Source organism: Thermobia domestica, chromosome 7 (assembly GCF_964235325.1).
Source record: "Thermobia domestica chromosome 7, izTheDome1.hap1.1, whole genome shotgun sequence".
Classification (NCBI taxonomy): Eukaryota; Metazoa; Arthropoda; class Insecta; order Zygentoma; family Lepismatidae; genus Thermobia; species Thermobia domestica.
The window spans coordinates 96070757-96214935 of NC_137460.1; the positions used below are offsets into that span (position 1 = coordinate 96070757).

The window sequence follows — 144179 nt, forward strand, 5'->3', positions numbered from 1 at the left end:
AACGCTCGCAGCTTTAAATATTAATATTTTGGATGTTACGTATGATGACGCGAGATTTGAATTGTGTTCACTTCGTATCTAATGTTGACTTCAGTGTCGTGGTTCTCAAATTGATAATTCCTCTTTCATGGCATTGACTAACCTGAATACTGAATGGGACAGTATATTGCTTTTTCTATGAACAACATCTAAATTGCTTGTATACCGAAGCTATTTTGATGTACTCAGTTGTTCCTGAAAACAATTTATATTCAATATAAATATTTTCTACAGCAGCCTAAAATTTCGTAATCGTTATCATACTTATCTATATATTTTCTATATAAAGAAACACTTAAACATACAAGAGAGCATTCGGAATTTAAGTGATATCGATATTCCGTTAAATTTCGAGTGCTCGTTTTGCTTCGTTAATTTTAGATACTTTATCTGCACCTGTTTCTTGACAATAACGATCCGAATATACTGTATTGGACTTTGTAATTATAAGTATATTTCTATCAGGCACTCTTTACTTGACTATAATTATGAAAATGATATATAAAAGTTCCATGTACTTATTATATTCTGGAAACCAAAACTGTTTCGTCACGATAGATACCGTACAGTTTGGTCAAGTAAGACCAAATATTAGTTTTCTAAGACGAAAGTGTTTCATCTTTTCGGTGAAACCATTCGAAAATAGTACAAAGTATGAAGAAAATTATGAAAATATAGAAACCAAAATTAGAAAATATGATATTTAAATTATAATGATACGTTGTTGAATAATTTATAATATTATTTAAAATTTAATAACCTATGCATATCTCAACTTACATTTATGACACTATTCATCTATATTTTTAATGTTTTAGGATTAGTTTTACATCACGATATCAATAATAAAAAACTGAAGATTAACGATTTATTAATATAAAGCTAATTGTATTACATTATTCGGATGATTTTTATATATGACGCAGCAATCTTGTGAACGAATACTCAGTAGATACCCAAGAAACATCAGGTAGGTCTATATAAGAATTTAAGAAATCAACTTAGTATCCGCCATGGGGAAAATATGGCATATACCGTTTTAATATGTTACAAACTCGGTATCGCCAAATTCGGTTCATAGCTCACATATTCATCCCCCATATGGTATATTGGACTTTTTTCAAGTTGGATTCGAATTAAGGGTCTCTTTTGGAACCAAGGAAGTGAGGCATGGACCTAGAGTTTCACATGCAACTTTTACATTATAAGTTCTCGCAAGGAATAGAATCCTGATCTCCCACTTTGGAAAGGAATACGCAAAGTACATAGCCAAAAGAAAGCTCTTATTTTTATAAAGTTAAATGTGTTGGAGGTGAAAGCAAATCCTACCATATATTACATGCCTTACTTGACTATGTTGAAAATCTGAAAGAACATCCTGCCAGAGAGAGGATATGTTCATCCTATTCATAAATAGGATTATTTAATAAGTTTTCACATCCCATTGTGCAAATGATACTTAAGTATTAATGTGAGAAAGTTCTGAAAAATTTAGTCCCATTCTGGTGTTAACAGATTATAAGTTGGATTTTGCAGCTTGTAGACATGGAATATAATTTGCTACTTTGCGAAATAGAACTCCATTTGGCACCAAACGGGATATGTGATTTCACTTAAAAAAAAACGCCCGAACCAGCACTGGAATTGCGTGTTGATTTTCACTTGACAGGGTAGTTCAGTCCATGAGTAGATTAAAGTCAGAGACTGCCTTCAGTCCATCGCTCTTGATTTCTTAAGAAACGAAATTCATGTTTAATATGGGAACCTAAATTGCGTTAAACCTTGAGTTTATGATGTAATTAAGGGTAGATTGTAGTAATCTCCGTATATCTGCCTAACATTTATATAGACCAGCATGTATTTACTTCAAGTTTATATAATATGTTAGTATATGGTGAAACTTTAGAAGACTCTTCGTGTTTGCTTATGATTAGTAATGTTTCCAAAAACAAAATTCTTGGGAAAACCATTGATTATAAGAATTCATCAAGGGAATTTCTAAGAATTTAAATTATGCATATATACATTTTAAAAAATTAGAAATTCAACGATGAATATTGTAAGTTACAAATATCCTTGACTGTGTCACAAAGAGTTTGTTCTTCAGTAACACACAGAATCATAAGTAATCAACTTCGAGATATTATTTATATTCAATGACAGCATTCTGGTTGCTACCATTTTCTCATCGTACCCATTTCTACCTTTCATAAAAATGTAGTGTGCATATAATTTAGACTGGAGTCACTATATTGTGGAGTTTTATTACAGTAAGTAGTAAACGAAAGCTGATGTTTCCGACAAAATTACCATTTATAAAATTACACCCATATAGAATACACTAATCTAGATCACGGTGCAAACGGATACTAATTTAGGGAAAAGTTAAAAATTTTCTTTCCTTTCCTTTTCCTTTATGGCGTCTCTTGCTATATTTTAATACATCTTCTTCAGTTTACTTGTTAGAAGTTATTTGGTTACATATATTACTAAATGTGATATAAGGTCACTGGGTTAATCAAAGCTAAAAGTACTTAAGTATCCGGTGTACAGGTCACATTTAAGATTAAAGTTAATATGATTAATATATGATTACACTAGAAATTAACATAAGGATAATAATTATTAAGGTTAATAAATGAAATTTTCAGAAGTTTAATAAATATGAAAATTTACTCATGATTTGTGAAATATAGAATGTGTACTTTATTTCAAAATGCCGAGAACAACACTAATTTCTTAATTCGGATTACATTACGAGACATTATTTAAAATATGAAATTTCATATTTATCCTGTATTTAGTTATATTCTGAACATTCTGTATTGTCAAACGTTTAAAACTTTATTTATTAACCAAGGGTGGAAGTGGAATTTACTTATAATTTTCTAAGAGCTGAAGGCGGATAAAGCTGTGTCAACACTCAGCAATCGTTCTAAAAGTTCTGGTATACAAATGAGGAAAAGAGCGTAATTTAGTAAAATAAATTGTTTTAAGGGAATATTTATGAATCAATGTAACAATACATTTTCTTAATACTGCTGAGTTTACATCATTATTACTGCTCGCCGATATATTCCATTACCACAGGAAAATAGTGCAATGTCTTACTTAAATGTAAATTTCTTAACAAGATACAATACGCTTAAAGACCCAACGAAAAAGAGGAAAATTTAGATTATTATATTGATATTAAGTCTGTTCATTCCTTTACACAATCCTCACTTCAGTTTGATTTATTACAGTTAAGACATTTATAAATCAAAATATAAACTAATTATAATACATTGTATGCGAAGCTTGCCGAGAAAATTTATATCCACGAAATTTTATCTGTACCTAATAGCACAAGACTAAAGCTACTCCTCAGTTAATAACTGATTTGTAAGCTCGAAGTCCACCTTATATGTTGTGGTTGTACAAATCGATTTTATTATGAATTAGGTATTTCATGTATTAATTCACTCAATTCATCTTAAGGTATGTTCGAAGTTATTATACTTGATATGTATAGACAAAACTTGTTAATAATTAAGCGCCTGAATTTGTAGTTTTCATTACGCTTCGTAATCAAGTAGCCTCGCTGTTTGATTGTGGTGTTGTAAGTCTATCATAACTGACTAATGTTGGTTTCGTACTTAAATCAAGTGCAAACACATCAAAGAACTGACCATCAAACATATGTAAAAATTTATATTTAGTCTTTATGCAATTTCAGGATGCAAAATCAAAGGATATTTTTTTAGAAGTATCCGTTCTTTTTGATGCGAGAAGAATGACCTTAAACATTGCATTTATTGTTAAATAAATATATACATCTTTGCAGTACCGCTTATGCTAATGGTAAATTTGCCAACGCTTTGATACATTTTAATTGCATTTGCTATGCCTATTAATTTGCGATTAGTCGATCTAATGGCACTATTTTAAAATATGTCCATAAATTGGGTCAAAAGTAAAATTACCTTAAAATTGGGATCTTGAAGCTACTGGTTGTCAGTTATAATAGTACTTATGCTTCAGAAAATATTTAACTCCATTCTTAATAATTTAATCAGAACATAGGACCTAATGTAACTTCTTAAACGTAAATTACGTGCTGTTTCTTGCAAAGTATTTTAAAACATGAGCTATCAGTAAGTATAAATATCGCAAACTTGAGGTAAAAATTCTCTAGGACTCTGTGACTAGATATATTTGATATAGTTTAATTGGGTTCAGCATTGCAAATTGCTATAAGAAATGCAATTAGAGATGTATTGAATGCTGTACAATTTTGCAATTTTCATTAGTGATACTACAGAACCCCCCAACTTTGAGGTTAATTCTTTCATTACTCCAGGAACATATATTACTGAAAAAAAATCAACGGAGTTGACAACCTAAAATTGTGTATTTTGAAATTTATATATTTTAAAAACAGAATTATAAGTATTTCAATGCTTGGGTATCTTTGGTAATGGCATGGTCATTAGTTCATTGCGCTTATTTCTGTTCGTAAACCTAATCACCTATATGATATCTGCTTAGTGTTTCTTTTTATTTTTTGTATTTCTTATAGATAATAAGTCTAAAAGAATTTTTATAAAATTATACGAGTATAATCTACATACGCTTAAAACATTCGAGAAACCAAAACGAATGGAAGGAAAATATGATATTTATAACTTTCTCTTAAAACGATAACATTTTCAAAATATAATTAATTCTGCCGATCTGCTACTGTGATATAAGTAATTCTGTTTAGCAAAAGAATAATTTGATTTTTTGCAAGGGGAGACTAATGTTTGTAAAGAATTAAGTAAGAAAAAGCAGAATTGAAAGGTACAAGCAGGATTTATGAACAGATTTATTAACTCGTATATATATATATATATATATATATATATATATATATATATATATATATATATATAAAGAGTAAATACCTTATCTGTCCTTTACCATTCCTTGGATCATGAACCGGTTGACTGATATGATTTCCAGTAATGCATAAGGAGGAAGCAATACCTTCCTCTCTCATTGGGTCGCACTTAATTTTCCTGCCCTTTCTGATGTGGAGCAAATTCTTAACGAATTCCAGGAGAAACAGGTATAGAAGTTCAATGCAAGCTACCAGACTTCCACCAAGAAACAGGCTACCAGTTCCACCAAATGAGACTGTAATTTGGTATAGAATTATGATACAGTTTATATTAATTAACATAAATACGATGCGCTTTGAAGACTTAAATGTTTCACTAATTTCAAATTTGCAATATAATAATACATTTACTGACGACCTACATTATTTTTTTCTGTTAGATTTACAAACTATCCTAAGCACAACTTTGGATGGAGATCTTAAATAACAATAAGCTGTGTCCGTAAGTTTGTGCATCTGTATATTTGCAGATAGCATAGATAAATCGATATGACGCAACTCAATTAAAGCTATTGGACTCAATTTGGAGTCTGAGGTATAGGTTCCATTTTCTATCTTGTCCAGTGATTCAAACTGAAAGTGTCACAATCATATGAAAGCTTCTGGTTGTTAATTCCATTTCAATACATCTTAAATGATGAAAGAAATAGAGTGTTGCTTTCTTATACGGATTCAGCGTGCAAAAGTTAGCTTTGTAATGGTATTGTGTAATTTTTGTATAATAACTTGTATTTACGGGCAAAATGCGATTTTAAAGTATGCACAAGCCATTCAAAAGGAAGAAAAAGAAAATAAAAAGCAAATGGAAGCAAATGACCTACTTCAGATAATGTTGCGAGGGTAACCCTAGAAGGCACCGATGATGAATATGATCGCAAGCAAAGAGATAAGTTTCGAGGAAACAGGACGAGGTATAGAAATGGAAGCCAAAACAATCGGCGAAGAGAAGAATGGGTTCACAGAAGAGAAAAGGAGTCAAATACAAATTATCCGCCTAACAACGATGAGGATCTACCTGTCAGCGATGAGGCTACTTCTAAGAAGCAGAACAGTGACACATCTGATGATCAGAACAAAAAACGTGGTAGGACAAATTACCGTGTATATTACGGAAAGAACAAGTACAGTTCTGTTAGGAAATACGACATTTCGCCATCCGTAAAACAAATGAGAACTGAACCTAATTTAACCGGTAATGAAACTGAACCAAATCTTAGTAGCAATAGTAATCGTACTGTACTTAAGAAGCATGAAAACATTAGATCTAAATTCCCTCGAGTTGGATTTCGTAGAAATTTCATAGAGAGCAAAGATTATATGAATAAGAAACAAAGAATTGCTGAAGTAAATAACGCGGAAGACTATATTCCGGTTTATGACATTCAATGCAACTTGAATGAATTCATAGGTCATGTAACTTAAGCTAAAGTTACGGCGTCCGAGAAAACCGTATTCCATTGATTCTTATTTCGTTTCGCTTTAAATACCGTTATGATTTCGTTTGTCATTTGAATTCTATGAAGATAATATGAATAGTAGTAACACATTTAGGCATCAAATAAATTAATCCTAAAGTTTTCGAATTTTGGGTTTACGCAATATTGATGAACTTAAGTTATGGCGTCCTTCGAAGTATACTAAAAGCAAATGGATGCAATTAGTTAATACCTTAGTTCCTTCGGAAGTTGTAACTAATGTTAGCTTGAATGACATTTAATCTTTGAACTGATTCTTAATATGATACTTTCTTTATTTGTGTTAGTTTATGTTATGATGTTGATTATAGTATTTTGTTCTAGATATTGTCGATATTTCATTTATAAATTTCATTTTGTTTGAATATATACCTGATCCTTTCTCATTTAAGAGAACAATCATACAAATATCATAATAATATCAATTTCGCAATTTTCTTAGTTTTACCCAAGAAAATGACATAGATTTGGTTAACTTCCAACTTATAAGACGTATCGATGGCCTCGAAAGGACTTTAAATTAAACAACTTTTTATAACGTTATTTGAATGTACCTTCTATTGTCGATGTTCAATTGTTTGAATTAATAAAATGAAATTAATTATAAGAATTAAGATAAATATGAAAATAATATTGATATAAAAGTAAAATGTGATATATGATTGTGTAAATTGTAATTATTGCATATACGAGGGTCATTCGAAAACTCAAACAACCAACATGTGATATCCCACGGTCCAGGATTTCTTTTTTATTCTTAAACAAAAACTCAAATTTTTCGGGCGACATTATGTAATGGTATTGTGTAAATTTTATATAATAACTTGTATTTACAGGCAAAATGTGCTTCTAAGATATGCCCAAGCCATTCGAAAGAAAGAAGAAGAAAATAAAAAGAAAAAGAGATGTAATTTGTTTTCTGTTATTATGGTTGATGTTCTGATGTGATAGTGATATGACATGTTTTGTAAGTTGTCATAGCAACGAAAAACATAAAATATATTGTTAATCCATCTTGTAAAATATATATGTACAATATTTAAAAGTGTGTAAGTGTTTAACTTATTACGTACTACAATAAAAGAGGGTAATATCGAAATGAAGTGTTTAGATGGATTTTGATAAAACAGTAACCTAGATTATATAAATATACGGACTGTGGGCTATAACGACATATTTAAATATGCAAAACAAGCGTTAAGTTCAGTAGAGATTGGCGTTATTCGTAATATACATTTAGAGGTCGTTATAGTTTCATGTCAATTTCGTTCCTCTATTCAATGCGGAAGAAGTGAAAACATATAATTTCCTATTTCGACATAGATGACTATAGTGAAAACTATATAGACAGAAAAAATCCTGAGGGCTATTTAGTAGGCTTATCGCTTGAATAGGTGGTATCTATAATTTTACTCTTCTAGTCCTCGTGAGAGTGTTAGGAATCTACTTCCTATTCATGCTTCAATATTAATCTGAATAAAGCGAGAACTATAGGATATAGCTCTAATTGTTTTCTGCGTGGATTCGGCATGCCAAGAATAAGGTAATCTCGACATATATGCCTTAATTTAAGCTGTTAATGATGCAAATAATTTTTGTTCAACGCAAATATGTGTAGTGATAAAAAACAATAGACACCATAAAGCATTTCTTTTCAAAGCAGATTCTGTACTTCATAGATATGTTTTATTTCACTCCATTTTTTTAATGCACTACAGAAGTGATGGTTAAATTTCTAGTGTCATTATTGATATTACAGAGGGACAAAGTCTACTGTAAATTCACAAAATGAGTTGAAACTCAGTAATTCACTCTTAAACAAAATATCATTTCACTTAAAAATGGTTAAATTTTTATTTATAACTCGAATGCGCTAAATCAAAACGATTTACTTATATTTAGAGTTTCAACCCTGGAACACATATCTCACTTCACCTTGTAGAACAAAGATGAGTGATGATGAATCATAACTACTTGCTCTTTATCTTTATGGCAAAATCTGTTACAGATATTTTTATTTTAATTGTAATATGATATTTGGAGATAACTAGATCGTTAGCTTAACAATTGTTAACATTAGTGAAGCAGACATTTATATTGCTATTGGCATATAAGTGATACTACAAAGATATAAAGTTTAGATCATTTTCCACTTCATTCCGTGGGCGGATATGTTTATAACAGTTTCAAAGGAATCGGCTTCCTCAAATTGTAGACTTCGAGATTTAAATAATATAAAAAAGTGTAAATGTACTCAAGTGTGGGGCCCCCTTGGTTGTGGCGAAGTTTTATTTAATTGCGTGTAGGATCTACACAAGCAACAAATAATTTATTCCACTTTTTAATTGCGTTCTGTGTATATTTGTGTTTCGCTTATCTCAATACACTTGCATTTTTATAATAATATTAACGGCTTTTTCGCTTTACGTTGCTAATATTTAACAATCAATTATGTCTTGATCATTGTAAAGAGAAGGTCCAAAGCGCTACTATGTAAAAAAGTATCACAAGTTGCACATTTATTTTCTGGTGAACTAAAGACAATGCATTTTTAACAGTTTGACCTAAGGTAGATGGTTCAGTAATCGAAACAATAAACATAACTAGATTTGTTTACTTATTTTCACTCATATTTAAGCTCAAACATCAATTTCATCTTCGTATGAGGACTGAATTTAGATGCTAAGTTCTACTTATTTAGATCTACAAAACTGTCATAGTTACTTAGTTCATAAACAATATTTGGTACAAGGTTTCTTAAGTAAAAGGAAATAGGTTCAATTAATCCAACACACCAATGTAATCCTGGGAAATAATGTATTAACTTCATGAACACATTGTAACACTACTTAAGGTCTGGGCTCATTTACAAGGTAAAAGCAGGAGCCGAAACCATGGTACGAGACAAAAATAAACCTTATTTATGGATTCAAAATGAACTAAAATACAAGAGGCGCATCGCTAATGTAAAGCGCTAGGAATTTGAGACTACTCCGCCAATTGATATGTATAATGAATTACAACAAACTAGTTATTCGAAAATGAAATGTAATGAAATCTTTAATTTTACGTCTTACGATTATTCTGGTTAGGCTAAAGGGGACGATAATGATGATAAATGAATGAAATGGTGGAATGAAGAAAGTTGGAGGAACCGGGAGAACCCAGAAAAACCCATGTGCATGGTGTTTGTCCACTATAAATTCCAAATGGCGCGTGCTGGGATTGAACCAGAGACCCCAAGCACCGGAGGTGAACGCTCTGTCACGGAGCCAACGCGCCGCCAATAGTTATTCGAGAATGAATAGTTTACAAAATGAGACTTAACTCTTCGTAATTGATTACATTTGGTAGCAGCTAGAATGTTAACATATAGAAAGAACAGATACAACATTTTTTAAAAAGATTGGATTCCCTCCAAACCCATTAAATAAGTCTTAGTAAAATACTGGATTCCCTCCAAACCCATTAAATAAGTCTAAGTAAAATACTGGATCAGTATCACGCACTGCACAAACACGTGCACTTATTGATAATTCGCCAATTGTTCAATCAAGACAGGTCTACTCCAATGGTTGTGTTTTCTGATTTATATGACGTAAGATGGGGAAAGTCGAATGATCTTTACTTGTGGCCAAAAATTCACAACTTGAACTGTATCAATTATATATTCACTTTTTTCTCTCACATCCAACAATAACCCAGTTCTCACGTCCCATCTGAAGGTGGAAATGTCATCTATATATTCTCCAATGTGGCAGAAACATGGAACATTCCGAAATTGAAAAAAAAACTTGATTGAAACTCCCCCAAATCTCCTCACACAACCTGAAGAAATATAAGTGTTGGCGATGATAAAACACAACCTCAGAGCAAAGCAGAGTTACGTAGCATGAGTTTTGAGACACATTGGCAAAGGATAGACTATTGGAGAGCAACAAATTATAACAATGACTGTAAAATTCAAAATATAAAGCTGAATAAAAGTGGCGTGATAAATGAAGAAAGAACATAATTGCAATTAAGGAAAATATAGGTATTTATCATATCTGGTTCATATATAACGAGCACTAAATCGACATCGCACTCATCTCAGAAAAGCAATTAAAAATTCTGAATTATTTCAAACCGTTGAACACCATTATCTGACTAACAGACCAATTACGCAAAGAGATAATGGAATAGCTATCAGGTTAGTTGTGCCAAAGGATGAAATTACATCACCTAGCTCTAGTCATTTAAAGTCAGGATCATGCAACTTCTTATTGCTACGGAGAAAATGCTTGTAGTCTCAACCATTCTAATAGTAATTGATGATCTAAGAATTACGCCCACTATAGCTGGAAACATTAAAGTCAAATATTTATCATTGCATTCCAAGGTCAATAATGGCAAGACCACATGTTAACCGAAGTTTGCTATGTGGCATCTAATAGGTGCGATTCTCACTGAATCTACTTATTTTCAACGAGGAAGGGGAATCTAGATATCTTGGATATACCATTATATACTGATATTAATATCATGAAAACTGATGTCTCAGTGATGTATATTGTACTGAGTAGCTAAATGTCGATTGCGTCTTTACAGTTTTTAGTTTTGTCACAGAACCTATAAGAGCATCTACCAGCTATCAATTCTTCCTGACACCAATGTAGGCAGATGTTCCATATCTATATCTATCTATCTATCTATATGTATACCTATAAGTAATTCAATATACAGATGAATTATGCAACTGCTAAGTGTTACTATGATAAGCGTTTATAGAGTGTCATTACCTTTATCAAAATGAAAGCTTCTTCTTCTGAAAATTATGAACAATGTATCTAGCGGCATTCTAGCATTACACCAAGAAACAAAAACTGCTTCGCATGCCCGCAATAATAAAATGTATTATCGTCTAACGAGGAGCCGAACAAGAATTTTCAGCAATCTGTGAAGGAAATTTGCAAATCAGTCCATAAATTCAGCAATCTATTTAATGGCCGTAATAGTCATGCTTTTAAAACCCGTGAGTAAACAAGTATTTGCCATTGAACTGTCTGAGAAAATAAGCCAATTGCAGAGCCAGCAGCCATACGTTAGGTTTACGATTTCATTTAGATAACTTATCCTTTCGGATCAACTTAGCGTACCACGGGAGGTGATTAAAGTTATCACACAGCTGAGCATTGTCAAAACAATAGGACAAGTTCGCATCCCTACCACCGATCTTTCGAAAGTGCCGCGAAAACTTACTATTGTACTATGTTTCATCTTTAAGGCATTGCTATCCATGGGCCATTTTTCAACAAGTTTGAAACCGGCCACCATTTACATACTGCCAGAGACGTGAAAACCAACTCTCTACACAAGTTTATATCTCAATACTTGTTTTAAATCATTCTAGAATGTGACTGAGAGATTGTTCTGCAACACTTTGCCCAACTAGAAATGTTATCAATTAACAACAGCAAGATCAGTTGATAAATTTAGAATTTTCAGGACGTTTGGCACCACTGCTGATCTTACAGGGGTAGTAGGAGTCACTCAAGTTTATGATGACCGAGCTCTCATACTGGTCATTTTTCTTGATGTTAAGAAAGACTTAGAACCAGTATTATATGCAGATTACTTTACATTTGAATCAGAAATACCTAAACTTCACACATGACTCATAATTTAGTTCCTGCACAGCAGGTAGTTTCCATGCGGAAAAAACAAACAGCTTCTCAGTAGAATTAGTAATTCCTCAACAACTGCTTGTCCTTAGAGTCATCCTATACAACTTGTACATGACGAATCTACCCGTAAGCATTAACACTGCAGTTGTAACCATTACCGACTATATGTTGGTTTTCAACTGTAAATGTAAGTACAACCACGCCAGAGCGTGAATTATGGAAACTGAAGGATTGAATGGCCAGATCATGCATTAACATCAATTACTAGAAGACAAATATCGTCAAATTCATAAAACAATGACACTCTCTGGTAGGTTAACTGTATTATGACGAACAGCATAACGATCCTGCTAACAGAAAGAATGTATACTGAGGTATTCAGCTACACTAGAAACTTTTATTCAGTAAACATGTTCCACACACATCTTCTGAAACTACAAAACTACTCCAAGTTCTCACATACCTGCTGCAAGGTTTACGATTACAGATACGAACCAAAATTAATATATATAATTTTGCGGTTCCAAATGCAAATTATGTATAGTAATTCTCATAATACAATCCTGGTTTGAAAATTGCTACATCTTCGTACAGTATGGAGCTACAAACTGTACAAAATCCCACAGGATAATAAAATACTGGCCGTTTTCGCTACATAAAGACAAACATAATGCTTGAGGAACTCGACTCTAGAAATCTTTATTGCATCTTTATTTCATGACAGAAAGTATCTAAACCATTTTCAGACATTTCAAACATTACTTTCTGTTCCAAATTAAAACAGTTTCTGTTTCAAGACAAACTTCTCCTCGACTTCTGATTCCACAATCAAGTGATATTTGCCTTTCATCAACAAACAATACTAATTTCCGACCTTCAAAGAACTACTTCGTCACGAAGAAGACACATAACAACGTTATTAGCACATTATACAACAAATGCACATTATGCAAATAAATGGAAAACAACTCAAAGTACATGGTTGAATCGTAATGATAGAACACACTTTTCTAAAATAGGAGCGCAGTCTGCGCCACCTAAACAATCTTTATTCCACTATACGACACTTCACCTATACGATGTAGGGTAGAATGGAGTGAAAAAATCGAATCTTGGAATGGGAGAGAAATATTTCTTCAGGGAACATGGTTTCGATTATAACTTATTTTGTGCCTACAGCTTTCTTTTGCTTTAAGAGGATTATTAAAAAATATAGATGGCAGTGTTGGCAATAACAATTTTGTATTATATTCTAGATTTAGTGAAGAAAAATATTAGAAGATAATTAGTCGGTAATTGAAATTTAGTAAGCTAAGGAGAAAATCAAACAATAGTAACATAAGGAGGCAGTCAAAAAAGAAGAAAATTGCTAAAACGAAAAGACCCACTATTACTATTTTCCCTTCAAAACTTAAATGGGTACCTGACTGTCAATAACATGAAAGTGTGGTGACAGCTTTTACTTAGTAGCCACAATTTGTGTGGGGACACTTAAAGATGTGTTTGCATTACAACTACTTCTATTAACAAGGAAATTTGCTTGTGTCTTTGTGGTAGTGTTACTTTTTGATCATACATGGCAAGCTCATCGTCTGCCATTAAATCTAGAGGTACTACTGTCTACTCTATATTTGGTTCGCCTACTGAGTTGAATGAAAACGTACTACCAACTTACGAAGATGTCGCGAAACACTGTGAATTCTTGCGTTTCATCAATAAAGTACGATAAAAGGAACCAACTTTTAGTGAAATCTCAGAAGCTACATCTGTGAACTTGGAGGAAATTTGGACAAGAGCCTCGATTCCTGTTCTTCGAAGAAGAAGAATTGTATCCATGCTGTTCGACTTCCATAAAAATACAAAATAAAAAAACATACTGAAGCCATACAAGTCAAACGTATATGTATATAATATCGTACCAGGACCGAATTAGATAATTTCAGGTCAACAATAAAAGTCTGTTTGATATCTCTGCCTGCAGATGCGATTTGTCAATCAATCTCTTCCATTGCTACTGTGAGAAGAATAGTAAAGTCCAAGCCGAAGAAAGAGCTTTTCTCTCCGATCAAAGAACCAATCGAAAAATGTTTATGCATGGTGTTGATATAAGAATATCGAGAAAATTACAGATGAAGGCTCTGAGAAAGTTGAAACAATCTTCTTCTGCTACTGCACCTGCTTCTGAAGCAAGCACCTCCGAAATGAAATTTTCAGAAACAGAGTCCATTCAGGATGAATTTGCAGATTTCTTTGACAGCGATAAGGAAATTGACCCACTGCATGTATCATCCACACCAAGTACACGTGAAAGATCGCAAATGAGAGTGAAACTTTCTTCGTTTGCTTAAGTCTGTGACCGATATGGTGTATCACATATAGAAGTTACTACGATTACAAGTCCATTTTCCATGACTTGGGTGTAGTTTCACAAGAAGATGCATCATTAGTTGTAGATAAATCTAAAGTACAGAGAGAAAGACAAAAGAGCATATCAAATATATAGCAGAAATCTAGACCCCAGAAGCCTCTTACCGTTTTCTTTGATGGTCTTAAGGATAAAACACTTGTTCAAGTAATAACAAGACAGACATCAGGCAGAGTGTAATGGAAGAGCATATCACATTGCTCCAGGAACCTGGATCAACGTATCTTGCTTACTCAGTACCTGAATTTGGCACAGCTGTGAAATCAAGAGAGCATTTGTAAAAACATTCCCGGGATGTCTATCAATATGGAATATATTTTGGCTATTGGTTGTGACGGCATTCCAACAACCACGGGAGCTAAGGGTGGAGTGATCGCTCTTCTCGAAGAAGACCTTGGAAGACCACTGCAGTGGATCGTTTGCTGTTTCATCAAACGATCTTCCGTTACGTCATCTAATCCGACACATTGTTGGCACAACACTTGAACCAAGTGGATTTTCAGGACCTATTCGAAAACAGTTAAAGAATAGTCATAGCCTAGATAAAGTTCAAATTGAGAAAATTGAAGGGGATGTCGAGGAACTAACTGACAACGTTAAAGAAGGCTTCAGTTCAGACCAAATGTATCTATGCACGATATGCAAAGCTGTGCAGATCGGGAAATGGACTGAAAGGGTTGAATATCATAACCCATTAAAACTCAGTATTCTGGATGGCCAACAACAGCGAGTAGAATTCTTCGTTTGTATATTGTTACAAAAGAAACTTCGAACGAACTTCGCATTCTTGCCGAATACGTTGTCAAGGTGTATGCGCCAATATGGTTCTTATCAAGAACAAGCCATCGTGCACTGAAGGTGCAAAACATATATGGAAAATGGTGCACCTCTCCCGTTATCTGTCAGATGACCTGAAAGATGTTGTTTACCTCTTAATTCAGAGAAATGGCTTCTTCGGCCATCCAGAAAATATGTTAATAGCAATGCTTGCTGATGAAAGAAAACATATCAAAGAGCTTGCAGTACGACGAATTCGGAAGGCTAGTGAGAACAGTGAGGCAATACCACCAGCAAACCAGGAACGAAGAGAGATCACTATTCCTAAAATGAACTTCACTGTCAATGATTAGAATGTCAATGATTCATTACCTTGCCACACTCAATCAGTAGAGCGTTGCGTTAAACTAGTGATGGAGACATCTGCCTCTGTGTGTGGTGAGTATGCAAGGGATGGATACATAAGAGTCAGGATTGAATCCAGGACGATGATTTGCAGCTTTCATACTAAACGTGATTTCAAATTCTGAATTTTGTATTCCTATTTGTTCATTGCATTGATACAATGAAAACACTGTTGTTGAGTACTATAAGTGCCTTTAATACTTTTAAACCATTAAAATTTGCAGATTATGTGAAAGACATGAGAATGACAACTTTTGCACATTAGCCGATGTCAAATTTGATGAATTTCATTTTCTTAAAAAAATAATAAATAAATAAAAATGTAAAAAAATCGATTTTTACCAATTTCCAAGGTCGTTGGACAGGCAGAAGATATTTGATCTGCAAGAACATTTTTGAAGATTCTACAGGGACCGAATGACAAGTTTTGCACAATAGCCCATTTCAAATTTGTTAAACTCAATTTTCTAAAAAATATCATAAAAATTTAGAAAATTCGATTTTTGCCAATATTCAAGGTCATTGGTGAGGCAGAAGATATTATCTGATTTTGATGATTTTTTTGTGAATTTTGTAGGGACTGAATGACAACTTTTGCACACTAGCCAATTTCAAATTTCCAAACTTCAATTTTTCACTCTACCCTAAAGTAGGAACTTTAGTTCTCATCAGAAACTCTATTTTTTCATAAAAAGTCTATTTCCCTTATCACTTTTCACCTAAGCTGAAAGATGAGGTTGTAGCAAGTCAACTATGAGAGCATTTATTAAAATTGCGAAATTTCTACCATGTTGCAGCAAAAGTATGCCCCACTTTTAATGTAAACCATTTTCACATATGTATGGAATTTAGCGTACGCTAGACCTTTTTCTTTATGCCTAGGAAATTGCATTAATGATTCTTGTTTTTTAGCAACACAGATTTGCTATTCACGTCTTCATATTCATCCATACACTACCCACAATTTCAGGTTGACACTATCGTGCAGCATTAAGCTAAACTTATGCATCGCTTATACACATGGTTAATCCACAGTCTCAATGGAATACAATTATTTCGTGATAACAAGCAAAATTGTTGTGTGGTGGCTTTCATGTTCACAGATGTGATATAATTCAGTACTGAAGGCACAGTGAGGAAATTCAATTGCAGATACCACTAATATTGAAGGTCATGTTGATCTGAAAAGAAAGATGTGTAATGAAATGGATTTTGTCCTCAGATTCCGAAAATGATCTTCAAAATGTTGTATTACGCCAGGATTTTTCACAAATCACGAAAATGGTGAAATTGAGAAACACGTATTTTTTTAAATGATGTTGATATATGACAATGTTTGTAAGATGTTGAATAGCATTCTAGATCAATGGAATGGTTGTGTAAGACTATAAATACATATTTCAATGCATACTTTCCTAATATTAACAGCTACTCTCCACTTGAAACTTCCTCTTTATTGGATTTTCCTCGGTATTCTTCCATATTACATTTATCTTTAAACATCCATCAATAGGCGGTCATCATATAGATAGTACACCTATCCTGTTATATTTTTTCCATCAGTTTAATGTCCTGATTGAAAAGCTTGTCATGTTCGTCCGTACAAGCAAACATGATTATCAAGAAAGTATCTTAGATAGGCTTAAAGAAAGTGCGCTTTCATGCTCATGTTACAGTCAAGCAATTTACAAGATTCCAACAATTAGTTGACTAAAATGCTGTAATTTTCAGCCTTCGAGTACCCCAGAAAGTTTTGTACCGCATTTTAAAATGCAGTCTATGGTTACAATTCGGTCTCATTCATAGTTTTCTCGAATGTTTTGTCCGCCATCAATTTCCTTATTTGTAGACCTGTAAAAATGCCAGCTTTGATCTCTCCAGATGTGATTGATGGAAACTTAATACCAAGACACTGGAAGCATTCACTGTTTCTGCTTAAGGCTATCATAAAGTGCTTCTTTAAACCTAGCTTTATGTGTAACGCTGACAACAGAATTTTCGAGGAATGAACCAATGGAACTGAAATAATGTTCTTTTCTCCAGGTATAAAGGTACCTCTGACTGATCATTGCTTCCAAACCCAGTGTTCAGTTTCTGCTCTGAAGTCCCATTCACACAAAAAGGAAGTGTATTTTGTGTACCCTGCTTGTTGGCCGAAGAATATTATAGTGAACTTGAAGCTACCGCAAACAACACCACTCATGTTGTTTGTCATTAAAAGGCTTGTTTGTTTAATTTTCACATATTCGTGATTTGTGACAAACCTGACGCGTTATATAACTTTGAAGGTCATTTTCAGAATCTGCAGAAAAAATCCATTACAATGCACCATTTTATTTCAAAACAGAAAACAAAGTTGTAAAAATGCATATCAGAGTAATTGGCGTGACTGGAGCAACATCGTATAGAGGGAGTACCTTTTACGTTATGTAACTGTTTTCAAATTCCTAATAGATTATGCAATTAAACTTTCGATATTAATTATGACTATTGTTATTGTTCTAGCCAGGAGCATTGCTAGATAGTTTGAATATAAATGATTCAATAACTTTAAAAATAAAATACCTTGGCATTATCTTTTACGAGATCTAGCATAGTCGTTATTTTAATATATATTAAAGATGTTATTAAGTTTATGTTATAATGAAACCATGAATAAATTTAATGTCCTGAAACCTTAGAATGATGGAAAGTAAATTCAATGCTATCTTCTACTTCTTATTAAGACTAATTAGGGTATTAAAATCTAAAATATAATACAAACATTTACCTAGCATTTCTAAATCTCCAAACACAACATCGCGCATGTATCGTATAGTTGGGAACTTAATTAGCGGCGCTAGTACACCTCCTACATCTTGTCTGAAAAATAAAATTATTGAAAAATGCAAATTTAATTTTTATCTAATGCCTTCTGAACAGTCAGATATCGCTAAACACGTACAAACCTATTTTTAAACTATTTCTACTTGCTGCAAATATGTATGTACACTTCTGGTAAAAGAAACACTGGACTGCCTTCTTAGAACTAATTCCGAAAAGTTACTCTAGTTAGTTAGTTTGTCAATAAATAAAAGCGTTTAAAGATATCGAGGAATGCATTCTTGAAATTAATTCAGGTCGTATTAACGAATCTATCTCATCCGTTTATATTCTTTTCAAACCAGAAGTGATAAAAAAATAACCACTTCTTCTTTGAGAGTTCATCGCATTAGTACAAAAACAAAGATAAATAGTGATAAGAAGTTAATTAGATTCTACTAAAGGTCTCAGCAAAAACTCACAAGTCTACTAATATTTGAAGTAGTAGAAACTAGTGAATTACGAATGGAATATGTACCGTCTATACGCTTCATAAAAAGTTATTAATCTAGCATTTGAGAGGTAGAAACACAGTGCACTTCCTCGTACGCTAATTACTTAGTTATGAGGAAACTCAATTCTCGAAAAGAGTGGTTGAGAATATTGTTAACATTTTACAAAACAAGAGCATGAGATTTTGTTTTCGCAACGAGAACGTTTTATCGTTTATTATACGTTTCAAAACTCAGTGTGAGGATAACAAAGAATGCTTACTACAATGATTCTCTTCATCACGCCTCAGCAATTGGAAAATCAATTTGTTCCTCAATTCTTTTTATCTCAACAGAAACTTAGGTCAGTTATATGTTGATGTATTTCTACTAAATAGATCTGGGAATTGATTTCCACTCTGACATCAGTAACATTTTTAGCAGTATTACTATGTAAGATGTAATATCAATGGTACGATTTAATATTTTCAGTTTATAAACAAATAAGAGAATTATTTCTTTAAGGATTTACAGTGTAGTCACTTAGATACCGTTAAATGTTTCTCCCCCTCTCTCTGTTCATGAAGAAATACCGTACTGATATTTGAATTCCATTTTTAATTCTAGTTTTTTTTTGTTTCTTGACTAGAAACAGGTTTCTTTGCCTGCGTCATTTTCATACCTTTTGTTTATGCTATCTATTTGGTTTGAATAGATGTGACTCTAGGTTTACTGTTTTGACAGAAGGCAACAGACATTATAGGCATTTAATCTCGAAGGACGAATATTGGACATTTGAACGAATACTCATACTAGCGACACTGATATTATTGAGTGGGTTCACACACCTCAATTCAACATGTGTTGGATTATTTACTGGAAAATGTTGACGAATCATCGATGGTTGGATTATTCATATTATTTCATGATGAGAAGAATAAGCGTTTTATTTATCCTTTCACATTGGAGACCTAATGGGCTTCATTCGATCATATCTTACAAACTAATGATAGTTTTCTCGTGTATATTTTAATATATTTAAATCTTGTAAATGTGCCACTTGATTTGGATTAGCGTTTATCAAATGATGGGTAACTAAAACGCAAGAATTGTATTCTACGAATGAACAACACATATTAAATATTTGTTTTATGCTATCGTGATCGCTATGGTCTGACGAAGTACAAGGATATAAGTAAGAAAATATACAAACAATATGAGAATCAGAGCAAATGTTTCAATCTAATGTGGGTATAGACCATGGTGGATCCGTGGAAGAGTTGTGACAATTGCACAACTACTTGGCCAATTACAAAATTATTGTATAGACAAGCTTTTCCGGAGATGATAATTTATTTGAAGGGCCTGGTGCGAAAACAATCTTCCAATCAATTTAACGTACAGCAATTCTCATTATGATATCATCACATCATTTACGTCCGCTTTTTCTACTAATTACTGCTGTGTTCCACGCCCAAAAATGATTATCTTCATAGAGCACGTCAAAAGCTGTTCTGCTATGTATGAGAAATGTAAACAGAAACCGCCATGCAATAAGACTAATATGGAAAAACAGTGTCCAGAATGTAATCGTGAATTTTATGGTCAAATATGCAAATAAGATAACTTTATCATATCATAAGACCGTCCAATATGCAAGATAGTTAAACAGTGTTCCAAATGTCTATGCATTTATTCGTTTCTTCATATAGATGAAATGTAACATCATCATACAGACTATTATTGTAATGTGTGTCGTAAACATGCTTCGTTGTTCCCCAATGCTACATGATGTCTGATACAATTTAATAGGAACTGGTGTTCCATCAGTGTTACATGTAAAGAAGCTATGATTGTTGTCTATGTTATGGATGCCACAAAAAATATTTGATGATGACAGCGCAATTTACTGGTGGCCCAACAAATATGTTACAGCTGTGTTGAAGATCAAGATATTCAACATTTGTGTCAAGTTTATGGAGAGATGAACATATTTTTCAACATGACCTCATAAATGCTTTTCTTGCCTTCTACGTTAACCAAGACCCAACATCAAGCAACGTATATGTTTATCACATAATGATCGTCATTTTATCCTTAAATCCTTAGTGGAAAAAAATGAATTGAAACCGATTTCGATATTGAAAGGAGCAAAGATTTTAAGCATGAAAGTGAATCAGTCATGATTTATCGACTCCTTAAATTATATACCAATGTCATTCAGTAAATTATCCAAGGTTTTTTGTTTACCGGTGACTAAACGATATTTTCCACACTCTTTTAAAACTGCCGGAAATCTAGCCTATGTGGAAAAAGTATCGTACACGAATTATTATAGTGCAGATAAAATGAATGTAGTTGAGCAAGAAAAAATTACAACATGGTACAATGAACCACCATACCTTAATTTTCCAAGAAGAATGGTGAAATACTGTGTCCAGGAAATGTACTTCGACTGGCGTGTAATCTTTTATGGCAACTTTTGAAGCCGAAACGTAGATAAATGTTTTCCCGGATGCTGTCACTTTGGCAAGTGCGTGCAATTTAGTATATCGACGAAATTTCTTAAAACCCAACAACATTAGTATTCTTCCTGAGTGAGGATACCGTCACTGAAATAATCAATCTGGTATTGCATTGCAGTGGCTTTCGTATATTGAAGAAAGAGAGCAACATGAAGTTATACATGATGCAGAAGGAAAATGAACTTTTGTTTCTGGTTTTTATCTGGATGGTTCCCATAGAAGAATCCAAAGACCGAAGAAGAAAATGTGTATGAGTTCCTAGGATGTAAATTCCACGGGTGAGCATTCGAAGAGACCATGGGTTATCGCTAGGAGAGAACACACAGCGTAAAATGAAATTATTACGTTAATGGGGTATAAATTGTAAGAAATGTGGGAATGAGAATTTCATAGTCTTACAATCAAGGATTGGGATCTCAATTAAGCGCACATCTTTACACTAATAATTCACCGTTAACTCCAAGAGATAGAATCTATGGTATTTGTATTAATACCTTAAAGTTATACGACATACCAAATGAAAATGAAGATATTTGATACTTGGATATTGTTTCTTTGTATTCGTAAATCAACAAATGTGGACGGTATCCGATAGGGTACCCACGAACTTATCTACAAAGTGATCCAGAAATGCCCTTCATTCAAGATGTGAACGGTTTAATTAAGTGAAAATTCTTGTCTAGTCCAAATATTCTCTACCCAGTGCTCCCATTTCGCTCAAATGAGAAGTTGTTGCTTCCACTTTGTGCTGTCTGTGTCACAGAATTAAATCAATACGGAATCCGATAGCAAAGGATATCTCACAGGGACGTGTGTGTATTATGAAATTCAAAAAGTCATTCAACTTGGGTATCAAGTAATTGGAATCTACGAAATTTTGGACTACGACATACAATATATTATCCTAAAACAAAGACTGGGGGCTTATTTAGCGAATATATAACACAGTTTTGAAATCCAAGCTGGAAGATTCTGGACGGCCGACAAAGTGCGGCGCAAAAGAAGAAAAACAATATCTTCAAAACGGTACAACTTAGTGAAGGAATAACGTTGCATGCAATGGATATAATGACTATTTCAGCACTTCGTAGCCTCCCAAAATTCTGATTGTATGCATTTTGGGTAGGACTCGCCATAAGGTTCAATTTAACTCAGACGACAATCATTAAAGACCCCCAAAAAAATTATCAGAAATTAACAGTTCTAGATATACAAGTCAACCAATTTTAAGCTGTGAATAATTTATTATAGTGTTATTGGCAGTATGAATTTAATGTTTCAATAGATAATTGCAATGCTAATGTTGTCGTCGGCACATTTACGACGTGTCATGCTCATCTAGAACTCTGCATATCCTCAAATATTTAGAACTGCTGCATAAAAGAATGGTATATTCTGACACAGACTCTGTAATACTCGTGCATCCACCAAGCCTATGATAGAACCAGAAGTACTCCTTGGACAATGTGAAATGAGTTAGAAAACTTTGAACAATGTTTTGATTAGAAAAAATCTTGTCCGGTGGACCGAAACAGCATGCCGCAGAAATTTATGACCCTGACACGAAGTCAACCAAATATGTACCAAACCTTGTGGATTTTCACTGAACTATACAGCGAGCCAAATGTTAAATGCCAACAGTCTGGAACAAATGATCGTTACAAAGTCGCATGGAAAAAAATGTGCATCGGTACACCAGAAAACATTTACAGAACCCAGAATCATAATCTTCTTACCAAATCTGAAAAAAAAAGATCTACAGTTGTTTTGGGAAACAAAGTCAAAACAAGTAGAAAAAAAGTCAGTTTTCAAAGAAAATACTGTTTCTGAAATTTAAAAATAAAGATTTTGTATAAGAAAGAATTTCTGTTTTCAACGTAAAATTCTTGTTTTAGAATTAAAAAAAAAACTTTTGTATACTATAGAAAATTACATTTTCAAACAAAATTAATTTCTCAAATAAAAAAACAAATTGCGTATTAAACGTAATTCTGATTTCAAATTTTCTATAAAGCATTTTCGTCACGAAACTTCTCCGACAGAATGATTCCATTCATTGTGATAAAAAGTAATTTAGTGCTGACGACACTTAGAAATCATTGTTACGGATTCATTGTTGTAGTATCACTAAGGCGCTGGGTTACAGCTTCACATAAATCTCGAACGATATAAGCATATCTAGTTTCGAACTTACGTCACTACCAACAATTGAACATTCATAAAGGTTTACTAAATACTATCTTATCTCTAATTATAGCCAACTAAACAATAACCCTACAATTAATTGCTACTGACTATCAAACGCTTGGCACTGCATTATGAGTCAGCAAGGTTTCCTTCAAGTTCATACAAAGAAAAGTGGAAGTCGTATACAGAAAAGAAACTAAATGGCAAATCCCACAATCCTAAAGAAAGTTCCTTTTCAACACCATGTCTTCAAGAAACATAAATCTATTGTGAAAACGAACTAGTACTTCTCAATGAGTACAGTGACTCAGTGGTAGGCCGCATATCTCTGATGCGAAATATCTCTGGTTCGATCCCCAAACGTGTATGTTTGTGATGTTCATAGGTTTTCTCCTATTTCCTTCATTTTCTTATTGTCACCGTCTTCCTTAACCGAAAGGCTGTAATGATGGGAAGTGAAACTCAAAATAAACACAACGAAATCAGAGATTTCCTAAACTATCACCAAGAATCGAACTCCGGACCATGGTCTATTCATATTTATTACCTTGGAAGAGCTCCAATGTCTATAACATGGTAATCAATCCTCATTCAAGGATAACGAAATAAACCACGAGGTCCTACGTTACATTAAAATTGGTACTTTTCAAAATTAAGGTTAAAGAATATAATGAGTCCCTGTTCGTAACGTAATTACCTCTGAGGTCTATCATTTTTAAGGACCGAAGTGGATCACAGTACCACCATATCAAATTTGACAATTTGAAACTTAAGGAAATGATCTTAAGTACTCCTGCAAAGGATTCCAGGACTTTAAAAACCCATATAAAGATATAATGTAATAAGACCTCATGAAAGGGGTGGTCTAAAACCCCCGAAATGTATAATTTATACCCATCAAAAGAAACGAGATTACTCCAAAATTTAAGGAGGGACCGAAACAAGGTACTCAACCATATAACGATACAGAGTAATACGATCTCATCAAAGATGACATGAAAGACCAAAAAGAGAATTATCCGAAATTGATACCTTTGATAATTTTATACCCATCGAGAGGAACAAGGTCCTTTATGACCATCCTGAGGTGGATCAAGGTGGTCTTATGTAAGCTGGGTGATTATATGCATTTCACGGCCCACGGCCCCTCAGTAAGCATAAGCAAAATGTCAATAGATGACGCAAAATCCGGACCGAACTATCTATGACTTATTCGCACTTACGCTATGGTGAATGAGGCCCTGAGTTGGATAACGAAAATGTCTATAGGGTCATGCCAATACTTCTGTTGATCCTGTTTAAATAAGACACATGCGACCTCATTTTGGTATTCAAGATAATTTTTAAAGAAACCTTGGAAATTTTTAGCGTACAAATGGTTCTTTACTGCAGTTTAGTAGTAAAAATTATTTTTCTGGCTATAACGAAGTTTCAAGCATTACCAGTATTAGCAAGCACATTACTGACAACAAAATCATAAGCAATAATTAATATGCAAAGGAAAATAAATAAACAGTTTCTGTCAATGGAGGATACTAATTATCATCCGTTCAAGGTTTTAGAAAATTGAACACGTCATAAAGATATACACATGTCACTGGAACATATCCTGTGACACCAATAGAGCCAAATCCGCCCAAGGGTTGGTTAATGTCACTGTGTGCATTATTATAAGTCTGTAAAAATCTTCTGATATGTATCATAATGAAAAACACACTTAAACTACCCCATCGTAATTACACAGAAATTGGCGTCGGTGGATATTGGTGTAAGATCAACAACAAAAGTGATTTCACTCATATGTACTGTAACTCCAATAAGTCGGGACGAGTATTTTTCTAGTACGACAAATGCCTATATGCGTCATATTTTGCATGTGTATTTAAAACAGAAAACTACAGTAGGTAAGCCCGTGGAGCACCTAATGTTTTGATGGACACTGGATGGTAGTAAAATTTCTCAATTTAGGATTTAAGTGTATTCTTTACAGCGTGTTGTCCAATGTGTGTCATACATATATCAATGCCATTATAATTCGTTCTCCGCTTATAATGTATTATTTAACTATGAGTCCATATGCATGAAGCGTCCAAGAAATAGGTTCTATATTTTATCTTATTTCTCTATCGCATAAAAGAAAGAAATACACAGATGTAGTTCTTCAAGTTTGAATTTTGAACTCGCACATTATGGAGTGCTGCCATAGTTTCACCCTGTTAAACGATATTATATTATTATTATTAATATTATTATTATTATCAGTAGTAGTAGTAGTATAGTATTCGTTCGTCTTTCCGTGTTTCTTTTAACAGATATCAGAGCAAAACCGCTAAAGGTAACGAGAAACGTTCTTCTGTAATCGACTGAACGTCATAAGAACACGTTTTATTTTTCTGTTAATTCTCTTTTCAAAACTGAATATGGTTCATATTACGTACTTTGGTTTGAACGTTTATCACAGTAGAACGAAATCTGTAACAAATAAAGGGAATCATTTTTCTTTGTAATCAGTTCCGCATCCATGAGTAGACACTATCTCATTCGTTAACTCTATTGAAACTGAAAGTGGTACAGATCAATTTATTTCTTGTTTCAACTTTTTTGTCATCAAAGAGTAGAAATGGTAATATATATTGTAAAACTTTGTGTATTTTTGTCTCATATATAAGGAAGAGATAGAGCTGTTAATAAAAAGAGCGTCCGGAATCGACTCCCACTACCAGTATTTTATTATAAAAAGTTCCTCTATAAAAGTATTTTTACAAAATACTATACAAATCGATTTCTCTATAATCAGTGTGAGTAAAGGTGGTCTTTGACCGTAAGGTCGCAGACAGGATCCCCAACAGAGCCCCGTAGCAGGCTAAGAGGAGTGGAATTAAGGAACCAATGCTCCGTAGCAAGTAGAGGCGGGTTAAGTCGCCAACAGAGCCCCGTAGCATGCTAAGCGGCTGAGGTTGGGATTCCCAGACAGAGCCCCGTAGCAGGCTAAGCGGCTGAGGTTGGGATTCCCAGACAGAGCCCCGTAGTAGGCTAAGCCAGGAGATAGGATAGGCGTAGTCCCGTAGCAGACTAGAGGCCTGGGGTTAGGTTACTCCAAGAGTCCCGTAGCAGACTAAAGGAGGGTCACCAGAAAACTGGTACTGAGCTGGATTCTTCTGTCCAATTTATAGTGTCCCTTGGGTGGCTGTGGCGATGCTTCAATTTCGTCTTCTGCTCCGGGAGGGGCAAAACGTCGTCTGCAGGTAATTGCAGGTCCCCCTGTTGGAAGTTCCTCTTGATGAAGCACGAGGTAGTGTTTATAAATACTTGATGCGTGGATTTGTTTGTAAACACATGGGATATTACACCCCCTGGCTTGTTTAAAAATAATCCGAAGGGTTATTTTTGTTTATGTGATAGTTGGAAACACTGAGGAATCACATGCAAAAAATCACTGAGCACTAAACACTTGTGGCACTGAAATAAATGAAAATCACTTTTCGGAGCAGTAATGTAGTAGGGGAATATAGCACTAAACAGGTGGTCTCTATAAACAGGCAGGATCGTACATGGTACATGATACTTCATTTTCCTCGAGATAGGGCTGTTTTTGGCTTGGCGTCAATAAATATATACTAATTCACTTATAGTAAGTGGAGTTTTAGTCTGTCTTAGTGGTTGCTCCTTAGTTGTATTATTGGTATTAAATGTTTCCAATGGAATAGGAGATGAAATTTCTATGCGGGTCGTTCTAGATTTGTTTGGTAACGAGCGAAGACGATGATATAATATGTATAAAATAATAAGACTTAGGAATACTAAAAAAGTTGCAATTAATACGGTTATATGAAGATGCTCCATACTGGAAGGAGAGAGAGGAAAAAAAAATATTACGATTGATAATTAGTGGAGATCCCGTACAATGTAAATGTCTACGAGGCATTGTTATTAATAATGCGTTTATAAATAAAATATAAGAATATGCCAAGACCAATCAATAATATGATAATCAGAATGGCTATACCAATTATGGTCCACGGGAATGTGGTGGAAAGATGTAGCTGCGGCATCTTATCCAACAAAGAATTTTGTTCGTGTTGAAGTAAGGAGTGCATCGAAGTTATGGTGCGTTGTAAATTTTGAAGGTTATGAGTAAAATTCAAGTTTGGACTTTTTGGCAAATTTCTATATATTAACGTGAAGTTAGCTGAGGTCCTAGTAGGAAGATTCAAAGTATCGGTAATTATGCGTTGAAATTCTTCATACTTAAAAACGTAAGTTGATGAGCGATTAACTGCATCAGCTTCTAACATGTAAAATATTAGAGATTTTACAACTAGTAGCTTTGTTTCAGTGGGTAGAGTTTTCTTTATTTTAGTGAGTGAATGCAAAAACCAGAACGCTTTCTTACATACAGCGTTAATGCGAGGTTTCCACTCAAGAAACTGATATATTATTACACCAAGATTTGCAACAGTTTTGAGAAAATGGAATATTTTTTCCATTCATCTATAGTGCTGGTATATTCGAACGGTGCATTTGTATAAGTCGTTTAGAGGAGACACAAATTCACTTCGAATTAAGTGGATTTATGGTTAATCCATTTTCATTTGACTATAAGTAAATGTGGTGCAAATTGTGATTCATTTGCTGAATTGAATTGTCCAAGTTTTCGGGTTGACCTGAGATATATATTTGAAAATCATCTTCGTATAGGTTACACTTACAGTATTATAAGACAGGAGGAAGGTGGTTAATGTAGAGACAGAATAAGAGAGGGCCAAGGTCATTTGCTTGAGGGACTCCGTCCGTGAGCTTCCGCAGTGCGGAAGAAGTATCGACTACGGTTACAAATTGCTTCCGTTACTGTAGATAATTTTTGACCCATTTCACCATTGAAGAAGTTAAATTTCGTCGCTAATTTATGGAAGTCTTATGTATAATTGATTGTAAACTTTTAGAGAAATCCAGTAGTGCAAGAACAGTTACTTGCTTTCTACCTATTGCTAGTCTAATGTCGTTAATGACATAAGTAATAGGTGAAGCAGTACTGTAGTACTTTCTGAAGCCTGATTGAAACGGATTGAAAAAATGTATTTCATTAGATGGGTTCAAATTTAATCTTTACCAATGTTTTCTAATGCCTTTGAAAGTTCAGGTAAAATACTAATTGACCGAAAATTGTGGTATTGTTTTGGGGAATGCAAGAACTTTAGCTGTTTTCCAAGCAGATGGAAAAGTAAATGAAATCTTTGAGTTTTACGTACCAGAGATATGCCGATTAGGCTAAAGGAGACGGTGTTGATGAGTAATGAATGAAATGGTGGAATGAAGAAAGTTAGAGGAAACAGGAGACCCCGAAGAAACCACATGCACACAGTGTTTGTCCACCACAAAGTTCACTTGGCGGGGGCTGGGATCGAACCCGGAACCCCAAGCACCAAAGGTGAACGTTCTACCAGTGAGCCATCGCGGCATGAACAGATGGAAAAGTGTCGCTCATAAGGGAACAGTTGAAAATATTAGTGATGGGATTTAGTATAAAAGGCATTTTTTTAAAAAATAAATTTAATACTAATTTGGTCAGCTCCAGTAGCATTTGATTTTACCGTATTGATGGCCTTCAAGTCTGTTAAAGGACTGATACATTCAAAGGAAAAAGCTATTTTTGTAAATTCAGAACTCTCATCATATGTAATTTTAGAATCTGTATTACTTAAAATCTTAATATCACAAAAATTGTTATTAAGATCATCAGCAGTAAATTTATTGTTAGCCATAATTTGTTATCTACTGTTATTGATCCCTAATATACTTAACTGTACCCACAACATTTTCGAGCTGCCAGTGCTGTTTGCTAGGATTGAGACGAATTCCATTTTGGCTTTCCTAATTAACTGTGTACATCTTTTTCGTAAGATTTTATATTTTTTTAAACAGTCGTCAGGCTGTACTGGATTATCTTTACGAGATTTCGTGTATTGTCTATAAGAGGAATCGCGTTTAGCCGTTAGTTATCCATGGGAAAGAAGGTCACAACACTTTGCGTTTAATGAGTGGAGCATGCTTATCAAGTATTGTTAATATCGCGGTATTAAAGAAATTAAGTTCTTCGTCTATAGACGAAGACTTGTAGATTACCTGCAAAGGAATATTTGCCGCAACATAGAAAAGGTCAGCTTCATTTTTTCAAATTTAAGTACGAAATAAGTTTTGATTGTCAATTCGGAGTATGCATAGAGTAGCAGGCGAACTCCAAATCGTTGTAAGATCAACCTGGAGTTGGTAATGGCCCATAGTGAACAGTTTCTTTTGTGGATTACTAGTTAACATGAGATCGAGTAGTGAATGTGATGTAGCAATATGGAAAGTGATATTTAGAGTGCACATTGTCAGATTAAGGTCGGATAAAATATCACGAAATTTTTCACTTTCACTGTTCGACTTCAGCATGTTAAAATTAAAATAATCGAGAACTAAACATTTTTCTTAAAAGGGCAAGCATTGCAACATTTCATCTTCGAAATTTTTAAAATTTGTTTCTGGGGGTCTGTACACTGAACAGATAAGAACTTTTTCATTCCAGAAACTGCATTCAATGATAAAGTACTCAGTACGGAAGCCGTATTCCTGTGGTGACATAGCCAGAAGTTTCGTATCAACGTCATCCCCCACATAGATACAAACTCCACCAACGCCTTTTGCGTTCTGTCATTTCTTATGAACCGATAACCGTGTAACTCATAGAGGCAACTATTCAAACTTGGCTTTGCCCACGTTTAGAATCCAAAAAAGGTTCAGACTATTTTGCGGGAGCACAATAGTTTGAAATTCATCGAAAGAGCTTAGAAGTGACTGTGCGTTGCGGTGAATGATATTTAGGGTTGTTCTCGCTGCTGGTTTATCCAATTCTATTTGCAGTAAGTGTACCGTCGGGGGTGAAAGGGAAAGAAGGGGAGGAGAGAGAGAGAGAGAGAGAGAGTGGAAAGTGATATTTAGTCCCGTTAGGGGAGGAATAGGTACGAAATACTTTTGTGGAAGTTGAAGTCAGTGTTGCTATCTCTGGAAGTTTTTCTATTTGAGGCATGCTAAATTTTAAGTACTGTTAAAGTCAATTAGAAAGAATCACATATATATATAAAAAAAACTCAGTATGTAGGCCACATAAAAATAAAGAAACATGTAAAAAAGACTTACCAAGAACTGAGTGATTAAAAATGCTGATTTCCGAACACCAGTTACACATAAGAATGCTGTTAATAGGAAAATTACACACACACACCACGCACAAGAAAATTACATACATTAATACAACACAAGAAGTAATACACTGTACTTTACACATTTATTCCAAACGTACAAGTCTCGCTCACTCAACGGCGTAGTTCACCCCCTTTCACTAATAAGGTTAAGCACCTGCCGCTAGGAGCTGACATAATACTTCATGTTCTCCAGAGTAATGACGATTTTGCCACCTGATGTCCAAGTATTACGAACCCCCCAAAATTGCCTAGTTTAGCGAAGTAAGGCCAGTTGTTTTGTTGTAAGAGATTCGGTGTTAAAAAAAATTTGCTGCCTTTCAACTTACTTTGGCTTTCCACACTACTTCCCTGTAACGATATGACAAAAATTTCCCAATTATAGGCCTGTGTCTTTCAACCACCACATCTGCAACAGTCCTGGTTCTTCGTTTCATTCCCAGACGATATGTCCTGTCCAAAGGTTCTATAGTTAGATCAATGTCCAATTTACTCTTTACAAAATAGATTGCTACATTGGTAGGATCAGAGAAGTCATAGCTTGGAGAAGGTACAGTGTACTTCCTCCCTTGTATAAAAAGTAAAGGAATCATTCATCTTGGTTGAGAGAATATCACTAGTTCAAAGAGAAACTGCTTCTAAGAACACATGGTTTTCAAAGGAACACTGCGAATACTAAATATCACCTAGGACAAAACATTCCATACTTGATTCCTGTTGTCTCTACCTCTGATACCACTACTTCTCCAAATTCTCTGGAAACACAGACATTCGACTTTGCAAACAAGCAGAGCTTTCTCTATCTAAAATATATAAACCAGAAACATCATCTGTTACAATATCTAACGAATGTGGTAAAGGAAACGTTATATTCGCAGCGGTATTCTCAAGCTAACCTTGCCCAATAGTTACTCGTTATACATTTCTTGTATTAAGTTAAGCTGCCACATGTGCTTTCGCCTTACATATATTGTCCTCTTTTCGGAGAAAGCAAACACTCCATCAGTTCACAAGACAACTTGAATTACACTAAAATCTTACATTGTGGTAAAATTGTTGAATACTAATTTAACATTAAGTGGGATGCAACGCAACGTTTATGTGTATTAGCGTTTCGCCCAAAAATAATGAGAAGCACTACTTTTGGTGGAATTGACTTATGAAAAGATGGATTGTAATTGAACCATAGAACAGTATGTTCACAGTTTAATTTAGAAAACATACCTGCACATGGACATTGGAGACTGGTTGCTTGTACGTTATGGAATGAGAATGTTGAACACTTTCTTCCACTTTACTAAAAACAATTTTAAAAAAATACTTAATATTATTGCCCAAGGTCTCTCATATATTTAGATACTGGTCAATCTAATGCCTTAGGCGAACCTGTTCAGCTTTATAAACAACTTAAGTACCCAATGTTTACTTTTGTAACTATAAATTCGTTACATCACCATTCGGTATTCATTAGCACTCATGCTTTTGTATGTATAGGATCTATTCCGTTGGGTTGATTGTGATGCCTTTCTTACCTGCACGAGTGCTATTCACTTTTTCCTTGCTTTGGCACATATCCATGTATTTAGTTTTTCTTTGTATCAGGCACTGTCTGATTTAATAATTTGAAATGTGAGCCCAGGTATCTGGGATAGATTATTTAGAGTTACACATTTTACATATTTCTTTTTCCAATCTGGGTCATGTTAAATTATTGAGATTAAAAGTACTGCTTGCAAAATATCCCAGCAGTTGAATCCATTTCATCCAACTGATTTTAACTCTGTAGTTTAATATGTTCATATACTTGAGCATATTTAAATATGTGTTCTTAGCTCCAGTAAAGAATACGGATCAACTGTGTAGATCGGCGAGTTTCATGATAGCTGAGGACACCGATAAAGAAATTTTGTCACGTCGCCGCAGAAACAATCTACTGCCGAGAATCTCCCACAATTTCGCATTTTGTATGCTCATGTATGTTACACAATTAAATCACTTAAGTGCCTAAGTTCACAAAACTATGTTCGTCCATCAGTAACTGAAGTTTTATCACTATTGTGTCGCATTAGGTTTCCTTAATCAATGATCACAGTTTAACTGTCTTAAAGTACATGAACTTGTTGTCACAAACCCTACTCGGGAAACTAATATTTTTGGCAAACACTATTCCTGTATCTTTCGATTAGTAGTTAATTACTTTGCTACATGTACCAAGAGGAGTTTCTTAAATTATTAAAGCACCAACACTGGCAATTAAACTCTTGAATAATCGGTTGCAATCTCGATTTTACTTTCCGTAAGTAATACTTTAACATCATCAGATAGTGGTCATATATCCAAAGATACATAGTTCAGTATATTTTGCGATAATCAGATCATATTGCATACCTTCTTCCGTATCTAGACATAGGAGGCATTCTCACCTCGTTGGTATTAGGTTCTGTGCTTCTAATCTTAACACTATAAATGGTGATAACTGTACGTTGATCTCAAGAGTTGTTTATGTGAGTTATGTGAGAACAGAGTAAGCGACGTGGGCTTTGGGATCACATTTTCTCTTGAACATAGTTAAGTGTGTTCGTGGAATTCTGATAAACTTCTGATAGAAAAATCTATCCATTTTGGGAGCTAACGACTTGAAGGCAAAGAAAATACGACAACTGTTTCTTTTATCTTTGGAAAGTACGAAAAATGTAATTTCATATCAAAACGTATTTTCAAGAAATCAAACCTCAACTTTTGGCCTTTATTATTCTTACAATTTGCGTAACTATGTGAAATTCATGCTACGTTAGTGCCAGTGAACCTCCAATTTTTAAAGTCGTCAACAGAAGATATGATATTTTCCTGACCGTCATATTTAACGTTGCGTAAGGAAACCTGCACACGACAAAATGTTCCCAACCGTTATACATGCCTCCACCGGTAAATATTCGCTCAAAAATATGGCGGTTAAATTTCAGGTTCGGAGCATATATAACATGAGAAGCATCTTGTCCAAGAGCAGTTACAGAATATTTTCAATGTACGCAATATTTCCGTAATATACGTTTGTTGAGAAGTTGGAGAAAGTAGCGGATCTCAGTAGCAACACAGATAGTTTCACAGCAACTGGAAAATTCAAATTATAATAAATGTCTCCATATAAGTATTATTTTAGTTAAAGCACGTTGACTTAAAACAGCTGAGAGTTGATTTTTTTGTTAGAAAAATACTTTCCCAATGTCTCCTTTGGAATTTTTTAGTTTTTGAAATAGAAGTGGCCTTTCTGACACACGTTTTATTTAATTTGTGACAATTTTTTTTAGGACTATTATGTTGTGTTTGTGTAAGTACATTTTTCTGTAAACAAGGTATCGCTGACGGTAACCGTATGGCTAAACTCTTTGCTTTTGCTGTCAACTGTAATTTGACAGTGGTCCAAAAATGCTTTCGCTTCTTAATAAAAAAAGTTGGATTTACTTCTGCTGCTAAACAAATGCTTCGTTGATCGAGACATTTATCTTCATTACATTTGAGTGTCATCGTCAAATTCTGTTTACGCATCATATTTGGGGGACTCTCGTCTTTGAACTCTTAGCTTTGATCAAGTACTTCCCGTCTCAGACGTCACCGTGTTATAGCCAGTTTAATGATCATAATCACATTATTTGGATAGGGTATAACAATTTAAATACATTGCTGATACCTAACTTCGATATTCCTGTGTAATTCCAATTCAAATTGTCTGAAAAATTGGTTCAAAATTAATATTTATATTTAATGTTAGTGTTTGATTTTCTGTATTAAGTAATGTATTTTGTAGCATATAAAGTGTGTGTGTGAATTTATTGAACAAAGTTTGAACCAATGTAGAATATATAACTTCTTTCATGTCCTCTCTACACATTTAATTAAAAGAAACGAATACTGATTCAGTATTACAAACCTGTATATTCCGAAAAAAATACATATAACATTCAAAATACCTGTAATCTCCCATATCAATAACCGTATATCGGTACTCTTCGCATTCTTGGTAGCAGTTACACTTCACATCTGCTGGCTTCTTGCCTGGAATAATTATGTTAACTATAATTCTGTAATTTTTGCTTATTAACACAAAATACAATATTTAAGTGTCACATACTCCTCTCATGTTTTTATAAATAATATAATTTGCTAACAGAATATTCTCTGGCATTAGACATGTAATTTGTCTCGATTAAAGGAATCAACAGGAGAACTAGATAAACAATGAGTTATATTATTTCAATATTTCTTTAAAGGCAGAACATAAGCTGTTACTAAACATATTCTACAGTTATATATATTCAACGATTCAAAGGATTGTTTTTAAGACATATATTTGAAAATGACTGCTGTGGGTGGGATGATTCCTCCATCATCATAAAGGCTCTACCTAACAGAGGATATGATTAAATGATGAAAACACAAATAGTATTTTCCTTTAAAGAGAAAGATTGACCTCTGGTATGCAGATTAAGACTGACAAGAAACACATTCCTGTATTACGACAAAAAATATTGTTTAGCAGTAGTTCAATTGTCGGTATGTGATATCAACAAGTCAATGCCTTATCGTTTTGTTCTTCCTGATTTTAAAGAATCCACTAACCGTTCATTATTGTATTAACATTTTAATTTTGAGCAATGGACACGGAGTTCGTTTGATTACAAACAAGATCAGTGCTGTGCATCCAGAATGTACATCCATATCACTTAATACCTAAAACTATGGCAAAATACATGCAAACAAAGCACGTGTACGAGAAGCAACTTATTCTGACTCATAGTATTGGTTCAAAAGAGAACATATCAACTACTGGGTTGTAAGACTTTCCAAAAGCCTGACCTGAGGGCAAGACTTTATGACTTGTAAGTAATGCTGCAAGCAAGTGTAAGCACACGGAGCATGAAACTCTAGTACAGTTAGTGACATGCAAGCTGCAGTTAACGTAACGACTAACCAAACTTGACAGTCAATAAACAAAGAGATGTAAAGGGCTTGAAAACGAAGCCATTCTACCTATGTTTCACGTATGAGATGTTTAGAGAAAATTCAATTAGGTCAGGAAACAGGGTTAGGGAACAATTTCCCATAAAAGTCTCACATAAACCGACACAATAGTGACGAGTGTAAATTTGTGAACTCAGCAAAACTTCAAATATTGTGTACAATATGGGATACATGAATCGTGAGTAATGTGCCGTATACTTCACACGGAACGTGATGAATATCAAACTACATTATGCAAGAAAGCGTTTTCGTTCTTTTAAAATGAATGATTTGCAGTAGGAAAATATTTTTAGGACGATCGATTGTCTCTGTGTTGCGATATACGAGCGACGGACAGTTCGTTCAATATATTCACTACAGCAAGTAGGACAAACGAGAATCACTGAAAAGGCTACTGCGATCTAAAATATGGTTGTCCTCAAAGCACACATGTGTTTTTTGCTGTACCCATCCATGGTATTAGATACCTTAGATTAAGTCTCAACTATAACTGCTGATGTCACACATTTAGTTATGCATCACAGTTGACTAAATAAAATTAAATCAATCTTCATTCAGCTTCCCGTCATAGAAGTGAAAGGAAAGTCCATCATCATCACGGCTTCATTTATTATTTATTTAATCGCCATCCATCTGCATTTTTTTATCTCCTCCCTCAGTTGCAAATAATTGTGCCATACTCGCAAATGGTTAGTAGTAAAGTTGATAGAGAACAAAAAATGGACGTTCTCGCCTAACAGAGATGAATATATAACATCCCGTTTTAGCTCTTATCTTATAATGCATTAATCTAATGTAAGAGAGACGGAAACTCAGCACAGGATAGTAAATGTGGAAAGACAAGTCTAGCAAGTATGCTCGTGAACAACTTGTAACTAAAGAAAAGATAGTTAAATGCAAATACCGAATTCAAACTTCCAAGTAATAAAGAAATACATGATTAATAACGACAGATTTCACCTTTAAAACAGCTCTCACGTGACGAGTCATGAATTCAACTGGTCTTGGAATGTGGTTTGAAAGTGTGACATTCCTATTGTTACCCACCATTTTCATAAATCAGGTAAATAAGCCTGTTTAATAACGTGCCTGCACATGATATTCTGCGGTACTGCAGAAGTGCACAATGTGATTTAATTCTGGGTTTCACTGTGATCGTTTCAAGAAGAACTACCTCTTCTGACCAAGTCGTAACCACTTGCTATCTATGACGAGCAATTGCTCTATTGGTATAGTCCATTCCCATCCACATCAACAAAAGACATTCTTGGGCTGGGTGTCATAACACAGAAGATCTACAAATTCGTACTCTGTGTATGTTCAAAAATCCGAAATATTATTTAGAGGAAACACCGTATGTCATCACCCAGCTACCATAATAGGTATAGTTACAAGATGACACACTAAATACTATTGTCAAGCTATCAACAGTGTTATGAAGGTAATCAAGAGTAATGGTTTTACGTTATTCTTGTTCAGTTACCGAAGATCATGTCACAGTGGTTTTTGGACAAGTACAACGTTGGACTACGTGGTGTGTAATGTTAAATACCCCTCGTGGAGGTGTAGTGGTACTTTCTTCTGTCGCTGGCTTCTGAAGCCTCTATGGCAAGTAAGTGCGGCAGATTTGGTCTATTGCTGTTTGATTGGTTCCATATTCAATTGAGTTGTGATTTGGGGGATGAGTTTGTGACTTGCTCTGTAAGGAAATTCAGTAATCGATTATTACAATCATTCGCAGCTGTTTGACTTTGCCAATTTGCTGGATTAATCTTTCTATTACCGATATCCATGCACTCTCGCATGGTTTTCATACTGTGGAATGAGAAACTCTATTTCTCTCAGGAGGGACATGTTTCGGTTCGAACGCGAGAATCAACATTAAACTTGGTAGACATATATAGGATTAAGTACTGAACACTGCATATTAAGTCATTCCCTAGAAAACTCGTTTTCCGCCGACAGCGCCACCTATCCTTGGAAAACAGCACTGTAAATACCAGTAATGCACTGATGTTCCATGCGCTCGCGCCTCGTCAAATAATCTGATGACTTCACACTTCATTGTTTGGAGTTTCATTTTCCCATTCCCTTTAAATGAAGCGGAGTTCGTAGACAGCGCGTGCCCATAATTCAAAATAGGTTTGCAGTTACTTAAAGAACTAATTTTCTTGTGTCGTGCCAGAAGCTTCCTGTACGAGTTGTATTCTCCTTCATGATAATCTTTATATATACTCTGGACTTCCTCGTCCGTAAACTGTGATAAAATGTCTGTTCTTTTCAGTTTTCATGCTGAAGATACGTCGTATTAGCTTCGACTAATGCCTTGTTCCCGCTCTGGACTGCTGTCTTGTTCCCGCTCTAGACTGCTGTCTACTTCCCGCACTGAACTACTATCATAGATATCTTGCTGTGCCGTGTCATTTTTTTCATCTCTGACGAGCATCGATGTGTGTATCATTTCTAATTCATTTTCGTACTCATTGATACTTAAATTGCACCAAAATGTCTCAAATGACTCATCTTCTGCTCCAACTAATGTTTGATTCTTAAATATGCGCCTTAGTTTGTCTTTTAACAGTTCAACTACATGATGTGGGTTAATGTCAGCAGATCACCCATTTTTTCCACAATTAGTACCACACCTAATACTAATTCGAGCTTACTAACACACACTGACGCACCTGACTGATCTTCACTCAGCACCTATAACAAAGAATTTAACTGCTAGTGTTTTGAAGGATAGGTTTCGCTGTCGGCGGAAAACGAGTTTTACACGGGAATGAGTTACCATACAGTGGTCAGTACTTACTCCTGTACATGTCTACTAAGTTTTATGTTGATCCTCGCGTTCGAACCGAAACATGTCGCTTGTCAGAATATCTTAATTGAATTCCATGATTGTCAAACACATATTATTTGTAATCAATCGGTGCTAACTAAATCTATAATTTTATACATTCCGTCCGTTGCACAAGTGCGAGCAAAATAAATGATCCGTATCTTTAATCTGACATTTGTTTTAAATATCTACGTTGTTTCTATATGTTAGACAATTTTGGAAGGTTTCCACAGCAGGGAAGGTTAATGAGAAACATGTTTTCAATGTTTGTGTTCTATATTTTTTAAATAAAGAAATTTAAGATAAAAACTTAATTTGGCAGAAATTTCGAAAATTACCAACTCTGTTTAAAGAGTATTTTTGAGAATAACTGAGACTTCTACGTCACCGACGGTCAGAACAATCTGGATTCATATCCACACACACACAAACACAAAAAATCTAACATTTCAAACATTTCATATAACCTTGCTGCTCAAAGAGACGTTAAACTCAAAATCACATCAACTAAGAATGCTTTCATGTTGCAGTTGATGTATCTTTCATTTTCATTTTAATTTCCTTTCTTTTTTATAATATCTTTTATCTTATATCTTTTAAATTATTATAAATTTTCCGTATTACTTAAGAACATCGAATATTCATCACGTCAGAAGCAGAATCTCTAGTGGAAAGTATTTCCTTAAAGCAACTCATTTTGGAATGAATAATTCTGCTCTTCTGTTGTTACATGTTTCCTCACACAGTTGGGTTGTCTTAACAGTTTCCCCAGTTTCGAGTTACCGCTTCAACCACAATTGAGCTCTTGTTGGTTGACCCCTACACTTATTGCTGGTTCTGTGGCGTTGTATACTACATTAACAAGGGCATGAATTCGTGCTTGAATTGTATTTACAGTGTATGTTTTGTTTCCCAAACGTTATTCGTATGGTAGGCAGAGACAGAAATAAAGGATTTTATTTTCATGTAGTAGTATGTCCTTAAAACTAGCTGTATGAGGCAAGTCATAACGTGTGCAACATTATTTGTGGCGTTCATATTGAAATGACCATTCGCTTTCTTTTTCGCTGATATTGACAGAAGGGTACGTAAGAAGCTACAGTACATCATGAAGGGATGAAGTATGATAATTTCAAAATGAATTATGTTTAAACCCGTTTTTTTCCAATGTTCCAATAATGGAACAAAGAAACTATGTTTACTTTTGATCTAACAAATCGATATTGACAACGGAAATCGTTGTTTTTTGTTTTTAAATCTTGAAATAGATGTCGCTAAAGTAGTAGACTACGCTAGAGAGGAAGTTGCGTGTCAAGAATAGAAGGGCTTGTGTTACATATTTCGGTATTTGTTTCTGTCCCATCATGCAAAGGAAATGGTAGATACAATTTTTGTGTTCTCATTCAGAATTTCTCTTGCTCGTTAAATATAAGTAATAAGAGATGGTTGAATGTCATGAAGTATGTGGTTGAAAGTTTATGCAAATGAAACGTAGGATATGACGTTATAGGTTTAGATGTTCCAAAAATGGAACACCATACTCAAGTGGGAGTATGCGTTACCTGTATTCTCTATTGAAGGATTTGGTGTGTGTACTGTATTTTGAACTCGTTATATTGATACTTCTATATTATGTATATTATTACACACAATTGCTCCAATTGTACCACTCTCATTTCTATATGTCCGGTGAACATACTACACTATTGAGACAGTCATTGTTGATTTATCATCACCAGGGTTAGGATTTTTAGGTGCAATTTTCATGGCAAAAAGGAAGGGAAAAGGTGCTGAAAACAAGCCAAAAAGGAGGACAAAAATGTGCTCTTTCTCTTTATAGATCATAACGCATTATTTATTAAGAAATTGAAAGTTTGAAAAAGTAAAAACATGTTCGGATTTGTAAATCAATAGTGTAAATTAAAAACCTGTTTACATTCTAACTCTATAAATAATATTGCTTTATCACAACTAATAAACGTAAGATAGCCCTAAAAATGAACGACAAAAAGTTCTCCTACTTAAGATAATTGAAATAAATTCACATGTTTTCCTACACCATTGTTAATTATTGATCCGAGGAAGAAAAGAGCATGAAGCTGTTGTACCTCCATACATTAAGCATTTCTATGTTCTTAAGAATAAGTTTGTTCCAATCGGGGGATAAGACGTCTTTATAGATGCTAAAACTTCTTTCCACATCCACAGACACAAGGGGGGCAAACGTCGTGTTCACTCGGAATGGTAACTCTCTAGATGTAGCAAAGTCCACAACATCCGGATTCTTGTGAAGACTAGCCTCAAGCTTGTCTCTGGTAAAACTATCTAACTGTTCCCTCACCGATGTGAATATTTTCCGCTGTTTTTCCTTCTCGAGGTCTTTTTCTTGCAAACGTTTAATGACTACTGGAATATACTTGTAAGCATGGACACAAAATAGTTCTATCTGTAAATCTTGTATCTTCTCCGGTAGCAGACGTTGTTGTGTCTTGCAGATAGCATCTGCGTCAGTTGGATCCAAAGAAAGCAAAAATTCCTTGATCTTGTCAAAATTCTCACATACGAAAACATTACAATCAATCCATGTTCTCCAGCGAGTAATGACCGGAAATTTTCAGAGGGGTAGGTCTGTGATTTCTCTGTAGACAACGGTGCGACTCGGAGCTTTCAGGAGAATTTACTTCAGACCAGCGATGAACTGATTCACTATGTCGTATTCATTCCTAATACATTCACAAACCTCATGAAGGGCATGGAACAAACAGGTTACATGCTTTAACTTGGGAAACAATGTCTTCAATTGGTTAACTGCTAAAAGCATGTATGGAGCCTGGTCCGTAATGACCAGGGCAACTTTCTCGAACTAAGTACCATTGGGCCAGAGCTTTTGACAAAAGTCCATGAATGACTGCATGACTGTACTGGCGTTGACTTTCTGCAACTCATACATCTTGAACAACATGGACTTAACTTTTTCACCTGCTTGGGGAAAGACCAGAATGCTCAAAATATATAGATCCATTTAATCTGTAGTTTCATCCAGCATGATTCCCACATCGAAATTAGACACTTTCTCCTTGATTATTCATATGGTTTCTTGATAAATAGGTTCAAGATAGTTTTTTCTTAAAGTACTCTCATCGGGAACTGACGTTCGTCTATATTTTTCAAGAAATCCTTTCAAGGCCGAATGGTTCACCTTATTGAGTGGAATTCCTGCTTGAGTTATAGCTGCACACAAATCAATGGTAAATTCCTTTAGATTTTGGACCTTTGAAGAACACTGCTCAAAGGCGTTTCTTAATAGCGGCTATCGGAATTTGTTAGTTTGAAGAGACTTATTCTTTTGATGCTTTGAACTAGAAATGTGTTGCAGGATACAGTCTCGTTGAAATCATCCAATGTGACTTCGGAATCCCAAACAGTGCATCGAATAATGATCCCATCAGTCTCGATGAAATCGTGCTTGAACTTCTGAGAAAGGGCCACATATCTGAATTTGGACACCTTCGGCATGGGGAATTCTTATACTGAACTTGCTAAGCAACAAACAACTTCGATTCAATAACAGAATGTACTGGGAAAAGGTTTAAGTTAATTCCCTATTACTAGGTTTACATTTCAAGCTAGCTAAAACTAAACTCTGACTATTGTCAACAATTAGAATGTATAAATACACTGCTACTGATTCAATATAAGTTAAAAGAACCCAATGAACTAATGTTTTCCATTGTTACAGGTGTGCTGTATTTGTATTTCTTACAGTTCGGAGTTCACTGAAAGGAAACAGGCGCAATAATTCCACGTTCACGGCAAGGTGACGAGAAGTTAATTATTCATTCCTTATAATTATTCATATATATATATATATATATATATATATATATATATATATATATATATATATATATATATATATATATATATATATATTCTTATGGATTGGAAAGTAAATAAAATGGTAAAATGTGCTGTAGAAAAATGAAGAAGTAGAAGAGAAAGACCATAAAAGGGGGAGGAAAGGGAATTTGAACAGAGTAAAGAGAAAAGGGATAAAGGCTGCAAAAAGGGGAAAAAAGGTACTGGAAAATGACTCCCATTCTCAATTTCAGGCAAAATCTCGCACATTGGTTTCTTTCAGAGAATTCTAATTTGCCCTACAAAGAAAAAGCGCGCACCTAAAATCCTAACCCTGATTATCACGTTCAAACTGTTTCACAGTGTGTCAGCTTTTGAATCAAAGGAAAGGTTTATTTTGTTTAGAATAATGAGTCTCCGGCCTTATACTCATTTTAGAGTGAAAAAAAAAACATTTCCATATGAGTAAATTAGAACTGTGTAAACAACATGCCTACAATACATATTATTAACTTTAGGTTGAGTTTTGTTAGTTTGCTTGAAAAATAGTCTGATACGAGTAATGGTATTTCGTAACCCTTCTTGTTTTCCACTTAAAATTGTAATATACCATTACAGTTGAAAGTAATGGCAATTTTTTTTTACGCACCCTGTACCTAGTAATTTTTTTTTAATTCAATTTCGGTTTAGTTACACAATTTATTTACTCTCTTTACTTCGAATTAAATATAATAAACCCAAAGGTTTTGTTAGTAACCATATTCCCACTGTATAATATATTTATTTATATTTTGATTGAGTGTAAATCCCATTTACGGATATATAACTTGAATAGTTACAAGGTTTACCATTCTGACGTCATACCGGAACATAGTTCCGTTATTGGATATAAATTTCCTTAATTTCAGACCAATGTAGATTTTGGCCAGGTACCTAATCTTTCCCTCACCCCCTCTCACTAGTCCATAGTCACTTTCAGATCCGGTTATATCTGGATTTGCCAAATTTCCATTCGCTTTGTAATTTCCGCGGCTAAAGTTTTCTTTCTGATTGGAGGAATTCTCTTACCTCTGGCTTTTTCGGCGCAATGTTATCAGAACAATCGACGACACCCTACAAGGAGCAGCTTGTGAATTTTGTGCTACATATTTTTCGGGAAGAATTCCAATTTACAAGGACAACTAAGGTAACATATAATGTAATCCAATAGTTAAAGATTTACAACAGAATAGGAGCCCGAAAAATCCGCAAATTTTGGTAAAGAAGCTGCAATTCAGTGAAATAACAAATTCCAGTTCTGTTTACTAGGAAGCCATGTTTGCTGCCTATCGAGAATAGACAACAGTGAAAGAGTGACTTTACTTTTTTTTTATTTCAAACTCAAGTAGGGATTAGGGAAATTACGACCTGTTTGGTGCATGTTGTTCGTGTATTAAGTAAATGTGACTTTCTATTATTTATTCAGTAATCGCATGTACGTAGGTTTGATAGTTGTAAAGTGAATAATAATAATGGCAGCTTAAGTTAGCTTAAAAGGGCTCCTATCCCCTTTTCCAAATTGAACCAGTTTCTAGCGGGGGAATGGGTTAGTTATTGTTCGTTTTAGGGCCTTTTCCCCTTTCAGGGGAAGGGTCCCTCCATAAACCTCGTTAAGGTGCCCCCCGGGCATCAATTTTTGGCAATCATTATGTAAACAATTGGTCAGGTCAATTAGACCTAGTGTTACCTTTCTCATTTTTGACCCCCTCTAAATTAAATAGAGCCGACGGTATATATCAGAAGGGAGTATTTATTTTGTCAACATGCATGTAACTAAATGGTGCATGTTTGGTTTAGTTAGTTGTTTTATGTATAATACTAACAGTGGTGTATGTAGTTAGTAGGTTTGTGTGAGTGTGTGAATTTTCGATTTGGACAGTGTATAAATATGCTTTAATTTAGTACCATTTTTCTAACATAAATAAACCAGAGTAAATATTAAATTTCCGATTAATGAGTACAAGTATATATTTCAGTACACGGTAAATTATGCCTCCACTACAGCGCCATAGCGTCGGTTTTCGGTAGCCAATTGTTTGTTGACATTACGACATCGCATAACTTAGTGATCTAGATTGTTTGATTTTGGCCATTTATTCTCAAATTACTTCCCGTGGACATGGTTTTCGGTTCGGATGAGTATACCTTCCTATAAGATAGCATGAGATCTTACTGTACTGAAAATTTCAGTTTGCTAGGTCCAATAGTAAATGAATAATCCGCTGAAATAAAGAACACCTATTTTCTTAATAGAAGTAAAACCCATATGCTGTTACTGTTTGTTTAAAAATGTAGTATTAAATTCTTTTTCTCTCCCGTGGCTGTAGAAAATTCCATTGTTGCTTCAGTTTTATCAACAAATCAGAAATAGATTAATCATTGACAATTTAACTTTCCGTAAATACATGTATGATTTTTTTTAAACCTGCAAAGTAAATACAATTTGGGTGCTTCGAAATAAAGAGTACGTGGTTCGATGAATGTGATCGTGTGGTGGTTTGAGCGTGATAGATTGTGATAGTTATATATATATATATATTTATTACTGCGTAACGTAAATATGTGTATGGCCTGCGTGTAAAATGTACGAAATAGGGTGTTTATAAAATATTACTTCGTGCGAAAATTAGTAGATAATGAATGAATGTAATGATATGTTAATAATATGATATATAATATGAATGAAATGATGACCCCTATATTTAAATGGATAGGCCTAGTGAATTTTATATAGTGAAAATATGAATATGTTTACGAAGAAAGAAAAAAAAAATCTCTCGCGTTTTGACTTCCACACCAGTGCATTCATCCAACCGAGTTTGCTACTTGGATAGTAAATTATAGTTGGGAATTGTGTGTTACTTTGCATTTATGTACCTCCTAACAACAGCCCCAGATCTTAAGCCTTTCAATAGATAGAGTAGCATCATGTGGGAATTACTTCTAAAGGTTGACAGAAATGATAATTAAGAAAACCAACTGCTATATCCTGTGATCATCGAAAAGTACAGGTTTCGGTCATTTGTACCTTTAGCATTCATTGCCTCTCCGAGATTTTTTTTTGTTGCTTACCTTATTTATTTATTGTGCAGTGTTCATATAACTCAGTTCGGACTATCCGATTAAATTAACTGCTACTAAATTAATATTCATGGATAGCGTACCCGGACGTCGACCCCTAGTCCCCTTAAGTATTTTCATGTCTTTTCTCAGTTTAATTAGATGAGGGAAATTAACGACGTCCCAGACGGTGGCATGTCTGCGCTGGGTAGCCATCGGTGATGTTTCGGTAATTGAAATCACCGATCCAAAATTCAGTTTATTTATTTAATTTTTTTTTAATTTTGGCGAATTACTAATTAGGGATACCTTAGCTATTACTCTAATTTCATCCCTATTCTGGAATCTTCTAGTTTCCAAGAGGTCGGATGATTTTTTTTTCTTTTCTTGAAATTCTAAATTAGCGCCTTCTCTAACCTTCCGGACGATTTCCGGGAACCTGCTGGTTTGGGCCGGATACGGGGATCGGATTTCAATCTTACAACCAAACTCTTGTGGGATTGGGATCTGATGGACACAGAACTTGCATCCTTGGCAGCAGGGCGTTCCTTGAGTCTACGTATTTGAGTAGACCACCCTTTTGGCATGTTAAGAATATTTTGGCTATGGATTTTGTTGAGAGCGAAATTCGACTTTCGTCTTTGTAGCGTTAGTTATTTCTCACTTAAGTCTTTGGCGCCACTATTCTTCGTCTTCCTTCTTCTCTATCTCTCTCTGTCTTCATTACTTCGAGATTTTTTTTTTATTTTTTCAACCTTCCCCCCCCCTGGTTTCTGAAACTCATGAAAACGTACAATATTCATATAACTTATTTCGATCGTATGTACTAACTGAGACATCGAGGGATGCAATTCGTGGAGGTATTGCAGCACAACTCAGGACCATTTCCGCGATATTCAATCCACCACGGGAGAAATTGACGGGAAGGTACACTATGCTTTCAGATTCCTAGAAACCTTTGTTATTCATGGATCATACAAATTATATCCATTGACAACTGATTTCTGGTTTTTATTTCTATTGATTGGTCATATAGTGTGTATGTATTAGTAGTCTGGGCCCACTAGTTTCCAATAACATTGATTTTTTTTTATATACATCTATATATGTGCTTACATAGTTTTAAAAGTTACGTGCCTGCTCAATTTGTTACATTTCCACCTCTTATGTCACTAAATAACACCAACTATTTTATATATATATATATATGCGGATCTTTAGTAAATTGAAAATGATTATTGGTTATCGGGTTTATACATATAAATTACAATGTTGCAACCTTATGAGAAAGAAAAAAAAAAGTGAATTTTTGATAGTCAGGGTTTTTGTTTTTTGTCTTTGAGCCAATAAAATATAAATATTTATAAAATATGAATACTTGTCGAATATGAACGGTTATGTAAAATTTAAACGTCGACAAAATACTACGATGGATATTAAAGTGAAATTTATTGTATTGAATAATATGAATATATATATATATGAGTATGCATGTAATGGGCTCGGTATTTACCCTGGTTTTGTTTAGGTTGCCATAGGTTTTTGACACCCGACCTTTACCAACTATTTGTGACATATAGTGTTACCGCGTATATTGTAATAAATTACATTTTGTTGAGTGGTTATTGATGTCTGTAACTATTAAAGTTGAATATAATGTTAAATACCGCATGTAAGTAAAACGAGTAGCAGGTCGTAAGATAAGTAAAATAACCCTAATCCTCATCCAAATTTATTCGCAAGATCAAAGTGAAATTAATAACCTACGAAACAGTGTGCCCCACCAACGAATCTTCTATCAGTAGACTCTGAAACAAATCCTTCCCCTACGATCGGACACCAAACTATTCAGTATCTAGAATTTTTGACTACAAGATCTATACTAGGGAAAAATTTAGTGATCTTAAATTCAACGAACTAAAATCTGTTTAATAAGTTAATGCGAATACCGGAATATGGAAATATGTTCCCAATATCTGTGACTGGATTTGATAAGTTTTCCTTAATATTGACAAACTTTGAAATTTTATATTGAGTGCGTCGAGTGACGAAATGAGAAATATAAATATATATGTGATATGAAGCGACTATTTGTCTATAGCTAAAACAAAAACAATTAAACACTCTCATGGACACAAACCACAGTGCGAAAAGAGAGTTGGAAAAAGGAGCTATTATCGATGTGAGAACAAAGACTCATAAAATCGTCGAAATGTCTCCTCTTGGGACAGAGACCTAATAAAATGTTACTAAAGTGTTTTCTTTTTTAAGAATGATTAACCAATTATATATATATATATATTTTTTTTTATTTTTTCTTTCTTTTTCCGCAACGATATATATAGATTCATTACACTGAATCCTAAATGTATTGATCTTTGAATTTTTTTTATTTTTTGTCTTTCATTTTTTTCTTTTCCTTTTGTCAAATTCTCTTTTATGTAATGCAACTTTTAATATATATATAGGAAGAGAAATGTGTTATTTGGTCTTGATAAAATTAGCGAATTTCTATGCATGTTAATGAAACATTCTTTCCATGTATTAAATTTTTTCCCTGTTATGTCCAACTAATTTTGCTTTTATTGAAATGTAATAAATGTATATAGTAATGTAGTTAGGTTAGTTTAATTTAACTAAATACAACCCGAAGTATACATTGTCCTGTATGAATGTGTGTGTGAGTGAAATGTAGGTTTAGTATTAAGTGCATCCATTATTTTGACATATATGTGTGATTTAATATAATTAATGGTAGTTATCAATTAAACTCATTGAATGTTAATACTAACTTAAGTTGGCTCTATGAAGGAAGTAAAAAGGACTGAAGTAGCCTGAACGAATGATCAGCATGGGAGAACTGTGAGAGTCAAAATTTTCTACGAATATGGAATACTCTGATTTTTTTTTTCCTTTGTGGTCGATTCTAACATGCCATCAACTTCGTCTTTTATTTTTCAAATATTGGATATTAGTCTAGAACTTCTGGAAATATTGAATAAACTGTAAACTTAAACTTTCTCATCTATCTCAGATCTAGACCGGGATAATTTGGTAGTTAGGGTTAAATGGATCTAGATCGGGGATGTATGAGTTAACATGTGTCTACCGTTGATCACGTTAATACCAGATATTCAACTAATAGCTATTGGAAATGATCACAATTAGATAATTATTCGCTTTCCTTTACCATATTCCTTAAAATATCTAGTAACAGTTTTCCCTTTATCACCTTACTTTACATCTTTCCTCTTCTATCTTCTTTCTTTTCTTCATCTTCTTCTTCTATTTTTTTTAATAAAACTGGAAGGGGGGTCGTGACTGGGAATTCTATATGTAATAAACACGGTCATGTATTTATTTATTTTACTTTATTTTCTTTAGAAGTCCGAAAAAAAGTTTTCTCGTTTCGATCGAACCTAGTATGTTCGAAATTAAGAAATGGAAATTATATTCCAATGTAATTAGGCATAAGCTGATAGCTTCATGAACATCCCCACCAGGGGTGAAGGGTTCCCACTCACGACTTATTTCTGTGCATCACCTTTGTTGCAGATTTTTTTTTTTCCTCAATCAGTTGTAGATTGACGCGCAGCGACAGGATTCGTTGTTATGGCAACAGTGGTTGCTGTGGCAACGGCCCCATAAGCCAGTTTTAAAATAATACTTTAATATTTCACGTTACACATATAGTGGTTCATTTATTATTAGCATTACCGAATAAGTGCTTTATGGAGCACAATAATGATAATTCGGATTTTGAAAATTTCTTGTAAAATGTTTCAAAATAGTTCTGTAGTTACTTGAATAAATTGTATTTTTTATTTACAGAGAGTTAACTGTAGAGGAGATCCTGGCTTCCTTGGAGGAGATGATGATTTTACTGAAACTGATACCTACATAACTCCTCCTCAAGATGGTGCTGATAATGCTGAAGACAGCGGAGATGAAGACACATCTGCGAATGTAAACAACCTATCCGGAAGTCAACTGAGTTCATTTGCGGAAGCAAGAGTGCGTCGTTTGAACACAATAGACATAATTAATAATGACCACATCGAAGAGGATTCCAATGGTAATTCAATTAACTGTCCATCCGAATCAGTTCATGAAGCGTAAGTGGAAAAAGAGGACATTACACCAAATTTAATTCCATTTGAATATTATCGGGGTGATGATGCCCCTACTGACCCTGTTGCTTGTTTGGAGCTGTGTTTTGATAAAACAATATGGGAATTTTTGGTTAAAATGTATATTCTTTATGTAAGGCAGAAAGGTGGTCATTCGTTCGTTCTAACTACGAATGAGATGAAGTGCTTCGTTGCAACTTTGATTTTGCTTGGTTACTTAACGGTGTCTCGATGGCGAAGATATTGAGAATTGGGGTCAGATACATACAATGTCAGTGCAGCAATGATAAGAAACAGATTTGAAACTATTAAATGTATGTACATTGTGCCGATAATATAAATCTCATCCCTTTTGATAAGTTTGCTAAATTAACTCCGCTGACAGACCTATTAAATGAACAATACTTATCGAATGCTAGTCTTGTGGGACATTTGTGTGTTGATGAAATTACGGTACCATACTTTGTTAGACATAGCGCTAACCAGTTTCTTCGTAGCAAGCCAATAAAGTACGAATAAAAAATGTGGTGTCTTTGTGATCATTGTGGCTATTTGGTTCAATTTCATCCTTATTCAGGAAAAGATGGCAAAACATAATACACTTGGTGAGTATGTTACAACTAAGTTGACGGACAATTTACCTCAACAGTCGTAAATATATTCAGAGAGACTTTAGTCTTCTCTGAAACTCACAAAACTTATCTCAGAAAAGGGACACGGTTTCACAGGAACCGTTATAAAGAACAGATTAGAGGATTGTCCGATTGCTGATGGAAAATCTGTGGAGAAGAAACCAAGAAGGACTTACGACTTTTGCTCCGACAAAATATATCAGTGCGTTGTGGTTACGTGGAATGACAACCGCACTGTGCATCTTGTGAGTAAATGCGATCCTGTTGAACCCCTAGGAAATTGTAGCCGCTGGATTGCCAAAGAAAGAAAGAAATTGCCCGTAACACAGCCAAACACAGTTGCCCAATACAACAAATATAGGTGAGGAGTAGATCGAATGGATAAGAACATTGATCTATACAGAATATCAGTGAAGTCTAAGAAGTGGTGGTGGCTGGCATTTGCTTTCTGCATAGACACCGCTCTTCAGAATGCTTGAAATTGTACAGAAATGTTGACAAGAAAGAAGACGAAAATTATGACCATCTGCATTTTCGAAGGGAAATAGTGATTACTTACCTATGGAAATGTGGATATCTACCTACAATTGGTATAAGACCAAAAACATCCAAGGAACTTCTTGGAAGAAGGCCCAAGAGTGTCAGGTTTGATTCTGAAGGACGTTGGTTACTGCCAGCAGTAAACAAGAACGATGTGATTAGTGCAAAAAGAACACTACGAAAATGTGTGATACGTCTTTATCAAGCTTGTTTAAGGACATAGCGTGGAGTATAAACTGGAACAGTGAAGTGCAGTGCACAAAAAAGCAAACTTGGTTATGTTTATATTTCGTTTTGCACAAATATTATAAATTTACCATATGTTCCTTCGTTAGTATATAAACTGTTGATAGATGAAAATAATGTATCTTTGTAGTCACATTTGAATCTCAAATGAATATAGTTTTTTCTTATAACACTTGTATCCCATATAGAAAATAAATACAGGATCATGATATATTTATTACAAGAAAGAGAACCCCATTTTAGCCTGGTGTTGTGATAATGGAACAAAGTTTCTAATAGGAAACCACACCCTTACCTGCCTGGTATTCCAATAATGTAACATGAGTTACTTTCAAGGTCAAGAAAATTACAAGTGAAAACTCTAAACTGTGTGTATTTTTCATCTTAATGACCAAAATAGTGGTTTTAACAAAATCGGAGAAGAAAAACCTCAGGAAAAGAACGATACGTACAATACGTTTAACTCGAGGTTCTGCAAACGGATATAGAACGAAGATTGTAATCTCACAGACGTATTTTCAAGTTATATTAATGTAGATCTTTTCGTCCTCTTTATATAATGTCTCAGTTTTCTACGGCTTATGAAAGTTCAGAGGTGATATAATATGTAGGTAACAGGAAACATATGTTTTTTTCATGACGCAAGTCTTGTATCAAACGAGTGTTTGGAAACACTTTCCATTTCTTAATGTGAACACCAGTAAGACATTTTACTGAAGCAGAGTGTGGGCAATTACTATTATTTAAAAAAAAAATCTTTCTCTAGGCTCTTAGGAACAACCTTTTTGTAGATTAGAAGCATATTCGTTAATTCCTTCCTATAAACCATGTACTAAATGTCATATATTTTGCTGCTAGCGCCCATAGAAATCAAATAATAATAATAATAATAATAATAATAATAATAATAATAATAATAATAATAATAATAATAATAATAATAATAATAATAATAATAATAATCCCATTTCTACCTTAAAGCAAAATTTCTGTAATTGTCAGAGATTAACTTAATTCAAATGTATTTGAGATGTAATATGCATCAGGAATTTACTACTTCTTCATTTAATTAAAAGATTAAGATGGCTATTGATACATCCTAATTTAATTTTGATGCCAAGACAATAGACGAGACGAGATTATAGGATTCTTGTTTAGTGTGTGCGAATGGAGTACCGTATTGAACAATTGATACCTGCCTCGTCTGGAAATCTGTGCTCGATATCGAGAAGTTACCCTAGAAATATCTTGTCTCGTCGCATCACTAGTGTTCGTACGATGCGATACGAGACATTGAATAATCTCGACATACTCATGAAAATTGTGTCTCGTCTCCAAAATTGTGACTGTCCCGTCTAGAAGTGTCACTACTTAATTAAATGCAACTTTAGAACTCACCTAAATTAATGTTTACATAAAAATTTAAAAATGTAATAGGGAAGTCTGGCATGAAACACGCAGACAGAGGGGAAAGTTCTGTAATGCATTTAATTAAGTAGTGGTGCCACGAGACGGTATGATCAGTTTGAATTTGACGGTTGTCTCAATCCTTCCATTCACATATTACGCCACTGCACGGATCAATTGTTTTATGTGATAACATTTCATACACCCTTTTCATTAGCAAATTATCGAATATTTTTAAAAAAGATATATCGATCGATTATCCATGAAAAGGCGAAAATGATCAAGCACTCAAGATAGACAAATCATGAACTTTATAGGTTATATAGCACACGAGCAGATGGGTAAATCAACACATGTGGGGTCACTGGCGGCCCCAGGGTGTCTTTCTAGGGTTAATGGCGAGCTTGGAAAAAGTTAAATCTTGATATTTTGTAATAAGATTTTCTTTGTTCTATTAACTTTCTACTTAAGCACATATTTGCTGTAATTGAAATTTCATCATTTTTACTGTTACGTAAAATTAAAGTAAAATCTATGTTATTCTTTCCAATTGAATGTAATATCGAAGGGTTCAAATGAAGAAAATGTTCATTTTAAGTAAATATATGTTAATGGTTAATGGATCTAGTAAAGATGAACCTTTCTCAAATGAACAATCATAAAATTAAAGGTAAGCAAATAAACAACAAATGTAAATAACATCTTGAAGTGAGCACGCAAGACCTGGATCAGTACAAACATATATCTACTACATATTCCAATTTTGCTTCAGTAGTCGTTTTTCCATTGATTACACTGTTAAAAATGGTTTCTTGAATTCGAGAAAAAAATCCTCGTATTTGAGAATACCCATTTCTTACCTGAGCACCGAGTAATACGTTCTTAAAAGTGAGATTTCGATTTTCTCAAATCATTTTGAGAAATAATGACTCAAACGCGAGGAATTATGGTTCATTTCTGAGGGTCCAAATGCTTTCTCAAATTTGAGAAAAAATGTATTCTTTCTTAAAATTGAGAAAGGAACATCTGAGCAAATGAGGCATAAAACCCCCATTTTGAGAAACACATTCTCAAAAAAATTGAGAAATGTCTTTTTCCAAAGCGAGAAAAGGTGCACAGAAACGGGGTTCTCAAATACGATAAGGAGATGAGGAAAGGGTATAAACAAAATATAAACATGCAACAAAAATATCAAACAATTAGTACATACAGAATTTATATTAAATAAATTTCTACAGTTAATTATTTAAAATATTATATATTTAAACCTTCATTTGAAGAAAAATATATTCCTTAATAACGAAATATTTGTTTTACAACAAACCGAAAAATTAAGCAGATAAATTCACAAAAACTACCAAGCAACGACCGTCCACATTTCACTACAACACTATTATCTGTCCCCTTAGCCTTGGAGCACAATCTTGGGACGTTAAATTTTTTAAAAAAATGAAATCATTGAGTTTTACGCCCCACATTTGTGTCGATTGGGCTAAAGGAGACGACGATGATAAGAATAACTGAGACAGTGGAATCAAGAAAGTGAGAAGAATCCCGAGAAAACCCACGCACACTGTGTTTATCCAACCCATAGCACACTTGCATCGAGCTGGGATCAAACCAAGAAATCATGCACCAGAAGTGAACACTCTACCACTTGGCTATCGCGTCTTCTACGTTATATTGCTATATGCATTGTGGTTATATTGCTATATGCATTGTGGTTATATTGCTATATGCAGTGTGCTATATGCTATGTGCAGAATTGACGGAAATGCCAGGGATTTTCTCTATGAGAAATATTTAACGCTCTTGTAGAAGAAAATTTTCATCCCTGGTAGGGATAACATTTCAAATTCTCTCTATACAGATTGTGTACGTGTGTGACGACTGGATGCGCATATGGGTGAAATTCATCCCGCCCCCAGGGAAAAATATTCCGTGCAGATTGCTTATATACGGATCCACATATTTGTAAAATTTACAGAAGAAATTTGTAATAACATTTTAATGGATCAGTGTGTAAGTAATCGAAATCTGGTGTACTCTTATTTGTGAGATGCGCATTTGCGTGAAATATATTAATGAAGGTCGAACCTGGTGTGCACATATTCTCCCATATGATACGTAGTGATACATTAATTACCAACAATATGAAGTGCGACGAATGCAACAAGCAAATGACTTTAACAAAAAAGATATCTTTGTATTTGAAAACAGTTGTTTTCCATAATTCTTTTTTACGAGTATACCCATCATCGCTGACGCGCCTGATTCTTACGGACGCCCGCTTGCGCACGCCCCAGCCTCTGACTCGGTTAGATAGCATTCGTGCTTTTTAGTGGCTACCTAGCACAAGTTGATTGTTATCTGCACAAGACCTCTTAAAATGAATCTGCACCGGGAGATGTAAGTGCACACCTCAATGTAACAAGTAAATTACTTTAACAAAAACATACCTTTGCATCGTAAAAGCAGTAGTTTTCCAGAACCCTGTTTTACGCGTATACCCTCTATCGCTAACGCGCCTGCTTCTTACGGACGCCCGCTTGTGCACGCCCCCCAGCCCTGACTCCGTTAGGTAGCTTTGAAGCTTTTTAGTCGCCACCTAGCACAGGTTGTTTGGTGTTTTTGAACACGACCTCTTAAAGTGAATCTGCACCTTGGAATGCAAGTGGACACCTGAAAAATGATTGCTGAAAGTATAGAAAGTGAATTCAGAAAGAAGTCTATATTTCAGAATTGTTGTATGGGTTCATATAATCAGTCTGCACGAAATATGCAATTCGCACAGTGACTATATGCAACAAATAACCTGCAAACGTATGTCATTAAAAAGATTACTGGTGAGAAAAACAAGAGGAGCTAATCTATGCTAGGTGACCAGTACATAGTGTCTTTGCATTACAATTCCATAATAATAAATCACACTTTTTTCAACGCTGTTTCTACACAGATAACTTATGTGTGTTCTTTGTTTGGATACATCAGCTATTTTGCACCTTATAACGAATAGAAAAGGGTGTAAACTATTGATATGCCTCCCCATTCTATTTATTATTACATAAAGAAAGGATATTTACAGTAATCAATCCATTTATTATTTACCTGTGCTCTTACTGTGAACTCGGTTCAATTACTACAATAGTGTTCCACCAATAAACTATATGAACTTACAATACAATATTAATTTTAATACAACTCAAGTAATAACTTCCACGATCTTGTCTGCTCGAATGTATGTTTATTTTCACATGTTTACTTCCTCGACTTTCGTAATAGTATAGTGTATTCATACGTCATCTCAGCCGCATCACTGCGTACTCATATCTATTCTCACTCTGCTACAACTGAAATCTTTTATCTCGTTCCCTGTATAGTAATTAAGCCCTAGCAATATTAGTCCCTAGTAAGACATGGTAATATTATTTCAGTAAGATTGTTACCGTTATTTTTCAGTCATGTATTATATTGCAAATCACGCACTATTTCATTCTCATTTTTAAGAAATGAGAAAATCTCATACATGGGAACGTGAAAATTAGCCTTGAGCTCACAAATGGAAACGCGTTTGAAAATAATGAGACATTTTGTCTCAAATATGAGAAAAAATTACTTATCTTGTTTTGAACATGCATTTTTCTCATTTCTGAGCAAGGAAATTTTTAACAGTGTATAGTGTGAGAATGTTTTCAAATTATTTATAGAACAGACGGCATAAAAGTTGGAATAGGCGTTCATTCGATCCTAATAGGATTATTGGTTTGCTGTACCTCAGAATATAATACTATTTTTGTAAACCTTTCAGCAAAAACGAAAGATGTTTTCGTTACTTGATCTTATAGCTTCTACGAAATTTTCGACTTTCGTTAGATTTCCCATACTTTCAAAAGAAATAAGTTAGGTTTAATTTGTTGGACGGTTTCTCGGTCTGCTACTCCTATAATAAGTAAAGAAAGTGATACACCCTATATGTTTTATGAAGTTGTTCATGGCAAATTTGACCATTTTCTTTTCTTATATGGTATATGCCCAATTTTACAGTGAAACTTTGCAAAGTAGCATTCCATTCTTTCACGTCTACTGTTTGACGCCTTTCTGCTCATAAGTGCACAACCTTATCTTAAACTTGAAATAAAAGTTAATAATTATGTGGTCTATTTCTGCATGGTTAGCAAGTAATATTTGAAACATAATCTTGTGAATAATAATGAGTTCAGTAGGTATAAATTTAATCACTTTAAAATGTAATTGATTGTTTTTATTGGCAATTATTTCCCCATATTTGCTTTATAATTAAACTGCGCTACAAATTGTTTAATATATAAACTTCCTTATAGTTATAATGTTCAAACAACAAAGTGCCTTTAAAAGAAGTTATCAAACTTTATAAGTAAGAATCTTATTTACTTTATCACTAATTAATTTTATATTAGTTTATTTAAACTTACTTTGTTCCCGGGAAATGCAAGCCATTCCCTTCAAATCGCATGGATTATACCTTCCTAAGAAAATATATGAAATAAATTGAATATAAAAATCTTGTAGTTGAGATAAAACTACAGTAAAGAAAGAAGTACTTTATGAAACGAAATCGAAATCGTATATATACAAACAGGATATGACATAGTTCTAGGAAATGCAAATCTAGTCTTCTTCGGCATTACCTCAACAACTCTAGGTTTATTCAAAACTTTCCTCTACGATGAAAATTAGATTGTATATTTAGCGAATAGGGACATTTTTAATGAAATACTTTTATTTGGAGAGAACAAGTCAAGTTGGAGTACATAAGGTATAACATGTATCTATTATCTTTTATTTCGTATGAGAATAAGAAGTTTCAACTTATTAAAATAACTTCAAATTATTTTTTAGGAACATATTTCTATGAATTGGAAACAAAAATATTTCCTCCCTTGTTCCTTAGAAGTTATCCATGTAGCAGACTTGGTAAATATACACCTTAAACCAAAGACTAACGTGTGCCTTTTGCGACTGTTGCATGAATAGAATATGATTATGTAGTATGTAGTATATTTTCATATGTATTATTCTATGATATTTAGCAGTCGCCATTGCATATATTGCAATACTAAATATTTCACATAAAAACTATTGCCATAAGTTAAAAAAACATATTTAAAAATAATTAAGAAAATTTAACTTTATTTATTCGAACTTTGCCTTACAAAAATCTACTGACATTATATTAGCTTAATATATAGCTGGAAACACATGCATATTTATTCTATAGTCAATATCGTCAGAGAGACAGTTAAAGTTTGAAAATCATCATATCCTTCATTTGTTATAATATCATGCATCTTTGAGCAGTACATCTATGAGAAAGTACCAATATCCCTAAGTAAAAGTTAGAGATTTTCAATAGAATGACATTTGAAATGTTTGAAAATTTTAAACATTTTCGAATGAGCTGAGGAACAAAATAAATAGTTCTTCATGCCTATAGGACAAGCTTATGTTACATTACCGGGTATCGATATTGTTTAGGCTCAACGACACACATCTTGTGATTGCTAAGTTCCAATTAGAAACCATCGGTTAATCTGATTATGCTTTCTCTCAACCATTTGTTTTCATATGAAGGACTTTGTACGACTTACAAGGTAACATGAATATAAAAGGATTAAACTTTCTTATTCTTTATGGTGTTCTCTATGGTTCAGGAAAATATTGGATGATTTTAGAAATGGAATTCTCGGTGTGATTTTATGTAAAATAGAGCTAACAAAATGACATGAGCTACTATAGGGCATTTGAAGAATAAAATAGCGAAAATGTGTTCTGCAGCTTAACTGTCAGAAATACTGATCCTTTTCTAATGGTAATGAGATGTTTATATATAATCGTTTAAGAAAGAACCAGAGTAGGCAATGCTCCCTTCGTGGCAAGGTCCTCTATTTCCAGTCCCAGGATTCGCATACTCAATTATTTTGTTAGTTCGGTCACATATCATAGGTCCTTTTGGAATCAATCCATATCCATATGTGGTCATCCTTCGATGCTAGCAAAAAGTTTCTTTCAAAATTGCCAAACGGACATTCTAGCTTCTCTTTGCGTAAGTCAAAGGTTCTCTGATTCGCTGCTCAAGATTACGCTTTCCAAGTATTGAAAACTTGTAAGAATCATCAAACTTTAGTACATCATAAACAAAGCACATGCCGAAGAGGGAAGACAAGCGCGTACATTACAGTGAACGACCTCCAAGTTAGTATAGATGCAGTTGATTTTTGATATCAAGAGGCTCTGCGTTGTTTATTTTTCCCTAATATCAGCAAATGAAACGGACGATGCACGCGTAAGTTAATTGACACGTCGGACTTTTATCTGAATTATGAGAAGGCTATTTCAGTTTGAAGGAGAGAAAAAGAAAGAAACGATTCAACCAATCAAATTCAAGATAGTTAATTAATCATATTTTGTTGTCTGCGCTGTTTCTGATAAAAATAAGAAAAATACTAATTTAGAAAGGAGTCTCGCAATGAAGTTGAACATTCGTCGCATTCTAGATAATGCGCGAATACATCCGAAGTAGTGAATCATCCTGGAGTAGAACGAAATGGATGGGCTAGGATCTCGCTAGGCTCAATATGCATGTAAGGTTCAATTTTAATAAAGTGGGACAATATTACCTTCCAGGAATTAGGAATTTAGCAAAATGTAAAACAATCCACTTTTTATATAAATCTCATTGTCATTTTCCGAACTTTTCATACTATTGTCATTATTAATGGTACAATCCGCGGCAAAAAACTTGCAACATGAGGATTAAAGTTTATTCTGAAACTACGCCTAACAACACAGGGAATGAACATAACGTCTAAGTGGAACGAATCACGCCAGGATAAACCTCGACCTCCTCCCGTGAACACTTATTTTAGAGCAAAAGACTTCGTCATTTCACAATAAACTTCTATTCTCATGTTGCAGGTTTTTTGCCGCGGATTGTACAACTGCCTATTGTAGAAGTGATACTAGGTACTAGAAGGGATAATAATATATTAGAGTGATGCACAAAAAGGTGAATTTATAAACTAAGTAACAATTATTATTACTTCGGTGAGGCAATTAGAAAGGATATGCTGTTGAAGCACCAACTTTCCACAAACACCCATATTTGTCTTTTTAAGAATTATTCGTGACTTTTACATTTCAGTACAAAATATCAAGTCGTGGTGTGATTGTAATGGTTAATAATTTGGAATGTATTCTCTAAGTGATAAACATAAACGTCTAATAACATAGTTAAAACTTACATACTTATTTGTATATGCGATTTGATTAAGTGAAGGAAATAATATCAAGTACTATATTATAGCTTAACCTTTACTAAAACATACCATGAACATGAAATATCACTGGTGAGCACTGGCATATCTCCATACTTTGTTCGTATTTACACTCAAGTGTGCACTCGTATTTCGTATAGACAGGACTAACAGTCAGTTTCTTCTCTTCCCTGAAGTAGCATTTTCTTTGCTTTGGAGTTAAACCTCGAATATTCGGAGAACTTACAGTAGCTAGTAGTTCTGAATAATACCCTTGGAGGTAACCAGCTTTATTGTAAATGATATTTTGGAGAATAGTTTGAGGAAAATCGTATGGAGAAAGCACGAATACCTGCGGAAGTAATGGAATCAAGATACTGAAATATTGAACAATCTCAATTAAGAAAATAAACTGCACTTTCTCTCTTTCCCTCTCTCTCTCTCTCTCTCTCTCTCTCTCTCTCTCTCTCTCTCTCTCTCTCTGACACACACACACACACATACACATACAAATTCAACCATATGCACCTGCATACAAGTATATATGTGTGTTAAATATTGTAAGTAATTAGAAACATAAAATATACTAATTTTAGGCACATAAATTACACACTGGTGGCTTGTAGAAATCGTAGTAATTTTATAATTTTATAAAATATTTAGAAAGTGACTCAAAATAATGCGTCACTGTAGTATTTTCTAATCTAATGTAGTTAATAGGTAGTTAGTGTTACATTTAACATGTGAATTTCCAGTTTAGATGATTGCAAAATGATCCTGTTATTCGTGTTCGAATGACATTAAGTCCAACTTCATAGTAGAAAGCAAACATTACGATGCATTAATGATCAGAAAGTGCTAAGAACGTGTTAATTTTGTTCTCATAAGGGGTTAATATACTATATATCATTTAGGTGTTGTAACAACATGAATCTTAAAAAAAAAACTTTCAACAAGATTGTGGTCAGCTTCGAAAGTAGTGTCCTTCATTCGTCCTAGAAAATAAAAAAATTGATTTTGCAGTCTCAGAGTTCTGTGTTCGGGCCTTCATCAAATTATAAGTGCTGCAAATAGTGATGTGGTCAAGACGTTGTTATGAACAGAATAGTGGTACAGTTTGTGTTTACGTGCGCTTTATGGATGTTTTGGATTGTCATGTCAAAACACAAACGTCTCACTATACAACAGTTCCTAAATGATGGGTAGGGCAGAATTGTTAACGATTGTTTGACAAGAGTCAACATTCATTGATTGAGGCATTGTCGAGGCAGGGTTAGGTTCACTATAAACTGAGATAAATTTGACCACACTAATTTTCCCAACGACAATATTCAAAGTACAAACAATGTAATCTGGAAAATAGACCTTATATGGCCTGAGTTCTGTCCCCATACGTAGTCCAAACTCTTACAACATATAGACAAGATTCATTAATCAATTAAATACTCTTCCTCTGGCCCTCAGACCTCTTCTATAATGTTTTGCATCTCTGTAAACGGCGATCTTGCTCACTGGCGTGATCTTTCGCTTATAGGTAATAACTTTCTATTAAATCGAATTTCAAATGGGTCATGATGAATATCACATGCACTAATGTCGTTCCGAGATACCGACAGAAACTTTGAAGTTACAATGTACAACGACCTTTACCGTTGTAATTTCAATTTACTTCAGAGTCATAAACGGTCTCTATAAACAACTTTCATGGCACCTGAGCCTCATGTCCCAGTTTTATAATCACTCATTCTTTTGCATTCCTGTTGTAACAGCCAAAGCACTCTGTAGAAGATAGCGGTAGCTTAGCTTCGGTTTTATCAAGTAGTAAATGTAATGGCATCTCGAAACTCCACCTGAATCAGAATAGTGTCCAAATTTTTTGAAACTTTAGAGTAATTAATAAATAGTCACATTGTAGCCAAAATATCATAATTAGATATATTCTTAAGAGAATTGAATTTAAAGAATTTCGTGTATTCCCGCTTTTGTCTTAACAAATAGAACGACCAAATCATGTGAATGTTTTCTGAGTTTAATCACAACTGCATAAAATAAAGTGTCTTTCTCCCTCTTTATTTTCGTATTGAAGCCACTGAATAGGACTCTGGAATTTATTGAATGACATACATATACAATTATGTGTACCGATTTTTGAATACCCAAATATTTTGTTATTTTTGTATGTTGACTCACTTAACCTTTTCGAATGCAAACTTAAAATTATTAATTTCCGTTTCATGTATGACATCTGCAAAACCTACAGAATTATGTTTTTGCAATATGTTATGTTAAACAAATGTGTTTATAGGAGGATTGAAAATTTATTCTTTTTATCAAGAAACAGATAGAATCATATACACTCCATTCCTCTATTAAGTCCATTTGATTATGATAAACATACGTTTCCAGTCCTGAAATTTATTAATTTAACTGCGCACTACGAATAAGTTAACGACAATGAATGTCATCACAAAAATACTGACTAAACATTGTCTTAATAAATTTGGTTACATCACATGATCTACATTCTATTTCCCTTGAAGGAAAGGCATCCAAGGTAGGTTATAAATCTAGATAAATTTAAAGTAATATTTTAAAGCTAAATTTAGGATTTACGATTCAATAGAAAGTTTTTTCGAACAACAAATCTTGAAAGAAATACTGAATATACTTTTGTTATTACATAATGAAAATTTCCATTCTAAATCCCAATTTTATATGGGAATTTGTTATTAAAAACTACAATTTTCCGTAATAGCCATCATAGTTGTATCTATGCTTATAATTTTCCAGGTTTACAAACCACTTATTTTCTTATAATTGATATCTGTGATATGGAATCCAATATAGCTCTAGCTAGTACATTTTGCATTGATACTGACTAGTGTTGTAAAATTTCCGAAAATTTTGAACCTGCTGGTAAAAAAACCGTTTTTCCGGTTTCTTTCCAAAATAAGTGAAAAAATTGGGAAAATAAGAAAAATCTTTGTATTATGTTAGTTTTACTAGTAATAGAACCATTTTTTGAACGCATCGAAAATGTAAGTTGAGAAATGTCAATATTGTGAAAATTTAAAAAAGAAGCATTCGAAAATAGAACTGTTGTAATTATGCTTGAAAATTGATAGTCTGCACTCATTTTCTTTATGTGCCTTTTAGTCGTTTACTCCTGGTTGTACATTAAATACAGAACTTTAACAATTGCATAAACATCTACCGTCATGAAACGTTTCTTTTGCAACAAATAGAGCTCTTGAATGAAATTGAGTTCTTAATGTGCTCTCTGATCTGATGAAACTCTCTGAATTTAAAGCAAATCACTTCGTAAATCACTTCACTAATACTCATGTACTAAGATGCATAGTTACTATTATTTGATATTCAAATACAGATTTTAATATAAACTTTATGTACAAAATTTTGTACGTAACCAAGTACTAGTTTTCTAGTGAGACAAATTATCTATCTATCTATCTATCTATCTATCTATCTATCTATCTATCTATCTATCTATCTATCTATCTATCTATCTATCTATCTATCTATCTATCTATCTATATTTGAAAGTAACTTTATTTTTACTTAACAACTCTTGAAGCACTAGACAGATGTCGACAAAAATTTTCAACATAGATGAGGTTCGGGCCTAGAATGGATTTTGAAGGTGCAACTTGGAGGAGGGAAGAGTGGATAAATATTGAAAATTACCGATCCTAGTGTTGACTCCATAGTTGCCGGGTCGCTGAGATGAACAGTCACACTTCTAATGCCGTTTAAATTCAAATTCTGCGCCGGGACCGGAAGGCTGGGAGAGGGAAGATATATACAAATAATAAAAATAACCGATATACAAATAATAAAATAACCGAATGCATAGCTTTTGGAGTTTCTGTGATGAGCAGTAACATTTTCGATGCCGTTTAAATCCAAATTTATCCCCGTCAATTGGAGGAGGGCGAGATATTTCAGAACAAAAGAGTTTTTGTAATGGGTTCAAAATTTCCGGAAATTTTACACAGCACAAGGAAGATATGTATGTCTATAAAAAATATATTTAATTTTTACATACTGGTATTTGTAAGATATGAGAAAAAGGCAGAAAATAATTCAGATAAGACACAGACTTTTACGGTAGTTAAGATAGAAAGAGAGAAAGAAAGAGTGATTAGTATGGGATAGATTATGAAGAAATAGTTTATAAAGATACAGATTATGGATATATTTATGATTAGTTGTAACAAGATTAGTGTAAATGTGAATTACATTTGAGTGAGCGATTAGCTAAGATTACAAGGAAGATATAAGTCACAGATTCAGGATAAAGGTGACGACAAGAATTTAGTAGTTTGTTTATTCGTAAAAGATTTTTACATTTGCGCAGTCGTGGTGAAGCAATCTACGTTTTTATAGTATGTCAATGTTACCAAACTATCCTTCCTTTAACAGTGAAATAAACCACATAAAATCCTATTTAGAACGATTTGAACACACACACACACACACGTATATATATATATATATATATATATATATATATATATATATATATATATATATATAACCCCTGATTCCTGAGGATAGGAAGATATCCATATTAATAACCATCATAGGTGCAGAAGCTTACGAGCAATTATGTAATATTTGCTGGTCAATATCAACTGCTGGAAATTCGTATTCAGAACTAAAAGAAGCAATGAAATCTTACTATGCAGCAAAAATGAATGCAATCTCTGAAAGATATAAATTTCACTCTATAAACCAAAAAACCGTACCAAATGATCACCAGTTTTGCTTTACATCTGAAAACGCAATCGTCATTTTGCGAATTTACATCCTTGTGCAATCGTCATTTCCTTGTTTAGACGAAGATTTACGTGATCAGTTTATTATTGGAGTAGCTGACGAAACCATAAGGCGCAAAATGTTGAATACAGACGATTTGACATTTCAAAATGATATTGATATTGCTGTTACTATGGAGAGTACTGCACATCAGTCACGTTTGTATAAACCAGGTCCACTTAATGATTTCAACATAGTAAAACGTTCGAGAAATCGTTTTTCCAAAATTACCTACCACCCTCCAGCCAGTTTTGGTGCGTCATTACCAAATTCGTTACTGAAAGCAGCTTCCAGTTGCAATTTCCGCAACGTATGGCATAAGAAAGGAGCATATCCAGCGTGAGGAAAAAGTGTTTGAAGTGCTGAAGATAAAAACATTTTACGTTAGCATGTAGTTGTGATACCTTTGAACCACAGGATTACAAACAACAGACACTCTCAGTAGAGGATATGCTATCATCAAAAAATACAGGAACATGCACTGAAAGGGATAAACTAGTGAAGTTAGCTAATCTCATGAGGTTAGATTCAATATCTTACAAAATGGACCATGAAGGATCATTATCAGAGAATAATGGTGAATATGGTCTGTCTGATTTCTTATTGTCTAATCAGTCCGATACAAAGAATAGCAAGTCCAAAGTCGACAGGCTAGAACTTCCAGATGAGGAGGAAACAGAGTGTGCTCAAGTCTCTACATCAGCTCATACAGAAGGAAATATACTTAATTATCAGTTCGTGGGCTTAGTTGATACCGGTATTAATCAAGTTACCTAGCCCAAGCGATTGAAACAAATACTTCCTAATTGGTTTACAAAGGGAAGCACAAAACAGGAAAGAAGGAAAATTTCTGATTTAAGGAATTCCAAGAGTGATGGTAGTGGGAGTCGAAGGAAATTGAGATGTCCAACTTACTGCAATACCAAATTCTTTTCCAGCTGATTGAAAAGCAGAAGAGTATGCACGTGCATATTGATTTTCTGATGGTAAAAATTGATTTTCTGATGGATAGATGGTATAAACGAAAGAAGGGAAATAAGTCACAGGAGTTGCAAGACAATGAATTTTATTTCAATTTCTAGATTTTGATATTATATTCGTTGTAATCATTTGTTTCTTTTGGTCTAGGTTCTGATTTTGAAAAGTGGGAGAAATGTAGGATATGAGAACAAGGATGAAAGTAATTTAGATAAGTCACAGACTTACGGTAGTTAAGAAGGAAAGAAATAAATAAAGAGTCATCATTATGAGATAGATTATGAAGAAATAGGTTATGAAGATACATATTATAGATATATTGATTGATTGGTTATAACAAGATTAGTGTAATGTAGGTTACATTTGAGTGAATAATTAGCTAAGATTATAAGGAAGATATAGGACATAGACCCAGAATAAAGGTTAGAATTAAGTAGTGCTTACCAAAATCAAAGAAATATAAAGAAGAACAACAGACCAACTTAATGAAGCAATACTATGCAACAAAGACTAATATGATAACATACAGATACTAATTCAATATAATGCAGAATTTCTATCAGAATAATGTGATTACTGTATTAGAGTTGAGAAATTGAACCCTCCTTTTGGAATTGTTTTTGGATCTTTGTTTAAGCTTATCTTCGGAGATAAATTCTCCGCTACCTACTAACATAAAAGATTATGTATTTATTTAGATACTGTTAAGAAAACACGATAAGGCGCTGAAAATTGTTCACGGAAGATAAAGCAATATTGAATAAAATATAATAACCAAAATTCATATATATTCAATCCAATCAACGTTTTCCATGAGTAGGTCGACCAGTAAGATAAAGAATGTGGACAACAAAGTCAGAAAATTTAAATCAGTGACATAAGAATAATGCATAAACAAAAGTCGTGATTGACAGATAAATGGTAATCTGCTGCTGTATTTGACCATGGTTCATCACAAGGTCTTCCTCGCTCAGCAATTCTTGCTGTTCCGAACCTCCACTTCATTGCCAGGCAATGCTGTAAGGCATCGGCCCTTCTACACCACTTCGTCCTTCTTCAGTTTCCCTTGATTCTTCCCCGTGTGAAGTAATCTAAATGGCTCTTAACAAACGATGTTGTAGGTATTCTACCACAATGCAATATAACAGCATTCTGACACACACACACGCACACTCACAGCCCTGTTTGTTTCATGTGGAAGTAGAAATCTCAGTTGACACTACAGTCAATGTACGCAACGATGGTATAATGATTGCGAAATTTTATATTTTGTACTGTCTTTTTCTTCTTTTAAATGAAATAGTATGACATCATTAGCATCGGAAAACGAACATTCAGGTGTTTTCTAACTTTGAAATTCGTCCTTATTCAGAGCGTAAATTGCTAGTGTCATTTTATCCCCGGTTTTTAGCTTTACATCAGTTTATTTTTTTAAATTTTTACCAAAGCAGAATTATAGTGCACACATAATTAGATACTGGTTCCTTAGGACTCTTAATGCGTTCTCTCTGAGGAAAGGTGTATTTTCGAAATTCTTTATTAATAAAATATCTTTCCTGGTTATATTGCATCCATGAAATGACTGTGCAAGAAGTGTATCCGTTAAATGATAAAGTAACGTAACATTCATCTTTCCTGTATTAGAACAATTATTATTACAAATGTCATCATAAGAATCCAGATATTGTCTAATGAAATTTCTTATTTTAACATCATAGTCAGTGAGTTAATGTGTCTAGAAATTCCCTTGTCTAGAAAGCTAAGATGTACATCTGGTTAGAAAAAAAACTTTGAGTTTGACTTAATTCATGAATTATATATTAGAATGAGTCTCGATGGATTCAATTCAGAAAGTTGGAATTTATTAGTAGATAACATTAAGTTATTTACAATGAATTTTTAAAATATAAAATTTAAATATTTAAAAAAAAACACAAAAAATTTGGAGGTGTACCTTTTTTGTATACCACCGTATTTTCAGTGCAGAAAGCAATTACGATCTACCAATGTAAGTATTGTATTTTTCAGTTATATCCAATAATTATTAGCATGAACTAAACAAGTCGACAAACATACTTCGTAAGAAATAAATATATATCATTTTCAAAATTGCTAGTGGATGACATACTAGCTCATTAAAATGCACTTACATGTCATTTAAAGTCCATTCTTAGAAAGATCTAATATATCTTAAAGAAGGGAGTTTTTATATGCAATAATATTAAGCAAGGTACTAATTCACGGAATCATTGATTAATATATCTAAAAAACTATGGAAACGTTAAGAATACAATCTTAAAATTTAGTATAAATACTTTTCTTACACTATAGGATTTTAAAAGTACGTTTTCATAAATGTGGCTGTCTAGACGAAAAGGCAACTTATAACATTTTCCGCAAATTTCCAGATTTCAGTAATTATTAGATGCAGAATCAGGAAATTTGTAGCCCATGTATCCTAGATTGAGAAAGTTAAGAAAATTGACGAAATAACCAACAGGACTTGTAAAGATGGTCTTCGTATTTTATGTAACTTCCACCAGATATTTGAAAATTCTGGGTGTATAGCTGATAATATTGTACAAACTTAGCTCATTGAGTCCTACGCCGAGAATATGATTTTACGAGAAGTAAACCTAAGGCTTTAGAAAGAATAAACAAGATTGGAAAGATAGGAATTTCTGCAATTCAAGAGCTAAGAAAAAGGGAAATGGGACTAAAATATTTTTCACCTAATAACTTAAAATATTCTAAGACAGAGCATTCAAAATTATGCTGTGAGGCGTACAATGTTTATTAAAATATTATATATTATTATTCCGAATTCCTTTTGAAACGATCAATATACAGCCACGAAAATTGTATGCTGCAGTTTGGCAAATTATAGCAGTTTGACTGATATATGTCTTGAATAATAATTTCCACGAAACGAAAAAAATCATCAGATTTCGTGTGCAAGAAAAATGAAATCTTTGAGTTTTACGTCCCACGGTTATGCCGGTTAGGCTAAAGGAGAGATGATGATGAGTTATGAATGAAATGCTGGAATGAAGAAAGTGGGAGGAAACGGGAGAACCCAGAGAAAATCCACGCACACGGTGTTTGTCCACCACAAAGTTCACTTGGCGGAGGCTGGGATCGAACCCCGGACTCCAAGCACCAGAGGTGAACATTCTACCACTGAGCCACCGCGGCCTCTCGTGTGCAAGAAATTGATTTTACAACATAGTTCGGATAATAAAGGAACATTTAAAGATATATATGTCAGGAAGTTGTTGATTGACTAAAATTTGTTCTGACCTTTTCTATGGGTTTCCTGATCCGTTGATTTCGAAATCTAGAACCCATAGTAGTTCGGTTCTGATGTAGTGAAAAGTTATTTAGATGCAGTTTTGGGAGCTTTTGTCAACGTCTTTTCAGCAGAATCGTAACTCATTGATAAGTATTTGAAGTCAGAAAAAATGATGATGAATATAGTTTTCAAATATTTTATGTAAACCTTATAATTTGCAAACGGCATTCTACTTCTTAATTTTGAAAAGGACGTGATAGATTTACCGCGGGAAGTCTTTGAAATTGTCTTGTGAGAACGCGGAGAAAATGAGTTCCGCATTTTCATTGCTTGACATGATAGTGTTTAATACGCATCGCATTTTGCAAAAAAAAAAAAAAAAAAAAAAAAAAAAAAAAAAAAAAAACTGGAATATAATCTGCCATCCTCTAAATTAAAATATACTTAAAATAAAGCGTAAAACAAACTTAATGCAGTTTGAAAGTGGGACTGCAAGTTTCCCTTTATGCTGATAACAAATGAGAGTTCTGTGTTGTTGCCATTTCACTGTATACACTCAAATCAGTCTATCTACCACCTGTTCGCGCTAAAGTGCGTCTGCTTAGATACGGCACTTGATAATATCGCAATATTGCATCACACCTATCGTTTCAAATGCTGAAAGAAGAAGACATAATTTTTTTTAGTTTATTGTAAAAGTGTCATATAGGTAGATATTACGTGTCATGGGGACATTTTAATGATTGAATTTATAAGTAGATATTTAATATAATTTTTCAACTGCAAAAGGACATGGTTTCTTTAAAAAATATTTTATTATGGAGAAAGGAACTCGTAGATGAATTTTGTTTACTCAAATATTTATAAGCTGAATTTCGACTGGTATAATTGTACTATTGAATAATAATATTTGTTACATTTTTCTTCAGAAAGGCATACCATGTGATGTAATACACTTACTCCTATTTGCGATATTCACTTATCTATTACTCTATATAAGTTTTAATTCATAGTAAGCTACAAATAATAACAAATGAATATTTCCAATTTTGAATAAGTAGAATAAGAATGTGTGTATGCGTATTCGATTCAAAGTTTTACAATATATAATAAGTCATCTAGAAATTCAGATTCTCTTAAAAGATTAAGGGTTAGAAAACATTGAAATTTCTATTGATTTGATTACAGCAAATTGTGAAAGAAGAGTTCAATTCTATAAAATGTATAATAGTAATCAAGATTACCTTTGTCTTAATTGGTATAAATATAAGTACTTTGAACTTTGGATGGTCAAGGCTTCTTACCGATGTGTTATGTACTATTTCTTCTCCATATTCATATCCATTCCTGGAACGCAAAAACAATAACGTGCAAAAGGCTTATGCATATGTGTTCTTATGACTTTGAGTTTCAGATAAATATCTAATTTATAACTAAATAACTATAATTAATATGCAATGAATTATTTATTACTCTTATGTTAGAGTTGAATGTCAGTTAAGAATGTGTTTGGAAACCATTTGGCCAAATTCGAAAGGGCCAAAATGAGGGCGTAATAAATACTAAGTGCCACGTTAAATACTAATAATAGTAGAATGTGACTTGGTAATGCTCAGTTTAGCTACTAGATGAAAAAGCAAATTAAAACAGTAAAAAGAAAATAATGTCACACGACATACTTCACACATTTTATTTGTACCTGTTTCTGTAGATGTTGAATTAGGAAATCATCTACACGTCCACGAAAATGCTGTCACTTTACGTGTGTAATTGATCAGACCATATATCCTACCTTTTTAATTGAAAGGTTGCAAGTACCGCATTTCTCCAAGTGACATAGCTGCATTTTCTGACGAATATCAATGAATTTATTCGACTACAAACAAAGTTCCAGCATTATACCATTCTGCACACTTTGCCGCTGATAACAAATATCATCTGGGAGCAATACATTAAGATCGCTCGATTCGTAAAGTTTGCCTCTGTGGGCTCATTGATCATCCGACTTATGTGTTTGAAACGGCTTTAGTAAAGCACTTAAAGAACACAACGTAAAACTGTACCTAAAGAAGATCTCCTCGTCATACTTGCTGCTGCTGTATGGAGATTTGAATCATATCTGGAAATTTAAACATGAACAACTTATACGCACTGGCTGTGAGAAGCACGGCTTCATATTTATGTTCCCTCTTGCAAGAATCCACTGGGAAAAAGATTGAATTATAAGATGTGTTGAATACATGTATCATGTTCGTTACTTTATCTTTGCCGTCTCGGTTTGTAATCAGCTGCTACATTCAGCATTACCGCGTTACTATCTATGAAAACTTTTCTGGACTAGAAATGATGGGAACTGAATTTCTAATAGCAGCTTTACCGGTAAGTACTGATAGTTACAAAATATATGAAAATGATGAGCAATAACTGCTAGGGCATGTCAATGCCTGTCGGAAATGAAGGAGCATAGAACTTTCTCGAACCTGCACAATAAATCATGTTGAATGCATGAGCTACCTATTTTGGAAAAGGAAGAAATACCCTAATAGTATTCACCATTAACTTCTGTGAATCATTAGTTACAATCATTGAGTTCTTCTTTTTGGATAATCTGCTAGCGATTCCAATTTAAAAATAATACGACAACCTAAATAAAATCAAATAGAAATACCTATTATCTTATGTGCATCTTTAATGATAACGGTTTGCTTTCTGTATAAAATTTCACTACATGGATTTATTTTCGTAATAGAACTTGAAAGACGAAAGAACTATATGCTGTTTAAATATAGAAATAAATAAATTAATCGTCGTATTTTCATTTAGAATTTACGTCCAGTATATACTACGATGGGGCACGAAATGGAAACCTTACTTTTATATGGCAAATCAACTAAAAATAGTAACACATCATAACATTGGGTATACGATAACGCAATTAGTGCATGCGTTCTACTGCTTTGAAATTGCATAGGTATTACGATGTGAAAATAAAATATGGAAAATATGAGGTATGTTAAAGTTTTATCAAAATTGTCTCATTTCTCTTCATATATTCGAAATGTTTAAAGGTTCCTATAGGAGCCAGCAGTATGTACACATTTATTTTTAGCAATATGGTCAATAAAGCCTAACATTTCTAAATTACAAGAAAAGTATTTGAATATGTACTAGCTTGCTTTTGCTGACAACACTGTTATTAGGAAATTAGTTTACGAATGATCCTATACAGTACTGAGCTTCATAAATTCAATTCGAAGAGAATTTCTATCTTTAAGTTAGACCTATTTACGAAATATATCCTATTATGTCTTTTTTGTCGTATAATTATTACAAAGCTTAGCTGCAGTATTAAAATATGTATGTCTAAAAGATTTACAAAATTGTGTAAATCTGTAATCATCTTTAAAAGATTTTAAAAAAATGTGTATCGAGAAACGTGAACAACAACCTTCTTTAACTATACTCTTTTATAAATCAGAAAATTAACTTGACATTAAGTGTGAAAGGCAGTTGTGTAGTGCCGGGAATATGTGGAAAGTGAAATTATGAAGTGGAATAAACATAACGGTTGATACAACGTTACCGGACAGATCTGAAGAAAAGAACAACGACCAAAAAGCATTCTAGTGTCCTTATACACACCAAGGAAAACTTCAAGCATGGGAAAACTATGGTACGGACGAGACTATCACTGTTATTCTTTGCCAGGAGGTTAAATAAGGACAAAACACAATTAGCCTTGTTCCTTGACTGCACACTCATTCCCTGAAAACTTCCGTTTACTCATTGATGTGCAATTGCAGTAATGACTAGAAATATAAAATAATTTTCTAACAACTCATAATAGTTTCAAATTAATAAATAATGTCTTTGCATATAGGGGAGAGTGTTATACAGACGGTGATCAGAAAAATGGAAACACCTGTAGTTGGCAACACGTCAGATGTATGGGTTGGCAGTGGTGTCGTGGCGCCCGCAGCGCCGAACCGTTGGTGTTGGTGTGTTAGGTCGGTCTCCATACTACGTCAGGCGCAGTAGAACAGCAGTGTGCAGTGGCTGCAGCAGACGGAGGTAGTGTAAAATGGGAGACCTCTCAGATTTTCAAAGAGGCCAAATTGTTGGTGCGCGGTTATGTGGAGTGAGTGTGACGGCAATGGCTACTGTGTTAGGTGTGTCGCGTGGGACAGTGTCGAAGGTGATGACGGCCTACACAACACACGGGAAAACCACATCGGGGACGCGGAACAGTGGGCGGAAGAAAATCATGAGTGACAGGTTACGCCGGGTATTAAAGCGCATTGTCACGCAGAACCGTCGTGCCACTGCGGAGCAAGTGACGGAGGAACTCAATCAGCACCTCCCCCACCATGTTTTGACAATCACAGTCCGCCGCGAATTGCATGACATGAACTTACGGGGTCGTGTTGCACGGGCCAAACTGCTCATCAGGGACCATAACGCTTTCGCACGCCGCAAATGGTGCCGCGACCATGCAACTTGGACCGTTGAGGACTGGAAACGTGTGATATGGTCGGATGAGTCATCCTTCACCCTATTCACAACCACGGGCCGTGTTTATGTGTGGAGAACGCCCAAAGAAGCTTATGATCTGCAGTATCTCCGCCCAACTGTGAAACATGGCGGCGGCTTGGTGATGCTGTGGGCCGCAATATCATGGTTTTCATTGGGTCCTGTGGTAACACTTAGTGGACGAATCACTGCCAACGATTATGTCGCAATTTTAGGAGACCACTTGCATCCTATGATCCGGATATTGTACCCGGACAATGACGCCATCTTCCAGGATGATAATGCACCCATTCACACAGCTGGCGTTGTTGCAGCGTGGTTTGAGGAACATCGGGATGAAGTTCAACACCTCCCCTGGCCCGCCCATTCCCCAGATCTCAACACAATTGAACATATGTGGTCCGTCTTTGAAACACGACTCCGGCGACGATTTCCGCCTCCATCCTCTCTCACAGAACTGGCCCTACACGAGGAATGGTATAAAATTCCATTTGCTACAATTCACGACCTCTATGCCTCCATCCCACGTCACAAGGCTTTTCTGAAGGCGAAAGGTGGCCCGACACCATATTAATCTGGTAAGTTGCAATTTCGTTCAGGTGTTTCCATTTTTCTGATCACCATCTGTATTTAATGCTGGAATTTTTCAAATATATTTTTACTTAGGAAATTAATCACATGGTTTAGCTATCTCGTATTACCATCCTACATACATAAAACCTTCTTGTTGAATTATATTCTATATAAAGGTCACGTTATACGTCATTCTTTACCTATTTCTCCATACCTCAATGGCATATATTTTAGAAAGATTTAACTAAGTTCCTTCCACACGAGTAACTGCAATATTAGATATCTGAGTCAATAAGCTGTGGTATAAAATAATTAAGAATTTGTCCGTTATAAATACTTACGATGAACAAAGCTATTGCCACCTGCGGGAATTTACATGAGATAAGAGGAGAATTAAGAGTTTTTCGTATCGTAGGATGTCGAATATTCAGACAAAACTAGAATAATACAAGTTAAAATACATAATAAAATACTAAAACATTGGAAATTAGCAAAATTATGATTATCATATAGTTAATGTCTTTATGATAGAAGAAATGGAAAATTGAAGAAGATGGATGATGAACAGACAGCTGACGAGTATATTCTTTCTGCCGTTCAAAGCTTGCTAACGTTAAGGCCTCTACTTATTCATTACCTCGTACACGTTTAGTGTTTGAGTGCCCATTAAGCGTCTACTATTTTTTCTGTATTTTTCAAAATATATTGTATAAAGTAAAAGAAAGCAATCTTTTAGTTTCTTTGCGAAATTACTTCTATTTAGTACATAGAAAATATTGCTTAGTGGAATAGTCCGAAAGGTTGATATGTTCCTTTTTCTAAAGGATATACCCTCTACGCAGTTATAATTTCATTGGCGTATATGTCAACTGCTAGTACATTAACTGCTTATGGCCTTGCACAGCTTATTTACGTTATAACGAAAACAGAAAGAAAAGTTAATTACATGTTACGTGTTTCACGTCAGAAAGTGAAAGTGATGCACTGATAAGTAGGATAGAACAAATCTTTGCAACATTGGCGAAACTAATATGTACTTAAAAAACTCGCAAATTTGTAATTGTTTTACCTTCGATTGGCAATACTTTTGAGAAGTTCGTTTATTATAATTTGCATATCAGTGTCAATGTAGCCATATATAAAACTACCTTCATTTACATTAGACATCTCATACCAGACCATATCCATGCATATTGCTATATTTCTTTATTATATCTGTGGTGCGTTATGTCCTATAGCTACAATTCAAAAGTAATTGAGTCCATTTAATTTTTAATAATTAATAAGGGGTACCAGGGACCAGACGTCACTACACTAGTTGAGGGTTAAAACGATCTTTAAATACCAACTTGTTATTGGGGTATTTAAGCGTCTAGAAATAAAATTAGCGTGACGCTTATAATCTCCAAAAAATAACTTAAAATAATTTTATCTTGAATCTTGAACTATATAGTTGAGTCTTACAAAAATACAGCTCCGTTGGTAGACCCAGTTGTGGTCTCTAGACGGGTGCTAGGAGATTCACCAAAAATATTGTAACTAATCTTGTTAACGGTTTGTCAGTTTATGTATAACCCCTTCGCACTTCAACGAAATAAATTAATAAATGAAAACAATTTTTTAAAACGTTAAGAAACTAATTTTCTCTTGTTAGCTCAAAATCAACTTAATCATGCGTTTCAAAATTTTTATTTCGGAATACTTAGATGCATAATGAAATTTAGGTTGCATATTTAGGTACCGTAACGGAAATTCCAAGGCATATAACAACCCTCGCGTAGGTAAGCCAAAGAGTAAGGCTGAACAACCTTAAGGAAAAGCAGATTCATTATTATAGCTGTCCTTTATTGACAATAATATAAGTATGTCGGAATATAAATTACAAAGAAGTAATAGAATAATGACGAACATCCTATTAATGCTCGTAAGACAATTGACGAAGTTACCGATGGAACACAGAAAAACAGAGCGTCAGTGTGTACGAAACCTACTGAAAGGTTTCTGCAAATTACTACTATGAGTGCCGCTTATATTTCATTATTTTAAAATTTGCAAATATAATGATCTTTTGTTTAAATTATCTTTTAATGCCTGTTTAATCCTATCCACTATTAATTTGCTCATTTTCCATAACAGTTAAAGTAGTAGATTCATACTAAAAGCTCATGTGGTATCGATTCCACATTAAGGTGCAGACTCACGCGTAAGCGTCGTTTGTTAAAGCGAGTTAAACGATAAACCAAACAACCAACTGATCTGGGCAAGTGAATAGTCTACGGAAACGAAATAAAAACAAGTATATTGTAAGGATTCCCACGTTGCCGCACCATGCAATAGCCATGTGTACTACACGTGTTGATAATAAACACAAATAAGCAGACGACGATCCCGAAGAGGAGTCGCTCACCATCGTCAACAGTCGGAAGGACGAAAATAAAGGAAGGAAGCCGACAATACTGGATAAAAGGGAACTGCACGCCTCGACCAACATCAATCTTCCCGGATTGATCGAAACACCTAAAACCCCTCTCACGACGCTCAATCACCGAGAGGTACCCATCCTTATACCCACGACACTTGGTCATAGGGTTCCTTTCCTATTTCTCACGACGCACGGTCACCGAGAGAGAAGTACCTAATCTACACCCCTCTCACGACGCACGGTCACCGGGCTCCTATCTTAATCTTACCTAAGTAGATATTAGAGGAATACTTATTATAATTTGTGTATATAAGGAAACTTTTTATAATACAAAGGTGAAGGGAAAGCCGAAATCCAGAGTACATTTTATTGCTCTACCCAAGAAATTTTACATGGTGGAGGCGCTGGGTAATCTGTAGTTTGCAATCGCTGATTATCCTGGATTCGTATCCAAACATGAGAAAGAAGCTTGATTTTTTCGTTCTTAATTGAGCGAAACTATTCAAACCAAAAGTAATATGAGGTAATAATTTTGGCCAAGTTTCATGATTTTGCTGGACGAAAAATTTTAAGAAATTCTGTAGTGTTTTGTTCATGACCTCGACTAATCCTATGTCTTGATGGTTGAAAGCAGGGAAGAACTTAAATTCAAAGTTATATATCTCTGTTAGTTTTTGAAGTTTCTTCGCTCTGTGCACAGGATGTCTGTCCAGATGAAGGAAACGAAAGGCGCTGAATTTCAGAATTATTTCTTTCAATAAGAACGTTCAATTGTGTCTGCCGTAGCCCCATTAATAGCCTTTGTCACTATATAACGTGTACTTATTTCGATGTCTACTAAAACGTATTTTGGTTTGCTTCTTCGTGCGGATAAGGGCCTAAACCGTCGAACATCCATCGTTCTCCTATATGGCCTATCGGGTGGTGCAGGAGTTCCCCTTGTGGCTTTTGTGGGAGTTTGTTCAAGAGTTGGCACTCCTTACAGTTCTTGATTCTGAATGCCAAATATGATTTCATGTTTGGCATGTAGTATTTGTTAAGGACAGATTTATATGTCTTTGAAATCCCAAAATTCGGCACTGAGGGGTCTTTATGAATAGACCTCGAACCATTGTTCTGCCAAGCTTTTGGGGATGCACAAAAGATGAAGTAGTCCAAGATCTGGATGTTTTTGTGTACGATATCATATGTTGTCTTTTAATCGAAAACACTTAGCTGCTCTCATGGTAGAACTTTTTGCTGGTTCTCCCCCTTCTAAAACTGTTATAATATCAGCGTTTGCGTCATCCTTACGCTGCTCTTCTCGTAAGTTCTTTAAATATTCTGAGTATACTATTTGGAGTATAGATTCCTCTAGAGAATTGGTATGTATGCATGTAGATCTTCGATTGCCTGATGTGGGTCCAGGGTTCTGAGGTATCACTGCTATTCTGCTCTAAGCGGCTGATGACATCAGCCGGATGCTTCTTCCCTTCAATGTGGCAGATATCGAAATTATAGTCAGCTAAGAAAAGTCTATAGCGAGTGTATTTTCCTACTCTGTCCGGGCGAGTACGTAAAGAAGTTAGACATTTCGCATCTGTAAACAATTTAAATTTATGGTTAAGTAAGAAATATCTAAATTTGCATAAGGCATATACAATAGCGTATAGTTCGTTTTGCCAGACTGAGCTCTTGGTCTCAGTTCTTGTGAGACATCTGCTACAATAGGAAACGATTATTTCTTCGTTAGTTTTAGGGTCGTAACAGGCTAATAGCCCTCCGATCTGGTGAGAGGATGCATCTGTGTACAGCCTTATCTTTAGCTTTTCGTCGAAATGATAGAGAGAAGGGGCATTCAAAATTTCTTATTTCAACTTGTCAAATAATTCATCATGTTTTTCTGTCCATTTAAATTTGACATTTTTAGTAAGAAGCTGCTAGAAAAGTTCTATCTTGGTCGTGAAGTCCTTGATATGACTTCGTAGATAAGAGCATAGGCCAATAAAGCTCTTAAATATGCGTTTGGTAATCGGCTTTTTAAAATTCTTGATCTTCTTTGCTATTTTCGGTGAGATGCTTATCTTCCCTCCGGATACAAGGAATACTAATACTGGGAGTTCTCTATATAACAGGTGCGTCTTCTTGGGGTTGGCTCGGAAGTCGTGTTTCCTTAATGTTTGGAATAAAAGCTACAAAGCCGATCACGATGTAATATGCAAAATTGGTTATGCGTTTCGGTAAGCATTTTTATTACTATGGTTAAAGATTGGGAAGAGGAACAATGGCCCATTACGCAACTAAGGAATTTATAAATTTGCGTGTATGATTTACCTTGAAAGTCATGTATTTAGTGCTTTTTGGATGTCATTTTATCTGAAAATACGATTGCGAAATGTTCAAGGTTGAAGTTAGGATTTTCCCTTTTAAAACCTGCAAAACGTCCTCTGTAGTTTGAAGCGGTATGCTTAAATATACGGTATAGCTTAAATACATGCTTGTAGATTCAACACAAGCCTGAAATCTGAACTGTTTGGCTTTTTGATCGCAATTAAAGGCTAGTAGAAATTACTAATCTGTGTCTCACTTATAATTTTGGCATCTAACAGCTGTTGTATCTGCTTATGAATTCAATCTCTTATCCCTACTGGAATTGATAGGGAATGGTGATGGAATTACGCACTTTTATCTATAAGAAATTTTTGTTCATATCCTCTAAAATAGCCTATATCCTCTGGGCTGTATAAAAACACATCCCTGTATTTGTACAATAAGTTGGTTACAGCTATTCGCTGGTATTCCGGTAAATCCGGATTTATATCAAAAAAGGTTAATGTTAAAAGTTTTAGCGGTTTGTCTTAATCTTTCCTTTATTTCTTCTTGAGTACGAAATTGGTACGTTTTCTTTTCATTGTCTTCTATTCTAAATGAAAATTCTTCCACGCCGTCCTCTGTATACGCCACTGGTGTACCTTTATTTATTATCGTAAAGTCGTTACTCGGCACTCTCATGCCGCGGTGGCTCAATGATAGAGCGTTCACCTCTGATGCTTGGGGTCCCGAGTTCGATCCCAGCCCCCGACAAGTGAACTTTGTGGTGGACAAACACCGTGTGCGTGGGTTTTCTCGGGTTCTCCCGTTTCCTCCCACTTTCTTCATTCCAACATTTCATTCATTTCTCATAATCACCGTCTCCTTTAGTCTAACCGGCATTACCGTGGGACGTAAAACTCAAAGATTTCATTTCAGTTTTCGGTGCTCTTATGGTCATTACCTGTAAGCCGTATCGGTCTAATAATGACTGTAGTAATATAAAATGCAGTGTCATGAATTGTTTCTCTTTGAATCGATACAGGAAAGTAGAAATGTGACTTATCCGGAATCGTAATTTTACTGGCTGTGATGACGTTTGCCTTTCTTTGCAAGTGCAAAAAGTGAGTTGTTTCTTGTGACATTTTTCCATTGGAAACCTAGGTTTCCTAGGTTTTATATATATAATGATATGGGTTTATTCTCCAAGTCTATTTGAGAGAAAAGTCTTGTGAGAATGCCCTTCGCAAAAATCGGATTAAAATCATCATATATGATGCGGAAGTAATGTGAGAAGGTGGTGGTACCAATATTAAATTTAATTAAAGGCATTTCTCTTAAAGTTAGAACTTTGTTGGCAATGCCCTTGATACGACTTTGAAATGGTATTAGCGTTCCCGTCTTGGGCATAGACTAAGATTAAAGCTCGTACATAATATAGCTGGTAGACTGCTTGAATTTACATTAATATTGAGCAATAGTTTATTATTTTCTATTCCCAGCTTAACATGTTCTCGGTTTTCATTATAGGTCGTCTGGGTGAAAAAATTGCCGTCCGTGTCCTTAAAAGTTTACACTGCTGCCTGCTCATCTTGAATGCCATTACGTTTTAATTGTGGTGGTGTCTGTATGGCCCGCGCCGACTTTTCTGAAACGCCCGCGAGGCTTGACCTTGTCCTGCGAGCTCATCTATGCGTTTCCGTGGTTGGAATTTTTAGGATTATTCTAACACGTGGACGCTCCGTGGTTCTTCTTATAACAAATTGAGCAGACTGATATTTTATCGCCTTATACAAAATTGTTCTTTTTTCTACCACTCTTATCCGCTTTTTGTCCATTTCCTTTCCGATTTTCCCTCCGTTGTACCGCCTTTTTATATTAGTGCAGTACAAAGACTTTCACCCAGAATATGACCAAACACCCACAATATTTTAAGTAATAATAATACTTGAACATACGTTACTCTATTATCGATAGGTATACCTTTCGAAAGATTAACTTTTAAATTTAGGCGTTCTCTATCCTATTTAAGTAATAAATGCTGTCAGTTCAACGCAGGCAGATCCTTCTGACTGAATAAGTCTCGCAAAATAAGTTTTTGAAGACATTGAAGACCAGAAAAATACGCTTTACGACATTTTGTCTCAGATATTTTGTGTTGACCCCATAAGTATTGATTGGAATTTCGTCTCGTCTTTGAGAGATGACTCGCCTTTGCGCATAACTACGCACCTAGGAATGAATATCTTTTCTAATCGAAACATTATTTGAAAAATGATTGGAAATTAAAATACTTGACATCAAAATAAATTACAGTTCCTTCAATTTACTTAAGGTTATACCATTATTGCTATAACAACAACAGAACCAAGAGAAACAACAGCAACTACTACTTCTATTACTACTGCCCTTGCTTCAGCTCTCACTACTACTGCAATTGATAACATTAATATTACTTTATTTATTCCATTTCATGGTATTATCATTCAATCTATGTAGATGAACTTAAGAATTTGAACAGGCTCTGGATTTAATTTTCCGTAGATCAGTAATATTGTGCATAATATGTATTTACTGAGCACATTATTTACAGGGATTTTTAAGTTTCGAGGTCAGTTTGTGTGTAGTTTAACGTCTTTATTAGCACTGATGCTATGTCAGGTGTGTGAATACAGCGTAACGTGGAATTTCAACAATACAAGCTGTTACAATGAATCGAACGCGGGTAGTATTCTCACTGTATAGCCGGGAGAGTGATCGATGTCAACTGCATGTATATTAATTGCGTATGGCATTGTACAGCTATGATGCTTATTTGCGTTATAACGAGCGTAGGCGCATTGAATTTACGTATATAAAATAACAACAATAAGTTTTGTAGCAACTTATGACTCGTATATTCTACGCTTAGGTGGTTATCGTTTTAGACTTTAAACAGTGGTACGAATAAATGTCGTAAGTCTTATAGGACTTCATTGCCCGTCCGTCGGCCTATCGAGATTTTTCAGGACAAAAACGGTACGATATACAAAGATGCTGCTTTCTGCATTTAATTTATTGTTCCAAAAATAAATTCCATCTTTTTCATTAATACTACTCACATCGGAAGTGGGACAATTTAACCTATTTTAAAGTTTAGAATATTACTGACATAGAACGAAGATGGTAAGCAATAACGGAAAGTGGTTTTCAGGAATCGATACAGTGTCCCAAAAGTGCGTATCCGCTCATCCCACAACGTTCTTCCCAACACAAAAATAATTGAATGGACACTTCCACCAATGCATTGTTGACTCCCTACTTTGTTGACCGGGTGAGTACTAGGGTCGTTATTGGTATATAGAGAACCCGGAGGCTCTACAGATCACGAATACGTTGGTTTCGATGTCGCAAAGAGAGCTGGGTTTGAGCAGGATTCGGAAAAAAGATCAACATTTCCGACATTGTTGTAGTACCTTTTTGTGCCGTTAGTTTCCGTATATGCTGTCGGGCCGCGGTGGCTCAGTGGTAGAGCGTTCACCTCTGGTGCTTGGGGTCCCGGGTTCGATCCCAGCTCCCGCCAAGTGAACTTTGTGGTGGACAAACACCGTGTGCGTAGGTTTTCTCGGGGTTCTCCCGTTTCCTCCCACTTTCTTCATTCCACCATTTCATTCATTACTCATCATCACCGTCTCCTTTAGCCTAATCGGCATAACCGTGGGACGTAAAACTCAAAGATTTCATTTTTTTTTCATTTTTTTTCTGTATATGCAAATCCTAATGTCACATTCGATATTTTGCTAGTGCAAGAGCACAAAACGGCCAGATACTAGGGATCGCTCTCGACTATTCCGACTCATGCTTCCGCTGAGTTTGGATTGGTTCCAGTTAGAACCTATTCTTGATCTTAGATGTGATATCCAGCAGGCACGTAGTTAGGAGTGTGTTATGGGCGAATCACAGTTTAGATTTTCGCTTTCACATACACACACACACACACATACACACACACACACACACACACACACACACAAACCAAGCTCAGCGGGCGCATTTTCTAAATACCAGAGAGCGATCAGTAGTATCTGGTTGTTTTGAATCCTGGCACTGGAACAACTTCAAGCTTTGAAGCTTCCATATTCGTAAACGATCAATTCTTCCCATTCTCTCCATACCAACAATGTCCATAGGACCAGTATGTTAAGAACACTACACCACAAGTAAACAATCTGAGCTTCAGGGCCGGTTCTTCCCACTTCTTATGAAGATCTTTCTAGATTTCTGTGCTTTCGTGGGTAGTGTGCACCATGGAATTTGCAATTGAGTCAAATGATGATGATAGATCCAAAGATCTCCGCCAGAAGCCTCTCCAGTGGCGAATGGTGACCCAAGAAGTGACTAAAACACTGTCGGGACTGTCTATCGGATTTTCGACTCCTATTCGAACTCACCCCACTTTGTGACATCGAGAAAGCCTATCGGTACTCTATATATCCATATCGACCCTGGAACTCACCGGTCAAGAAAGTAGGGAATCATTGAAGGTGGCCTTTGCTACTACTTCTTGTTCCAACACCGATTTCATAGAATCGAACACAAACAGATATTGAAATTTAGTTTTTAATTTGTAATTGATTAAGCATCCCAAGATTCGCTTTTTACGTTAATCTTCTCTTCAAATTAAGAAAGTCGTTCAAATTAGAAATTTTCGGTTTGAACTTGTATCGTTAGAGAACCAAAATGGTCTTACATAGCGTTTCTAAAAGGAACCAGAATGATAAGAGAACATACCACGCCACTTAAAACATTCTGTGAGAAACGGAAGTGGTAGAAATTTTCTTCTACTTCCAGTTTCAAATCTAATTTCTATAGAGCAAAAAGTTGAGAGATATCGAAATCCGGCATTTTGCAATCGACTCGCGTCCTAAAATGTAGTTCTGGTTTGGTTGAAATGGTTGAAATTTACTACTCTTTTTCTGCTTTCAATACTGAAGTCCATACACAAAACTGTAAGTAATATGGAGTTGTGGATTTTACCAATTAATTTACCTTTCTAGGAGTTCCATTTTCGAAATTAATTCACTATAAAACCGAAAGGACTTCAAATAAACTACTTCCTAATCAGCATTTGAATCGTGTGAGCGAACAAACTCTACGTTACATATACTCGACATTAGGGTGGAGCGAAAAAAACTTTTTTTCACCAAGCAAAACGCCTGGGGTCCAAAAAGTTGCGTAGTGGCATGGTGTCAACGGGTGTAAAATATTTCCTTGATCGGTTGATATCTTCAGGTTGCGCATGCGCACTGAAGTTTGGCGAAAATGGGGGAAATTTAAAAAAATAGGATATTTTAATTTATTTGCTTTTATTTTTTTTGTCACCAAGCAAAACGCCTGGGGTCCAAAAAGTTGCGTAGTGGCCTGTTGACAACGGGTGTAAAATATTTCCTTGATCGGTTGATATCTTCAGGTTGCGCATGCGCACTGAAGTTTGGCGAAAATGAGGAAAATTTGAAAAAATAGGATATTTTAATTTATTTATTTTTATTTTTTTTGTCACCAAGCAAAACGCCTGGGGTCCAAAAAGTTGACAACGGGTGTAAAATATTTCCTTGATCGGTTGATATTTTCAGGTTGCGCATGCGCACTGAAGTAACATCCTTTTTTGCTTTACCAATAAATTCTGTTATGCCATTAAGCCCAATTCGTGCACTGAAGTTCTGTTAGCAACATTCATGTATTGTTTGTAAGAGTAAGTTAAGAAGCAATTAGTTAATTATTCATTAATTAATTAATGATTAACAGGGGCCAAAGTCTTTCTTAGTTTCAAACTTCGGCATCGCGAGCCGATTCGGAAGACGTGCCCGGATGAAAAACCATCGCGCCTGTCCTGCCCACAGACTTGAGTTGCAGCTTCTGTCACCACACGAATGCATCGTTCGACTGCTTGCGTATGGCACGGTAGATCCTTCCACCACAGATTTTGAAGTTGATCTTGATCCAGGCTATCTTCTGGCAGTCCAATAACGAGTGGTGGTTTGGTGACAGCGAGGTCTTGCCAAAAGATGATGTCTGTGTAATCCTTGGCGCTGAAGTTCAACGGCGGAACATCGAAGGTTCGAATCGAGCCGCCAGGACCAGGAGGAGCCTCTCTTGCCTTCAGTATTCGTTTCTTGGCCGAAGTACGAATATGAGGTCTCTCGTCATGCAGCATCGCCAGTAGGAGGTTTTCGGGATATGCGGCGAAGGCGTTTCTCTGCATGGTGTCGTAAACGACCTTCTTCAGTTCCGGATCAAGGTACTGCGACAACTGCATGGAATGCCATAGATTCTTTGGTGCATCCGTGATCTTCCAATGGCGCTTGATATTGAACCACATTGGAGCGTACACGCAGACCACGAACGTGGACAGGATGAATAGGTTTTCAGATGGGATTTCACTCGCCACATACAGCCTCAAGATTCGATTTGCAGTAGTCAACCATTGTGAATGGGACAACATGCCAGGACTTCTTCCCCCCAGCCCTTGCGGGAATTGCCCGGTTGCGACAGCCCGACAGATGTCGAGTAGATACTGCTGGTCGGTGCTGAGGTCTGGGACAACGTCGGGAAAACTGCCTTGGATAGGCTGGAACTCCAGGACAGGAAGGTTCTCGCAAATATGAAGGTTCTTTGCGAGTGGTCCCGTATACCCTCGTGGGCTACTCGTAGGACCCTCTAGATACTCGATTAGATGACGTAGGGTAAGCTCATTGAAGTGGAGTTAACAGACTATCCACTGCAATGGCTTGCCCAGCTGAACTTCCAGGCAATGAATAACCCCATTTTGCTTTCCTGTGTTGACAGCAGTATCGTCGCTGCCGATCGCCTGCAGTCCCGACAACTCCATGTTCACGACGGTTGCGTATTCCAGGATTGCATTCGTAATTGCTATAGCAGATCCGAATTTTGGTGTAACGTGTCCGAAGTATGTAGACCCTGGTTCACTGATTAGGGACACGTGTTCCTCCACAATCTCCCTGCGATGTAATTTTCCACCAGCCATCATTTCAACAGACATCGTTTTGTCCTTTCTCCCGTCGAAGTAGAGTGCCTGCAGTGGTTGGAGCTGGAGGGGCGAATCTTGTAAACCCTCCCTCATCTTCTCTCGCTCTCCCCTACTTTGCTTCTGTCGTTGACCGTACTCTCAGCTGACGGATGGGCTGTGTCGTGCAGAATAGCAGAAGCAATCGCTGCGGCAGGCCTGTCAGCAATCCCATATCTTTCTAACACCTGGGCAAACGTGGGGAGTTTGAGACTGGTACTGGGCGACTGCTTTGTGGATTTCCGGGTATCGAAGGTTACTGATTGGTCAGTTGTCTCAGCACTAGCAGACTGCGCGCAATCGATGCCATCGTTGGAATCCGAATAGTCAGCTTACGTGTCAAATTGGGACCTTGGACCGGAGTCTTCCTGAACTTGACGATGCCGCATGCGCATCCTGAAGATATCAACCGATCAAGGAAATATTTTACACCCGTTGTCACCAGGCCACTGCGCAACTTTTTGGACCCCAGGCGTTTTGCTTGGTGACAAAAAAAATAAAAAAATAAATTAAAATATCCCATTTTTTTCAAATTTTCTTCCTTTTCGCCAAACTTTAGTGCACATGCGCAACCTGAAGATATTAAACGATCAAGGAAATATTTTACACCCGTTGTCACCAGGCCACTACGCAACTTTTTGGACCCCAGGCGTTTTGCTTGGTGACAAAAAATAAATAAAAAAATAAATTAAAATATCCTATTTTTTCAAATTTTCCTCATTTTCGCCAAACTTTAGTGCACATGCGCAACCTGAAGATATCAACCGATCAAGGAAATATTTTACACCCGTTGTCACCAGGTCACTACGCAACTTTTTGGACCCCAGGCGTTTTGCTTGGTGAAAAAAAGTTTTTTTCACTCCACCCTACTCGACATGTAAAATATACCTTTATTCGAACATACAGTAGGTTTATGGCTTGAGAAAGAACTGGTAACATATTCCAACAAGATATTTTCTGCAATTTATTAATGGTGTCAAGATCACATGCCACCAAAACTCTCAAAACTATACTGAAACCAAAAGCGGGTAAAATTTTCTACTTCTTCGGGTTCCATTACTGCTTTCGTAAGAGCAGAAAGAGTAAAACATATCAAGATGTAAGATTTTTGCAATCGATTCAGGTTTCTTAGGGTAGGTTATATATCCTCTTTTATCCCTCTAATAGTCCGGATATGGATCAAATTGATAGTTTCCGGTAACGAAATTTGTCACCATGTAACTAACTCAGTAAGGTATATCAAGCAATGGCTTTTGGTATGGATTCAGAATCCGAGGAAGAATCTTGATCTTTGCTCTTATTAATCTATTACATCCAGTAATTATAAAAATACTACTTCATGTTTGTGTACTGAATTCCCACAGCTTTGAAGTCTACTGTACCTTTACTCTGTGAAACGAAACTTATTTGTTTCTTTTTAAAAATAGTTTAAAAATTAATGAACAGTATTAAGTATTTTTTTTATCGAGAACATAAGTTACTACTAATCAAACTAACCAGTGTTTCTGAGGAGATCTTTTTCTTTGTTTAATTTGCTCCTTATGTCAATAATATCATAATCGAATTTACGGGTTATTCTCTCAGAAAAGAAAACATACAAACAACACAAAATATTCTATTAAGATATATTTCTAATCGCTTTGTAATTACGTAGGGAAGTTTTAGGTACAACTTATAGCCTTGCTATGGTTTAAAAACAGAAAAAAATGCTGATTGATAACGAACATGAATGTTCCACAAAATGTAAAGTATTATATTGACCTTTAAATTGGACAGCTCGGAAAGAGGCAAACACATTTCCTCGTTAAATATCCATCCGTCGTCTTGTCAGATTGTCAAATGTTCAATTGCAAAACTTGTGAGATTTAGGTCATGTTGACACTAACGTTGGAAATATCCAAGAATCCAATTTTCATTGTGTACTTTAATTCATTGTATTCTTCCATTGTTAAATATCCAGGAGGAGACGAGAGGATAATAATTTTTAGACTAGATGTTGCTTTTCACAGGACGAGACAAAACACTTCAATTCTCTTATTATGTTCTACCGCTTCATGAAAATCACTGGAACTGCTAATCAGTTTATAAATTGTACTTAATAAATCTCTTTTGACATAATTCTTCATAATATTTTAGTTCGAAACGATTTTACGTGTCACTTTATTAATAGAGTCCCTGGACTTAGATGTCTAATATCGCTATATTCCTCGTGAGCGAAGGATATACGAAATTTCAGTGGATAAATATATTTTTTTTTTTAAAAAAATAAAACACCCGTTTACCTGAAATAGGCAAAGTACCAAAAATAGATAGATGGTACAACATGAGAGTTTATGTTCATTATCAAATTACATATCTTCCGCGATTTTCCTTCCAAAACCTTACATTATATTAGCATTAGCATCGTAGGTATTCTGACATTATTGGCGGGTAAGTTACTCGAGGAAGAGATAAACTACAATACCATCTTTAGTGAATTACCCACATTCGTAATTTATTTAATTCAGTTGTTTCATAATTGTTTATAAGAATATCATTTTAGTTCCAACTGTCAACTGAATTAAATTATTATCAAAGTTGATAGAAAGACGTGAAAGGAACGATATCAAACCTTTGAATTGCTATTCCTGTTGAATTATAATTAAATATTTTAACTAAGCAACGATACCTGGTTGAATTATAACGTCTTTACATAAATACAAATACTGCAAGTGTAACTTACTTGATTATTGATGGTAAAATGGAGTCGTATGCAATGCATGGCCCTAATACGGTATTAATTATGGCACCAGTTATAGTCTCGTTAGTGTTAATATCCATATAGATCATTTTAGGCATTTTCCGTACCTGAGAAGCATAAATGCAATTAAAATGTATAGATTTTATTCATTAAATTAAACTCATAAATATTTACATTTAAAATTATACATAAAGGTTACAAATCTCTTTTATGGCAATATAGTAGCATGAGGGATGCTTTACAGATTTGTCAACAGTAAACTTATGACTAAAAATTCACATTTTGATAGTTTATATTAAACCTTGTGTTGTAATATGGATGGATAATATTTGAAAGAACATGTTGTTTAATGAGATGATATTCGTATTATGAAGTTCACATTACGGTAAGGTATCATAAGAAACGAGCATGGTGCAACTGATTGGAAGATATATCTTACCACCCCTACGATTGTGATGTACTTGAATATTAATAGTAAGTTTTCAATAAAGCTTTGATGGGTTTTCTCACAAAAGAGACCCCGGTATCTTAAATTCTTCACACCATATTTGAGCTGTGTGAAACCATAATGAAGTAATTATGGTTTCATACAGCTCAAATATGATGAGAAGCTGATTTTTAACTTTAATTTTTTGTGGGAATTTATCATTTTCGGATACAATGTTAGACAAAATAGATTCCAATGCCGAAATGAAAAACGATATTAGAAATGCTGTTATTATAATTAAACTCATTGTTGGATATGACTTCTTGCACTTGTAAAGTTTGACACATCTCCATATGCCTATCAGCAGTGATCAAAAACGAAACTGTGGACCTACTTCAGTTCAGTTGAGAAGTGTAGGATGTAGACCATATATTTCAAAACGAAAAGCCAAAGGCAGAACGTTTTCATCTGTAAAACGTGCGAAATAATAGAGGTCAAATCGGACTCACTATGTGGGACTGGTTTTAGAACCTAAAACATAGTACTCAAGAAAAGAGTGTCATATATTGAAACAAATGAATAGAGAATTGACTTGGTGATCTGTTTCTGCTCCTTTTCCATTTTTCACCGTTCTACGTAGGCCTACACGAATATTTGCTTCAATGAGGCATGTTCTTTCAAGTAACTTCTTACCTTGAAGAACTTTCTGGTATTTTTTTCACAAAATGATTAAATTGTGTCTTTATTGTAACACATGTTTACATAGTGTTAATTTACAATTTATTTATTTCATCTGGCAATCGTAAATCTAAGGCAAGGAGAAGGAACACGAATGGTGAATTCTACCACAGAAAAAATGCTGCAACAGCCATTGTTTATTCATTAAAACTCTCTTAATTATACCTATTTATTTTCCATTCAAGCTGGGAGTACTGTAACGTCCTATTTCCCAGGAGTGAGAGACTGATTCAACCCAAAAGAAGAATAAAGAAAAATCTAAAGCAACCCCGAACCCCACCGAAGAAGGGACTATGGTAGGTGAATTCGTGCGGCTCAAGATCACCTGATTAACCTTAGCTAGACTGTGATTATCCAGTATTCACTCTGGGACAAGGTTAAACAACAATAATATCAAAAATAACAAACCCAACTTTAGCTTTCAAATAACAAATTTTATTACAATAAGTCACGAATATCTGAACATATGAACATGGACAGATATTCCAAGAGGGAGGAAAATATTTGCTCAAGCGTTTGAAGAACAGATATTCACTAACACACATTGAAAACCCAGAAAAAAAATACAAACACTGAAATTAAATTTCAGAGCAATTACGCAAATTCTCTTTTTTAAAATATCCTGTAGTTTTCAAACTAAACTTTGAATTCATAGATTTCTCACAAAATATTTAAGCTAAGAGCAACGTGTTATATTAGCAAAGACCCTAGGAGAAAATAATTGATCAAAAGTCTATTCTTAACCTTTCTTCCTTTTTTCTCCTGATTTTAATTTTTAAAATTTTTATCGCAATATTTAAGCAAATCATGCGCGAAAGCAAACAAATTACTAGTCAAACAAATCATATAAGAATTGTATGTTTAACATTTCGCACCTTATCGGAGATTTTTTTTTTACACGAGCCAAAAATTCTTAATTGATCAATATTACTAATTACAGATATTCAAACCATCTAAGTGTATTAATATGCATGGAAATGTAAAGAAAATACATACTAAAATATATTTGTCTTTTTCTGAGTAATTCTCAATGGCTCTGCAATTTTCGGGACTTTACCTCTTAATTTTGTCCGCGAGACAAAAGCTTTTTTTATATAAATAATTTCTTATTGTGCAAAACGAGGTCCTTACCACAAATAGATCATAGTAATGTAGCCACAATTTAAAGAAATCAAATCGAGTTTAGCAAGATTTAGGTCCCAAAAATTCAAATCCCGTGCAATCAATTTGACCCTTTAAATTTCTTCAATTTAAATAAAACTACATATGATTTCAATCCTCTTAATTGCCTCATCAATTCTGTCTATTCAAAAAATTCAAAATTGCATTTCTGAAGACCAGTTTCATTATACCCAATTCAACTTTTATTCCGAGTCTAATAATGACATGAGAGAGAGATTGCATTAAACACTGGGGGCGCGGTGGCTCAATGATAGAGCGTTCACCTCTGATGCTTGGGGTCCTGGGTTCGATCCCAGCCTCCGCCAAGTGAACTTTGTGGTGGACAAACACCGTGCTCGTGGGTTTTCTTGGGGTTCTCCCGTTTGCTTCCACTTTCTTCATTTCATTCATCTCTCATCATCACCGTCTCCTTTAGCCTAACCGGCATAACCGTGGGACGTAAACTTAAAGATTTCATTTCATTTCATTTTTCATTAAACACACAGCTTGGACCGAACAAATTCACATGAAAAATGTAATTCAATGAATATCGGACAATGATGCCAAGAATTTCCATTCAAAAAAAAAAAACATTTAAACATGACTAGTGAGAATAGTCGAACAACGGGGGAAGGGGGGATCGATTTTTCGCCAAAACTCTAAAAAAAAAATTACGCTTATACTCTGGAAAGTAATCGAGTACATGTCAGCGATTGAGTGCAAGTTATATTAACCCGTTTCCAGCTCATTAATGATACTACCAAACCAACTAAACCTATATGTACAAACTACTAATTAACTCCGAACATACCAGGTTTAAACGAAACGCAATTAGCTCCTGTAATGTTTTACCTTTGCGGATATTATTACTTCCCTCTGGTTGGAACAACTTCTGTTCTATGGTCTAGTACTGATTTTCAGCCAAAATGGGCCCGAGACGAACTGAGTATAATTGATTACTTTTGTTTTTTCGAGAAAAAAGCGGAAAAGATAGCTTTAAAAATTACAAAGCATTGAAATCAAAGCAATATAATTACGAAACGGAGCAGATAAAAGTTACTTTAATGGGCTCCTTTGTAAGACCACCAAGGGTCCCTCAAGCAGCGTCTCCGCGATGCCGGTTTAACTCCATTAAATTTCAAGAAAAAAACACTTTTCCAGAAAGGAACAAAGTTCTGTAAACTCACAATGACTAATTAAAAACTTAATTATGTTCACTGAAATCTTTTTCAATACACTCACTTCTCCTTTGGCCACTCATTTTTTCCACTTTTAACTCTGCAGTCCACTATAACACGCGCCATGCAAGCTACGAGTCAACACACATTTTACAGTAGTCCGAATTACTCATAAGGGATCCATCGCACATCTGAACTCAATAATATCCAAAATAATTGCAAAATATGCGAGAGATATTATAGTGGCATCTGTAAATTTAGATCCACAATATGTACCTATGACTTCTAAGTTTCGATATAGTTGTACTACAACTAAACTATTTAGTGTCGGCACCAGAGAAATTATCAACAAATTTGCTTATCTTTGAGTACTTCAGTGGTTCATATCATTTTTCAAATAACAAGCAAACAAGTTCTCGCTATGAGTTTCCCGTTTCGTGTGTTTCTTTTTTAAATGTTATTTACAACTTTCATTCATGAATATATGCACTTCTTTCTACTCACGTCAAGAATGTTCCATTTAAAAATACAGTTAGTTCAAACTGGTATCCTATAATTGTTAGATCAATGTGTCCTGCTTTATGCTTGCCAATAGATGGCAAGCCTAGGTACAACATACTCAAAGCATTTGTTGAGAATTATTTTTAAAGAGAACTAGCGCACATATTATATAACTTGTTACACTGCTTATAAATTATTGGCTTGTCCTTACAATGTATGCAATGTGTATATGATCACTTAAGGAGAAAATGTTTAGTTCTTGTATCTCTAATTCGTTCAATAAGTCCACCAAGCTCAGAGAGTAGTTAGTCGGTTGGCTTCTCTTTGCTTTAGTTTCTTAATGGAATCTTTATAAATTTTAATTACTAAGCAAAATCTGAAGACACACACACACACACAAAAGGAAAAATTGTTCTCATCAAAGAATGGCATCAATATTTTAGGGAGTATGTCTGACGGAGAGAAGTAATATTTCCAATCATGGAATACACTAATCATGGAATAAAAATAATCAACTCATTTTCGAAGCTCCCAAAATTTATTCGTATTAGACATTTATGAAATCGCAAAAACAAGCAAATGTAGCACACTTACAGTGTATATTTGATAATATGAAAATATATTGCAAACGACCGTCCCAATATATACTGGTAGCAGTAATTTGGACCTTGAATATTATTGTACAGCTTATGCACGCACAACTCAAAACCAGTATGTGCTTTGTAGATTGGATTTTACTTCTGAGAGAACATTATTCTTTCTCCCCAGTTAGTGTTTCTCTGTTTTACGTTCCACGATTATGCCGGCTAGGCTAAAGGAGACGATGAAGATAAGAAATGAATGAAATGGTGAAATGAAGAAAGTGGGAGAAAACGGCAGAACCCCAAAGAAACGGTGTTTGTCCACCACAAGCTTTACTTGACAGGAGCAGGGTTTTTACCTAAGACCCCATGTACCGGAGGTGAACGCTCTACCACTGAGCTATCGCTACCCCTTCCAATTAGTGTTGGTAGATACTGCAAATATCTTGGCAGCTTATACAACTTCCATCACTAAGATTGATAGCGTTTCAAGGATTTCCCGTTTAAAGATTATCTAACTTCAACACTGTTATTAAATTCCGAAATCAGGTACAAATTAACGTATAAGCACATGAATCAATTTTATGGCCTTGTGATTCAAACTACCAAACGTAAATCGTAGAAATCAAATATATTGAACTTCACGGATTTTATTCTGCATAGCGTAGGAAGCTAAAATATTGAAAGTAATTTCCCTAAGTTTGGACAAGCGCAATTGGGTTTTATGTTTTTAAATACATTTCTAGCAATGTCGAAGATTCATTTAATAGAAATAAAAGTATTCACTTTATTAAAACAATTATATCCGCACTTGTGCTTGATTCTAAAGATTTGTTGTTGCTCTGAAAAGCAGTTGCATGTTTATAGATTTTATACTTCGTAATATTTGAACTTCCACAAAGACCGATTGAAGACAGAATCTCATTTAGGACTAACAAAATGATTCATTACTACTGTCTTTATTTCACGTGCACTGGAAATCTTCCTGTATTTTCCACTAGAACGACAACGTCTTGGTAACATTGAGATGAAAATAAATTTCAATGGAAATTAATGAGTAAGACATTAGTTGCAGTTCTACACACAACGCACTACAGTGAACAATACTCACAGGTAAGTCAAAAAACTTCATTTAACACGTGCTGACTATAGAAAACCAAGGTGCAGATATATAAAAAAATTATCATGTCTAAATGAAACATGTAGTAATTGTTGATTTGTAAAGATACAATCCCTTAATTTGCAAGTCGTTGTTATCCACGTATCATAAATTTTAAAAGTTTTCCAACTTCGAGTTTCAGTATTGTTGGAAGTATAATGAATGTTTACTACATCAACGTTCTGAAGTAATTATAAACGTCGCGTACAACAGTTCTAGAAATATAAATTGTATTGTTCTAAAGTGATACTGTAACTTTTGATTAGGGTTACTAACTGTCTAGAAATAAAATTAGCGTCACGCTCATGATCCCCAAAACAAATTAAAATTAATTTTATTTTGAACCTTGAACTATATAACTGAATCGTACACAAATACAAGTGAGTTGGTAACCCCACTTCTGATCTCTAGACGGATGCGAAGAGATTGAGCAAAGATATTACATAAAATCTTGTTAACGGTTTGTCAGTCCTTTGGGGATCCCATGGTACAATTTGTACCATACAGGGTGTTTCATGGTACATTGCGTTATAACTCTCCTATTTGAGCTTTTTCGTCCGGGTCTTTTTTGTTTTTTAAGTCCAGAGGCATTGCAAAAGCATTACGGATGGTTTCACAACTTCCTGTGTCGAGACATAGGAGGTGATGACGTCGTAAGTCTAAAATTTATATTTTCGTGTAATACTTTTTTGGGGGGATTTATGTAAAGTATTTTTGGCGGGCTTATTTTTGCATGTAGAAGATTGAAATTTTGCACAAACATGCAGTTCACCGAGTAGTATTTAACAGATTTTTTTTTCAGATTTCTGCGTTAAAACAGGGGGGATCCAGAGGGTCAAAAACTTGAAAAAAGGGATGTTTTTACCCAAAAAACCCGTTTTCCCTCATTTTCCCGCCTTAGATACATGATGGAGACAAGTGATGGTACCGCCTGAAAGGCAGTTCTATTCTGAAGAGAATGATGTGCGACACGTGGCTCTAGGGTAATTAGGGAAGTGTCAGGGAATTTTTATTAAAATATACTTCTGTATAGGGTAATTTTAGACATTTTCGGTACTATTTTTGTGCTGGCTTATTTTTGCACGTAGAAGATTGAAATTGTGCACAAACATTCAGTCCACCGAGTAGTATTTACCAGATTTTTTAAAGATTTCTGCGCTAAAACAGGGGGGTACAGAGAGGCTAAACGTTGAAAAAGGGAATTTTTTCCAAAAATCCCTTTTACGGGATTTTCCCGCCTTAGATACATAATGGAGACAAGGGAATGATACCGCCTGAAAGGCAGTTCTATTCTGAAGAGAATGATGGGCGAAACATGACCCTAGGGTAATTAGGGATGTCTCAGGGAATGTGTAAAAATTTCCCTCTGTATACGGGAATATGGGACATTGTCAGTATATTTTTTTGGCGGGCTTACTTTTGCATCTGGAGAAATGGAATTGTGCATAAACATTCAGCCCACCGAGTAGTATTTACCAGATTTTTTGTCAGATCTCTGCGTTAAAACGGGGGTGTCCAGGGGGGCTAAAAGTTGAAAAAAAGATATTTAGACCCAAAAAATCCCGTTTTTCCTCATTTTCCCGCTTTAGATACACGATGGAGACACGTGAGTCATACCGCCTGAAAGGCAGTTCTATTCTGAAGAGAATGATGGGCGAAACATGACCCTAGGGTAATTAGGGATGTTTTAGGAAATTTTTTACCTGAGATCATGGTGTTTTACGGTAATTTGGGGCATGGTGGGAACTCCTGATAAAATTTCTCCCGCCCTTGGTATTCAAGATAGAAACTTGCAATTTGGCACACACATTCAGTATACCAAGTACTATTTACCAGATTTTCTTTAGATGGCTACGTTTACACAGGGTCGCTCCAAGGGGGCCCAAAGTGCGAGGAAAAAAAATTTTCCCTTCAAAATTTTCCTTTTGACATCATTTTTCCCGCATCTGGTATATGGTATGAACATGCAAGTGGTGCCATGTGAAAGCCAGCTCCATTCTGAAGAGAATGAGATATGAACCATGATCCTAGGGTAACTAGTGACGATGCACTAGCTGCTTGACTGAAAGTCTAAAAAATAGCCCAAAAACCCCGGATCTCTTAAGGGATAACCCCTTCGAACTTCGAGGAAATATATTCATAAATGAAAATAATTCGTAAGAATGTCAAGAAAAACAAATATTCTCCTGTTAGCTCAAAAGCAACTCAATTATGCGTTCCAAATTTTTACTTCGGAATATGTATATTCAGGATGCATATTTCGGTACCATAGTAAACTAAAGAGTAAGGCTGAACAATCTTAAAGAAGAGGAGATTCATTATCATAGTTCTTGTGTATTGACAATAATATAAGTACTTCAAAACATAAATTACAAGGAAGTTATAGGATAATGACTAACATGCTATTAATGTTTGTAAGACGATTGACGGAGTTACCGATGAAACACAGCAAGAAAGAGCGGCAATGTGTACGAAACCTACTGGAAGGTTTCTGGAAACTACATCTATGAGAGACGATTATAGTTTATTATTATAAAATTCGCAAGAATAAATGTACTTTTGTTTAAGTTAGGTTTTACTTCTTGTTAAATCATATTTGCTTATTTTGCATAACTTTTAAAGTACTAGTTCTGAGTACGGTTTGTTTTTAATAAAGTCTCAACACAACTTGGGAAAATATCGTACATACAAACAGAATACAGTGATTAAAACCATCAGCTTCAAATGACTTACTAATTATTTCACTATCTAGTTCACTGTCTTGGAAACATACTTTTATCTAGTTAACGTCTTTGGAGCCGAAATTAAAGGACAATTTCTCAAAAACCCATTTAAGTCAACAGGGTCGAAGCAAGAACATTTGAAAACATACTGCTAAATTCTGGTGTAACATGAAATCATCCAGTTCGTATCTTGCATGAGAAGTTGGGGGAGAGAGAAGTAGATTTCAGGAAACAAAGTAAAATTAAATTTACAATTTTACTGTTACAGCCTTGGTTGCATAAAATAAAAGAACTGAATAAATTTTGCTGTACATTAGACAAATAGTTTTCTTTAAAACTGGGCTCTTAAAACTTCTTTTTTGCTCACGTAAACTCATAAAGACTTTGTAATTTATTTTATGTAAATTATTAAGCAAATATGTTAATTTCGTGTAATATACTGTATATTAATTTCGTTCATTTTTATTCTACGTTTTGTTTTATTTTATTTATTTTTGTTTTTTCTGCTCCAGTAGGTAAAATTTAGCAGGATAAAATGTATAACATAATTTTCATGTGTTTCGTGTTGCAAAAAGGGGTGATGTGTTTCTTGTAACAACAAGCATAGAAAAAGAGGTCAGTTAATAAATGGTGAAATGAACCATGCACCTCCAGTTATGACGAAATATGAGACCTCCCCTAATACTCCATACTTGAGTAGAGAGTCTTCATGTTTCAATTGGCTCCATCGGACTTGCCGTTTTCGTTCTAACAACATCGTGTTTTGCAATTCAGGAAAGCTTTCCTAGCTTGTACTTTGTTAGGTTTATATGCGCTTTCTGCATGTATTTCAAGGGAGAATCTAAGTTAATGTTTTATCTACTGTAGTAAAACAAAACATTATATTTTACACATCTTTCAAAGAAAATTTTAAGGAACATTCCCATATGTATGTATGTGAGTTCAGGTTCTTGTTTTTTTCTTGAGATTCTACATATACATATTGTACCTACAACCAGGTTTCAAAAACTAAGAGTACAACAAAAGAAAATTATGTAACTGGATTGTAAACTTCATCTCTTTATTTCCCAAAAAATAAATTCCGCAAATTGATAACAAAGTAAATGACACTGAGGCAACATGTGATAACTCTCCTAAAACCAAAGAAGGATGTGTAATGTTTAAGAGCACATTTGATCAAGAATTAAAACTAGCGTGTATATCCATAAGTATACACCTGGAATGTGCTTACGATGCGTGTATACTTAATAATATACGTGGCAGTCGTCGTCTTAATCTGAAGTTCATGGCAGTTCTACATTTTGCTGGGAAGGTATATTGGGATATTTAAACTTGAAGGTAAGCTGTGTGCAAAATTGAAAAATGATAAAACCGAAGTTTAGTTGTTCGGACGTTCCTAACGATCTGTAAAAGATTTTTAGAAAGAAAATAATATAAAGGTATAGGCTATTACCGGTTGATGATATTTCAAGAAAAGAATTCACAAGGACGTAGAATATATCAAGAAACAACTGTTTCATGCAAAAAGAATCGCTACATGAGAAAACAACAAACTCGACTACTTTCCATTTTTCATTGCTCTAAGTTTTAAAGAATGAAGAGATAGTAAGATCTTATACACAGTAGTTAACTAATGAATGAGAAAGCATGTTAAACCCAAAGAGTGTATGCAAAAGATGCTTTTCTTTATTTTTAAGGACAACTTTCTATTCATAAACTTCGTAGACATAGCATTATGAAGTTACATATTTCCTTGAAAAATAATAAGCTTTTAGTTTTTTGAGATATAATTTAGTTTAATGTATTTAGTTGTTACATATTTATAGACATGTCATCTTATAGACATATATATGGCCCTTGCATTTTATCTTACAGACGAAATGATACTTAGAAAATGTAACAAGTAATTTCTTCGTAAATATCTATAGGGAAAGTAGCAAAAATTCCCTATCTTTGCAGGGAGAGAATAAGATTATTGAAAATATTTGAACGTTTCTCTCTCGATTAACATATACATTTCATTGAAAGTGCAATTATAAAATCCTCCAAATACTCACTTCTTGGCGTATATTGGGAAGTTTTATTCCGTTGGGGTACATTCATTAATCAATGTTGGAATACAAAAATCTTTTGAGAGGAGGGAAATAATCAGATTTATTTTAAACATGTAATCCGTTTTCAGCTATACGATTACTAACGACAAGCAATACATATATCAATATGGGAAGGAACAGAAACATACAACTTCCACCCCCTTACACCCTTTAATCAAAATAATGATTGAAATCTACTTCGAGGTTAATGTTAAGTGTGTTCCAAAATTTTGAATGATTTCAGTCATTTCTCTGTGTACGGTCAGAAGTAAGAGATAATTCCTTACCATACATTGGGAAAAATTGTGTAGACAAGAACGATATTCAGTTTGCCAAACATTTAAATGTGACGACAGTTTTGGTATAAAATTTAATATTCATGTGATTTTTACATTTACATTGTGTTAAACTTAACATATAACAGTTCCATTTTTTTCTTATTTCTTACAGTGTTAGCTTATTGGCTGAGTATATTGCATTTGGAAACGTACTATTTTTTCATCAAGAATAACATTTTACAAAGTTTTAATCAGATCAATCAAATGCTTATGTGAATTGATTTTCATATAAGTTACATTTATACAATGGACAAAATATACTATCCTGTAAACAAATAAAGTATATTTTATTGTGACAAATAATACCTTCCTTGGACTGAGTTCCTTTTGTCTCACCTTCCCTAAATGTATGTACTAAGAGGGACAGTAGGTTTCAATGTGTATGGAAAAGAGAGTTGAGTTGAGTTGATTTGAGTTGAGAGTTGAGTTTAGCGCCCCGTTCAGCAGCTAGGCTATATGAGACGTGGACCTACTGATTAACGTGGAATCAGAACCACATGAGCTCCCGCCGGGAATCGAACCCGGGTCTCCCACGCCAAAGGCGCGTACGCTAACCACTTAGCCACGAAGGAGCTCTTATGGAAAAGAGAGTATCTCAAAAGATCCTCATATAAGGTGACGATACATGGTGTATATAATACTTAATAAAGAGCTGACATGTGCCCAACGTTTTCGGAAATTCCACTTTTAAGAGGAAGAAGGACAATGTCCGACATTTCATCAATACGTAAACAACGACATCAAAGCTGTTAAGGGGGGCGAGAGGATTTAAATATTTTCTGGGAGAAGACGGTTGGTTTTTGGGGTAAACGACACTCACAAAAAATCAACATTCAGCGCAAAAATCACAAAAAAGGAATGCAAAACGAATGAAATTGAACTTAACTATATAACGTAAAATAAGGAATTATGTGTTTCATAGTCTCTCTAAAAGCAGTTGGGTGGAGTAGAGGCCCAACAATACTTTTCCACGAAATGTAATTATAACCAATGAATATAGTTCAGAAGTTCTTAATTAAATGCAAGATTTTTAACGACACTCGGTTCAAAGATACTCTGTATTAAATAAACGAAAATGTTATTTTTATTTTCTGAAGAGAATTGATTTCTGGGGGTAAAAGCTCCCACCCAAAGTTCTGAAAATCAACGTCAATCGAGTTTAAACGACTAATCCGTAGTGAGCGAAAATGCGCACAGATATATTAGATATAATATTAAGGAATATGTGTTTCATATTTTCTTTCAATAAACGCTTGTCTGAGAAAGGAACCCCTCATAACTTATTAGCAAGAAATTTCAAAATTAGCAATGTAAGTGGTTCAGAACTGTCAAAGTACATGCACGATTGTAATGAAACTGCATTTCGAGGCAACATGTCTAAAAGAAGAAAAAGAAGTTTAATTTTCTGAGATAAAAATTATTATTAGTGGCAAAAGCCTAATGATAAATTGTGGCAACTGACACTTCACCGACTTTTAAAGATGATGCAAGATAGAAGGGAATGCATGATGCACTGAAAGGAAAGGAACACGTGAGAATAGTCAATCCAAGAAAGACAGATTGGGGTGGAGGACCTCGAATCATTGAGATATATGAAAGCAGGAATAACGTTATGCCGAACAAAAATTCAGTAAATGAAATGAAATCTTTAAGTTTTATGTCCCACGCTTATGACGGTTAGGTTAAAAGAGACAATGATGTTGAGAAATGAATGAAATGGTGGAATGAATAAAGTGTGAGGAAACGGGACAACTCCGAGAACACCCATGAGCACCGTGTTTGTCCACTACAAAGTCCACATGGCGCGAGCTGGGATTGAACAAGGGACCCCAATTACCGGATGTGAACACTCTACCACTGAGCCACCGCGCCCCCCGAACAAAACTACAAAAATTTTCATAGTGTTAAAGTAAGTTAAAAAAATACTACACATAAATTACGTGCATATTTTTTCTTTTCTACAGGTAAACTCATCCCGGGGCTACATACCAACGGTAAATTGTAGCAACTTAAAAGTATCAGTTCATGATACAGGTAAATAATTTACCTAATGAAAGAAACAAGTCGTTTGTATGTGTTTCTTTTGAAAGAAGAAAGTACAGTCAAGGAGATAATGTCACTAGTGTAAAAATATAATATTTTTTACTCTCCATATGATAGAAGTAATTATACGTAATACGTACCCTTTGTCATATCATCGTGTCTTTGCAGATAACTGCATATGTCACAAATTGTAATACGGAATATCAGTATATGTAAACTTTATTGACAGAGAAACCTCAAGAGACTGCACAAACATACCCACAGCTTTATTGACTGTTCATGATATAAGGAGTGACATTGTTTACACGTGTACATTTCATGAGTGGCACTTTGTAAGATAATCGACATGATAACTGTGCAGAAACGTTTTTGTACACTTACTGTACACTCATGAAATGTACACGTGTAAACAATATAACTCCATATATCATGAACAGTCAATAAAACTGTGGGTATGTTTGTGCAGTCTCTTGAGATTTGTGCTTTCCACAAGTGACAAGAAACACATTTTCCGCTACTTTCTACACAGTACTAGTGAACATAGTTTAGTTACAATTCTGCATGTACTTTAACACTTTTGAGCTACCTTCATTACTAAGTTTGACATTTCCTGGTTTGGTGGGGTCTCTGAATCATCCAAACTATTTTTGAAGGAAAATATGAAGACATTTATTACATATATAATACTTAAGTGCTGATTTTATCGAAATCCGCTTGGGTCATTAATTTGATTTTAATTGTAAGAATCGTAATATAAGGTGTGGAGAAAGTGTAGAAGATACAGTCAACACAGTCAACATAGAATGATCTTTATAGAGATTAGATAAAGAAATCTAATTAGATCAATTTCTCCTGTAGATTGACTTCAATTGAGACTTATGACATATTACTATTAATTACTAGTAATAGACTAAATATGTACTGTGGACAAGTGGTTACCTTTCTTATTTTAAAAGCAGTAAATCTAGGTTCGAACCGTGGTGAACTTTTAGTTTTTTTTACTAACTTCTAAAATTTGTTACAAAATCATTCACGCATTACCTGGAATATTAGAAATGTCGACATAACATCTTGTAAGGGGAATGACCAGCTGCCAATGTTATTTACAAAATACACTGCACTCCATATAATCAACAAAAATAAATGTAACATAAATAAACCGCAAACTGCAAGATTATAAATATAATATACAGAAGAAAGATATCGCAAACTAAACAATAAATAAAATATAAAGGAAATGAATACAAATACTCAAAATAATGATGGTAATAACAGCAAAGTTTTAAGTGAAATGGTCTATTTGGGAACAAAGGTGAAAGAATTTATTACAATGACATACCTGAAGGAAGTTTTCGTCTAGAAAATGTTCGGTAATGCAATCGAAAATTTATCGTAAATTATAAAATATATTACTGCTATGAAATATCACCATTATACACACACACACACACACACACACATATATATATATATATATATATATATATATATGTGTGTGTGTGTGTGTGTGTGTATGTGTGTGTGTGTGTGTATTTCCTAAACAAAACTACAAATCCCTATAATGTACACACTTGACAAGAAAGCAATATAGAACGACTTTCTGAAATCTGCGTTCTTTGCACGAGGAAATTAAAATGTACTCAAAATATTTAACAGTTATAATTGAACGCATCTTTCATGCCCTTGGAATACTTCTTTAAATCGAAATGAAATTATAATAAAGAGGTCAACTCAAGTCAAACTAAGTACTTTCAAAAACTATCTGACACAGTTCAAAAGCTTTTTCGTGACGTTGAAGAGGGACAACGTCAATATTGTTTTTATATTGATATTTATATAAAAGTTGCCAATTTTTCTGTCCCCTTAGAAGAGGAATTTTATGAAATACTGAACACGTTTATATCTTTAAGGACTTCATATTACAAGCATCACATCTGAAACACGAGAGCTCATGAAATACAATGTTTTTGGCACACATTTTGAAAACCTTTCTTCCTCTTAGAGTACGCATTTTGATCATAGTTATATGGCAAAAATACGGCTTCGATATATATGCAGATTGCCACAAACTTTCCAGCATAGTCCTAATTGGTTCACGTCATCGCCAACAAAGCGCATTGCATTTAACTTCTACAAATGTCCCATGAATCTTATGAGTAGAGGTAACATCCATTTAAAATTCAAATACCAACTGCTGTACTTTCTCTTTGTTACTTGAAACAGTGTTGGGAATTATACGGAGAGTTTGTTGCAAACGATCTAATATAACAATACTTAAGAAGAATACCACGATTCCTTTACAGTGTGTCTTCGGTGGGAGTAGACCATATTCTTCAAGTTCCTCGTAGAATAAATATTAGAATGGTGTTAAATCAAGCGAGATTGAAAACCATTCAACGTATTCGAAACGAAAGACCCTTTACTAAATGCAAAGAAAAATACGTTTGAGGGCTACAGAAATTTCATTTCTTTGCTCGAAACTAATATTTTTATTCAATTTTATTATTGTTTATTCAAATAATGCCGAATTAAAAAGATCGTTAAACAATACTTAAACCTTGAAACCTGAAAAAAACTTAGAATGCATCAATTAAAATTGAAAGAAAGCTTTTGTTGCAATAATATTAATCAAGGTAAAGGTATACACTACTTCAAAAATAACTTTGGCACGAAATAAATGTCAAGGAGAATTTCTTTTCAAATGTTCTGTTTCAGATAAACTTGCATGGTATGTAGCGAGAAAACGGCATCGTACTATATGAAGTAGTATAGGACGCTTAATTCCAGTGTCAACAAAGCCTCCATGAGAGGTGGCATGGAAAGTTAATTTCTCCCTCCTCTGAGATGTCAGAAAGAGCATTCCTACTTTCCAACCACCCTGTACATAGGGTGAATCAAAGTGAAAGTAAGAAACCTGTACTTGATTTTGTTAATTGATTGACTGCCTAATTTTGGCTGCTTATTTATTGAGTAATTTTGTATTTGAGGAAAATAGTATGATAAAACGCACCTTTTGTGTGAGTGATTCTATTATTAAGGAACCTATTTAAGGATAAGTAGAAAATACCATAATAAGGAAAGGAAAATGTTGTTTATGTTATTTTATAAATCAATTTTTATATATCTTTAGTTAACGAAATAAATATGTTTTTTTCAATAAGTATCACCTAGTACAGTAAGATAACACCACGTCTTAAAATTTCGTACATATTTGTGACAGATCATAGGAAAGAGTATCTTCAAAATTATCAAATTTTAAACAACGATAAGCAATTGCGTTGAATAACGCAATGATACTTCTCTTGTAATGATATTTGAATGAAATAGTAAGCGTTTAAACCAAATTATCATAATATGATTGAAGATTTTTTTCTTGCTAAATTAATTTCTACAATGCATTAAAATTTTAGGGATGCTAAACGAACGTGACATGGTTTCCCACATAGATTTGACATTACTGAGGATCAAATGTAAAACTATCTCCCCGAATGTCAACCAGTAGAACTAAAGCATTGCTAGTCCAAGAATATACTAAAATAAATACACATTTTTTCAGGTAGAAAAAACTTACTGTACATCTAACATTTGTTCATACTATCTTAAATATATAATAATTACCTTCTCCTGAATCATCGTTAAATCCATTTGTCCCAGTTCTTCGTCATCAACATATTCATTAAATTTACTGATAGTCTTTTCATTTGCATGTGCCACAAGAGTTACAAAATCCTTATAATATTGTTTCTTCCCTTTATCAAATTTTCCAAACAATCTGCAACATGTTATAAGTTAAAACAACTAAAGGAAGTTAAAAAATAAAGAATTTAATTAGCGCATAGATACATTGTTCAATGTTTAGTTATATTCTTTAGGTTTAGCATATTCTAATGTATGTTAGCAGTTCTGATTTTGTATTTTATGTACAATACGATCATGAACTATGGAGGACAATACAGGAAATTTACGAGACATACTTAGAATAATGAATCACTCTATAGAATATGAACTTCATTACATATAACGAAGTAAGCTACACTTCAGTAAGCATCTGCATTTTGTTCTAACCTTTTAGATTTATTTATCAAACAATTGTGAAGTACTTACTCTTTGAGTACTTTATTCAAAGCTTTTGGAAGAATATTTGGAGGACATGCAATCATTGATGGCGATGGAACCTTCCATTCCAAATTGTTTCTTTCAATAACCACAACTGTTGGGTTCTCTTGATATTTTGTCCACGATCGTATAATAATAACTCCTGTCGCAAGTAGTCCAAGGAAAACTAACGAAATCCACATAATCCTGTTGAAAGAAAATAAATATTATACATGCATTTATTTTAAGTTCTCCCTCCACATATTAACCCTACGTTGAAAAAGTTTCTATTATGTTGCAGTTCTCCGAGTACTCCATTCCATATATCCATGTAACTATATGCCATGGCAATAAACTCCCAAACTAAGATAAGCATAAGTATTGGAAGTTTTGTAAAATATCTAGTTTTGAATCTGAATATGATGCTGTGCCGACAAGGATTAGAGCAAAAAAGTAAGATATATTGAGACACATTTTTTCAAATAATTCATACTGTCAAGAATATTTTCCATCACATTCGCTCCCCATCTATTTCAACCGGATATTAGCCATTCTCGGTTTCAATGTTAATGGTTATAAAACATAGACTATAACAGATAACGACAGGACGTTTTGCCTAGATCGATTCAGAATGTGCAGGGAAAGGACTACTTTCACCCGTAACACTGAAACCGGAGATGGTAGAATTTACTACCATTTCCGCTTTGAATATTGATCTTACTGGGAAGAGAACAGTGAGAAATAGTTGCAAACGAACTTGTAGGATAACTTTAGCATTCCACTGTATGTTCCACCTACTACTCTACCCTCCACGTAACTCTATATGGCCTGAATTATTATAAAATTAAAGAAAAAATATAATACTTAGAGTATTTACTCCTCATGTCACATGAAATTAAAAATGTATGTTTCAATGTAATTTGAGATCATACTGATGTGAAGTTTGAAACTTACGTTTTCGTTATGCTCGGCATTTTCAGGTCTAAATAGATGAAAAGATTCTAATAATTAGCAAAATGAATTTGCGAATATTTGTTTTACACTCGTCCCCTAGGAAATCATTTTCATTTGATATTGCTTGTGTTCTATGAATATATGTTTAGATACCTTACAATACGTGAAAAATAGGATAGAGTACAAGCAATAGAACGAGATACTTAGTTTTGATCTTTTATTAACTATTGAAAATGTTTCTACATGTTCTCTTCATTGGTGTATCAGTTTGAATGAAACTCAGAGAAATGTTTTTTTTCGCTTGTTAAGACACAGGAATACGTTGCACTTCTGACATATACTAATGAGACATTCCCTGAATATAGGATTCCTACGTCTGTCTCTTTTCTTTGCAGTTTCAGTCCAGTGCCCATCGTTGTCTCTACGGCTGGCCCTCTTCTTTTTCCACTCATAGTCGAAGTCAACAGAATTGCTTGGGAGTCCTAATTTTTTCCCTTCAACTTTTCTCTGTTTGCATAAGGCATTTGCTACATTTCCTCGGAACTCAAACTGTTGACGCTCATTTTTCTCAGGTACTCCAAAATTTGTTGCAATCTTGTCTGAATAATAACCTACAACTCACTAATATCATATCGTTGATGTGGAAAAATAATCTGTCATAATACTTCTTCGGCCTTATCGATATTCTGTATAGTACTATCAAAGTACCAAGCAAATCAACTACACCCATGAATTATTGTAAGAATCGTCACATTTCTCATTTGGAACATATTCATCTGACACAGAATCACTCAGCATTCCATCTTCACTCTCGCCACTATTGGTCGTGTAGCAATCTTTCGCCATGTCCTCCAGCCGTAAAACATAGCAGGATTCATCTTGATGTAAGAAATGGAAACTCAAGAGTTGGTGCTGGATGTTACGAAAACGTTACGCTAACTGGCAATAAAATAACAAGACCCAGATTGAAGCAAAAAGTTTCACTACAAGCGCAAAAAGTTTACAAACATATGAATTTTAGAAAATAGTTCTTCAACGTTATCACTTAACTTCACCTTCTACTTCTAAACCGACGAAAATATTGTTCCGAACAAAAGCAACAAAAATTGTGCCCCTGCAAGTAAAACGTCTCAGAAAAACTTCCAATAGGCTCCGCTGAAGGCATCCACCTCTTGGAACAACACAGTAAAATGTGACGAAAACGATACTATCGTCATCTTTCACAGCAACCTTTCTCCTTATTCGTTATTCTTCCCTCTGTGAAACGTTACGTTTTCGTTACACCTGACCATATAGGGTTAAACCTATAATAATTACCATAGAATAAATACGGCAATAACTACACTAGCGTTTGGAATAGATTCAGTGTTTAAAAAAGTATACTATCTCTGTTGAAGTACTAAAATTAATCCGATTGAGATTTACTTCTACTTCCAGTTTCACTATCGACCCAAACAAACAAAACAGCAAGAGATTGCTTGTAATGGATTTCTGATGAAGATTTAACACTGATATTATGGCTCCATTGCAACTACAGTTTAGTGCTCTATATGTAGTGTTTCCAGTTGAGTACTGAATTCGAATAGTTTATAATTCTGCAGTAGATTTATAGTCTGAAATGGAACACATTTACTTTATTGAACATTTTACAGTATCCAAAACTTAAATAAATAATTCTACGAATGAACAGCTCGAATTTGTAACCCAGTAAACCAGTTAATTGTTTGTCACAGCAGGAGTAAAAGGGCAATAATTCAACTGGTCACATACATATTGGCTACAAGTGATGTCTTGTATCCAAAGTGAGGGGCACAAACTATGAGTGAGTCGTAGATGCGCAGAACCGGCAAGACTAGCCACCTAATATCGTTTTCCCCTTCTGAGTGGTTTGGACTGGTAACTTTCTTTCCATGGTGATAATTAGGTGTTTCACTAATGATAAAGGACGGCATGTAAAGCTAACACCAACATATGTCATACAGGAAAAATGTGCTAAAAATCCACTAATTGCAATATGAAGGTGAGCATAGCACAATGTTAGATCTACTATATCAGAAAGTATATCTTAGCAGTTTGAAGATTAACAGGGATATCGTCGGGTTCTTCGAAGTAGGAATGAAACAAGATGGACTATCCGAATTGAAGGGTGGACGTCTGTTCCAATGGAGAGTATTAAATTGTGGAAAGATGTGAGGTGTTATAATCCTAATGATCACAAAATTGGAGATCGATATTACGTATATATCATTGAGTATTAAGGTTTGTCAAACTCTTCCTAAAATACTCTTTGCAACTCTGTTAAACAAGAAATCTTCTAGGAGATTAGAATTATATAAAGAAATAAGAGAGTTTATTAATATAGAAAATATATACTCAAATGTTGTTTGGGAATATTTAAACGCAATAGTAAGTGAGAAAGAGCCAAAAGAAAACCGATAGGAAATTTTTGAAGTAGCAAAAGAAACGAAAATAGAGTGTGGGACTTCATAACATTTGGAACTGTTTATGTTATATGTATATGTTATGTTATATTTGTATGTAATAATTTCTTTGTACGAAAATAAAGTGTAGTTAAAGAAAAATCTAAGAATGTCGTGTAGTAATTGATCTATCTCCTGCCCTACCCAGGGGCGGATTCAGGGGGAGCGATCGGGGCAATGGCCCTCCAGAATATGGTATCTTTATTTTAAAAATAAAACCTATGCTAAGGATTTTCACCTTTGTATTTTAACTGTAAAACAAAAACTATTGATTCGAAAGAACGTCCCCAAAACATTCAGCATGGATCCGCCCTGGCCCTAGTAAAGTATTATCTCAATATTCCTAATTTGGAAGAAGCCACAGTTAGAGATCGGCGAGGGAAAAAATCCATGAAATGAAAAATTCATTTTGGTTTTACCTAAGTGTTTTTCCCCAAATCGTGTTTCCGAAAAATGTGTTTTTTATTAATAAAGTAAAGATATGGTATATTTATTTGAACAACGAAAATGTAAAGTGAACAAAATCAACTAATTCTTATTGATTTTGTGGTGCTGATCACGAATTTGAAAGTTATTTTCGAATATTAGCTCTACTTTCCGTTTTACAGGCATGTCTAATAATAACGCTTTAAAAATAAATATATTCGCTTCGTTTGGGGTAAAATGTTACACTGATCCGGCAACACTGGAGAAACTATATGAACGCTTGGTTTCATTGTGTTCCTTATTCCAGTAGTGTTTTGCTATTGTTAGAAAAGACTGGCTTAGTGCAGTTATCAGCGTTTTGGGTGTGACGTTTGTGTAGTGCAGGACATAAAAATACAACTACAAGTACGCAAAAATACTGGTATTTCGAATGTATATTTTTAAATAGTTGTCAGAACTATTCCAAGTGACATTTTGAGGATTTCAATAACAAAAATGCCACGAAATTGTGTAAACAGTGCGGATAGCTTCTGCTACGTGTGTGGGGAAGTGACAGTTTCCTCACAAAAGCAGACTATAACACAACTAATAAGAAAAGCCTATCAATATTACTTTGGTTGTAAAATTGGAGACCAAGATAAATCTTGGGCACCCCACATTGTGTGTAACACTTGTGCCAGCAATCTAAGAAATTGGATTAATGGGAAGGGGCGCTCAATGCCTTTTGCAGTGCCCATGATTTGGAGGGAGCCAAGCGACCACATCAGAGACTGTTATTTTTGTATGGTTCCTTCCGTCAAGAAGGGAATTTCCACGAAGAAGAAGCGGGCCTTGATCTATCCTAACATTCCTTCTGCAATGCGCCCTGTTCCACATGGAGAAGGATAACCTGTTCCAGACCCACCTAAAGAATATGATCTTTCTTTCTGATGATGATCAAGAAGTTGAAGCTCCTGAGTCAAGTACTTCGAAGGACCCTACGTTTGTTGTAGATGAACCTCTATGTGAACCACATAGACTTCTCAAGAGGAACTAAGTGATCTAATCAGAGACTTGGACCTCTCGAAAAGCAAAGCCGAAATTTTATCGTCACGCTTAAAGAATGGAATTTATTGCAGGAAAAAGTAAATATTTCAGTGTATCGGAATAAGGAGAAGATGTTCACTTCATTTTTTACTATGGAAGACACACTTGTGGCATGTACAGATGAAAATGGTCTCATGAGGGCACTTAAAATTAATTACGAACCTACGGGGTGGAGGCTCTTTGTAGATTCGTCCAAGGTGAGTTTAAAGGCAGTGCTTTTACATATTGGAAATGAACTTCCTTCAGTTCCTGTAGGTTACGCAGTTCATATCAAGAATCCTTATGAAAACTTGAAACGTTTACTTCAAGCCATTAAATATTACGATTTTCAGTGGCTCATTTGTGGTGACCTTAAAGTAATAGCACTGTTGCTAGGTATGAAGTTAGGGTATACAAAGTATTGTTGCTTTATATGTGAATGGGACAGTAGAGATCGTGGATCTCATTACCGCAAAAGTGATTGGAGTACCGGAGAACTCTTCAGCCGGGAGTGAAAAATGTGCAGCATGAACCACTGGTAGATCGTAACCGAATTTTGCTTCCCCCTATACATATTAAATTAGATCTTATGAAAAGTTGTGTTAAGAGCATGAATCAAGAGGATGAGGCCTATAAGTACCTAAGAGGACAATTCCATCGATTAAGTGATGCAAATTTAAAGAGGGTGTTTCATAGGGCCACAGATTAGGCAACTATTCAATATCACAAGTTCGACGAAATTCTCCAAGGTGGGGAGAAAGCTGCGTGGGAAAGCATGAAGAGTGTTTGTTCACAGTTCTTGGGAAGACACCGATCAACAAATTACAAACAACTGGTACCAAAGTTGTTATTGTGCTACGAAAATCTTGGTTGCAATATGTCTCTGAAGCTCCATTTGCTTCATTCACATCTAGACTTCTCTCCCGAAGATTGTGGAGCAGTAAGTGACGAACATGGTGAGCGTATCCATCAAGATATTGCATCCATAAAGAAGCGATATGAGAGAAAGTGGAGTTCTAACATATTGGCCGACTACTGTTGGACCATTGCAAGGGATGCTCTAGATGTAACCTACAAAAGGCAAGCCAAGCGAAGACGCTCAAAATAAAATAAACATAATTCTGTATAAGGAATCACTTTGAACTTTTGTCTACATTGCAGTGTAGTTCTTGCACAAAAAGGTATTTGTACATATTTTTCATGTTTTGATGTTAATACTGATTTTTATTACGTAATTGTTAATGTTTAACTTGACCACGGTTACTTTATTTTCTGTATCGCTGTGAAACTGGTATTTGCGCAATTTTGAAAAAGGAAGTACAAGGTTATAGAAAGCTATAGGTTAGGGCAATTCTTAACTCTCCAGCTTATCACATCACAGTGAAATAGATAAAAAAATGTGAAATGTAGGTTTTTACAAGGATTTTGTTTAAATGTTCTATAAATATTAATACATTTGTATATATACAGCTACTGTTGTACAAGGGCGTTTTTTTTCACAACCTGGGCTAAGAAAATTCTTCTATTATCATTTCCTTTCATATTATGCTTAAATGAAAGTAAAAATCGCAATTTCAAAGAATTTACATACTTTCGATCAAAATTTGTTGAACAGTGTTACTAATTTTAATTTTCAGAATGTTTACCGGTATAACATACATCAATTTTAATCATTTAACTTGTTTGAATCTGGTGACACTTCAAACATTATTCACTTACGGAAGATGTGAAAGTTTGTCTAGATGTTTGGTCAATATCTTTTCTATTGCTAGTATTTGATAAATGTTTAGCTCTAAGAATAGAACGACGTAAAATCGATATCTGAAAAGCGTACACAGAGAAATGAAATAAATCGCTGGAATGTCAATTCTGCCAAAAAATCCTACAGAGTTACAAATGTGGGGAAATGTCAACCCGCATATGAGAGTGCTACATGTGCCCAAAAGATGTAAAGGAAAGGCTCTTCCAAACAAGTCGGATGTGTATTTAGTAGGTCTATTCAAAACCAAAAAAAAAAAGACAAAAATACTAGGTCACCAAATTTATACTAATCTGCAGATTCTAGTATATTATCAAAGTGCAGTTCGAGATGAAACACAGTTAATCGGATTAGACTCAAACAAAGAAATAACTCGAAAGAGGATTTAGAATCGCCAACCATACCTTTTTGGAAAGCTAAACGGCGAAGTCTGAAGTCATGAGATTCGTTGTTTTATGGATACCATAGCTGAAGGGGAAATGGTAAGAGCGTATTTTGTCGGTACGAAAAAGTTTTCAGAATCAAAGATTAAGTATGGGTAAGGGAAACTGATCCTTCTTAGTTACATACTACTGACCTCAGGTTAGGTAAATTTAGGTTACTTTTGGTTAAGAATGACAAAATACACTTAAACATGATGTGAGTTTGTCCCTCATGTATATGAATATATATATATATATATATATATATATATATATATATATATATATATATATATATATATATAACTCTAACCATGTTATAGTGTGGTAGATATTTTATTTGATCGTTGCAAACGTTAACATCATAACTGGCTTTTCAGTAGCTATGTACCGTTAACCAAAACAAGCTAACCTAACTTAACCTAATTCTCATAATCTGAAGTCTAGTTGAAATTTATTTTTCTAATATGAAAAAAATGATGTTTTACAGCATATACTATTAATAGCATACTTAGTATTCTCTTATTTCAAACAAAAATCCTTTGTCTTTGTTTAAGTTGATTCACGTGGTTCTTAGTTTGACTCAGACACGTGACACGTCCACAGCCTACTATTTTTTGTTTCTTCTATCGTGTTTATGATTGTTTTCAGAAGCGTCGTAACTGATTAACTCTGAGAAATATTAATTTTCATAAAATAGTAAAATTCTTGAGAACTATATTATGATATTCCGGAAGAACCTGTAATTTTTATACACTTATAAATATTTCTTACTACACTTATAAATAAAAATATTTTATATTGTTTCTTCTTGTTATACGAGCAAACCCTTATATTTTCATAAAATGGAAAAAACTCTGGTTCCAACCCAGTGAAAAGACCAAAAATACTTTCCCGGCCATCACTAGTCACAGTACAGCTGTATGTATTCAAGTAGTGGGGGAACTGATAGAAAGGTCTATGTAATATGGATTATTCTTATGACCTGCGTTCATCAATAATGAAAAAAAGGTTTTGTTTCGCCGAAGACATAGGCTGTTCTTGACGCTCTTAAAGCAAGTGTTGCATTAAACTATTGTAAACTGTACAGACAATGTTTATACATAAGTGAATGCATATATTAACATGTTTGTATGTACAAAGACTGCAAGAATAAAGAAGATTTACCATGTGAAAACATATCTTACTAGCTGTTTACAAACGTAAATTGATATTCTCTAAACGAAAGAATAAAGGAATTCAAGTTAATGAACACCGGTTATATTTGTTTCGCTAGAAACTTCGTTCCTTTCGCAAATAACAACACAGCAATGTAAGATACCATTTAAAAGCCTAATATGAAGAGCGAAAACAATTGGCTTAAAAATAAATATTGAAATCAGGTCGATAATGAATATTAATGAGTCTAAGGTCATCCTGAATAACTTCACAATGAAGTTAAAGATTGAATTATGACTTATTTTTTAATTAGAAAGTGCAAAATTAGAAGACATAATTACCTATGAATAGCTTGGGTAGAATATATCCATAGATGGTAACACCAAAGAAGAAATAAACCAATGTATTGTGTTAGACTGGAATGCATTCGGCAGAAACAGTACAACATTAAAATAATGTCAATAACAATAAAGCATAAATTTTCATGAATAATGTTGCCTCTTTGGTCATACAGATGGAAGGCACTTACAATAATAAAATCAGTCATTCACTTTCTACAGAGTTCACAATGAAGAATGGAGAGATATAAGTTAGAAACCACTTCCAGAGGAGCATTAGATTGATCACAAAGATCATAGAGATGATAGAAATTATGATGAAAATGTATATACTAAAGTTTCAGCAAGCTGGTCAAGTTATAAAAACAAATTTTAATCTACGGGCAATGGCAATTTTTGATGGATATGAAGAGACAGAAAATTATGTATTAAATGTTGTCACACAAGATTGACGAGATCAAGAAGCACTCCTTAGTAACATAGAACAAAATTGCGCATGATAGATGGTTGTTGTGAAGAGTTCAAGAGACGTTCATCCAGCAGAGGATTCATAACTTCTATATATATAAGTTACAACTTGCACCATCATTTGTTTTCGAAGAATATAATGACACAAAACAAACAGCCGGAAGAGTTCAGAGCTATTTGTTATACTTTGTGCCCAAGAAACTGCATACACCTCTACAATTGCCAGATTGCAACCCGATTGAACATCTATGAGCTGACCTCGGTAGATCGTTTATTGAACACGACGTCAATAGTAAGGAACAACTGAAAACCTCTCTAGTAGAGAAAAGAAGATAGAGCCTAAGACAACAGCAAAATATGTAGCTCCGCTGCCAGACCAAATGAGAGAAATACTAGGGGCGAAAGGAGAACCCAGACATCATTAATGTTGAATAAGAATGCACGAACTGGCCTGTTGTGTTTCATTTTTTATAGGTGCACGGAAACAATTTTGTTTCCAGTTTTGTTCATTTGAATATCTTTAGTTTGTTATGTATTACTAAACGGTAGTATATTCTTTATCTGTGATATAACAATGGGTGATATCAATAAAAATAAGTAACTACTCCTGAGAAGTCCTGCTCGAGAATTGGAGTAACTACAGCTGGAGTAATCTCCTCCCTCAATTTCGTATCAATGAAACCAGCCACTAGTCAGGTCTAGACTGCTCCAGATTTATGAACGTTCACTCGCGTTTCCTCTGCGAGTAGCAGTGAGTCGTATCAATAAAAGAAGCGATTACTCATTTCTCCCATCCGTCGCGCGCTCATTTCGTTGTTTTTAACCTATGGCGCAGTATCCTAAACACCATGGAACGGGCAAGTAGCAACGACAGCTTCAATCAAAGTGCATTTGTGGATGTTATAAAAGAGTTTCCAGTGGTACTTTCAAAGTCACAGTTACCAGAAAGTAAACGAAGGAAAGCCGAAGCTTTGAATGCAATTATAGTGAAATGCAACGAAATATTAAATACATCTACGACTGCGACACAAATCCAAAAGCGAATCTTTAATATTCGAGCTAGAATAAAAAAAAGAAAAACGGGAAACAAGAAAGTAACACTGAAGCCATGGGAACGAACCTATTGGAGCTGATAGATGTTGATTCGAATCCAGCAATATCAATATTAACAAGACAAGCGCATATCAGGTGTTGTCCAAGGTCGTTGTAGATTGTTTGGATTAAGAACGAAATCAGACACTCTGCCCCTTTGTTTCCTTTTTTTTAAAGTCTAGCCAGTCACGTCATAAAACACGTCCATTTGATTGCGGTTTCCACACCATACCTGTCCCCTTTCATCTTGACATAAACAAAATACATTCTCATGTATACACCCTTCCTACCAACGTTGAGTTGTGTTTATTTTGAGTTTAATGTCCTTTTCAGTAGCGAGGCTATATGAGACGGGACCCACTGGTTAACGTGGAATTCGAACCACATGAGCTCCCGCCGGGAATCGAACGCGGATTTCTCCCATGCCAAAGACATTTACGCTTACCGCTTAGCCACGAAGGAGCTCTTCCTATTAGTGTATTAGTCTCTAAAATACTAGGTTTCTTCATGCCATGTGTGAATAGTCAAGTGCTCTGATAGCACCCGGAAATGTATATTGTTCTTGCCACTCTGCCTTTGCTGTTTCCATATTACGCAGACTTCTGGAAACAATCCATTTTCAGATTTCGCAATAATCTCATCCATTAAACTTGTAGTAGCCATAGACACAGTACCCTCAGCCACACCAGAACCTCTGACATTCTGACCTGGAATCCCGATCACTTACGTAATGCAAGAAAAACCGCATCTTTTCCTCATTACGTAGTGCACCATCCGGAATTTCGGTTGATTCTCCTTTAAAAAAAGTTGTGCTAACCACTCTACATTTTCTTTCATGAACCTATAATGTTTTTTTGTAATCTCCAATTGCAACATTTCTATGCAGTTTACCAGTTTTTCTACGTAGCAAAACAATCATATACTCTGCCATATTTCGCACGGAGTCATCTATTTAGCTTCCTACACAAATTTGAAGAAGTTACTAGCATCACAGAGGAGTCTTTGATTTTTATTGATATCAAACGCGGAGTAGTTACTCGGCTCAAGAATAGAGGTGTGGTTACTTCAAAAGGGTGGGGCTTCTCCGAGGTCAGCCAAGATGAGTAGTGCTCAGTTCTCTTTTTATTGATACCAATGAGAGTAACTACTACAAAATTGGGAATAATGAGTAACTTCTCCGTTTTATTGATATCACCCAATACCTAATGTCCAACGGAACAAATTATGCTCATTAGTTGTTCTTCCTTTACAATTGTTTCTAATCTATGTTCTATCGAATGTATTAATTACAGCTTTGGGGAGACTATTGTTACTAACTCTATATATAATTTAAGATTTGTATCTTAGTTTAATGCTATTGGCTTTTACATCACTTTAGATGAGTTGGTAGCATAAGCTCCCCATCTTATATACATGTAAAGTAGTAAAGTAATGGGTCTTACGTTATACGGTTGTGAACCATGACGTTTGTTTCTACACAGATCAAATTAACATTACGAAATATCTGTTATTTACAACTTAATATTATACCTAGGTAATACCTAGGTAGTCAATTATGTTCTGTAATTCACTTTAGTCATCTATGCAGGAACCGATAGTGATGTTTTGTAAAAGAAATATGAACATCTAATATGTAAAGAAATGTGTAATGTTCTCTGTTAGAAAGGAAAAATTCTCAGTGAGTAAAAGAATATACATACATTTGCTCTACTAAAGTGAGGTATAGTATATACCTTTAAACTAACTAACTATATGGTTAAAGTTAACCATGGTATAAATAAATATACGTGATACTGAAGTTAGTACACCAACTACCAACAGATTAAGATATGAAATCGTTAGTACAGAAGATTCTGTGTTCCTATCCTTAGCACAATTAACGTTGGAAATTGGATATCCCCGAAGAATAATGGAACTAATTTATGTCTGGAACTTTATTTGAAATACCAGAGTAAATACGAAGTTAAATCACGATCTCAAACAATCTATATCAGAATGACTAAAATAAAACTGAAGGTTTACTGTATTAAAATACATATACATTCCTTCATATACTTATTGTCTTACACACGTATTTATAAAGGATTTCCTAAGTTAGTATTTTGATTATTCATCTTCCACATTGCGGAATAGTGAAGCATTATCTCCTGAAGAACTCTTCTAGTTTAGAATTAGATATTCATAAAACGTGGATGATTTAACATAAAATATAACTATTTGCCGAATTCTAATCCAGTTCATTGACACGTACTATTTGTTAATTTATTGGAAAAGCTAGCTACTCATGAGGGTGTCTCAAACCAGCAAATTTATCGTTCGGGTCGATTCAGTTACTCTACTCTTTATATTACGCTTCACCACAAATGATATATAAAATATGCATTTTCAGTAATCAAAACTATACAATATAATCATATTAATAAATATTATCTATCTCCTGAAATCACTCAAGCAAAGTTTAGAACCGAATAAAAACAAGAAGTTAAAAAGAGCATTATTTTTATTACCTTGGTAATATTCCATGCTTTTTCCTTGAGAACTCATTTAGTCCGTGGAAGCTAGTCACAGAAAACACCTTCTCAATATAGCGTATCATGTCTGGAATTTAAGCCAAAATAAGGATATATATATATACCAAATTTTATCATACACATTTGAAATGTACACTCATAAACTATTTTTTCTACACAATCGCCATGCAAAGTAAAGCACTTATGATGACCTCAAACAAGTTTTTCAATACAGTCGCGGTAGAAATTTGCCACCTGCAATTTGAACCACAGACTTACACCGGCTTGCAGTTCGGCGTCAGTATCAAAGCTTTGTGTAACAAGCCACGTGTTCGTCTTTGGAAGAGGTGGTATTAAATCGGCGTCAAATCTGATCTGTATTGTGGGTGGTAGAAAACCTCCCATTCAAGAACTCTCGGTATGCTTGAACGATGGGTTCAATAAGCTTCAATAAGCTTTTCTACCAAAATTTAATGTGGAAGAAACTCCGTAAAATGTGGGGAAAATATTCAATAAGTTCCGTAATTGAGAAACGACCAATTCGCACGAATTTTGGGGTCGATACGAATTACCAGTTAACGGCCGCGGTGGCTCAGTGGTAGAGCGTTCACCTCTGGTGATTGGGGTCCCGGGTTCGATCACAGCCCCAGCCAAGTGAACTTTGTGATGGACAAACACTGTGTGCGTGGGTTTCCTCGGGGGTTTCCTGTTTCATCCCACTTTCTTCATTCCACCATTTTCATTCATTACTCATCATCTCTGTCTCCTTTATCCTAACCGACATACACGTGGGACGTAAAACTCAAACATTTCATTTCATTTTATCAAATTACCAGTTCATCAGACATCAGACTGCGGTACCGTACACATTGTGAACATTGAAGTGACGATTTTTAAAATCAGTGTACCACAGCCTCAACTGACCTTAACTCATTATTTCATGCCGTACACTTCACGGAGACTGCGATGGGTTTCAACAAGCTTATGTTTTTTTTTTGCCAACAAAAACGTAATCTCAGAACGCACTTCACACGTGCGCACTTGACGCACTTTACAAAAACGTAATCTCAGAGGCGGGACTCTCTATTGAAGTATACTTGTAACATGTTTCGGTAAGGACAGTAAGAGCGGCAAAGTCCTCACTCCATCACAGCTGGATGGGTACTGTGTGTGGAAACTTTCTGACGTCAAGATGAAAACGCTACCACGATAGGCCACAACGTCAGGTATTTTTCTAAACAGTCTTATATATATAAGAATGTACAGCTTTCAACATTTTAATCTAAGCATTGTATATATATATATATATATATATATATATATATATATATATATATATATATATATATATATATATATATATATATATGTCAAATTTCTTACTAAACTGTATATTGTTAACCGCTAAAATACTTTAACACAATAAAGGTAAACATGGAAAGGAGTTTTCTTAGTGCATGACAACTAGTCTTTCACTATACGTTTTTGATACCAAGGTCTGCATATCTTTATTACTGATAATATTTGTTAAACAATCTTTAGAATATATTGGGAAGAGAAAAAAGGAAGTACAAAGACCGGTAAACAAAACCTAGCACCAGTAGACTGATGGAAAAGTAGTTAGGCACTCTTTGATTCGCACATAGATGTGAAAAATTGATTATGTGAGTCAGATGTAGGCCTCATTTGACAAACATAAGTTGTTTAGTTTATTTTAGAATAGTCGTCATTCATTCAGGTTTCTTGCCTCTGAATTCCTTCATGAGCAGTTTCCAACTATACTGTCCTGATAGAGAATACTACAAACCGAGACTACTCTGTTTTGAAGCAGCCGTCGAAAAACGAAATTGTGCAGTATTCCTAAGGAAACCCCTATTGCACATTTTTCGTCTACAATATCTGCACAATTTCATTTATTTGTTCATTTCTTGCCTTTCGGTCGTCATTTTGGGTGAGAGCTTCTGGCCCCTAAAACCATTTTTTTCGCAGAAAAGAAAAAAATAAAACTTATTTGTGTATTGTCCATACACAAAGTTTCGTTGCAATTCTTCATGTCCTTAACACATATCTGACATAGTGTTACTAGTACCTTAGATATTTCATGATCAAAGGTTTGGAAGGATCGGGGTCCCACCCAACCGTTTCTTTTTTTTTAAGGAAAATACAAAACCCATATTCCCTTATTTTATGTCTATAATATCTGTGCAAATTTCATTCACTTCGATCCGCTTCTTCTTGCCTTTCGGGCAGCAACTTTCAAAATTTTGGTTGGGGGCTTTTACCCTCTAAAATAGTTTTTCCACAGAAAATAAAAAAAAAGCGTGTTCGTTAATTTTTTGCGTATTGTCCATACACAAAGTTTCGTTGCAATTTTTCATGTCATTTACAGACATCTTACATACTGTTACTCGCTCTTTTGATATTTCATGATCAAAGGTTTGGAGTGGTCCCTGCCCCACCCAATCGTTTTTTTTTTTTTTTGGAAAATACGAAATATGTATTCCCTAATCTTTCGTCTACAATATCTGTGTACAATTTCATTCACTTCGGTTCATTATTCTTGTCTTTCGGGCGTCAACTCTCAAAATTTTTGGTGGTGGCTTTTATCTCCTAAAACCGTTTTTCCGCAGGAAATAAGGAAACAGATGTTCGTTTATTTTATGTGTAGTATCTACTTGCTAAATTTTATGAAAATCGGAGTGTCACATTTGGGAAATGTTGGTTGTTGAAAACAAAACATTGTATAGTGTGATAAGAACGTGCACTTCTCTCTAACGCTGTGGATGGGTATTTTACCAGGTAATTACGGTAAAAACCATGCTCTTGTTTCATGTGAAAATTTTATTTTCTGATTAATATTCCTATCCGATACTTAACCAAAACCATTAATATAACTGAAAATGTGATGTGTATGATTGGCAGAACGAAACTTTGTCAATATCTTGAATTTTCGTTTCGGAATCGTTTTGTATACGCACACATAGATCGCCTCCTCTAACTATTTATAAATTTTAGAAGAAAAGAATGCAACACCAATGTTACATAATACCATGGATTAAAGAATAAAAATACCCAGATTACAGAATAATGAATTGTATAATAAATTTAATGATTAATTGCGTAGTAGGACAACGGTAGGGAGCAAAGTGAAGAATTATAATATATAACAGGATTTCAACTAGGAAATAAGACAATATATGTGGAAAAAATGAATTGATACTTCTTTTCGTTTATTCAGATTTGAAGTTTTCTGGACAACAGAAATGTTCACACGATATATCATGAATTGAAAATTGTTTTATGTAATATGTAAAAGCTCTCAAGATGGTGGAAAATCGCCAATATTCAGCCGGCCAGTTATGGTTTTATTTCGGGGATTAGAAAGTAAATCAGTTACTAGTTTCTGTCGTTTACTATGAAAATGAATATGAACGTTTACGTTACAGTAAATTGTTTATTATAACTTACTGAACTAACTCTACATTCACCCCTTCAAAGTCTGGTATTACCCAGTTACTTTAATGTATACTTTGTTTCAGAATGATATTCTTAACGTCTATTATATCGTTCTGAAGAATCTGTTTTGGTTTAGGCTCTCGGTATATTGTTCAGACTTCCTGCCAGCATTAAAGCTGTTGTGCAATCTAGAGCTTCAACAAAAAGAAAGATACAGGTTTCGATCAACCTATTATAACTTCTAAAGTGTTTCGCCTATTGTTCCATTGTTAAAAGGATGAAGATGTACCACAACACAAGTTTATATTTAGCAATGTCAGCAATATACCCATGACGGGCAGAGCTGGTAATTTATGAGCGTATCTCCAAGGTCAGAGACAACATTCATTGCTATGAATAAATTCCGTATGAAAATGAATTTTGAAGTAAACCAGCTACTCTCATTTAAAATGAAATGAAATGCAATTTTTGAGTTTTACGTCCCACGGATATGCCGGCTAGGCTAAAGGAGAGGGTGGTCGTGAGAAACGAATGAAAAACTGATTCAGACGATGTTTGCCCAACACATAATTTACTTGGCGGGAACAAGGTTTGAAACCGAGACCCCTGCACCAGAGTTAAACGCTTTACCACTGAGCCACGGCGGCACCTAGTGTTGCTTAATATAAAATGCACTGTGTAGACATAAACACTAGTTGGTAATATATTACAACTTTATGAAATTACTGTTGTCTCTCAGAGAACTACAGGAATGAATATATCTACTGAATAAAGAAGCCTTTTGTCCCTATGAAAATTGGAATCCCTCTTATAGTGATGGGGTACTGTACTAATAAAGGGATAATGAAGCTGTATTGCGTGTAGAATTGAGGACAGTTTAATAAGCTCAACGAAACCTATTTTTTAATGTTTTCTAACCAATTCTGGTAGGTCAATATGAAGCCTCACACACTATCCAACTGAAAATACGCCGAAATTGAATTTTTATAGTTGTAAAATGTATCTGGAGATAGCAAATTTTCACAAAACTTGACATCTCCATTTATCAAGAATCTATAATTATCTCCGTTTGTCAAGATTAGTTCCCAATACATGTACATAGCTTTTTGGCTCCCGCCAGGGTTTTGTTCTTATTGGAAAAGACTTTAGAAAACACGAAATAATTACCCTGCCCTCAGAATATTATGATATTTAGGAAATGTTTAGGAAGGTTAAAGTTGGGGGAAAAATGTTATAGTTACAATACCAAAGCAATCTCCAAACGTGTAATGAAAGCCAAATTGCCTTTTAAAATATTTGAGTCAAAAGTACTTCCTTACGTAAGATCACCTGAGATCAGGGGATAATGACTTTTTCAAAATACTTACTTTGTTTCACCGATATACGTTAATGTGCTTAAACCTGGAAAGAAAAATGCTTCACTGATGCTTCTTGTTTTGACAATAGAAAGTAAACAGTTCTATTCAAAAGTTGTATACGGGGATGCTAGTTTTACTGAAGAATAAATTCTGTATTATGAAGAACCTTTATATTAAAGAGGACTGTATTCCTATATTGTTTTCACACAGCATTCTAAATCTTAACATTGTATTAAGAACTATTGCTTTAGTTGTCATCTCATTGGATGACTATAAGTTGCATAATAGGTTTAGGATATGAGAAACAGATTTAGGTTCTGTGGAAACTGCTGCTAAATTGTTAATTTAAAGAAAAATATAAATTTCGCTACACATTATTCACGTCTTATTCTCATATTATCTACAAAATGTAATATACACATTGAATTTAAATAGTGTACTTATAATGCATATTTATACCACTTAGGCTTAATAAAATAAATCAGAAACATGTATAGAAAAGTTAATGTGTTGAGTTTTGTAAAATTCGTAATTATTAACCTTTTTAATGGTGATCTTCAATTATTTCTTCATCAATCCATATTAAATTTTTGAAATTTTCTGAATATACGATTTTGAGTACAACTTAAAAAGAAAACTCTTGTAAAATTTTGTAAATGGCGATTATTGAGTTTTTTAAAAACGGTCCTCAATTGATGAGCGTAATTAATCAAACGTGTCATTGGATTGACATTTACTTCCTACCTAACGAATATGTAAAAAAAAGTATAATCAATTATTCTAGTAGCAGTCCGTAATTAATACTATACAAATAAGTAATTCGTTAACTTACCTTCCCTGCAATCTCTCCAGTTGATATCAAGTTATTTAAATTCCGAGATAATTCTGCTAGCAGCGATGTCCTTAAATCGCTTAAATCGAACTATCCTGGTAATTTAAAGTTGTTCTTGTTGGTTCTTAGTATGTTGTGTTCTGATCTGGAATAAAGATGAACTATTCATAGATAACTAGATCTCTCGCTACTGTACTAATAATGCCACGATAATGAAAACATTATAAAACTTAAGTGTTAGATTATTTATTCCTCGTTTTTCCCTAACTAAATATATCGAACCATTTAAATTACAAGTAGCAGAATATTTAATGTACGTGTATTTAAAAGTTTGTTGAAATTTAAACACTCTGTTTCTTAATTAATTCATTTCGAAGATAGAAAAGCCATACAATTGTTTGAATCTAATTTTAAGGACATTTTTATTTAAAATATTCATAATAACAATTTGTATTCTAAATGATATTTGAACCTTTACAACATTTACGAAATACACAATAATAATTCTCCATTATGCCGTTCTTTATGAGTCGGCTCAGAATTTTAACTATTTGAAACTATGATATGTAAATCTTTCCAGATTTTATTGAAAACTAATGCTCATTTTTCCATCTCACTTACTGTTCACAGGTATCAAAGTAATAAGAAAAACATATCGTTGGGTATTTGGACAAATATGATATGTTTATGCTTTCATTTTGTTAAGGACAGAAACTTTAAGCCATGTCATAAATCAGGAGTTTGTGCCAAACTTCCATTAATGTTACTTTATTCATTTACTGGAGATTCTCTTGTTTCAATGTAATGTGCTACAAATGCAAAAAAAAAAAAAAAAAAGTTCGGATATTATCTTTATCAGTCAAAACCTGATTTTCAAAAAAAGTGGACATATCCTTTGTCTAAATATCCATAGATATATCAAACACTTGTCTCTCGAATTGATTCAACGTCTCAGGAATATTTTCCATTTTATTTCTCTACGTCAGTTTCTTCTATGATGATGGAAAATTAAATAATTTTATGTTTTAATGCCAATCATCTCAGAGCAAAACGGCTAACTGGTAAGATAATTGGATTTATAAAAATGGTTCAGAAACCATTATGATGTTTTATACCATTACGTATCTCTCTATTAACACCAAATATGATTTAAAAATCTACAACTATTTAAGTAAGAAAATTTACCTCTATATAACAAAAGTAGTCAGAAAATAGTGAAAGTGATTATTATTTTAGTGAGTATTAATATCAATATGTATGAGTTACATGTCAATAATTCTCAGAAAAATAATCAGGTGTCATTTTTACTTCCTTTTCCCTTTTCTTCGGAATGCAAAAACTGTCAATTCTGATTTTCAGCTACTATATAAATGAAGTTTCTTTCGAATAGAGAGGACTGGTGGGAATTTATTCATCCTTTGAAGAATACATTTCTCTAGACTTTATCTCTCTTATGAAACTGGACGCGATCAGAAAATAGGAATTCAGATTTCAACAATGATTGGCAGAATGCAGATACAGAGTATATATATATGTGTATATGTGTGTAAGTGTGTGTATGTGTGTATGTGCGTGTAAAATTCGTACTATAATGTAGTATGGAATTCCATAAAATTCCGTACTATAGGTATAATTTTAAACCTGATCTAAATATAGTATATATGTAATAGTATATGAAACTGATACTACTATTTTAATACTATGTAAATAACATGTAGAAGGGACACGTGTACACCATGTGAAGGAGTTCAGATTGCATGGTGAGATTCCTCGACTATCACTTAAACGTACAGTGGTAGTGCTCCAGCAAGGTTATATAATAAATTCATTAAGTTTCTTTTGTTAATTTGAATAAAATTCCTACTTAAGTTCTAATTATAATATGGAACAAGAAGCAGTTAACAAAATAGTTCCTAGAAATGAATTTTATTAATTTTGCAGAGTAAATATAGACTGAATTTAAACATTAGAACTTTAAAAGAGGCGAAAATTATGTCCTGAAAAAAAAACATAACTATGCGTTTAAGTAGTTGTTTTTGGATTCATATTAAAGAAAGTAACACACACACACAGACACAGACACACACAAACACACACACACACACACACACACACACACATATATATATATATATATATATATATATATATATATATATATATATACTCATAATATAAAAACAAAGTTGTTAGATAGAAAAATGCAATTTGGGGCATTAAGACATTCCTGTGGGTTACAAAGTCGTTAAAGGCGATGCACCTTTCTCTTTCTTCCAAATACTTTCTGGAGTGAAATTGTTGCACGCCTGTATTGTCTTTTTCCTTATATTTAATTTTGTTTTTGGTGAGAGTAATTCGAAGTAATTACAGTTACTAAGTACGGAAAATCTTGAAGATAATTTTAATTTTCAGTTCTGAATAGTTTGGTAGAAGGTGAAACGGGTATTTTTATTCTACGAAACGCACTTCAGGAATAGATTTTGTCATACTAAAATTCCGAGTCTCAGACTAGCTGGGATCCTTGTCATCACTCAACATTAAATATGAAACCGATTCTCCTTGGACAGATGCGGTAACAGCTAATAGAACGGAATGTAGAACAACGAGGTACAGCTACTTGTGTTCGTGTCTAGTGGTGAAGTAGCAGAAATCCGTTTATTGATCTTGTAGACAAATTAGTTAATCGAATGAAAGGAAAAAATAAAGTACATATCCTACAGGTGATCTTCTGCAGGACGACGAGTTGCAGCATAATTACAGAAACAAATCTTTATTAAATAGCTTTATTCCTTTTAGAATTAATATTGGCAAATTATTAATATATTCTTCCAATTGTTTATTTAATGAACATAATCAAAGCATTTCTGTTACCAAAAAAGGAGATGATTTGACGTTGCTTCAATTTATGTTAATAGTCTATCGTATTATTAGCTATATTTATTTCCGACAACGGGAGTGTTGATGGCAACTCTCGGGAAAGGTTAAAGTCGCTTAAATCAGGAATTGGTTTAAGTGTATCAAAATACTAACTATTGAACACAAATCACTAGTTATTTATTTACAAAATTAGTGGCGCCGTTGGGAAAACTGGTGTTTGTAAATAAGCATATTCAAGTTAGGCCAAGCTCAGGAGACTCTCAATTCAACAGAACAAGTAAAATGCTACACAGACATTTACGATAGTGTTTCAAAATGCACAGAATCCATCTTAATTGTGCAGTAGCTCATTGTAATAACAGAGGATGCAATACGAATGAAATAATGTTCCATCAATTCCCTAAAAGTAGTAAACTCCGAAGAAGATGGATTTCCCGCTGTACGCGAAAGGACAATTTTAATGTGGGTAAAGCACGAATAGTTCTGCTCACTTTTGAGAACAGGATTATGAAAGGGATTTGAAAAAATGAACTTCTAGGTTGGCCGCAAAGGAAGTGTTTAATATGTAATGCTGTTCTTTCATTACTGATACCGAACTGGCATGTTGGAAAATAAACTAGACCCTAGTCAAATTGGAAAACAGGTGTATAATAACAATAATTTATTTTACTTTTAGTGGCATTTGAGTATTACAGCCAAAATACAGTAGGATCTTCTATTCTACGGTGGCAATTGAAACTTTCTCTTTACAGTTGATGGCTTTACTGACAAATGACTGTGAAACTCTTTTCATATCTTGTCCAAAGTAACCACGTCTTACGGTACTTTTCTACATTTTGTGCCCTGAAAAACCTAAAACTTCGCAAGGATTGTGCACAAAGATATCTGGGTAGAGCCAAACAGTCTTGTATAGATTAAATTATATTCACATAGTTTAGTTAGTTATATTCATATAATCAATAATGTACCCTCTTATTGTAAATATTATAGTATAATGAAAAACTGTGTTGATATGGATTGCTTTTTAGTAAACTAAAATTGTATTTTTTGGGGACTCAGTTCGTGATATTACAATGGATAAAGTAACAATCTCTGAGACAACTAAAGGCAAGCCTGGTTCAAGTGTGAGGGGAACCTACTTTTCGTGGTACAAAAGCATGTTGAATTATAGGGCGCAAACATCCCAGTGGAAATATAAACTATAAGGGGCGCATTTTTCCTTCTTTTCGTGGTAGGGCGCAAATTTCCCGGGCGGAAAATTCTCTCATCCATCTGGAAAAGAATTGCCCAAGATAGATAGTTGTGGAGAAGACGTGGAAAGACCCTCATCCAGCAGTGATGATGGTGATAATTTTATCATATCTGGACCTCAGATTTATAATAAGCCAAATCATAATTTCGTAATTTTACAGGAGAAGCGAAAAACCGGTTTCTTAACTAAGACCTACAGTATTGTTTCTTAAGCTATACTAAGAAGTAACAAATTAGTATGATGTTTTTATACTTACATTATCACACCACTGGAAAGAACACAATCTATTGAAAAAGTGTTCCTAACTCAATTTCGACCAAAAAGTGACTTAGCTTATTCTACCTCTGTGTTAATGAACTATACCGACAAACTGTAAGAGGCGATTCCTTACATCAAAATAAGAGACAAAGTTCATATGGACCTGTGGGAAAAGTGCATAGTTTCAGAGCAAGGGCTGTCCAAGATCGGGAAAAAGCCAAATTTCAAAAGACCTTATTTCGAATTCCAGAAACTGTGGATAGTGGTCCTTATCAACGTAAAGGAAGCCACGCATACACAATCCAAAGGTGCATGTACCGATTAATGTTTGACAGTGTAACCTCTTGCAAAGATTTTTAGGATACACTGAAAGAGCAAAGAACTAATCTTTCATTTGACACCTGTATGAGCTCAATAACATGAAAAACAATGAAGTTATGTTAATTCTAGTTCCATGATGCTGAGTGACGTAAAGTGAAATTGGTGCTAAATTCACATTTTTCGAAAGTCTCTCCCTGGCCCACTTCTCATCCGAAAATCGGAAAAAATTAATTTACGATAATTTCATTGGTATTTATGTATTTTAAAAAATTGAAGGGAATCTGAGCCATTGAAGCACATTGCTCTGGGTGGTTGACATGGAATGACCCATCTTTTATTTTTCACTGCAATAAATTGACTTCGTAAAATTTTAATTAATAGAATATTATATTGAAGCTAAATATCCTAGCTAACTATAAGTTACCACTGTTTACGGAAAATAGACAAGGTCAATAATTTAAAAGTAGAGAAGAACACACACACACACACACAGAGAAAGAGAAAGAGAGAGAGAGAGAGAGAGAGAGAGTTCTTATTTTGTGATTACTTTGTGAAAAGAAGGAAAGAAAAACCAGCTGATTTACTTCAAAACCACTTCAATCCTTGCTTCTTTTCGTAAAAACAGAAGGAACAAGGGAACGAAAGTGATTCAAATTAGGAGTACTATCTACCTAAGTATAAGAATCAAGTATCACATTCATTTCAAAAATGATATAAGACCCGTAGTGTAACATCCGAAGGACGAGTCTTGAGCATCTCCTGCAAAACGAAAGAATGTCATCCAACACAAACTCTCATGCGCTGCAATCGAACCAAGTATTCTCTGTAAGAGGTGAATCCTATAGCATTGCACAATTGTGCCCCTAAATTTCTTTCCTTAATCAAAAAATGAATTTGCAATCTAGTAATACCACCGCGAGAAATTGTCAATTTCTCTTGTATAATTTATAAAAAAATAGAACATGCTTGTTTTGGTACTACACGTCTTAAGTTATAAACCTTTTCAAATCGTAGACTACTTATTAATTATTAAAAAATATAGTTTTTGTTAAATCAAAACAGCAGGTCACTAACTGCGTTACTAGAATCCTGTACTGATACCCAAATATAAAAATACATAATTGACAAACATTCCTTCCTTATCTTTCTTCGATCCTTTTACCCTGTTAAAATGTTACTTTTACGTATAAGCACGATTGACACAAAAAGGACACAGCCAAAAACAGAGTATTTCACATTCAGTACTGTAGTCATTTTGTAAAGCAGGAAAACTTACGAAAGATGAATTATGTGAACTTCACAGGACCTAACCAGTGCTACAGATCAAACCAAACACATACAACAGTACGTGACATTAAGCCTTTTCTTTTAACTCTTTGCGGCACACATGACATCACGCCGTTCCCCCTGAACTATCTTTCTTAATTATAATTACTTTTTGGAAATTCGAGGCACTAAAGTTAAGTTTACGAAGTGGGAGAACGGCATCTCTCCGCGATACTCCTCATTTTACCCCTGTATCTATGTATAAAATATATGTTAAAATATTTTCTCTCTAAACTTAAGACTTTTGTTAGAAACGAAATTTCTTGAGATAGAACTGGGCCCTCGGAGCTCTCCCAGGATTACATCATTGGTGTTATTCTATTATATCATTTTGTTAATATCATCAATGAAATTATTACACGTAACTTGCGACGTATGAGAAACACACGTTGAAATAACCAATATCGTTTTTATCCGTTTGTTGCACATTGATGCAACTTTTGCATCACATCAAATAACATAAAAATACGAATTTAACTCTGGTCACCTCTACATCACCTGCACTATATCCCAGTAATCTAAAATACATGGACTCATAGAAAAATACATAAATTACCATGCTTACCAATAACATCACCAATTTAATTATCACCGCATTCACTGCGTGCAAACAGAACCATAACAGAACCACAAAACGTGGTAATATGACAATTGACTGATAATAACATGATGAGCCATCTAGTAACAAACATCGTAACTGGGTTAAGTTAGTGATTCAAAGTCTGCATCACTGTACAAGTACCAGCTGAGCACTCACTAAACTGATACAATAAGTGCATCACTTTGCAACATCATTTAATAAATCGGTGATGCAAAAAATGCATCACTATGCCGCAAAGAGTTATAAAAGGCATATATTTTATGATAATCCAAACGACACCTAAGCTTCAGTGCAATTTTTATGTGTAAGTGGTCCTATTCATGTAAGATGCAGATATTCACTTATAAACATTCTTTCTGTGCAGGTAGAAAGATAGAGCTGGCGGATCTTCTGACTTCAAATTTACCTTAATTTAATTAATATTAGTCAAATTTTCAAGCTTCTGCGGTCTGTTTAACAAAGAAATGATAAAAAAGTTCTTTAATGTCTGCACTTTTAATTTCAAAATATGGTACATACACTTTGTTATGTATCAAAAACTAAATAGAGCGTACTCTAAGCCAAACAAATTTCATAGAATCGTTTAGAACATGGGAAATATCATGCGATCTGATGCAATACACGTTGAGATTTTGATTATAGTAAATATCGTAAGACATTTCCTAGCATCTATCCTATAGTGTATAGCAGACCTTAGTGTAGTATCAATTATGGGATTATACATTTTTTTAAGATTTGAATGGTAGACAATTTACATCTGTGTTATGGAATTTCTCTTTACATCTTTGCCAAATGTTGACAACAGATGTTATGGGTAAATGTTTGCTGTTCTTGTAATAGAATGGATAAAAATTGGCGCATTTGATTATCAACGAAACAATGTCATTTTTAAAAGAAGAGTAATTTGGGTTATGGACACACAAGATTAGTTATGGATTATGCTTTTACAGTTAAGTTCCGTGATACATTCAGAAATACCAGATGACAGGTGTTTTCGCAAGGTTGACAAACTCTGTGTAAGAGACTTTACACATGAACAAAGAGTGTTAATGATCAGTTACAGGTTTCTACATCGAGATCGAACGTGCACTACACTTCGCATTCCACATTAATCAGTAGGTGCCAATGTCATATAGCCTCGCTGTTGAAAGGCACGTTAAACTCAAAATCAAGTCATCTCAATTGGACTTATCGCGAGAGTGTTATTTTGCGTGGTGTGTAAAGCAACATTAAATAATAATATTTCTCATAAATCAAGACGGATTTATTGCCGATACATGTCCTAAATACAAGTATATGCGTAGAAAAAAATATGAAAATTATAGAACGTTTACAAAAGGTCACTGTTAATACCCGTATTAAAACTACTTTGCCGGAGCCATAATTTGGAGCGTACATTCTGTGTAGGAGTGTTTTCATTTAGAGTGCACTTGAAAGTAAACACAGGAATAAACTAAATTTGAAGCCGAACTCCTTACTTAAATTTTTTTGCAGAACCACAATTCATAACAAACTGCATCAGACTACAGGAGCACGGTCTTCTTTACTAAAAACATGATTTATTTTATAATAAACTTCAAAATGATAGTGACAATTTTATTTAGAGAAATACGATGCGCGTTCGGAAAGTAATCTCCTATTGGTCACTGTGCGTGAAGTAGTAGATGCGGTCACAGGCTGACTCAAAGACAGGCGGGTGATTCTTGTGCTGATGGAATGTCTAAGCTAATTGAGAGATATGATAAGTGTTTGAATGTTTATGGAAACTATGTTGAAAATTAGAGCAAAGAAGTAGCTTTCAGGTTTATATAATTAATTCTTGTGATTTACTTTGGTGTTTCTTTTCTAACCAATCGGAGATTACTTTCCTAATGCTATATTCGAGTTTTCTTTTGTTTTTTATTTTTAAAGAACTCCGAAATGAATGCAAGTTTTCTAGAACTTCTCAAAATATATGTTGACACCGTAAACCAGTGATATAGCGCTTAGCTCTTGTACGAGAAAACCTGGTTTTGCTCCGAAGCTACAGTGAGTTTGCTGTGGACACCATCGTGTTCGGGGTTTTCTAGAGATTCTCCTGTTTTCTCTTGCACTCTCATTCATCATATTATTTCATTATCATGTACTTCCATTAATCGTTCTTCTCCCTTAGCCTAAAGGGCAGAATCGAGAGACATAACGCTTGGAATTTAGTTTCATTTCTCAAAACACATGTTTTCTTTATTTAAGTTCAAAACCAATTGAAAATTATAAAAGTAGGATCACACACTAGGTGCACTGGTTAATAATGAGGAGTGTTGTCTGTGACGATACTATGTGTTGGGAAAGAAGGAAAATAAAATCAAGACTAAGAGAAGAAAGAAAATATTGATGATTATGTTATATATTTTTCTAATTTGTAAAATTTAATAAGGTTTTTAACCTTCATTGCTTGTTGATTTGTTTTTTAAAAAAAGCAAAAAAGGAAAAAAAAGAAGCTATTTATGCCTGTAGAGTGAGAGAGAGCGAGAGAAATACATTCCTTTACTGGTTGGTTAGTTCAAGGTCGCTTGCGCCGTAGACGTGCCTTATCGCGATCGTAGCGCCGTTGGCCTTCGAGGGAACTCGCAGCCTTCTCGGCTGCAAACTGACCCTTGAATTCGCATGGAAGACGGATGTTTCTCCAGTCTTCGAGCAGGCCGATGAATTATTGTCAATGCCGGAAAATGGGCTGCGTGTCTTGTTTCTTTTGCTTGGTTTTGTAGTATCACCGATTTCCTGTGTTAAGTTATAATTGGAAGGTGTTAAATCACAAGAATAAAGGTGCAAGCTGTGTTTTGATTGTGACGAATTTTTCGAAAAATTAAGAAATATAGTGATACGCGTGTTGCAAATGGAAGGTTGGTCTTTGACCATATGTATAGTGCAATCTAAGAAAGATTGAAAAGGTAGGATTATGCTTTGTGGCTTTTCCCAGTATAGTGAATGGAGCTGGAAGAATTAAGTTAAAATTTGCGCTTGCTTAAATTTTTTATTGCCTTGTGCATGTCAGACAAGTTGGTTGCATATACTGAAGACCAGGGCCATTTGATGGTTGCATTCTTTAATGTGCATATTTGTATAGTTGGCCTAACTCTTGGTCGATTGATCGCTGTCTCATTTCGACGACAAGGCGATTGTAATTTTTGAATGAGTGATCAAATGGTGGAATGTCCATGTGGGTCATTCAAGTGTATGGAGTGGTTGATTTGTAACTGAGTATAGATAACCCTCTTCTTGCTCGTTACTTTTCTAAATAGCTTATTATCGGTGCAGTAATACTCGTAATATCCAGAATCTGAAATGGTCGATTGGTTGGTGAAATGCCAATGAGGGATATTCGAGTGGGAACAGAGATCAACTTCCCGTTGCACGAGGCAAAACCTGGTCTTTCATATTTATTATATTCACTTGAAATCAGAGTAGTGACACTCGTTGTGCTCAGATGCCCAGAGTGATAGTTGTCTGACGGAATGGTGGCATGTCAGTGTAGGAAAGCTAGTGAGAGCAGTGTTTAATTTCACTTTAAGGACACCAGACCTAAGTTTTAATCAACCAGTGTGGGTTTTAATCAACCTAGAAACTAAAACGTGACGCTCATTATATTCAGTGAGAAGCTAGTCTGATTGAATGGTGAGATGTCAATGTTGGAGATTGAGGCGAGAGTGGTGGTTAATGTCCGCTAAGTGACACAAGACCTAATCTTGGTTATTGTCTCACAGTTTTTCACTGGAGTTTAGTGTCTTGACTCTCGTTGTGTGTGGATCGAGAGAGCTGACTGGAGCAGTGGACGAATTTGTTTCATTCGTTTTTTGAATTAGTTTGTTGGACACAGCCAAAAGCACGTTTATTCTTGTAGTCAAATTCAGGAAGGACGACATACAGACTGAGATTGAGGTATAAAAACCAAAGAAAGATAACAATAAAAGAAGATTATAAAAGATGAGTGTATATTAAAATATGTTTCAGTTGTTTGTGGTTTGTTTGTGTTTTATGTCTGTGGGTCGTCATTTTCGTTTCCAATAGGTTTGTGTTATAGATCATTTCTACGAATCGCGGTAATAATTTCCTGGAAGAGATTGATTATTCAGCATTTCATTTTGGTAAGCGGGCTTAAACCCGATGTGCATGGTATTGTTTATAATTTACTTTGTCTTTCAGCTTTAATTAGTGCAGATAAAGATTGATATTAATCCATACCAATTTTGAATTATTTGAGATTAAGACTATTACCTGCTATAGCATTCCAGAACCCAGGTGCTGGGGTGAGGCCCAGCATTCCAGAATTTGTTAGAATGAATTGATATAGCTTGTTAATTAATTGTTTATTGTTGTTGTCAACATTTACCTTGCAGATCTCTTATTTTTGGAGATTTCCTTCCCCCCCAAATTTTGTCTTGGTCGGCTATTTGATTTTTAAAAGATATTCTTTTACTTTAGTTAAGATATTTGAATTCAATTAAAGGTATTTTTCTGACCTCTCTAATTGAGTAATTAAAACTGATAAAAATTAATATTAATTATTATTCAATAAATTTGTATTTAGCCTTAATAAGTGATTGTTGCTGGATACGGTTATTAATTCGATGAAAGTTGGTTTAGTTTTATTGTAATAATTGATTGAATGATATAGAATAATCAATCGCACCCATAGTCTACGAAGGAAGAAAGAAATTGTTTGTTGCTGGATTCCAATGTCGGGGGATTGCGTCTGTCTTCTTAGATCCCTCTGTGGTTGGGCTTAAGGTGGTGTTGACAGGTCAATATTGCTTGAGTTTTGGTATCCATGAATGTTATCCTTTTAACATCAGCTTTTGTCGCGACAGCGGATGGGAACGCTACACGTCGGAAGGTAAATTTGAGATAGAGAGCTTAAGATGAGACCTGATTCGTATGTTTTATCGTTGTAATGACAAAAACCTATAAACCCTTATAAGTGAAATGGTCCAAAGGAATGAGCATCGCAGATATTTGTGAGCGTAAACATGTAGACGCTCGTACTAAAAAAACGTGCGGTAATAGTAATTCATTGCTTAATCTTCAAAAAAATGTTTGCTGAAAGTTATGGTATACTGTACTTCTGGGACGTGCTCCATTTCAAGATACGTGTGAACGCTGGTTTAAACGCCGAAAAAGTCGTGACTTCGGTATTAAAGACAAAGAAAGGCCAGGTCAACCGAAAACGTTTGAAGACCAACACATACAAGTATTATTGGAGATGTGCGTCAAACTCAAAAATAACCTGCAGAGAGATTAAATGTTGTACAAACAATTTCCAATTATTTACAAACAACAGAGACCTTTTCAATTTAACAGAGGAAGAGTAGCTGGTTGAGACATTGCCTAAGAAGGAACTATATCGTGAGAAAAGTGCTAAAGGGTATAGTGACAGAAAGGGGAGACAGAGGGCAAATAATGCTACAGTTGATGGACGGTATCAAAACAGCAAAATCGTACGTAAAGCTGAAGAGGTTAACTCAAGACTGTGAAGTGTGGAAGTCTTCAGTTGCGGCAAATGACTTGGCAATGTCGGCAGAATACCTATAATAATAATAATAATAATAATAATAATAATAATAATAATAATAATAATAATAATAATAATAATAATAATAATAATAATAATAATAATAATAATAAAGACAAAGGAAGGAATATGTATGCTATGTTCAATGACCGAAACACAAATAGAAAACTGAAAAATTATCAGGAAACTCTTGCTTCAAGGGGACCAACGAAAATCCTATCTGCATCAATAAATGACTGACGATAAAATATATGCTTATTGTGAGAATCCAAATCGCACAAGATAATGAATTCAAGGTCCTAATCGACTGCAAGACCAGATCACTTCGGAAAGAGGAAAATGCTCTCTGTGTGGTTGGATCAGGAATGTATGGTGAATTATGAGCTTCTAAAACCAGGTGAAATAGTTAATAGTAATGCTACTGAGAAAAAAATAGTCAATTTGAACCACTCTATGATCATGAAACGACTACAATGGGCCACAGGACATGACAAAGTGACTTAGCTCCATGATAACACGTTATCAGAAATCGATTCAAAATCGGTTAAATACACACTGAAGGAACTTGCAAGAAAGTATTAACCCCGCCGCCGTATTTACCAGACATTGAACCTTTAGAATATCGTTTGTTTTGATGGATGGCACATGCAGTTTCTAAGCCGCAGTTCCAAATGTACGAAGAAATGGGAAAATGGCTCTCTGATGGTTTGTCTCTAAAAGAAGCAAAGTTCAATTGGAACGGTATCTACAAATTACCTCAAAGATAAAGAAAACATGTAACTAGCGATGAGCATCACTTTGAATAAAGTATTTGTGCTGTCTCATGCAATTATTGTGGTTTCTTTGCTTACAAATTCCGCATTAATACACAATACACTTAATATTATAATAATAAACTAGAGAAAGATTATTCGGATGGTTATTATACGTGTCTTCGGCGCAAAGGGAGACCCTTGTTCGATTCTCAGTGGAAGCTCATATGGTTATGATGTAGATGAAATCTCATACGAGAGTTGATATTAAACAGAACATTAAACTAAAAATTAGTTCTATTATTATATGTTCATTATAATATATGTTCTATTATTAAGGTATATATGTTTCTTGATATCATTTTGGAAAAGGAATTTCATAAAAGTAGTCCGGGATGAACATCTTAAACGATAGTGTGAAGAAAATGAATCATCTGTATCTCAATTCAAGTAAACGAGAAAACACAGGGAAAACCATTTTTAAAATAGCCTATAACAAAACTCAATTAAAGGTACTGATCATGAAGGAAGATCTCGCTACGATGACTCCAAACTATTCATAGTAATAGATTTATTTAAAATGTATCAATATAGTAACCTTTAAAACAAAAGGTGCTTGCAATCGCTCTTAACTTTCTCACTCCACATTCTTAAACCTTAAACCTTATGAAACACAATGACATTTAAAAGGAGGGTTTCGAGGCTTAACAGCAACTTAAGCACGGTATTATGAAAAAAATAAACATTTACTATATTCATGAGTAAGATATTATGGAAAAATAAACATTTGCTATTTTAATGAGCAAGTTATCGTGGAAAAATAAACATTTTGTACACTAATGATCAAGATATGGAGAAATAAACATTTACTACATTAGTGAGCAAGATATTATGGGAAATAAACATTTGCTACATTAGTCAGCAAGATATTATGGAAAAATAAACATTTGCTACATTATTGAACAAAATAATATGGAAAATAAACATTTGCTACATTAATGAGCAAGATATTATGGAAAAGAAACATCTTCTACATTAATGAGCAAGATATTATGGAAAAATAAACATTTGCTACATTAAAATATTTACATATACAGAATCGGCTCTTGTCCTTAAAGGATATAAGTTTGAATGCTAGAACTCACCCTTGACGAAATTTTGAGTACGCCGTTAACAATGAAACACTTGTTGGTGAAATATGAAGAAAATTACAGTGTTTTCGGACAACTCCCGAAGAAAACTCACCTCCAGAAAGTAGATTACGCCTTGTGAATTTTTCATAATAAATTGCTTATGCCATATATTAGAGTCATTAATGAAACATTCGTTTAAAGGATATTAACAAACTTACCTTGGTTGATTTTGAGAAAATCGTTCATACAGGAGTTCACTCCTAAGAGGAAATTACCTCTTATAGATATTGACGAAACAGAAAGTTAGGTCATAATATTAGTTTCTAATGAAATATTTATTTATAAGAAACGAAGTCGGTTCAGTCCATTTTGAGAAATTCGTCCGAAAAAAAGAAATCACCTATAAGAGTCAACAACCTTGTTTAGATTTTTCAGGACAAATGAGTAATCAGGTCATTAATGAAATACTTCTTATGAAATACCAACATCACTTAACACATATTTGAATTAAATCATTTAAAAAATCTCATCCCTAAGAATGGACTATCACTTGTATTTTCTTTACTTCAAAAGAGTAATGCCATATTATCAGCTTGTTCGTATTGTATTCTATGAGCTTGCTGTAAAGAACAACTCAAACTTCTATTATCAATAAGAACCAACACTGTTGAAAAATTGAAAGATTCTTTTTAAATATCAGCCACCTTATCCACCCATTCCGAAAGCCAGAATACGTCTCAGTTGCTAGAACCAAACATTTATCACTATTTTCTTTTACCTTGTTTAACAATTTTATAAGTTTATTTTCATACGAAAGAAAAGGTGTAGTATGCTTTTGACCTGTTGAAGCCTGAAATACAAAAAAAGTTAATTTTGATCCATCAAAAGTGTAAAAGTGTCGATGAAACTGGTATATTCCTTGTTTAAGGTACATGCTCTCAAACTTTGAGTATCAGATGCATTGTACCTATCTGTTTAATATGTATTTTAATCCGTATAAGGCAACTTACAATTAATCCTAAGCTAGAAATATTTACAGTTTTGATAGAATTTTCACACGGAATGGAGTTTGTTTCTTTGCTCCGGTAAGTCACAACTCGTGCCACCATATACACAACATAGGATCAAAACTAAGAAATGATAAATATGGAGATAAAAAGAAGAAAAACTAGTATGAATACGTACTAACACGATCATTAATAACGAGACAACTTTCCACTTTATTACCATAATATGTATGGAGTGTATACCTAGTAGAAAACTAAAACTGAAAATGTAGAATTTCGGTTTATCAGAAAGGTTATTTCTTCTACTGTGTGTTCTTGGAGAGTGTTAATAACTAGCAAAATGTAAGCCTTGCACTTTTGATTTGCTTTGTGATAATACTGGTTTGTATGTGTAACTCTTGTAATTGGTTGTAAGTAAACACACGTAAAAGACGCAATAAATGGAATTTCTCTTAAAACATTTAGCACGAAAACATTTGTAACACGAATGCATATTTACATAATAATACAGACACTCTGGCACTATATTTGTATGAAAGTTAAAGTATGTTTTTCTGCGTATATCATAAATAACACGGATATCATGGGACTAATTTGGAAAAAATAATGTTGATAGCTTATATTGATATTGCGTTTCTTTTAGTTATACAAATATTAACATAGTGACTTATACAGGCAATCCCTGAGGTATGTAAATTCATACTTACGAAAAAGATTTCCGAGTAATATTTACGAATGGTTCTTCCATCTAAAGTAACAAGTAGTATTACTTTTCTAATATGTATTTTCAGAGCTATCTGCTGAGTAAAGCAGGATCTAAGTTGGCAACTAGCTATTCTTAAAAGGTATCCGGTCAAACAGCGCAAGGACAAAATCAGTGCATGCAAATACCGCGTGAGGGAAAACAGCCCATAGATAGAAAATATAGATAAACATTTTGCACTCGTTCTCGAGCTCACTTTTTCAACTGGGCTCGCGCTCATTCGGACTCGCGATTACATACCTCTATTTGGCTCTCGCTTCCGACCACATCCCTCAACTGTTTCTCGCAATCACTCGCGCTCGCGATCACTTGGAATCGCACTCACCTCTCTCGACTGTGCTCGTAGTCACTCGGGCTTGCACTGGCACGAGCGGATCAAGATATGAATTAGGTTGAGAACCAGTTCCAGATACTATTTTCAACTTTTATTACATCCTTAGGAAAAATGAGTCAGGGACAATTACAGCAGAAGTCCCTTAAGTTTGACAACCCAAAGGACTTCAACGTGTTTCAGTTTCATAATTTACAGGTACTCTTCCTAGTTAAATAGTTATAAGGACAAAAACAGCGCATGGACAAATATCGCGCAAGGATAAAAACAGCACTATACAAAAACCGCGCGTTGACAAAAAAGCTTATACAAACACCGCGTGGATAAAAACAGCGCATGGACAAAAACAAGCAAGGATAAAAATAGCGTATGAGTACATCAGTGACAAATACAGCGCATGAACAAGAACGCGCATGGACATAAACAGCGCATGCAAATTCGCTGGATTTCGAAATAGGGCCTATTGAAATTTAGCTCTTTCACGATTTTGGACAGCCCTCGATCTGAAACTATTGACTTTTGGCCATAGGTCCATATGAACTTTGTCTCTTACTTTGATGCGAGGAATCACCTTTTACAGTTTGTTCGAATACTAGATTAACACCCTGTAAATATTGTGGAAGAACTCGATTTTCGAGAATAATAATTTGTATATTTTAAATTTATTGTTATGTTTATGTCTCGAAATCGTTAAGTAAGGTTATGGGAATTTAATGTTGAATATGTAAAGCTAATGCAAGCTGCACAATCTCGCTAATAGTTGTGTCAGCAATTCATTGTAAACAGTTGTGTATAAGAATGTCATCGTAACGTGTCTGGCAATGTAGGAAGGAAATGTTGACAATGTGTCTTTCCTCACATTAGCCAGATTCTAGAAATTGTACAAAACGTGAATTTGTGGGATTTTATGAATTTCATGAGATGACGGATGTACGGAGAATTGCTTAGAATCGGGAAGTCAGAACGTGTCGAGGGTTGCAGTTTTGAGTTTTGACACATGGAAGGAATTTGTCTCTCCATGTGAAAACGGTGTCGCACGTGCCACAGCAGACGGAAAAGCAGACGATGGTAGTTGGACCCCGCCAAACAAAACCACAGGACGAGAAGGTTTTGGGAGAGTTCGGAGAGAGTTCAGAGAAGAGTTGGAAGGAGACAGTTTGGAAGGAGACAGTTCCGAGAGTTCCGAGATTGGTCATCAACTTTGAATACTTGGGTTCGAGTCTGGAGAACCAAGTAACATTTAATTATCCACCAGATGATAGGAGAAAACAGTACGTTGTACTTCGACATATTCTAACGACGCAGAACTTCGAGGGAGATTTACGTTGAGAGGCCCATTCCTCAATGCCCACTTTCATCGTCCAACAACACGGAGTGTCAGCTTAAGGAGCAGAGTTCAACACCAGAACGACGTGGGACAGCAACAGATTTATCCAGGTATGTGTGACTCCGAGTCAGAATTCAAAGCTCAATACTTGATCGTACTATACCTTACTGGCAAATGACTCCGAATATCCGTTATAGCAAACATTCAGAAATCTCACAGTTCATTCATCAGATTTCAGAAATACAGTGTTTTATGTTAAATGAAGTGGACGTATATTTATTTGTTTAATCCCCATATGAAAACCTCTTGCAAGTTAAGTTATAATTTACCCACTTATTCTAGATGGTGAGTGGAAGGCGCCTAGTAGCACTCATCTTTGCATCCCCAAGTAGGCACTGAGTGGCTAGGTTGTCATGGTGGAGTATGCTTAGGGTTCGAGTCCCGGCGGAAAGATTCAAGTAATTAAAACCCTCCCATCCCTCCCATTTTATTTTGAATTTAAATGATATTTTATTACGTAACTAAAGCCCACCCTTCCCACCCTCACTACGATGCAGTGTAATTTTAAGTAGTGTTTCGTATTTTCTCGATTTAGGTTAAGGTTTAATGTGTTAATTGATATAGTGAATTTAAGGTTTTTGCAATAAGAAAATAGTGATCTGATTCTCCCGACAAGTTGATTAAGTAGCTCGTATATACGTATTATAAGAATAAATAAGTTTAAATAAGTTTTAAGTAAATGAGTAATGAAAGTATTCGTACAAGAGCACAAAAAGCGGCAAAAGGAGTACAGGTCGGTAGTTTGTTTAATATTGCAAGTTCAAGTAAGAAAAAGCAAGAAAGTGCGAAACCAAATTTGAAATTAGGACCCGTCGAGAATTTTCCTTCCAGTCCTATAACGAAATCGTATACGGAGGATTTTACGTCAATCTTTCCGTTTGGAAGTAGTGTAGTTAGTAATAATCAATCGAGTAGTACAAAAGAGGATAAAATGGCGACTGGTGTAACATTTTATTCCGATGTTAACAAACTTCCAAAGTTTGACTTGAAAACAGATAGCGATATAATAGGTTTTTTCGATGAATTTGACGACGCGTGTCAAATGGCAGGCGTAAGTGAAGAAAAGAGAAAAGAGCTATTACCTAGTGTTTTCAAGGGAAATGGTAGACAGTGGATGAAGGTGTTTTTAAAGAGAAGGAATGTTAGTGAAACTAGTTATAAGCAACTACAGAATAGCATAATCGAAGAGTTCACACGTACTAATGTAACGTTAGATATAGAGGATCGTATAAGGGAAAGGTTGCATCTCGAGGATGAGCCTATAATAAATTACGTGTACGATATGCTTGTTTTGTGTGAGAGATTAGACGCTAACATGAATGATAAAAAGAAAATAGGGATAATTTTAGGTGGTCTTCAACCGTATTTTATGGAACGTGTAGGTACAAATTCATATTCGACGATTGATAAATTTGTAGAAGATCTTCAAAAAGTAGAGAAGAATAAGTGCAAAGTAGAGAAGCGCGTTAAACGGGAAAATGGAAAGGTTACCGTTAAAGATCTGTTAAAGAAGATGAGAGAGCAAGTAGAAGAGGAGGATAGCGATGTAGAAATTGATAAGTTGTTGTTAAGGAAAGAGATTAAACATAAGGAAGATGTGAAAGTTAAGCAAGAACCAACGGGTATTACTCAATTGAGTGAGCTAGAAAAGAAAATAGAAAATTTACAGTTGACAGTAGCTGCGAATTTTCAAGACAGAAATAGTAAAGAAGATAAAAACGGTAGTGATTTGAAGCATTACAGGAACAATAATAATAATAATTTTAGAGGAAATAGAAGTTTTCGGAATGGAGGACGAAATTTTTACAAGAATAATGGAAATAGGAATTGGAATAGGAATGGTAATAATAATTATACTAGGAATAGAGGTTCTAACGGATATAATAATGGTAGAGGATTTCGAAATAATTGGCGAAATAACAGAGGTGGAAGGAAGACAGGTTTCTGGCAACAAAGAGGAAATAGTTGTTGTGCGAATGGTGTTAATAGGCCAACATGGTGCCAAAATCATAGCCAAATAAATAATCCTGTACAGTATGTTCCGGTAGTACCGAACCAGATAAATGGTACAACTTATTATCAGGCTACAACGTCAAATAATTTAAACTAGGTCAAACTGTAAATGGCAGAGGCACATTTACAGGGAGTAAATTAAAAGTTAGAGAAATAGTAGCCTCTACGTTAACTGATAATAATATGCTCTATGTTCCGATAGAGGTAGATGGTAGATGTCATAAAGCTTTAATTGATACAGGATCGCAGATATCCATTGTAAATGAAAAACTAGTCCCTCCAAGTGCGAAGGTAATCCCTAGACCAACAAGGATTCGTGGAATAACACAGAATGTGTTAGTAGTGAATAAGATCGCTGTGATTAGATTTAAAATGGCCGGACAGACATTTCATTTGGAATTTCGCGTAGTAAAAGATTTTCCGTATCAAGTTTTGATCGGGAATGATTTTCTACAGAGTCAAAATTGCCAAATAAATTACGGTCAGAATAAATTGACATTGCAGAGATTT

At 34.5% G+C, this 144179-nt stretch overlaps 1 protein-coding gene across 1 annotated transcript; it reads right to left on the minus strand.

Annotated features, from left to right (window-relative positions):
- Positions 1-1714: 1714 nt before the first annotated feature.
- Positions 1715-105432, minus strand: LOC145689261 (pickpocket protein 19-like). Its single transcript, XM_081763397.1, has 9 exons — positions 105309-105432; positions 88731-88855; positions 70376-70478; positions 60095-60374; positions 57182-57235; positions 34926-35010; positions 18482-18573; positions 4984-5199; positions 1715-1770 (listed from the first exon to the last, which is right to left on the minus strand). Exons 1-9 carry the CDS (start codon positions 105333-105335, stop codon positions 1715-1717), a joined length of 1038 nt encoding a protein of 345 aa, XP_081619523.1. The 5' UTR covers positions 105336-105432.
- Positions 105433-144179: the final 38747 nt, after the last annotated feature.

Excerpts from the sequence above, each read along its gene's own strand:
- LOC145689261 (XM_081763397.1), bottom strand. The coding sequence starts at position 105,335 with ATGGATTTAACGATGATTCAGGAGAAG. Across the intron at positions 60,375-70,375 it reads TTATACCAATTAAGACAAAG|GTATTCGTGCTTTCTCCATA; the intron begins GTAATCTTGATT and ends TTACTTCCGCAG. Across the intron at positions 35,011-57,181 it reads TTGCATTTCCCGGGAACAAA|GCAAGAAGCCAGCAGATGTG; the intron begins GTAAGTTTAAAT and ends TAATTATTCCAG.